A 144,179-nucleotide genomic window follows, 5' to 3' on the forward strand; every position below is an offset into this window, starting at 1 on the left:
ACATAGATGTTGAAAAGTGTCGGACTCAGCGAGGAGCCCTGGGGAACACCACAAGGGAGAGTGAAGTCAGGAGAGCAATAACACCCCAGCTTCACGGACTGTACTCTATTGGCCAGAAAGGAAGCCAGCGTTGCTCTGGCTCTACCCTGAATGCCAAAGGCAGCGACACGGTCGATCAAAATAGTGTGATCGACCGTGTCGAAAGCCGCAGATAAATCCAGGAGTATCAGGATAGCTGCGCCACCCCTGTCCACAATTATCCTGACCTCCTCAGCAGCTTTTATCAGGGCAGTCTCCGTCCCATGGCCCCTCCGAAATCCAAACTGCGTGTTGTCGAGTAGATCATTCTGATCAATGAAGGTCGACAACTGTTGGTTCATAACCTTTTCAATTATTTTTGAAGGGTAAGGGAGGGAAGCAATAGATCGGTAATTTTTGGGCTCTAAGGGATTGAGTGTAGATTTTTTTAACAGAGGTATTACAATTGACTTTTTCCAGATAGGGGGATAAACACCTGTCTGAAATATAGTATGACAGATGTTGTTAAGTACTGGGGCTATTAAGTTGGACACTGATTTAAGGATAGATGGAGGACATGGGTCCAATGAAGATCCTGATTTGACAGTATTTATAAGCTCCACCATAGACAATGGTGGAGAAAAGACCTCCAACTTTGATTTTGGTGACATGGGGGGAATCTCCGGGGTGGCGGAGTCAATAGTCGTTGTAGTAGTAAAATTGTCAAAAATATCCCTAACCTTGGCCTGAAAAAAGTCAGCTACCTGGTTACAGAATTTTTGGGAAGGTTCAGTTGTGGGAGGGGCAGGAGGATTAGCCAGCTCTTTTACCACCTGATACAACTGTTTGTTTGAGTTGAGAGCACGTTCTATTTGTGTGCTGTAGAAAGCACGTTTTTCGATCGTGATCAGCTTTCGGTAGCTAAGCAAGGCATTCTTATAAGTATCTCTATCGAAGTTGTTATAATTCCTGCGCCAACGCCGCTCCAGGTTTCTGCAGCGCTGTCTTTCGAGCCTTAGTGACTCCGAAAACCAAGCCGCAGAAGGTTTGGTGCGGTTTGGCCGCATTTTTTTATTAGGTGCTAGATGGTCGAGTGCCTTGTATAGCCAGCATTCATAGTTATGGGAAGCTTCATGAGAATCCGATATATCTTCAGGTATTGTGGATTCCAGAATATTATGTAAAGCAGTGACATCAATGTTTTTCCAATCGCGACATATGATCGGAGGGCATGTGCTAATAGAGGGGTTCTTATGAGTCTTAACTGAAATTGTAAATTTGACAGCTAGGTGATCCGTCCAAATAAGAGGAAGCACTGTAGAATATGTAATATGGGAATTGTTGGTGAATAGGCCATCTAAAATGTGTCCTGCTTGATGAGTAGCTGCGTTGACCTGCTGTTCTAGGCCAGCGGCCAAAAAGTCAGAGATCAGGGTATGCGAGTCCTTATCGTTATCGTTCTCTAAATGGAAGTTAAAGTCTCCCAAAATAGTGTAGTCCTGGTTAGCAGCTACAGGTTCTAATAAGTGATTAAGAGATTTCAAAAAAGATGTGCGTGAGAAGGGTGGTCGATAAAGGAGAGTTCCTTTAAAAGTTTGTGTAGGGGAAAGAAAAATCGTAAAGGCAAGGGCTTCAGCAAAGTCATAATCAAGGGGTTCAGTTTTTATGGCTAACTTAGCTCGATGTATGATAGCTAGTCCCCCCCCCTCTTTTCCCGGAAGGTCTGTCTAGTCTTGTGACCAGATAGCCATCAGGGGTGGCGATATTAAAATCCGGGCCAGAGGCAAGATCTGCCCAGGTCTCAGTAATAAACATGTTGTACCAACAGTTCTCCCGAGTGGGGAGCGCCCCCTAGAGTCTCTGCCTTGGCCTCACCAAGTGAAGGAAGCTTAATATCTGAAAAGAAGTCTTGAAATGTGAGTGGTCCAGGACGGACCTCTGCAGAACACTTGTGCTCCAAGTGTGTCGCAAATGTCCGCACAATCGCCTCCCGGGTATGTAACAGAGTTCCGTTACTATCCCGGAGCTGCAAGATCGGATTGTTGTCAGTCTCTGATTTGATTAGCCGAGCCAATAGTGCTCCAGACCTATCTCCCTCTGCATATAATCTCTGTCTATAGGAGGTATATATATATTTCTCTAGACGGGACCATGCTTCGAGTAATTGTCCCTGCACTTTTCCCCACTCCGTCTGACTCTCATGGGCTTGATGTAATGTCCCCTCTGGGGACTTTAAGCGCCTCTCGAAGGACTCTATATCTGCTATTAGTTGTTGATGTACACCATACGCCTTTTTCATACAGACCCTCTAATAACAACGTTCATGGCTTCCCATTCCGTGGATCTCGCGTTAGTGGATCCCCAGTTCTCCTCAATATAGTGTCTTAACTCGTTTTTGACCACCTGTACAAAAGGGGGGTTTTGCCAGGCCTCAGTCCGAAGACGCCATAATGGAATTGGGGGCCTGCTGGGACCGGAGTTCACAGTCAACAATAGCTGTGGATGATCAGAGAGATATTGTGGCAAATAAGCGACTGCCTCTGTTGTAGTCACCAAGTTTTCTGAAAAATAATAAGTATCTATCCTCGAGAAGGTGTTAGCTGCCGGAGTTAAACAGGAGAATTCCCTTTTAACTGGGTTACGTAGCCTCCATATATCTTGCAGTCGCAGGCCCTGCAGAATACCCCGAAGAGCTTCCACCATTCGTGGTTTGGTGTTATCTCTGGGGGGCTCTAACTGTTTATTGGATGGGTTCCTAGATAATTAAAGTCCCCCATCAGAAGTATCTCAGCCCCCATGAATGGAGTCGCTGCCTTCAACACATCTTGGAAAAAAACAGGGTAGTCAATGTTGGGTGCGTACACATTAATAATACATAATTCTTTGCCTTCCCATCTCCCAAACAGAATAACATATCATCCTTTTTGATCCAGTACATGATCGAGATGTTGGAATGGCACTCCAGGTACCACCCACATCAGCGCCCCCCAGGCAAAGCCCGAATAGGACGTGGCATAATATGTGCCCCCTCCAGCACTTACGTAGGCCTTTAATGGAGTACCCCCATATATGTGTCTCCTGGAGGCCAGCGACCGCAACCCCATAGCATTTTAAAAAGGCGTGTACTCTGCGACGCTTGGCTATGTTAACCAGCCCACAGACGTTCCAACTAAGGAACTTTAGTGTTTGGACTGTCATGGCATAGCACTATGGAAGGTGTAGCACTGAACCCTGCCTGTCTCGGGCTCATGTCTCAGCTTAACCAACACTAGTCTAGTACGGTGCATCCCTTGGTGACCCTGTAAAATCCCCAAAAACGAACCAAACATGTACAAACAACAACTTGCATATCCCATCCCCCAACCCATGGGCAGTCATGTGAATGGAACGGTGATGGATTAAAACCATGATCTATTGACTTGGTAAGAGTATTCTGCATCATTCAGAAACTCTGTCCATCACCACCCTCCTTTTCCAAAATCGGTTTTATCCACACTATGTGTGGGAGGGTATACTCAGACGTGAGTCCCTTGCTCATTGCACCATCAGGATTCAAGCAAGCCGGGCCGAAGAAGGCTGTGATGCCAGAAACCGGTCCCCGGAAGCTTGTTTCCTTCCCAGTACAAGAATTGGCTTGGTAGTTTGGTTTGCCCTGTTCCCATCATGCACTGGGACAGGAGCAGACTAATTTGCATATAGCCAGGTTCTGAGCTGGGATGGTGCAGTGAGCTAAAAAACGGTGATGGATTAAAACCATGATCTATTGACTTGGAAAGAGTATTCTGCATCATTCAGAAACTCTGTCCATCACCACCCCCCTTTTCCAAAATCGGTTTTATCCACACTATGTGTGGGAGGGTATACTCAGACGTGAGTCCCTTGCTCATTGCACCATCAGGATTCAAGCAAGACGGGCCGAAGAAGGCTGTGATGCCAGAAACCGGTCCCCGGAAGCTTGTTTCCTTCCCAGTATAAGAATTGGCTTGGTAGTTTGGTTTGCCCTGTTCCCATCATGCACTGGGACAGGAGCAGACTAATTTGCATATAGCCAGGTTCTGAGCTGGGATGGTGCAGTTAGCTAAAAAACGGTGATGGATTAAAACCATGATCTATTGACTTGGTAAGAGTATTCTGCATCATTCAGAAACTCTGTCCATCACCACCACCCTTTTCCAAAATCGGTTTTATCCACACTATGTGTGGGAGGGTATACTCAGACGTGAGTCCCTTGCTCATTGCACCATCAGGATTCAAGCAAGCCGGGCCGAAGAAGGCTGTGATGCCAGAAACCGGTCCCCGGAAGCTTGTTTCCTTCCCAGTATAAGAATTGGCTTGGTAGTTTGGTTTGCCCTGTTCCCATCATGCACTGGGACAGGAGCAGACTAATTTGCATATAGCCAGGTTCTGAGCTGGGATGGTGCAGTGAGCTAAAAAACGGTGATGGATTAAAACCATGATCTATTGACTTGGTAAGAGTATTCTGCATCATTCAGAAACTCTGTCCATCACCACCCCCCTTTTCCAAAATCAGTCATGTGAATGAACATATATATTTCTACACAAGCCGTCCTACAAACTGCCCCACACCTCCCCCCCTTCCCCTTACCCATTACAACCAAAAATCGCTGTGCAAGAGAGTTGGTTACCTCGGGGCGCGAGATTGATCTCAAGCCTCCCCCCGTGAACCAAGTCTTTATAGGGGGCGCTGCTACTCCGCCGGCAGCCCCTGTTGGACCACTTTTTCAACAAACGCCCATACCTTCAACTGTGACAGTGACCAAACCAGAGGTAATCAACCCAAGCCGAGGAGGGGGTATGGAGATCCTCAGTAATAGCATACACACGAAACACCATCTCCTCATTGGTAGCACCCACCGACCCCGCCTCTCCACCAAACAAACCTTTCTTAGAGGTTGCCCTTTGGCACAGGTTCCCACAAATATTGCTTAACAATGCAAGAGGTACATTACAGCTTCTTGGCATCAGTCCCTTCTACTGCCAAAGCCACCTGTGTCAGGTATAAGTTCCGATGTAACCTCCTCAGAATCTGGAATGATCTCTGTGTCCGAGGCGTGCAAGGTGCCATCTCGCTGCACGACGATCCGGCCCAGACTCATCGTTCACTGCTCAGACTTTTGTTTCTGAAGTTGCCATATACTCCGTACCGAGGTTCTGGTGGCGCAGGAGCTTGCTGTACCCGACAAGGAGACCAGTCTTCGGTCTTCCGGAGCTTTAGTGACCAGCCAGTTTCTCACCTCTTCCGCAGAAAAAAAGAACAAGAACCGGCCCTCCCACACCACCCTGAGTTTTCGCCGGGAACATGAGACTATATTTCAGATTTAAGTCCCTGAGTCGTTGATTGACGGATACAAATGTCTTCCTCTGTTCTTGGACTCTCTGTGTGTAGTCAGGGTATTTCGCGATGAAATGTGCCTCAAAAAAGAAACGTCGTCCATTACGGGAGAACGATTATGGCCCAAGGAGGGGCCCCCGGTCGGGGGGGGCACCAGCGCTCTATGCTCCCATTCTACACTAAAGAATTTCGACAACTGTGTGGGCGCCATTTCGGTGATAATCCAGTTCTCCAAGAAGAAATCTGTGGCCTCCCCTCCACCTTTTCCAGGAAACCCACGAATCAGACGTTCCCTCTTCGCGACCGTCCCTCTGAACCGTCGGCCCGATCCTCGAGCCTGATTACCTGCAGCTTCAGGTCCACCACCGTGGCGCTAAGACTCTTGACCTCACTCTTCAGGGTCTCCTAATCCTTTTCAGTGATCATCACCCTTCCCGAGACCTCACGTAGGTCACATCTCAGGTGCCTCTTTCTCTGGTACATTGCCAGTTCCACGATCGTCCAGACCGTGTGTGACCGGCTGGGCGTAATTCAGTATTTTATTTGCTTGTGATTTTGACAGATTTCCTTTGCCCATATTTCCTGGCTGATTGACGGAGAGAACTAACAGTCTTTGGCACGGCACTCAGGCTGTCACTCTGCGTAACCTCAGTGTGTAATAATAGAGCCCACCTAACGTGAAATGCTCTTGACGCAGAAAATTCACTCCACCTTGCACCCCGGGCAATGCGGTGCGTGAAGTGATGTTTCTCCCAGGAGTGGTGTGGGGCTCAGAAAGCACCAGGATCCAAAAGCCAACCAGTCAAGGGAAACCCTCTAGGTCCTTTTGCCAATTGTAGACTGTTCCTACTGATTGCCTGCGCCGCAGACGAACTCCACACCCTGGGGGCACCGTCACCACCAACCAGTCTGAATAATAACGTTTATGTGTGCATCGTGGTACTTGCAGGACTCGCCAGGAAGGCCACTCCAATGTTACAGGGCTGGGTACAGTATCCAGCGCTCCACGACATAACTGGAAAGTGTACCGTACTTGGAGTTTGACTCGCGGATGGCTTCCCAGTCTCGTAGCTCGCATTCAGATTAAACCTCTGGAGCGCAAGCGGTGCCCGCAGTAGCACCAATCGCCATCACCCCTCATGCACCTCCAGCGTTCCGATGCACACTATAGCTGGACAGGGCCCAGGACTTTCAGAACCACGGTACTTGCGTCAGCAAAACGCTGATAGCCCAGGCGAACGGGAACGAGGATTCGGTGTGCCCACCGGTTGGAACGTCCACTCTTCACTCGTTGGATCTCCGCCAGCAGACTTCGGCATGATTAATCAGGGGTCATGGACCCTCAGCCCAAACAGCGGCAACAAACCCTTGTACACAGCAGTGGGCTCTGCTCTCAACGCCTTGCAAGTCTCGGCCTGGCCAAGATGGCGGGTCTCGCCGCCACGAGAGCTGAGTCACTTCACCCGCTACAGCGTCCCACAACTAGCGGCTGTTCTCGTCAGGATCGGCAAGCAAGCTCCCCAAGCTGTCCCCCGTCACTTCGATTCCTACTTATATTAGTATTCGTTCATTTGATGCAGGATATGACCAGATTTATCGGGTGGCCGCCGGCGCTCGGTCAAAGTGCGACCATTCACGAGCTAGGCAAGCCACCCCGCCTACGTACGCCTTCCTTGCACATAGGGGGCAGCGTCAAAATGAATGGGTGTTGTGGTGGAACGCCCACCGCAACACCCACTGCCCACCCCCCTTTCACGCTAACCATAGCGTGAAAGGGGGCCTTATTTACAAGGCAGAGTTAAGCCACATTAAGTGGCTTAGCGCTGCCTTGTAAATAAGGGGCAACCCCTATCACCACCACAACGTCGATTTAAGTGACGTTGTGGTGGCGATAGGGGCTTGTACATACGCCCCTCAGTTCCTTATCTCCCATGTTTGGTCTATTCAGAAAGATTTATTTTTCTGTACCTTTTTGCCAATATTACCATAGCCAATAGATACAGCATTAGTTTACTGAACAGCATGTGTGTACACACCATATGCAAACAACTTTTGCGCATGCTTTTATTTTCATGCAATAGCACATTAGAGCCAAAGCTATTTGCTTTGTCAACGCTTGTTGAATATTATGAAAGTAATTTCTAATAGTTGACTGCACTGCCCAGATATTCAAGCCACTAAGGGGCATATTATCAAGTACGGCGTTAAAATTATCGCCGCTTTAGTGGCAGGAAACTGCCGCTAAAGGAGTGATAAGGGGCTTGATAATATGCCCTAGTGAATTACCATAGAAGCCTATGTTCTGGTGTGAACCTGGGCTTCTATGGGAATTCACAAGGGCATATTATCAAGCCCCTTATTGCTGCTTTAGCGGCAGTTTTCTGCCGCTAAAGTGGTGATTATTTTAACGTCGTTCTTGATAATATGCCCCTTGATTACACCGAACCTGCTGTTTTCCCTTCATGAGAAATGTTATGCTCTCTATTACTATGCATGCTTAGTCACACCTCAAGGGCACATGGCACTCTGCCAACTGTTCTCCAGCTGTGAATCACTTCACTTGGTTTCAAGGGAGGCACTTTCAGGGTCACCTCTCACGCTGTCTCCTACAATAGTCCTAGTGACCTTTTATATATCATTCTGATAAATGGCTATGTATTGTTAGGTCAAGCGTAGAGCTGCGCATGCGTAGCATGCGCTGTCTAGCTCAGGACCTATAGTTGTTACTTTCGGGGGAATCTGAGACAGCATTCGGCCACGCGCTTCTGCTGTCTCAGATTTGTCCGCGTGAGCGCGCCTCGTGCTTTTGTATCTGGCTGCCCGTCCCCTGGCTCCGAATGCTTTCGGTTTCGGAGTGCGTGTCTGCTGAAAAAGACACAGCACACATACACGCAGGCAGGCACACACACAGGCACAACACATGCTGGCACATACAAGCGCACCCCCCCCCGCAGGGCTTACATACACACACAAACGCGCACACACACACTCCCAACCCCACTCATCGGGCACAAGCAGGGCTTCCATCACTGGGGGGCGGGCACCGTCAATGTGCCCCGGCGCCCCCCCTCACCGGCTCCTCTCGTCCTGTTCCTCCGTGTCTAGACTCCGCAGCCCGCTCCGTTGTTTCTCCGCCCCTCCAGGACAGTTTGTGCGTGTCACGCCTCTCCTTTCTCCCGGCCAGAACTCCTATTTGCGTCTCAGGCCTCGTTTTCACCATGCAATTTTTTTTGTTGCTGGCTTATTTCTTTTTTGTGGACATATCTACAGCCAGATGGGGTCTGAATCTGGTTCTGCACAATCGTTTCAGGTCTGTGGGTTCCTGCGAGCTTTGGCTGCTCTCTTAATGCGTCCTTCATGGGGGCCATATTGTGAACGTGTGTGACGCTTTTTGCGTCCTCTGGGTACTTTAGAAGTACAGAAAATGACATTTGCACGGTCTCTAAGATAATATGGATTGTTATGGTGCAAATGTGCACTGGCATAATCCCAAATGAGCATTCCCGGATTAGCAAGAGGCGCGGTCCCAGTAACCCCTCCCCCCAGGCATCCCTCTGAAGGCGGGTGGAGTTGCTCTCTGCACCCACCTGCGGGCCGATCCCAGTCCTTTTGTTTGAGCATTGAAAGGTGAACCGGCTCTTTGAAACCGGTCTCTGCCTCGCAGTGCGGTGCTGACCCAGCCCGGTGTGAGTGTGCACCTGCGCTATGAAAGTGCATGGTTTTGGCATTGGGTGTTCTGTTCCAGTCTGGGCGCAGCCGCCCCCCAGTGAAAGGTGTGCTGTGGTACAGACCGGAACAGTGCCCTGGTTGTATCACTTCTGCAGTGCATAGAAGTGTGCCACAGGGTCTCTTCGCCTCAGAACTGTGCACCACAAAAATTGTGTCCCATATATGTAATGAATAAGCCTGTCTTTTTGTTTTTTCCATTTCGTCTGCCATGTGGATGCCTTATAATGTAAATTTTCCTTGCGCTTTACAATTTTACCATGATAGGATCAGAGAATCTCATTCCTCCAACAACCTTTTGCCACTGCAGTGAGGATATTGGGAAAACCTTAACGTAATTGACGCAAGATGGAGAGCTAAAGTATCCAACGTTGATGATCCGTGAAGAGGCGATTGCCTCCTGCAGATATCTATGTAGTCACTGCCAGGTTCAGGGCAGCATGTGCCCATCAGAAATCTCTGCAGGACTAATGACAGACAATGCCTGTGTGCAGCGATTCTAATACCGGTTTGTCCATCTGTGCTAGAAATCAAGTTTTGGGTAAAAATCTGCAAATTATGCAGCATATTTTGTGGCAAGTGCTTATAATTCATAGTTATATGCAAAACGCTGCAAATTCTGGTCTTTCCAGTAACCCTGACTATACTTTTTAGGTCGAGCTTGTGTAGCAATACGAAGCATTGCGTCCAGCGAAGTATCTATTGTTGGCCACTTCCTGGGAATCTGAGACAGGGGATGTGCACGCGCAAGCCCTTGGCGATTTCACCTCGTGGCCGCGCACGTCCAGTCCGGCGCCGTGCACATCTCCTGTCCACATTCCCAGCAAGTCAGCCTATCATGCGTGCATGCACACAGACACACACACACGCACACACACAGACACGCACACACAGACACGCACACACACACACACAGACACGCACACACACACAAACACACCTCCCGCAACTTTCACACATGTTTCTTTTTTTTTTTTTTTAAGAATCTTTATTCGGTGATTAAAAAACACCATAAAAGCACATATATATATACATAGATAAAAGGTCATTAAACATTAATCAAGATCCTTATACAAAGTTAATACAAATAGATATACCGACATATAAGTCCATAAATTTAAAATAGAAAATCCAAAATCTTTCATTCCTAACCCCTAGTCATCCTTAATCGGACCGCAACCTTAATAAAATTCATAATACAACACAAGGTTAGGGTATCAGAGGCTTTTTGCAAAAAGACTAATGCATCCCTGGCATGTTCCTGTTGGGCTTTTTTAAAAATATTTACAAGAAATCTGCGCCTGGGCATGGAAAAATAGGGACAAAGCAAAACAAAATGGAGGGAATCCTGCGGAGTCCTGTTGTCGCAGCCGCAGGGTCCCTTCTGCTCAATTGATGTGGTGAAACCTGCTGGTGAAGCCAACAAAAAAGGAAGTAAGTTCAGTCTAAAACGGCACATAAGAAATCTATCCTGTGCATTATGCACGAGGTACAGATAAGGCTCCATACCCTCCACGCTCTTCACCAGATTATGAGCCCTCACAGTCTTTTTAACTCCTTCAGCCTCAGCTCTGCGTTGGATTTTCCGCTGTAGGAAAATTTCCCCTACTTGTTTCTTGTGCTGGGCTGAAATTGTTGTAGGGTTCGTGAAGAGGTTTCCAAAGCCTAAATCCTCAAGGGTGTTTTTCACGTATTTAAGCCAGGGGATGCGCATACAATTAGTCCTATCTAAGCAGTCCAATAAAATTTCTCTGCTTAGATGCGCATCCGGATTAACCCATATTTTTAGCCAGGCCACAATTGGCCTAAGTTTTAACAGGTCATCCAAGTATGGCCTCCCTAGCTCCCTGTGAGCTATGATTCCAGCGGTGCTGGGTGGTGCCCTCAGGATAGATTTCAGATATTTGTTTTCTTCCTGTTGGATTCTAGTGGTGTTCACAAAGCCCCATACTTCTGCCCCATAGATTACTTTGGAGCATGATACGGAGCAATACAAGTTCATCACCTGTTCCAAGCTCCATCTACCTAGCCTCCTGCCATATCCAGCTATTGCCCCATTAGAGGCAATCATTTTGCTACAACGTTCCGCCACCAAGGAGTTAAACTTCAGAGCGCCGTCAAAGGTTACTCCAAGATAAGCGAACGTTTTGACCTCCTCTAAAATATGGGTGCCTATTGTATAAGTAAATTTAGAGGAAGCTTTTTTGGCCAGGAGCACATAAGATTTACCCAGGTTGACAGATAGATCCAGGGTACTCATGAACTTAACAAACCCATCTATCAGGATTTGTAAGCTTCGGGGTGTACGTGCAAGCAAGATTGCGTCATCTGCGTAAAGCAGAACAGGAATATGCCGCGGCCCGACCCTAGGGGAATCTGCCTTTAAACCCAAAAGAAACTGCTCCAAGTTGTTAATATAAAGGGAAAACAAAAAAGGGGCAAGAATGCAACCTTGTCTGACTCCGCATTTACATGGAAAAGAGTCAGACAATCCTCCCTCCCTATTAAATCGAACCTTGGCCGTGGTGTCGCTATGCAATTCCCTTAATATGGTAATTAAACCACTCTCAATCCCCATACTTGACATCATGTCCCACAGCTTTCCTCTATTGACGTGGTCAAATGCTGCTGCCAAATCCATGAATCCCATATAAATGGGTTCATCACTGGCCAGAGTATATTTGGCAGTCAGCATATAAAGGTTCAGGCATTGGTCACTAGTGGACCTCCCTGTCCTGAACCCGTATTGAGTGTCCGAGAAGGTGTTATTCTCTTCGGTCCACTCGGACAGTCATGTTTCTTAATTTCCCCCAAAGTCTCCGCTTTTGGTTTTGTTTGTTTCGCTCCCCACGTGTACTCACCTCCCTCTCGGTGATCCAGGGGCCCGGCTTGCATGTATCTGTGTCTACGGATGAATGTGCATCATCTATAGGAATCCCTCTCTAGGTCCTCACAGGCACTCACCTCGCGCTTGTTGATGCGGTGCCTCGCTAGCTTCACAACGACGAAGTTGCCCTTCCCCAGCGTGCACTCGATGTCGTAGAAGCCCACCCGGGCCGTGCTGGGGGTGCCCCAGGGGCTCGGCCATGACCATGCTGGGGCCGGGGAGCAGCGGATGCGGCATCGGGGTGCGGGAGCCCGGGGAAGCAGCGCGAGCAGCTCCGGCTCCGGTGGCAGAGCTCAGCCTCAGCCGGGGGGGCGAGGCCTGCGCCCGGCACCGCCCCTCGGTGACGTCAATTGACTTCAGGGCACCGGGAAGAGCAGAGGTGGGGCCTGCAGACTTTCACAGTTCACTGCCAAGGCGTTGCCATGGCGACCACAGTCAAAGGTGACGTCACCGCTGAGATGTCAATCAGGGAGTGTGTCCGCTGCCAACTCCTTGGCTGTCAATCTCCGGAGGTGGGCAAGGAGGGGGAGGCAGACGCCAGCTGTGCAGAGGGCCTGCCCTCGCCTACTCTGTCTCTGCGCACCCATGCAGCTGGATAGCGCTTGCACCCGTGGCGTGGGTATATCCTTTATGTGCCAGCTCCGTAAGCTCAGGGTACATGGTAGCCCCGGAAGATAATTGCACGCGGCACCATCTCTGCAGTTTACATAACCTCTACACTGATCTGTGCGTGGTACTTAGGGTATATCACTCCATAAAAATGGCGCTATTAAATCTTGCACCGAGCACTCTTTACCAGGAACAGCCACGCTACTCCGTCTAGAATGATCCACGCAGCTCTTATTATGTGCAATGTAGAGGTGCTCACCACATACCATTCACAGGTATATTTGGGCTATCTCAGTGGCGACGTAGGGCTGCAGGGGTTTGCGTTACACCCCTGCACGGCACCCAACACTATCTGTGAACAGTAAACGCCTTCAAGGGTACATGCAGTACATCCACTCCATCCAGCAATCCATTCCCCCACTCCACCCCCACTCCATCCATCCCACTCCATCCATCCATCCATCCATCCCACTCCATCCATCCATCCATCCCACTTCATCCATCCATCCATCCCACTCCATCCATCCATCCATCCCCCCACTTCATCCATCCATCCATCCATTCCCCCCACTCCATCCATCCATCCCCCAACTCCATCCTTCCATCCACTCCATCCATCCATCCATCCATCCACTCCATCCATCCCCCCACTCCATCCATCCATCCCCCATCTACATCCCCCCACTCCATCCATCCACCCTCCCCCACTCCATCCATGAATCCATCCCCCCACTCTGTCGTGTATTTCTATAGGTTCTGAATCAGTCCCCCTATTCCTGACCCTATTCTGGTTAAACTAACTATCAAGTTAACTAACAGTCAGCCCATGAGGCAAGAAAAGCCCCCATGATGCAGATACCGTTATCTGACGCAGTCACACTACGGCACAGGAACGTGTTATCTGATTAGGTCATAACGCTTGAGATCTAATTAGACAAGCGACATTCCTCCAGCCCCTGATAAGGCATACGACGTTCTCATAACAAATCAAACCTATGACAACCTGGAAAATCCGTGCGGCCATTGTTTTGATTTCACAGAGAACTTTAGTAAAGAATGTGCTAACGAGCAAGTCGTATGACATCTTTATTGACGTATCTATGTCCATCCTTACGTCAATCTCGGCACCTTTAAGGTATAAATATTGCCGATCTTGCCCTATGCAAACACACGCGTGGTGACAAGACGGAGCAGCCATACTTGCCGAAGCCGAGAGCAGAAGCAGACCCCGCTGGCGCAGCCCCGCCTTCCTGACGCGCTGAGAGACGCGCTGCTATCTCAAGCCGAGAGACCCAGCACCGGCGCTTTCGGGCAGCCCTCGCAGGCAGCCTGGAATATCGAGAACAGAGAAAGAGATACCATTCCTCATTCATCCTAAATTCCAGGTACAGAACTGAATAACCCCTCACAGAGAATTCTTTAGTTATTCACTTGGCAAAAACAAACTTAACTTAAACTGTAACTTTCTATTCCCGCCCACGCATTAGACTTAGGTCAGGTACACGGGGTAGGCGTATTTAGAAACACCAGTTGAGTACGTTTAGTCAAATGTATATGTGTATGTAAATATATTTTAATCATTTTAAACATCATATGGCTCAGAAACCATATCAATGTTTTTACAGTATTATTTTATACTATTGCTTTTAATGTATGCACTTTACTTAACTATAAGTATTGCAATAATATCGATCCATTTCTCATGTATGAGAAAAGAGACTGATCAATAAATAACACCTTTTTATTGAACACGCCCGTCTCTTCCTTTTCTCTACATTCTGATGAGACTAAGAATGCACGTACTGACTGAGTAAAATAATTGCCTTGTGCTCACACGACTCTCGAGATTGACTCTTGATTAGGGGAGAGCAAAGTTGTCATGTTCTATGGTTGTCAGAAACTAAATCCCTTCTTGTCTAATCAGGGGAGTTAATTCCTTCCTTGAACATTCGAGAAAGTTTCTAGCGAACTCTGAGCTTAGCTGGCAAACCCAAAAATTAAGTCTAGTATCGACAGTAGTAGACCTAGTTAACGTCTGGCCTAGGCCTTTACTGCTGTAGGTACTATTCCAATGCGCAGAGCCTATTGGGAAAATAGGAGCTACACTACATGGCGCCCAACGCGTTTGGAAAGGGCGATAAAACTAACGTAAGACATTTAGAGTAACTCAGTCGTGCTTTCTCACTCAGACCCCTTTTCCCATTATACTCCAAAGACGTCTGGAGTGGGTGAAAGGTTATATCCTCCAAAACCTCGCAGGAGGGAACTCCTATGTATGGTTCTTGGTATAGTCAACGTTGAAGGATACACTGTTCCAAAATATTGTGCATCTAATCTCTGTTTCCATAAAGAAACCTGATCTGCAAACAGCTATAATACCATCCGGTCAGTAAAATGACTGAAAGTGATGATGAAAGAGAGGCAGTTAGATTAGCAACTGAACTCGCAGATGCTGATGCTACCATGCAAGCAGCAGACCCGAATATAACACTCATTCCGGTCATTAAAAGGAGATCTATAACCTTAAAACTTATAGAAAATGGACTGACACCTAGAGGTGGCACAGTCATATTCGTAATTGAGGCACACGAATATCGGCAGACAGAGGTATACTATTCATGGATACATTTTCCGGCAGCAAATGCTGTAACAAAGTACTTCCACTATTACAAAGTAGAGGAACCTCCTGAAACATACAATCCTTTCGAGGAGGTGGAAGTACCACTCAAATTCCAAGAGCATTTGCTCTTATTTGATGGCGCCCTAAAACATAACAATCACATTACCAGGCTCGGTCCTTTAGGTAGACCAGGAGCAACGTGGCCGGTCTTAGCCGGATACACACCACATCCAGACATCGAAAGAATGCCTGCAGCAGAGCTGTTAATACAGCTAAAACAACTACTAAAAATTCATAGACAATTAGTTCAGTATGTAATGCGGACTTCAACAATTCAGCCAGCGATTAAACTTCCACAGCTGACCCCTCACCAGGGGAACACAAATAAAATTACACCACAGAACATCCAATCCTGCCTAGGTAAAGTTCCAGCTAAACGGGAACAGATACCATTCTGGTTGGCACAGAAAATTACCCAAATAGAGGCGGTGTTTCCTGACACCACCCCATTAGAAAAACACAGGATTCTGACTATATGTCTCCCAATGGGAATCGCACCACACATTGAGGACTGTGACACTTGGGGTACAGTCTTTGCTTCCATCTACACAAAAACGCACGGTGTTCCATCCATTTCGGTAATACCAGATGTGCTAAAACAAATTCAAGATGAATACGGTCCAGAACCTGCTTTAACTCTTGGTATGAAATTACTGAAAGACTTCAAGCAGGTCTCGGCTATATTACTAGCCAACATAAAAGGTGAAGCAGCAAACGTGGCGATCCGCCAGAGGTTAAAAGAGACAGATATAGCAGACCAACCAGCTGAAATTGCCAGAATCATAGAAAAATCCTATGAAGAACTAGGCAGAGATAGTCTAGGTGGAATACCAGTAAAACCGCAACTGACTACAAGTCCAGAAAAAATATTTTTTAATAATAATAATTCACCAAAAAAGAACTGGGATGGAAACAAACAATCCAATCCTAAAGAAAAGAAAAGAAATTCCAGTCCCGAGGAAGGTCTCCTAGGCGAAGAGAGAAATCTCCAAACCAAAGACAAAGGTCACCGCAGAGTGACCCCTCTGGGAATAGATATAACCTTAGAAATAGGGATAATATTAAAAAACCTGATAGATATCAAGACATTGATACACGTCCCTCTCAATCTTTTCAGAATTCCTCGCAGAAATCGGAAAGAAGAGGACGATCAGAAGAGCACGCCAAGTCCAAAGACAAGGAACCTGCTCAGCTAAAAAAGAAATTAAAATTTCCAAAAAAGAAGGTAGCCAGTATCAAGGTAGTTAAAAATGCCGAGAATACTGAGGACACAACTGAAAAACGGAGAGTGGGCTCAGACAATGCTAGACAGCGCAGCAGAGGTGAGCATAGCTCGCAAAGTCCTTATGAATCATCTGGAGACAGTGGACACGAATGAATACCTTCAAGTGGAAACTGCAGACACCAGAGTTAGCAAGCCCCACAAGATATACGAGATAACATTACGTATAGAGGGAGATAAGACTAGGAAAATAAGGGGACTATTTTGGGATAACCTCTCAAAGGGTTATGACATCCTTCTAGCTGAAAAAGACTGGCCACCAGAGTTTGTCAGGGAGTGCCCTCATGGCGAAGAAGTAATTATGCCTGCCTTCTCGAATCAAATACCGATTCATAAAAAATACACACTTGCTAGAAAGTGGGCAGTGGCCTTAGCACCTGCTTTATATAAAAATCATGTAGGATGGGATGAGGATTCTCCTCCTCACAAAATCCAGTTAAAATCACAACCTACTGCACAAAGGCAGTACCCAATTAAGCAAGAAGCTAAAAAACAAGTAAATGAAATACTAGATCAGCTAGAATACCAGGGGGTGATTGAAACTTGCACCTCACAAATGAACAATCCTTTGTTTCCGGTCTCCAAACCAGACAATTCATATCGTCTAGTTTTGGATTACCGACACCTTAACACATGTTGCAAAACCTTTGCAGTGCAAAACTCACACAGTGCTGCACTAATGAATAACATAGTGCGCAAAAAATACAAAACAACCCTGGACATCTCCAATGGATTCTTTTGTCAAAACATAGCACCAGAGAGCAGATCTTTAACTGCATTCTCAGTAAATGGCACTCAAAAGCAATTCTGTCGGTTAGCCCAGGGGTACAAGAACAGCCCGGGGGTATTCTCAGCGAGAGTAACAGAATTACTACAACTATATGATGATGAAGCATTATCTTATGTCGATGACATTTACTTAACAGATGATGACTTGGAGACTCACTTGAAAAGGGTGAACACCATAATACTTGGGTTCGCTGCAGAGGGTTACAAATTCAACTTTAAAAAGTCCAGAATTGCCCATCTGACGGTCCTATTCTTAGGATATGAGTTATCAAGTGAAGGCAAAAGCCTGGCTGACAATTTCCTAGAGAAATGTGCCGTAATCCAAGCTCCTAAAACACTAAAAAACCTACAGTCAATTCTAGGCTTCCTAAATTTCGGAAGAACATACATTGCAAATTACGCAGAAAGGGTCAAACCCCTTTATGATCTAATTAAACCAGACTTTAAAAGATCCAATTGGACTCAAACACACACAGAAATTTTGAGATCCTTACAAACAGACATGCTAATTTAAACAAATTTAGAAACACGTGATAACACACGCAACCTTGTGATCCGAGTCATCCCAGGGAGATGCGGATTCACATACCTGACTTCTAATGAAGGAGAAAAGGTACCAATTGCATTTAAATCACACTTGTACACAGAAGCTGAACAGAAATTCAGTAATACAGAAAAAATCATTCGTGCAGTTCAAACCGCAATAGCTAGAGAAAAAGAGATAGCTGACGGTAGACATATCACAGTCAGAACAGCAGAATCAGCCTTTGAGGCACTAACAACACCTTGTAATTTACCAACAACAACATTGAATCCGGAATGGATACAATGGGTGAATTCAATCACAACGGACAAAGTATACTACTACTTTGATCCAGAACTAGAAGAATTAAAAAATCTAAAATATGAAAAGACGTATCCTCTGCCAATCGACATTCTGCCTCTACGACATTACGCCTGTGTAATCTATACAGACGGACATGCTCAACCCTCCGTTTGGGGAGAACATGCATACAATCCCACATGTGAGATTACAAAAGAAGTGTGGCGCGGAGGTAAACTAAGACCTCTATTAACAAAATCACACTCAGTAGAAACTAATTCAGAACTACAAACTGAAATAATAGCTTTGAAAATGGCGCTAGATAATGCGGATCGCGAATTCCCGACACTTATAGTGTCAGATTCATATTACTGTGTCAAAGCATATAACAAGGATTTGCAGACATGGATTCAGAACGGTTACAAAGATGACACAGATGCACCAATAAAGCAGAAACTGCTCTGGGAACAAGTAGCTCTTTTGAAAAAAGAACTACCAAAGACTCACGTGACACACTCACTGAGTCATCAGCGTGATGGCGTTCACGTTGTGGGGAATTCATTGGCTGAAGCAGCCGCAGCGGCAGCCACTAAACCGGCTCCCGTAGATCGAAAAAAGCGTACATTAAAATACATTGACGGTGAAACAATGCTGGCGGTGAAAACGTCATCAAGAGGCGACTGCTCAGCGTTACCGATCAACTATCCACTCAATTATACATACATAATCGATGCAAACTCCGTCCCTTTTGCTCGAATCCCTGGAGTGGGGGATAGAGTGATTCCAAACATGGACAGGAGAAACTTGTTAATCGCAGACGCACACATGGGCGAGGGTCACAGACACCTTAAATTAAAAGATTCTCTGGAAGAATTACAATCACGGTACTGGTGGCCAGGCATGAGCCTGCACTACACCATGTTTGTAAAAAACTGCCCAAACTGCCACAGAGATCGCAGTGGGGAGAGAAGCAGTTTAATACCTCGTCGTATCAAGGCAGATAATATTACCAGCAAAAAGAATGGCTTGCGATTAACATATACAGGCTAGTTTCCACTTATAATGTAGATCCTCAGCACTCGGCTGACGTCCGGACTGTTATACAAAGATTTGCGAGTCTAAATGGCATATACGCTAAGAGCATGTTACGTTTGACCATTGTTTTCACTCAGGCATACCAGCCTGGGGGGAAACATGGCCAAATGAGCACAGCCCAGCGGGAATCTTCTCACTTCCTTCCTGAGGGTACGGGATGGTGTAAAGAAAAAACCAAGGCAGAAAGCAATCTATAATAGAAAGGATATTAGGTTCGGGAGCTGGGTGGGTCAAACATCTAATAAGTGTCCAACGTAGTCTAAATAACTTGCCAAGAAATTCTCTGAAGGGATTCAGTCCGTACGAATTATTATTCGGAACTAGGATGTTGATCTCTGACCTTGATAGTCAGACTTCAGTGGTAATAGAAAAAACCTTTGATGTCAAAGACCGTTTGGCTATTTTGCAGGACTTAAACAAAACAAGAAAAGACCTGAGCAACATACAGTTGAAACAACAGCCAAGTACCACTGAAGAATCACCACCTGTCCCAGCAAGACCTGTCTGGATTCCAAAAGTCGGGGATCTAGTCAGGGAGAAGATCGCGGTAAAGAAGGAATTTGGGCCTTCTTACAGAAAAGCAGTTCCTGTCTTGTCTGTCAACGGGACAAGATCAGTTGTACTACCGCCACTTGCTGGTAAAAAGGAGAACCGAGTTGTATCCATCGACCTGGTAAAACCACAACATGTGGCCGATAACAAACAGTAGGCCAAGTGGACTCCCAATAAGTAGCAGAACACCTAGGTTTGCTACCAGTACAGAGGTCCTATCAAAAAGGCTCATCACATTCGAAACGCCTGCAGAAGAACAAGAAGGACTATGCAACAATGCAATAGAACTCAGACCTCTGAAAACCCAAATAAAGACATTTAGCAGAGACACAGCAATCTATACTGAAGTACCGAGTGAAAATGCAAAAAACAGAAATCCTGAACCAATTGGAACAATTGACAGAACTGCATCCGGTTACTTCATCAACTTCGATGATTCCTCTGACGGCTTCAGTGAATCAAAGACACAGCCATCATCAAAATCCTTTAAAGACAAAGCTAAGGAACTTTTGAAACAACTGAAAGAAACATATCTGGTTTCTCCATGGATTGAATTTTGGGTGGGTTTTGGTGCATTTATCCTCATACTTTGGCTCATCATGGTATTTACTTTGGGACGCTTCATTGAGGGAAAATATGCTAAAATGGACACAGCAAGTCAGAACATCAACTTGGTCCTCAAACCACACACATCTTCACACGTCGAGAAAAGAGAACTTTCTTCAGCCAACTTCACAGCCAATCCTATACCTGGTGGGGTAGCCTGGGACAACACTGACTATGAAATTTATGGTCCGGTCGAGATCCTGAAATATCCACACCAAATCAAGATCTCCTTGAGTGACTTTGCAAAACCAAACTCATTTGCTGATGATTGGGACTTCGAAAGTATTAACAACATAATGTCTGACTTAGTAATGTCTGCTAAATTTACAAAACATGATTATTTGCAAGGTTCTACAAATTATGATAGTATGTATTGCTATAACCATTATGGTAACCATTTTTTACATAAATCTGCACAACCTAGAAATTTTTTAAGTTATAATCAATGGGAACATTGTGCTACACCTCCAAAAGGAAGCTCTAGAACCGTATATGACAAATATTCATATTTTTCAGGTTTTAACATAAGTAATGCTGAAACATTTTATTTTAAATTGTCAAACAAGACAGGGATGAAAACCATGATAACCAACACAAAATTGATATATTCAGATTCATTCTTTGAAAAAATGAATACTTTTGGATTTGATTATTGGGACAAAAATGTTGATCTGAAAAGTGTTTGGGGTACAAAAGAATGGCAAGTACAGGGTATAGAAGCTTTGTTTAGAGCCTGCATGATCCCAGAACAAATGATATTTTTAAATGACACTGTTCAACAAACCACCTGTCTTGGCTTAGCCAAAATCAAAGATTTAATTAAACCGTCTATTCCAAAGCCAACAATGTTTAGCAATAGCTCTGATACAGATGAAGAAATAGACGTAAACCATATATTAAACCAAAACAGAACACATCCTGATTAGAAACAATGGTTGATCTGGCCCACAGATACAAATTACTGTCAAGATAGATTCCTGAATAAAACACAGGGTTTCAAAATGACCAGGCCAGACCCTAGATATCCCCAAAGACATCACCCAGGGATAATAACAACCTACAGTGTGGGCAAATTATGCCTTCAATGGCTACAGACTTCCACACTGCCTGAAATTAAGCAACACCTAACTTTACTTACTGATGGTGCTGACTTGCGTGATTTCATACTGGGACCACACAAACAGCGTCAAAAGCGTTTCATAGCAGCCTCTGTATATGCAGCATACAATGAGGCCTGGAAGGTTACTCAAATTGAGACAGCAGAAAGAATACGGGAAATTGACCGTATCAATTTGGAAAAATCACTTTCTGTAGTGGACAATGGGTTAATGACTCTGTCCTCCAGAATTTTTTCATTGGACAGCATTGTGTCTTCAGCAATCGATATATTATCACAAGACTTACTGTTATTACAACATGGTCAGTCACAATTGCGTTCCATTGTACAGCTTGGCTGGACGTTACAAAATCTGCGTTCAGGCTATGTGCCTTGGCGTTTAATCAACACAACGTCACTATTCCAAATCTTTAACCTTACTGATAGACAAATCGGTATGGCGCAAAAGGGTGCTGATTATACAATCTTGAGCATTGAAAAACTAGAAAGATTACCGTTGACAAGGTCAGAACGACCTGTCAGTGAATGGATAATCCACGGAATCATAAATATTCCAATCTCAACCTTCAGGTTTCAATACTGCCAAAAATATATACAGGCTGGCATGTACGAGAAATTGGGAAAGGGGTACCTTAAAACAACTTGGAACCTGCCCTATTCACATGCATGTGTCAGTAATAAAGGACAGAAAGTGTTTCTTAGTGGCAACAATTGTGCTATGTCACTAAGCGGCACGCTTCTGTGTAACGGAATTAGTTTGCATGGAGCCTGTGAAGGGAATTCATACAACCTTTCATGTCACCAGCAAGGCGCACCTGCAACTGAAATAGAAGCATTCTTTCAAAGACTCTATAATGGGAGTTACATTCTTATTGTAGACCGCAGATGTTGTAGTCTTATGCCCGGGACTCCTTATCTAGTCACTACGACGGCGAAGGTCAAGTGCTGTGGACGTTCTTTATTCCCCAGCTCCTTTCCAGACAGGGAGGCAAGGGCATGGCCCAGTTTGAAAATTACTTCTATTCGAATAGATACTTTAAGCAGAATGAAAACAGTGCTTCTTCAGACGCCTACAAGGCTCACGTCATCAAAAGAAACGTATGATCTACAAGTCGCAAGGACGACTGCAGAGATACATACATTATTATCAACTAATTCCCCCGTACATTTCGCGGAAATCCTGAGCGAAATCTTAAATATTTCTGATACCAATGGGATCTCAGGGGTATTTAAGAAAGTATTTTCGATGGCATTAACACCATTCAAAGCCATACTGGGTATTTTTCCAGATTTCGTCCATTCGATTTTTGGCGGACTTCCCCTGATCCTGGGACTAATTGCAGGAATCCTATTCTTAGTCCTTATTTTTCGTTATGGCAACCCATGTCACAGATCAAACTCTCGCGACAATGGAAGATACGATCCTAGCCATTGGATACCGGGACCGGATATCAAAAATCCTGGGACTCTCCCGGCTTAGAGACCTAAACATGACTTGGTTTCTATCATTTCGACCAATGTGGCAAAGGTGTGTTTTACCTGTACTAAGGTGTCTGCTATGCGGAGAAGAATGCGTGTTAGACACCTGTCTGACACTACAATCGGATGCGCCAGTGGATGCAGATACACTGTTGGTTCCTACCAAGGTTCACGCTTTGTGCTGCCCTCAAAGGCTGCCAATCCTGATGACGGCATTCCTGGAATCTTCACCACTGCGATTGAAGAGTAGTGAAGTTCAAGATGAAAGCAGCATCGAACAGGTACGACCTTCTGTCAGCAATGCGAATCAGAATGTCAATGCAGACAATCATGCGCACGAATGCATGGTTACACCTATTTCCGACTTAGTGGAACTTTCCCATGAAGCTGTTGACAGTTTTTTCGAAAGCCTGAATGATATGATGTTCTCTCCAGAACAGAAATAGAGACTTTTTGAGTAAACTCGCACACGGCGTTCCCTGAATTCGGCCTTCAACTTTAAAAATAAAGTCACATGAACAATTCTTCCCACCAGTTCACGGACAACAATTTTTTAGCAGCCCCAAATTATTTTTCACAAATTTTTCGGGACACTTATCTTCTGCTTAAAGTAAGAAACTATTCCTAGAGAACTAAGATTTCTATTTTTAGATACTTTATAAACTTTAGTTGCCCGCTGGGATGTTCACAAATATTTTATTATGTGATGAAATGGTCTCGAACTTCCTTTCTGTATAGCCATATTAAGAGCCATTTCATGTGTATTTCTCATATACCAATAAGCAATAATGCATAACAATGCGTGTTTAATTTTGCATTTAATTCATAGCTTAAGTGCATACAATATATATGACTGCAATTTTTCAGTATATTTGAAAATTTCGAAATGCATTTATGTATTTTGGGGTGGTAAGGTATACACTATACTCTATAGTATGTTGTACTATGTTATACTATGCATAGATTAGTAGATATGACCATAGTTAGCGTGGAGTGGGTGTCGTGTATTTCTATAGGTTCTGAATCAGTCCCCCTATTCCTGACCCTATTCTGGTTAAACTAACTATCAAGTTAACTAACAGTCAGCCCATGAGGCAAGAAAAGCCCCCATGATGCAGATACCGTTATCTGACGCAGTCACACTACGGCACAGGAACGTGTTATCTGATTAGGTCATAACGCTTGAGATCTAATTAGACAAGCGACATTCCTACAGCCCCTGATAAGGCATACGACGTTCTCATAACAAATCAAACCTATGACAACCTGGAAAATCCGTGCGGCCATTGTTTTGATTTCACAGAGAACTTTAGTAAAGAATGTGCTAACGAGCAAGTCGTATGACATCTTTATTGACGTATCTATGTCCATCCTTACGTCAATCTCGGCACCTTTAAGGTATAAATATTGCCGATCTTGCCCTATGCAAACACACGCGTGGTGACAAGACGGAGCAGCCATACTTGCCGAAGCCGAGAGCAGAAGCAGACCCCGCTGGCGCAGCCCCGCCTTCCTGACGCGCTGAGAGACGCGCTGCTATCTCAAGCCGAGAGACCCAGCACCGGCGCTTTCGGGCAGCCCTCGCAGGCAGCCTGGAATATCGAGAGCAGAGAAAGAGATACCATTCCTCATTCATCCTAAATTCCAGGTACAGAACTGAATAACCCCTCACAGAGAATTCTTTAGTTATTCACTTGGCAAAAACAAACTTAACTTAAACTGTAACTTTCTATTCCCGCCCACGCATTAGACTTAGGTCAGGTACACGGGGTAGGCGTATTTAGAAACACCAGTTGAGTACGTTTAGTCAAATGTATATGTGTATGTAAATATATTTTAATCATTTTAAACATCATATGGCTCAGAAACCATATCAATGTTTTTACAGTATTATTTTATACTATTGCTTTTAATGTATGCACTTTACTTAACTATAAGTATTGCAATAATATTGATCCATTTCTCATGTATGAGAAAAGAGACTGATCAATAAATAACACCTTTTTATTGAACACGCCCGTCTCTTCCTTTTCTCTACATTCTGATGAGACTAAGAATGCACGTACTGACTGAGTAAAATAATTGCCTTGTGCTCACACGACTCTCGAGATTGACTCTTGATTAGGGGAGAGCAAAGTTGTCATGTTCTATGGTTGTCAGAAACTAAATCCCTTCTTGTCTAATCAGGGGAGTTAATTCCTTCCTTGAACATTCGAGAAAGTTTCTAGCGAACTCTGAGCTTAGCTGGCAAACCCAAAAATTAAGTCTAGTATCGACAGTAGTAGACCTAGTTAACGTCTGGCCTAGGCCTTTACTGCTGTAGGTACTATTCCAATGCGCAGAGCCTATTGGGAAAATAGGAGCTACACTACAACTCCATCCCCCCACTCCATCACCCCATTCCATCCCCCCCACTCTATCCCCCCACTCTATCCCCCTACTCTATCCCCCCCACTCTATCCATCCCACTCTATTCATCCCACTCTATCCATCCCACTCTATCCATCCCACTCCATCCATCCCACTCCATCCATCCCACTCCATCCATCCCACTCCATCCATCCACCCCCCCACTCCATCCATCCATCCATCCATCCATCTCCATCCATCCATTCATCCATCCCACTCCATTCATCCCCCACTCCATCCATCCATCCATCCCCCCACTCCATCCATCCATCCATCCATCCCCCCACTCCATCCATCCATCCATCCATCCCCGCACTCCATCCAGCCATCCATCCATCCCCCCACTCCATCCAGCCATCCATCCATCCCCCCACTCCATCCATCCATCCATCCATCCATCCATCCATCCATTCCCCCATCTCCATACATCCATCCATCCATCCCTCCCCTCCCCACACTCCATCCCTCCCCCGCCCCACACTCCATCCCTCCCCCGCCCCACACTCCATCCCTCCCCCGCCCCACACTACATCCCTCCCTCGCCCCACACTCCATCCCTCCCCTGCCCCACACTCCATCCCTACCCTGCCCCACACTCCATCCCTCCCCCGCCCCACTCTCCATCCCTCCCCCGCCCACACTCCATCCCTCCCCCGCCCCACACCCTATCCCTCCCCCGCCTCACACTCCATCCCTCGCCCCACACTCCATCCCTCGCCCCACACTCCATGCCACGCCCCACAATCCATCCCTCACCCACACTCCATCCCTCGCCCCACACTCCATCCCTCGCCCCACACTCCATCCCTCGCCCCACACTCCATCCCTCGCCCACACTCCATCCCTCGCCCACCCTCTATCCCTCGCCCTCCCTCTATCTCTCGCCCTCCCTCTATCTCTCTCTCGCCCTCCCTCTATCTCTCTCTCCCCCTCTATCTGTCTCTCGCCCTCCCTCTATCTTTCGCCCTCCCTCTATCTACCTTTCGCCCTCCCTCTATCTATCTATCGCCCTCACTATCTAGCGCATCACCACAGCATCACTCGGCACCACCACAGCATCACTCAGGGGCACCACAACATCACTATGCGCTACCACAGCATCACTGAACGCCACAGCATCACTCGTCGCCGCCTCAACATCATTCAGAGCCACCACATAATCAATCTGTGCAACCATTCAACAACAACTGATTCAAATATGTTCTCTCAATGTTTCAAGCTTTATTACAAATGTCACAAAAAGATGTTGATATTTCACTTCTGTTCTTGGATTTTGTCACAATAAAATACACTGAACATAATCTTCACAAAAGTTTAAGCTATTAAGCTATTGCCCTTATACATTACAATACCTTTTATTTAAGTATTAATTATTTAAAAAAATTAAAAGCCATTGTTATTTGTAATATCAATACATCTAAGTCACTTAAATACAACACATATTGCATTACAAATGCTATAGGTGTCACATTTGCGAAAGTTAAAACTATTGGCATTGTAAATGACAAAGCTATTAATTTCGCTATGTTCAAAACCAACACATAAGTAAAAAATGTGTCATTTACAATACCAATAGCTCAAACTTTCCTGATGCGAGACCTATTGCATTGCAAATGCTTGTATATATCCTGCTAGGTTTAGAATGTCAGATGAAATAGAGTAGTGTGAATTCCGATTGTGTAATTAATTGATTGGCAGCGTAAAAAAGGAAACAAGGAAAAATCGCAATTTGTTCCAAATGGTAGCCAAGACTGCTTGTTGTTTAGTCTTTTGTGATGGTGTAACGAAAATATCAACAATAAAGCTCGAGGGCAGACGTTGCGTCACTTTTGTGACGCAGCGGCGATGTAAACCCTGTGCCACGTAGCAACATACTTACATCGTGACGTATCTATGGAGATGCGTCACGGTGTAAGGCCCTGCGCAACATGAAACCTGCGTCAGTTTTTATTTTGGCGTTTTCACGCAGGGGGCGGGGGGGGGCGTTCCATCGCAGGAACGCCCCTGAAAAGTGACTCAGTGAAATCTACAAGATTTCACGGAGTCACTTTACCAACGCTGATGTGTCAAAACCCTGCTTGAAGCAGGTGTAAGGCTTGACGCAGCACGTTACAGATAGGGCAAGTTGGAAAAGTGCTGGAGTTGCGTGCCGCACGCAACACAACTTCAGCACTGCGCCAACTTCACGCACTAGATACGACACGCATCTGTTTATTCCTGTGCCATGTTGCGCCGCATTGTAAATGTGGCGCATCATGGGTGGTGCAAGGATAAACATGCGTGCCGTATCTTTCCTGGCGCACTTCTGCTGATTTGCAGAGATGCGTCAGGCAACATAAATCTGCCCCTCGCTGTTTAGACAGCGCTTCCACTGCACCTCTGCCGCCTCTATGCGCTGTAAATACGGGCATTATTATTAGCCAATTTATGGTACAACCCGTTGGCTCTGTTCAGCGAATCTTAGGTGAACCACAGGGAAATGGGCCTTTATGTAACTTTTCATCTCAGTTAATACACTTTTTATTTATGTGGTAAACATAAGACTCACTTCGGAGTTGGTCAGCATTCTCCAAACGCTGCCTTCCATCACAGTCGATCACGGCTCTGTTGAAGGGAGTGTGCTGCAGGAGAATAACGTGTTGAGTTTACTGGTGTTCGCTGCAGACACCGGGAAGTGGCTGGGCTCAGCATCCCCGGAGATCCCGCCCACACCACTTTTCAGCACTCCATTCAACGAATGTGCGTGAGTAAATGTGCTCCGCACAAGTCGCAGCGCGCGGCTCGGTGCTGATTAATATCCAAGTCATTTCCCCATGGTGCCATGCGGCGAAAGGTCAATGAAATAAACATGTATGAGGCCTGATCTCAGCTCTGCGGCTTTCACGAGTGGTTTTATACAAGAACAAGCATTCTTTTTGGAACCTTGGCTTGCCCTCTTTTGTAGCTTCCTTAAATGGTAAAAATAATTCCACAGCATTCTATAGTCAAGGTTTTAAAATATTTGCAATTAATTATCCTGCATGTACGAACAAATCAACTATATGATTGAACTCAAAGCATCAGAGGGGCCCACGGTCTACATTTGATGTATGATTAACGCTTTTGATTTGAATTCACAGATCGCTGAAATCATATTCGTCATTTATATATGCTTTTCAGTTCCTTTCACACAATATTAAACAGTCCATAGGATCTCGTCTTAGTAATGTTGCCTATTGTGCCTATCGCACAACAAAAACTCTGATTTTCTCTGTACCGTGTTTCACTAGACTAGTCTAGTGTTACCGATAAAGAAACATTGCACAGAAAGGTTATCAGAAAGCAGGCCAAACTGTGCCTCCTAGAGTTAAATCAAAAATCTGTAATGGAAGTTGGAGCAAACAAAGATAACAATGATGTAATAATACATGTCGGGTGTGATGCAGAGGTTCAGCTATCCTTCAGTCAGTCACACCAGAGTGTAAGGCGTGACAGGAAAACCTACTCAATTATCTTACATCCCATCGGTGATGGGTTCAACCCCTCCCAAAGCATGCATAATCCCCCCTTCGAAACATTCAGGGGACAAAATATTTAAGGTGCATAAAGGCTGCAGTATATTTTCAAAACATGGATCAATCATACATTTTGGAACTGACTGGTTGATCATTCGAAACGCAGGCTTGTTTGTTACATATCACATTTATCAGTTAAAACTTTGTCCCGATGGTTTTATCTCCATTACTGGCTGACTTTACTGACCCTGCGTGATGGCCCCTTTTGCAGACCTGGCCTGGGCTGCTGACCACTCGCCTGCTCCCCATGTCCCTGCCGCGAGGCATCCCAAGGGCACCGCTTGAGCAGCTCTTTTACCAAGGTTACTCTTTTCTCTGGGTCTCTTTCTGTGCTGCCTCCGCCACAACCTTCTCCACTGTCCTTACGACTGCGACAACTGCATTCTTTTGGTGTGGGTGCATGGGTTCCAAGGCGATGAGGTGATGGTTAGCTGTGGTCAAGAGGAGCCCAAGGCCTCTTTGACCTCCTTGGCCTCCCAACCCTCCTTCCTCTATTGGGCAGTGATTTCAACAGCCCAATCAAAAGCCCAATCGTCATGCATCCTTTTTTGCGGGCTTTACCTGTGGTGCTACTGGTGTTCCCACATAACTAATGGTTGAAGAGGGCTTGCTGAAAGCCCATATAAGTTAGTATATTATTATACAAATGTATCCAATCTTTCAAGTAAAACCAAAAAGACAAGGCCTACGTCAGACCGAAAACAGAGGCATCTATTTACATAGTATGAAAGAGCTCAGTTGTTAAAAAGAGCAATAAAAAGGGAGAACAAGTGTAGGAAGTTGAGTGTGGCAGAGGGGGTGCAATTTCCCTAGAGAAGAAATGCTGATTCTAAGACGAAAATTTAAATTGGAGAGTTTTTAAGTTTACTGTGGAAGAAGTAAAAAAATCTCACAGATCTAACACATTTCATTATTTTTCTATGCCAATCATATAACCTCTCTAAATTAGGGTCTGGGGTTTTAATTTAGCCAACAATGTTTACATCTCTGATTGGATTTCATAATGGTACCCTTTAGTAATATGCTTTGTTCAGATTGGTGCTTGCAATGTCAGAGGCTGATGAAACAGCATCTGACATACCCGTGAACCACCTGAAAACCTTAAAACATGATATCACTGCACAAAATGGACATCAGAAAGAGAATATCAAATAAATGAATTCATTTTATAAAAGGGATACCCTAATGCCAAATTTCAGGAAGCTTTGTTGAAACCCGCAAGTTATAAAATATGTATATAAATTAAAAGAAAGAGCCTCAAATATTAGGTGTGCTCTACGTTTTTAAATAATGTATACAGGTATCAAATAAAGAGATTAATGTTAAAATATCAGGCACTAATTGGGATGTAAGAGGAATTGAAGAGAATCTGTAAACAAAAACCTATATTTGCATGGTTTTATGACAATACAATGCAGCCAATTACCATGCTTGCCTTTGCCACACATTTTTTACCACAAAAAGATTTACCATGCATGTATATTCCTTTACCACACATGGGAAGTCTAATAAAGGTAAGGGATACATATATATAAATGCATACACACACACACGCACACACACACACACACATATATATATATATATATATATATATATATATATATATATATATATATATAAATAAATAAATACAAAAAAAAAAATATATATATATATATATATATATATATATATATATATATATATATATATATATATATATATCCTGTCACCCCAAAACTCCTTCCGGGCTACAGCGGACCCCTGGAGAGTGGTGCGCACGCCGGCGGAGTAGTCCGGCAAAATAATCTCTCACATAAAAGCAGCAAATCAGCTCGCTCCCAGGAATGTCAGACACAGCGATGTTCAGACACCTGTTGTTTATTCATATATATTCATATATATATATATATATATAGTGTGGCAGGACACAGAACCGCCCAGTTCCCTCGCTCTCCACAGTGCGGGTGCGCAGTTCGCGTAGATGGCAACGCGAATAATATTACAGTTCACCACGTCTCCACCATAGAAACCACGCTGCACACACCAGCTCAATCATGAAAATTCCTTTAATCTGATTCCGAGAAAAATGCTAACACACACGTTCCGGCACCCTGGCCTTCGTCAGTGTTAGTTTGTTTTACTTTTCATGACCTTTAATTAACAGGTTCACTCATTCATCCATCGGTACTATTCATTAACATAGACAAATGTGTGGTGTACTTGTAAAGCGCACTGCGACTCCAAGGAGTATCCTGGCGCTGAAGACCGCTGGGGAACCCGTCCTGGTTTTCCCTGTGAGATGGTCCCTTTCTGGGTATCTCCAAGGTGAAACCAGGCATCCCCGGCGTCTGTGGGGGGCCGTTGTAGAGATGAGGCAAGCTTAATGCCCAGAGTTGCCGAGTGTGTTCCCTGGTTAGAGTAGGCACTGAGGCGAGAATTATCAAGTCCGTTTTGACCCTGGTCCACGACCCTGCCGCGTAGGGAATTGAACCCTGGTCCCGGGCCGTTCTCTGCTTACGGGTCTGCCGCCTCTAACCAGTGAGCCACACCACTCCACAAAGGACTTTACAATGCATCGCACTGGCTCGCATAAGCATGGCGGCCATTTTGACCTGCGCAAAATATGCTGAGTTACTGTTAGAAGCTTTTTTCAGTACATAATTTCATCAATTTTATATTTAACCAAATAGTCGAAAATTCATGCTGAAGAAAACAGTAAATACATATTATTTTGATTTTTCCAATTTACACAAACGATCATTATCAACAATGCATAAATAACCATTTAGCCTGTTTATATTCAAAACAATCATGAGCACTTGCACTGTCGTTTTTACGAGCAGTAAGTTCTTCATTAATACCAAAATTGAGCCCTCAAATGGGCTAGAACTCTTTTGTCATGATTTCACAATAGCAACTTCTACTATTTCAAATGTGATCTGAGCATCGTCTATTTACTTAATCATGTAATAGTTCTAGGGATGTAAAAATCATTGCATTAGTAATATTACTTCTTGAAAAAATATTTTGGGAAGAGAAAGATAGACACACAAGATTACCAGTGTGTGCTCCAATATCCGTTTTTTAGCAGGATGAATTGTGCTTTCCACATACTGGAGACCACACGGGCATACCAAACAATAAACAACAAAACTTGTGTTGCAATTCATCAGTTTATCGATACTGCGCGTCTCCTTTCTTCCTGGAATTGAATACTCTTTTACTTTGTTACCATTCTTGCACGCATTACAGGCAGTGCATGGAAAAAAGTCAGCCACTGTATTTTTAGAAGTGCTCTCAGAAAAAGGGCTTCGCACTAGAAGATCTTTTCAAGATTTACTCTTCCGGTACGTGATTTCAGGTCTACTTGATACAATTTTGCCAATTACATTGTCTGTCAGTAATACTTTCCAGTTTCTCTCCACCAGCCTTCTGATGGTTCTTGATTAAGCAGAGAACCCCAAAATCAGTCGCACACTCATTGCGTTCTCACCATCTTGGGTCTCTGTCCTTTCTTGAGATCCCAAGAGTGTCTGCCTTTCAATAGCCTGCACCCTCCGTGCTGTCTGATTTAGAAGACTACCATCTGCCTGAATCTTCCCAAAGACTCACTTGCTGCCTGTACTAAATCTGAGGAGAGTGTGCAGTTCCTTTTAAGTCGCAACAACTCTTCATAGGGGATGCTATGGATTAATGTTCGAGAGTGTTAACTCTTGTAGTGAGGAACTGTGTTCCCTGCAGTTGGCTTTCGATAAAGCTTTGTACAAATCTTGCCATTTGCCACAAATACTGAAAGATCTAAAAAAGGCACCTCAGTTCTACTCATATAACTGGTAAACCTTAAATTCAGTGTATTGTCATTGAGAATATTAATGTGCTCTGCCGCCTCTTCAGGTGTCCTTCTCCAGACAATGAAAAGGTTGTCTATATATCGTGCCAATAGGGCAATCTTCTCGACCCACCATTGCGGTCCCTTGGGTTTGTAAGTATAGTTGGCCACCAAACAGAAAAATATTATAGCATAGGCAGAATTCAGCAATTTCAAGCAACAATTTACTGTGCATCTGGAACTTGAGAGGCCTTGTTTTCAGAAAATACTGGAGTGATTTAAGCCCACTGCTGTGTGCTATACAAGTGTATAAACTGGTAATGTCCATAGTAATGAGGAGAAAGTCAGGTTCCCACTGTATGTCTTGGATACGTTTAATAAAATCCATAGTGTCCTGGATAAAAGAGCTTAAATCCTTGACCAGAGGAAATACAAAAACAAGCATTGGCGTAGCCAATAGGTCTCGCCTTTGGGACCTTATAAGTGTTTAGCCATGCAACATTTGATTTTGTTGCACCAAGGATATTGTGCTGCATAACTAAATATTTATAAGGTCCCAAAAGTGAGACCTATTGGCTATGCCAATGCTTGTTTTTTTAAGTAAAGGAAAAGTTGTACTCACACATACCAAGGCAGGTTCTTTCTTGCAATGCTCTAAAATTGAAAAAAACGTTTATTCTGCGTCCAGGTGTATCTGGATCTGTAACATCACACGAGGTGACAGGTGAGCTCACAGGGCATGATCTTGAAGCTTTACGAACACTACATGCACTACATATGGCTACTACGCAAAATGAACCGAATGATGAGAATCTCGTGGGCAATGACTGTTTGGGCATTGAAAAGACCAGTGGTAAAAGCAGGTTCAAAGTAAAATCAAAGTTTATCCCCAAGATGCCCTTTGATGCTATTGACTATTTCCTCAAGACTATGATAAAAGATCTGAATAGATTGAGGGTGGGGAGTCATCAACAGAAAAGCAAGCGCTCCTTCAATCTCTCGAAAACTCAGTGGTTAGCAGTCAAAGCTTTTAAATTATCATCACGATAAAGCAGTCGGATAAAAGCGGAAACGTGGTGGTGATGTCAAAAGAGCTATCTAAGGAGGAAGCTTTACGCCTTCTTGGGGACTGGACAAGCTACACAAAAGTCAAAAGAAACATACAACAAAAGTGTGCTATCGTTCTATGACTTGCTTGACAAATGGAGGACATGTGATGTTAGACCTGGCATCTTTGGCGTGGTTTCCCCTGTCTTTTTGCCTCTGCCTCCTGTATTTTTGACGCTGTGCTGGATTTCGTTTTTGCTGGTTTAGAGGCTTTGGGCACTTTGCCACTGCTGATCAGTATCAAAGTGCAAGTGCTCCCTGTGTAAATTGTGATTGTAATTGTTTATCCATGACTGGCATATTTGTATCACCTAGAAGTACCTAGTAAAGTGCACTAAGTGTGCCAGGCCTGGTGCTACAACTGTTACTAGTGGGCCTGCAGCACCGATTGTGTCACCTACATGAGTAGCCCTAAAATGGTGTCTCAGGCCTGCCACCGCAGTGCTTGGGTGCAGTCTGTGAACTGCCATGTCCTCCTGGTCAGTGTCCCCACTGACCAGGCCCAACCCTTCCCTTTCTGTGCACATTGGTCACCCCAATACAAGGCCCAAGGTGCCCCCTTGGGCAGGGTGCAGTGTATGTGAAAGGTAGAGCATGTACTAGTGCAGGTGCCATGCTCTGGTAGTGAATGACAGCCATTTTCATTTTTCACTATTATAAGGCTACCTTGCCCATAGGCTATCATGAGGAATGCTGTCTACAGTGGCTACCAGCATATCTTACCATAAGAGCAAGGTAGGACATAAACGTCTGGTGTCCCTGAACTCAGAATTTAATAACACATCTTTTAGAAAGGTATTTTTTAAATCCTGTGTTTGAGAACAGCACTTTTAGAAAGTTGCTGTTCTCTTGTCTGACCTTTCTGTGTGCCTTGGCCTGTTTGTGAATCGACTGTCTGGTTTGTGAGCGGCAGGGGCTGGGTGGCTCCCAGAGGCTGAGTGGGCCATCCCTGGGCTGAATAGCTCCATCTGCATCTAGAGTGGTGGGCGGGGGTAGCACCTGGGCCTGAATGGGGCTGTGCCTGCCTTCCACAATGCTGGCTCCACCTCCTGCTGGTGTTTTTAAAATCCTGTGTTTGAGAACAGCACTTTTAGAAAGTTGCTGTTCTCTTGTCTGACCTTTCTGTGTGCCTTGGCCTGTTTGTAAATCGACTGTCTGGTTTGTGAGCGGCAGGGGCTGGGTGGCTCCCAGAGGCTGAGTGGGCCATCCCTGGGCTGAATAGCTCCATCTGCATCTAGAGTGGTGGGAGGGGGTAGCACCTGGACCTGAGTAGGGCTTTGCCAGCCTTCCACAATGCTGTCTCCACCTCCTGCTGGGCGGCTGACGACCCTGCCCCTCTCTCTGAAAGGAAAGGAGAGGCCGGGAAAACAAAGTGCTCAAGGAACACCCAGACCTGGTTCATACCGGGCTCAGAGCCCTCCTGCACAAAGGGAACAAAGAAATTAAATGAAATGAAATGATTCATACCTGTAAAGAGCACTTATACTCATGAGTGTCTTGGCGCTATACACATACCGCTGTGGAACCCTTCCTGGCTTTTCCCTGTGAAATGCCCACTCCTGGGCACCCCCAAGGTGAAGCCAGGCATCCCAGCGCTGTTGAGGTCATTGTGGAGATTAAGCAAGCTATTGCCCAGAGTCGCAGCGTGGGACCCATGGTTAGAATAGGCACTGAGGCGAGAATTATCAGGTCTGAGGAAATTGAGCCAGAGACCCGCCGAGGCGGTAATTGAACCCTGGTCCTCGGGCCAGACCTCTGCATCAGGGTCTGCCGCTCTAACCATTGAGCCACACTTCTCCACAAAAGACTTTTAGGGGTATAAGTACAGGACCCCTGACTACAGAAAATTAGATCATCCTGGAATAAAGAAGGAACCTCTGCCAAGGAGAAAGCTGAAACTGAAGAAGGAAGACTGCCCTGCTGTTGCTCAGCTGGACTGACCTGCTGTTGCTTTGCTGCCAAGGAGAGGGGAAGGACTTTGCTTTGTGCTGTGTCCCCTTGCTTGAAGGAATCTCTAAGGGCCTGAGAAGAGCTGGCTCCCTGTTAAGAAGTCCCAGTAACAAAAGGACTTCACCCCCAGCTTCCCTGAGCTCTGCTGAGAGAGTTCTGTCCTTCCTGGAGTGCTTGGCCCATGTGTGGTGCGTCTGGAAGTTGCACCTGTGTTGGGAAACTGGAAACCAAGACTTTAATGACTTTCTGCAAGTTTTAACGCATCGCTCACTTGCGGAGCGCATCCCCGTCAGTGCGAGGAAATTCCCGCCTCTGCAAAGGCCGAGATCGTCGCAGCGCCTGTTGCCGCTGCCAGAGTCGTCGCATCCTTCGTTTGCGGGATGCACCAGTCTGGTGCGGGAAGATTACCATTGTTGCGTGTATCGTCGCAGAGCCTGTTGCCACTGGGTGAGATCGTCGCACCGCTTGCTTGCGGGCCGCATCACGTCGCTCCGAGAGTCGTCGCAGAGCCATCGCATCGAGGGGCCGCGAGAGGAGAAGATCACCGCTGAGCCGTGCATCGTCATCTCACCGGTGATCGTCACCGCCCCGAAGATCGTCGCATCGTACCTTTTGCGAGCCGCTTCCACCAAAACCTGTGAACCGGAATCCATGCGAGGTATCGCATCCCTCCCCATACAGACCGGAGTCACCGGAACACGCCCACTACATCGAGCGGGGTTGTCGCATTGCTTCCCCAGGGTCTCAGGAGTGACGATCTCTTGCTTTTCACCGCTCGAGCTTTTCACTTGGAACTTTGTCGCATCTAAAGGAACTGTTGGCTAAAACGTGACACAACTGTGGATTATTTTAACACAACCTTAAGAACTCTTTTGAAACCATATTCTTGAACTGTGTATGTTGGATTTTTTGTTGTTTTGGTCTTGTGTAGTTTAGATTAAATACCTTTATTTTTCTAAACTGTTGTGGAGTCAGTGTGTGGTGTTTTCACTGTGTTACTGGGAGTGTTGGTACAAGTAATTTACACATTGCCTTTGATAAGCCTTGACTGCTCGTGCCAAACTACCCAGAGGGTGAGCAGAGGTTAATTAAGAGTGTTTCCTCCTGAGGGGGCGTGGCTACGAGCCGAACATGGCGGGCGTTTAGTTGCTGAGCTCCGTCCGTAGCTATTTATCCTTCCCCCTAGTAACGCCACCCACCCGAAACCCACCCCAGGAGCTGTAAAAACGGACAGAGAAGCGGCGACGGAAATCAGCCGCCCTCCAACGCTGCCCGGGACCTGGTAAAGGATCAGCGTTTGTCGGGGCCTGCGTCCACGAGTGAAGCCGCGACCTCGATTTGCGGCGAGACCAGCCCTGCAGCGTGAGGCCGGCGGAACGCTACTGAACTACCGGAGGTACCGGGGCCATGAGATACGCACACGCGCCTGTCCCCCTGCTCCTACTTCCACTACCTGGGGGCTCCCTCCCCGAGTCATCTGGGGGGCCGCCTCAGACCTCCCCAGACCGATACTGGCCGGCAGCACACCCGGGCCGCCGCCCGCGCCTCTCAACGACGCAGCCTGCACACATCTGAGACCGGACCACAGCACGAAGACCGCCAGGCAACGAGGGGTGCTGGATGGCCAGACCGCTACTGCACTGACCTGGTGGTAGACGGCAGCTGCACGGCGGGTGCCGACTGCGCGGATGCACCGGAGGGCGCCATCTTGCATCGTCTCCCGGGCAGACAGTGCGCCATACCACCCGCGCGAGGGGTCACCGGGACAGGGGCCCAGAGACGCGACCGCCGAGCCACAAAGCAGGGGACACACTGAGCCTCTCGTGGAAGACCCTGCGCATACGCTGAGGGATACAACCCCCGGAGCCCGCGTGGGTGGAGGTGCATGGGCGAGATCGTCGCACCCTGGAACACTCCCACAGGGGATGATGCATAACACCACTAGGACCCCCCCGTTAATGATCACCGGAGCACCGATGCAGACGCCTCCTGCTACCACCGCCCCAGCTTGTACCACTGCTGCGCGGACCGCTGCACATAACGCCACAGCATTCCTCAGAGACACTGCGGTTGTCACGGACCCAACGGGCCCCCTCACTCCTCACGAACACCCGAGTAGCTAGTGCCTCGTCTCCTAACAAGCTACCCCCTGCGGAGAAGGCCCGGCCCCAAGACATTGAGTGCCATAGCGCAGTGGGACTGTGTGTGGAGCGCGTGTCCAGCGTAGCATCGCCCTGCACACTAGATCTATGGGGAGGCACAGGGGCAAGGCCCAAGACCAGGGGGCATCGGCGGACATACAATCGACCGGCTCGGAAGACCCTCTGGCCTCCTCCAACATGGACGTCATCCCGCCGACCGGAAAAGGGACGCAGGACGCCAAACTAGACCTTATCTAGAATGAAATAAGGGCTTCAAGAGAGGCGCTTGAATCACGTATGGACAGCATGGCGACGGGCATCTCCCTGCTCCGGGCAGATCACAACAAGCTAGCGGAGAGGGTGTCAGAGCAGAAGATTGCGCTCAATGATCTAATACCTCTACAGACAGAACACTCAGCAAAACTGGAAGGCATGGAAAAGCAGCTCAGACTCCTATAGGACAAGGTGGATGATGCGGAAGGACGAGCCCAACGCAATAACGTCCGCATTTTGGGCATTCCAGAACACAGCGAGGGGAGGAATCCTACTCAATTTGTGGAAGACTGGCTCAAGCAGATGGTAGGCCCAGAGGACCTGACTGCTCTGTACAGCGTGGAACGAGCGCACAGGATGCCGTCCAAACCGCCACAGCCAGGGGCGCCGCCGCGCCCATTGATTGCGCGCCTCCTCCACTACAAGGATCGAGACGCAGTGCTACGCGCAGCCCGAGAAAAAGCGCCTCTCAGGTACGAAGACAAGACTATATCAGTCTACCCAGACTTCACTCCGGCGGTACAGCGAGCCAGGTCCACCTTTATGGGAGTAAAGCGCAAGTTGCGAGAGCGGGAATTGAAATATGCCCTCCTATTTCCCGCCCGCCTCAAGATCCTGCATGGCAACAGATCACACTTTTTTGATTCACCAGAGGAAGCGGAAGAATGGATGGAAGTAACTCTCTCGCCGACCACCTCACAAGACCCACTTACCGACGGAAGGAGCGGCGGCCATCGTAATCGACCGGACAGACGACGCCCTAACACTGATACTGGACAAGCCCCCTCAGCGCGGAACCCCCGACTAGACAGGAAACAGCGACCAGCTCGGGGGAGCAGATAAAGGTGGTACAGCTGACGGAGGAAGCACTGGTTGCTCACGATGCAGGCACGGTGAGAGACGCCACCAGCATTTCAGACATGCACACTGAGGTCTCGGGATCAGCGGACAGCCTGCAGCTTTTCCCCAAGATCACGGCGCAAATGGCTGCAGAATTTTGACACAAACACCTTGAACACTTCCTGGGTGGTAATGTATGAAATGCAAGAACGGTATGACTGGCCGCACATAGGTGGGTGGCTGGTGGGGTTATAACGTGCCAAGGGCTTGCTGGGTCACCGCAGACCAGCACAGATCGGAACGTATAGACTACACCCCCCATCATATGGACATGGTTATGTTTGACTGTTACCCACGTTGGGTATCATGGTTTGGACCCCGGGTCTGTTCATCTGGGGACCTCAATGTTCAGGGGTTATTTGTTCACTTGGCACTCCACTACTACCATAGGGTATACTTGGCACGCTCACCCATTTGCCCAACATTGACACAAACTGCGATCAGTTATGGGGCCACTTAATGTCTACAACTTGTGCACCTGGAACGTGAGGGGCATGGGCTCGGTCCACAAAAGACACAGAATACTGGCACAACTTAACCGAAGGGGAGTCATGATAGCCTGCCTCCAAGAGACACACTTGAACACTGCTGAAAACCTAAAATTGTTAAAGAAGTGGAGGGGGCAACTCTTTGCCACCACTTACTCTGCATTCTCAAGGGAAGCGGCTATTTGGCTCCGCAATTCTGTGCCACTTAGGCCTGTGGAACAGAGAATTGATAAAGAGGGACGATATGTATTTGTGATGGGTATACTGGATGGGGCTGCTGTTGTGCTCGGTTGTGTATATGCACCTAATTTGGGACAGTCAGAATTTTTAACCAGACTCAATGATGTGTTAGCGGACTGGGCGGATTATCACTGGATTGTCGGGGGGATTTTAATGCTGTGTTAGATGTATCTTTGGACAGATCACACCCACCACTACACGCCACTGACAGCAGGAAACAGGCGGCTGCGCTGACGCAATGGGCAAGCGGGTGGGATCTGGCGGATACATGGCGCAGTAAACACCCACTTGACAAAGAATATACCTTCTTCTCTCCGCCTTACCAATTATACACCAGAATTGACCGAGTGTTCTGCTCTCGCCCTTTATTGGAGGCGGTCCTTACGGCTCAGCACATGGGGAAGACACTTTCGGACCACAACCAAGTAGAACTGACGCTACAATGGGGTAGAGCACAGACACCAATCCCGACATGGAGGTTACCCACGGAATTGCTGGAAGATGCAGTATTCAAATCATCAATGGCAACCACCATTGAGACGTACTTTGCTACGAATACTGATACTGCTGGCTCCAGACAGATTGAATGGGACGCGTTCAAAATCTTCATCAGAGGGGAAGCAATGGCCACCCGCGCGGGCATGAAAAGGGAGGTAATTGCTGGGCTTCAGGACATAGAGGGCAGACTGGCTATGTTGAAGCGCGAGGCGGCGGGCACAAACCTACACTTCACACCACTGCAAGAAGCACACATTAGACATGCGGAACTGCTAGAGGACTTACGATTACTGGACTATCGCGAACACACTGCCAGACAACACACGCAAGCCGATCGGTCAGGCCCACTTTTAGCTCGCATTATACGGGACTCCCCGACACATCTCCCTATTTTAGAAATTGTAGACCAAGAAGGCACGCTGGCCTCGGCTCAAATAGGAGTCAACACGGCGTTCAAGAACTACTACACTACCTTATATGGCCGACATCAGCCCATGTCACAAGAGGCACTGGAGAACTTCATGAGGGATTTAGCTCTTCCCCAACTAACTGATAGCCAGAGAGACGACCTGAAACGTAACATCACCACAGCAGAGATTAAACATGCAATACGCGCCCTCCCAAGAAACAAAACCCCGGGGACAGACGGCTTACCCGTAGAATTTTATGAGGCGTTTACTGACCTTCTTGCCCCACGACTGCTAACTATCTACCAGGAGGCTCTACGGACTACCTCCCTGCCACAATCGTCCCTACAAGCCTTAATAACTTCCCTACTAAAACCGGGCAGGGACGGGATGCAACTGGCTAACTACAGGCCCTTGTCCTTACTTAATACTGATTACAAGATACTGAGCAAGATACTGGCCAACAGACTAGCGCAATACATCCCCCAGCTGATCCACCCCGACCAATGCGGGTTTGTGCCTGGTAGAAGTACGGCCATGAACCTTCGTAGGCTGGCCCAACTGATGCCACGAGACAATGACGATGTGGGCACAGAGGGTTGTATCTCACTGGACCTGAAACAAGCTTTCGACTCCCTCAGATGGGATTTCATGTTTGCAATGTTTGCAAAGTTTGGGCTACCCCCAGAGTACATTGCATGGGTCCGGATACTATACACCCAGCCTACGGCACGGGTGCGCACGTCTAGATGTATCTCTGAACCTCTGGCTATCTTTAAGGGCACCAGACAGGGATGCCCGCTCTCTGCTCTTATTTATCCTGGCGCTCGAGCTGCTCCTCTGTAGGCTCCACAAGGACGCCTCTCACCGGGGCATTCGGAGAGGCGGGACGACCCACGTGGTGTCCGCATATGCGGATGATATCATCCTGTACCTCCGTGACATACGGGGTGACCTGGACCCAATACCCACGATCTTTGAGGACTTCCTACTGTTGTCGGGCCTCACGATCAACGAATCCAAGTCGTATGGATATTGCTTTGATGCTACCGATCCACCTTTGTCACTGCCCTTCCCGCCGTACACTTTCCAAATGGCAGAGTCCACTTTCCGCTACCTTGGAATTCAAATCTACAGAGGCGCGGAGGAAATGATAGACGGCAACCTGGGCAGAGCAATACGGGCGCTAAAATCACAATTACAATTTTGGTTATCACTGCCTTTGTCGGTGGTGGGTAGAGTAGCAATCTCCAAAATGGTGGTACTTCCCCGACTCATTTACTTCTTCACTAACCTACCATTCCTGATCCCAGCTTCCACTTTCAAGACGCTGGACACGCTCTTGACGGAGCTAATATGGGGATCGGGGCGGAGACGCATAGGACTCGCTAAATTACAGCTTACAACTGGGACTGGAGGACAGGGAGTTCCGGACTTCAGAGCCTATAATTTTGCCTGTCAACTACAATGGCTGGCATACTGGCTGGCAGGCCGAAATCTACATGAGATCGGCATGATGGAGGAGGATCGTTCCAAAGGGAAGATTCATGTCCTGCTCCTTCCCCGAGCGGAGCTCCCTAGGGACACCCCCCTCTTCTCCGACTTGCAGTGCAATACTGGCGGAAGGCGGTTAAGTACACCACTCCCACAGCTTCATACGCCCCTACGATTCCGCTACTGGGTATCCCACTAACGTCGGGAATGCTCTCGGCACACAAACTAACACCATGGCATGACGCAGGAATAACACACGTGGGAGACCTCTTCGCAGATGGGCACTTAATGCCCTTTGAGGACTTCAGGACCGCACATAATGTACTGGGAGGTTCGTTCCTCATACATGCTGGTTTGCGCCACTACGTGACAACAACTTAGACGCGGGATGGCGTAGAACCACCCACGAATCCATTGCTGACGATGCAATACCTAATGGGGACGGGAAGCCACCTGACTAGATGGCTTACTACTGGCATCAGAACGGGTAAGGCGCTTTCACTACTACCCCTAAAGGTAAAATGGGAGGGAGACATTGGACGACTACTCGAAGATAAGGAATGGGAGCGTATCCTACAGTACCCCAAAAAAGTGGCCAGGAACCCGAAGTTCAAATTCATCCAATTAATGATATTACACAGAGCGTATCTCATGCCGCGACGTGTGCATGCTATGTTCCCCGACGCTGCAGACACATGCCCTAGATGCGGAAGGGATGATGCCTCACTGCTACACATGCTATGGGACTGCCCGAAGCTGGGCTACTACTGGACCACTATACATGAATCGCTCTCCAAAGCGGGTGCGCCCCTCCTGCCACGCACCTTGGAACATGCACTACTAGGGCTAGGGCCAGCAGCGCGCAAAAGGAGTGTGTCGACACGCTTCACTGATATGGCTTTGCTGCTTGCGAAACGCGCGATAACCATGCGATGGAAATCGCCCAAACCACCTGACCATGACGTGTGGAGGTCAGAGGTCATACGATGGGGCAAAGCAGAAGGGGAGGCGTTACAACGCGAAGAGCGCAGGGGCCACAGGAAGACCCTGATTTCACTGGACTGGTTCACAGTGCTAGGGGCTTTCGAGGCGGAGGGAGATGACGGATCTAATGCCTCGCTACCCGCAATTTGAACCACGACCTGTCCACAATACACTACCACTTGCCACGGGCGTACATGGTGCACCACACCACACGGAATTGGGGTAACCCACTCAACTCTTGATTATGCCTCCGGCTGATTGCAAGGACTACTATTATGAGCAAGAACAGCTATTGGGGGTTGCCACGTACCAATGTATATGCATCTATGAACTGTGAGTGCCTAGGGTGGGATTAAAAGGGGAGCGGGGTTGGGGGGGTTAGCGAAGGGTTTTTCTGTTTGGTTCCATGCAGAAACAACAAAAGAGAAAATGTATGTACCACTGGATATTATTGTACAACACGGGGCATCTAGTTATGCAATTGCTTTTCTGTTAATGATATAATGCTTTGCCTTCAATAACATGCGAATAAACAAATAAAAAAAAAAAAGAGTGTTTCCTCCTTACCCTGACTAGAAGCAAGGGTCCCTATGTGGACAGTGGTACCTACCTCTGCCAACCAGAGACCCCCAGTTCTAACAAGTGACATTTTGGAAGAAGACGAGTTTCAGTTCATAAAGGTAGATTGTCCTTTGTTACCTACATTTTACCACTTACCTAAAGTACATAAAGAAGCCCACAGACCACTTGGGTGTCCGATTGTTTCGAGCAAACAGAGCCTGCTGGAGAAAGCTTCCATCTATGTGGATCATTTTTTATTTCCTCTTGTCAAGGATTTAAGCTCTTTCATCCAGGACACTATGGATTTTATTAAACGTATCCAAGACATACAGTGGGAACCTGACTTTCTCCTCATTACTATGAACATAACCAGTTTATACACTTGTATAGCACACAGCAGTTGGCTTAAATTACTCCAGTATTTTCTGAAAACAAGGCCTCTCACGTTCCAGATGCACAGTAAAATGTTGCTTGAAATTGCTGAATTCTGCCTATGCAATAATATTTTTCTGTTTGGTGGCCAACTATACTTACAAACTCAAGGGACCGCAATGGGCATGTGCTTTGCCCCCAGCTCAGCGGACTTGTTCGTGGGCTGGGCGAAGAAGCACGTGGCCTGGGCGGAAGACAATGAAAGGTGGGTCGAGACGATTGCTTATGGACACGATATGTAGACGACCTTTTCATTGTCTGGAGAGGGACACCTAAAGAGGCGGCAGAGTACATTAATATTCTGAATGACAATACACTGAATTTAAGAAATTCTCCAGGAAACACATCTACTAGCTAAGGAAGGGAGGGCGCTACAACGGAGGTGGAGGGGGCAGATTTACCACACTGGCTACTCCGCGTATGCTAGGGGGGTGGCCATTTGGGTGCGGGCGGGAGTTCCTTTCCAGTTCACCCAGCAACTAATTGACCCAGAGGGGAGATATGTCATTGTGCGGGGCAAATTGGATGGGAGGGACCTTTCCTTGGGTTGCCTGTACGCCCCGAACACTGACCTACCGGCTTTCCTCTCCCTGCTGTCCAACAAGCTGGCCCGTTTTTTGTGGAGCCTTTGATCCTTGGCGGAGACTTTAACAGCGTACTTGACACTACACTAGACAGATCGCATCCCCCCTTACCTAACGCACCAGCTGGAAAACTGGCACTTGCGCGCTCTGCTTGGCAACGCCAATGGGGTCTGGTCGACTCATGGAGGGCTAACCATCCGTCCGACAGAGACTACTCGTTTTTCTCCGCTCTCCACGAGCTCCACGTTCGCATTGACGCCTTCCTGTGCTCTCAGGACGTGCATGCAGAGGTGTGCCACAGTGAATATCTTACGCTCACGATCTCTGACCATAACCCGCTGCTTGCTCAGTTGCGCTGGTCGCGATACCGCCCGCGAATCCCAGCCTGGAAGCTGCGTCCGGAGGCACTGGACGACCGGCTCTTTCGCACCACTATAGCCTCGAACATCGAGGCGTACTTCCAGCTCAATGAAGGCTCCGCGAGCTCAACTGCGATTGAATGGGACGCATTCAAGACAGTGGTACGGGGGCAATGTATAGCGGCGGCGTCAGGAGTTAGAAGGACCTTGCTAGATGACATTACGAAGGGGGAAGAGAAGCTGAGGGGACTAGAGAGGGCGAGGCCGGAGCGGCCGGACATACATGAGGCACTACTTGAGGCGCGGGAGGTGGTGGCGGCGACGGTGGAGCGTCTCAGGTGCTTTGACTACAAGGCCTACCTCACGCGTGCACACTCGGAGCGCGATAAGTCGGGAGTTCTCTTGGCCTGGCTGGCCAACCCGGCTCGACGGAGCTCGGTCATCCTAGAGCTCAGGGACCACTCGGGTGCGGCACGGTTTGGCCAGGGAGGGATAAATGAGATATTCTATGACTACTATACGGAGCTGTACCGCAGCAGGGTCCTACCATCGGCGGAAGACTTCCAGAGCTTCACGGAAGGACTGGACCTGCCGGAATTAGGGGAGGAGGACGCGAAGCGACTCGGGAGCAAAATCGAGGAGAGGGAGGTGAGAGTGGCCATCAAGGATATGGCACGGAACAAGACGCCGGGCTCCGATGGGCTGCCGACGGAGTTCTACCTGACCTATATTGACCTTCTGGCACCCAAGTTGACGGGCCTTTACAATGAGGCAAAACGACTGGGCAGCCTGCCGACGTCCACTAGCGAGGCGCTCATAGTCCCCCTCTTGAAACCAGGCAAGCAACCGTGGGACCGGACGGCGTATCGCCCCCTGTCCATGCTCAACCTGGACTATAAAATTCTGAGTAAAATATTGGCGACACGATTGCTCCCCTATATGTCCAGACTAATCCATGCAGACCAGTCTGGCTTCATCCCGGCCCGCAACACGGCGCTCAACGTACGGCGGCTCCTGCATGTTCTAGAGGCTGACACCTATGACGGAGATGAGGCGGTGGTGTTTGCTGTAGACATAGAAAAGGCCTTTGACAGCCTGGAGTGGCCTTACCTCTTCCATGTCATGCGTACACTGGGCCTGGGCGAGGGCTTTGTGGATTGGACGGAGCTGCTATACCGGAACGCAACGGCGAGGGTCAGAACTGGGAGACTTATCTCTGAGTTGTGTGCAGTGGGCAGGGGCACTCGCCAGGGGTGTCCTCTCTCCCCCCTCTTGTTCGCCATGGCCGTTGAACCCCTCGCGGCGCGAGCCCGGTTGGGTCGGGCATATTCGGGGCTGGATGTGTATGGGCAGGTACACCACATCGCATTATATGCAGATGACCTGCTGATGTTCCTAGCGGACTCCACGGACTCGCTCCGGGGTGCAAAAACCCTCCTTCAATCGTTGAGCGGGGTGTCGGGACTCAGGGTGAACTGGGCGAAGTCTTGCCTGTCCCCGGCCCGCCCGCGGAGGATGTACCCACAGGCCACGGAGGGGGTGACATGGGAGGAACGGGGCCTGCGATATCTAGGGACCTCAATCTTCCATGACAAGAAAGACATTCTTGAGGGAAATATTGGGTCGGCGATCAGACATACTAAGGAGAACCTTGATTTTTGGGGCACGCTCCCACTGTCGCTAATGGGAAGAGTGGCACTCCTTAAGATGGTGACCCTGCCGAGGCTGCTTTATTTCTTCAGGACCCTCCCGATATGGATCCCGGCAGGATACTTCCGGCGGCTGCGGTCGTTAGTAATTGGTTTCCTGTGGGGAGCGGGCAGACGTAGGGTGGCTCACAGTACGCTCCTCCGCCCTCGAGAAGAGGGAGGGCTCGCGGTGCCGGATTACGAGCTCTACTACCTTGCGGCCCAGTTACAATGGCTGACGCAATGGATTGCGAGAGCCAGACAAGGAGAGGATGGAATGGGGGAGCCGGCGGGCCCGGTTCAGGTGCTTTCCCGGATTGTTCTAGGGCTCCCAATGGGAGATTTCCACCTCACTCAGGAATTTGCGACGGCCCGGAAATGCTGGAACAGATATCGTCGAAGGGCCCATATTACGATCCCTTACGCCCCTGAGATCCCGCTCAGGCTGTGCGGGGCACTACTGCATGGGGGCTCGTGGCACGGGCTCGGTGGATGGGAGCTGCATGGACTCTCGTCCATGGGGGACCTCTACGAAGACGGCGTCCTGCTGCCCTTTGACCTTCTGAGAGACCGCTTTGATCTGGCGGGGGGAGACTTTCTCCTTCATGCGGCGCTAACGGCGGCGATCCGCAGGCACTGGAAGTCAGGCATGACGGAACCGCCACTGTCCCTGGGCTGCCAATATGTGGTAATGATGGCGGGAACGATCAAGGCAGTCACGTGCCTATACAAGCGCATGGTCTCGGAGACGGTCACCCCACTGCTAACCCTGAAGTCGAAATGGGAGGCTGACTTATCGACGGAAATACCTGAGGAGGCGTGGAACGGTATAGTGGCCCGGGTCCGCAACGGGACGCGTAACGCTAGATTTCAGCTGGTGCACCTCTATGTCCTACACAGGGCCTACCTGACCCCTGACAAACTACACACATATTTCCCGGCCCACCCGGCGGCCTGTCCGCGTTGTCCGGCGGACTTAGCTGATTTCCGACACATGTTCTGGTCCTGCCCAGCCCTGGGTTCCTTTTTGCGGGAAGTTGTGGACAGCCTGAAGGAGGTTACGGAGAGAGATTTGCAATACACCATGGCGCACTGCATCCTACACTGGTTCCCACACACATCGAGGAACAAGATTACTAGCAAGTTCCTGGACCTTGGGCTACTCCTAGCGAAGCGGGCCATAACGTCCCAATGGAAGGCGAATAAGGGCCCTGCGGTGGAGAAGTGGAAGGCCGAGCTTCTCAAGTGGGCCCGGTGCGAGGGGGAGCTGCGTATGCAAGCTGCACTTAGGACAGACAATGAAGTGGCTCTGGAGGGGGCCAGGGCATGGGAGGGGCTGATCTTGGAGTTCGCACTTTTAGACGTAGACGAGGCGGACACCCCAGAGCATAGTCCCGCTCCGGTGAACCGGCTGCCTGATGAGATGGGGTCCTAGTCCCCCTTCCTAATCCCCATATTTCCTAGGTGTCGACTGAATGATGTTAGTTGATTACTCCTGATAGTCTGTTTCGGGTCTGGATTGATCAAGATGGGTGTGGATGCGCACTGATGTTCCGCTGGCACGTTTGGGGGGGAGGGGGCGGAGTTAAGGGTGGGAGGGGTAGTTTCAGGGGGGGAGAGGGTAAGGCGAGGTTTAGCAGATTGAAAGGGGGAAGATTGTTGGACAGCAATGCGGAAGTATATTTACTGATCCCGCTAGGAACTGTGCGTGGGGGCAAGACAAGGTGAGCTGGAAAGTAGCATTGCCATTTCAAGGACACCCAGACGCTACGGAGGCATACTATATCTCCTTACACGAGTTTTCATAACCGGTTGCGCCGCTCGACCTCCGGGGTGTGAGCTAAACGGCTGTGTGGAACAAGTACGGAAAGCTAATGGATATATCGGGCACCGAGGGGATGGATGCTAATGCCTTGTTTGTACCACCTAATTTGCTGCAATAAAAATATATTTACAAAAAAAAATACACTGAATTTAAGGTTTACCAGTTATATGAGTAGAACTGAGGTGCCTTTCTTAGATCTTTCAGTATTTGTGGCAAATGGCAAGAGTTGTGCGAAGCTTTATCAAAAGCCAACTGCAGGGAACACAGTTCTTCACTACAAGAGTCAACACTCTCGAACATTAATCCATAGCATCCCCTATGAAGAGTTGTTGCGACTTAAAATAACTGCACACTCTCCTCAGATTATGTACAGGCAGCAAGTGAGTCTTTGGGAAGATTCAGGCAGAGGGGGTACAGTGGTTGTCTTCTAAATAAGACAGCTCTGAGGGTGCAGGCTATTGAATGGCAGACACTCTTGGGATTTCAAGAAAGGACAGCGAACAAAGATGGTGGGAACGCAGAGAGTGTGCAACCAATTTTGGGGTTCTCTACTGAATCAGGAATCATCAGAAGGCTGGTGGAGAGAAACTGGAAAGTATTACAGACAGACAATGTAATTGGCAAAATTGTATCAAGTAGACCTGAAATCACGTGCCGGAAGAGTAAATCTTTAAAAGATCTTCTAGTGCGAAGCCATTTTTCTGAGAGTACTTCTAAAAATACAGTGGCTGGCTTTTATCCATGCACTGCCTGGAAGGCGTGCAAGAATAATAACAAAGTAAAAAGTATCCAATTCCAGGAAGAAAGGAGTAGTGCAGTATCGATAATCTGATGAAATGCAACACAAGTTTTGTTGTTTATTGTTTGGTATGCCCGTGTGGTCTCCAGTATGTGGGAAGCACAATTCATCCTGCTAAAAAACTGATATTGGAGCACACACGGGCAATTACCAATCGCGATAATGCCTAGCCAGTGGCGAGGCATTTCATGGAAACACATGAATCACGTAGTGATAGGCTGAGGTATTTTTGTCTGGATCATGTCCCTGTGACAGAAAGGGGAGGAGATAGGGAAAAGCAGTTATGCCAGATTGAAGCAAGATATACTATCGAGCTGCAAACACGTATTCCTGGAGGGTTGAACATGGAGGAGGAATTATGGTCCTTCACTGGTTAAACTTCTTAGATGATTGACGTTAAATTCTAGCATCCAAAGTATTACGAATAACACACAGGTAGCAGGGCATTTCCAGTATATTTGGATGTCGAGATATTGATTACCTTCCCCTAGATGAAAGAAGAATAAGGAATGTTCAGCTGTGTTGAGATATACCAAACCATTTTGAACTTCTTTGTAAATTTTTTAACTCTTCTGTAAATGAATTTTTTGAAATTTTTTGAGGTATTTTTTTTTTTAAATCTTTTGAATTTTTGAATCTTGTGTGTATTTTCTTTCTTTTCTAAAAATGTTTTTTCAAGAAGTAATATTACTAATGCAAGGATTTTTACATCCCTAGAACCATGACATGATTAAATAAATAGACAATGCACAGATCACATATGAAATAGTAGGAGTTGCTGTTGTGAAATCATGACTAAAGAGTTCTAGCCTATTTGAGGGCTGAATTTTGGTATTAATGAAGAACTTACTGCTCGTAAAAACGACAGGGAAAGTGGCCATGATTGTTTTGAATATATACAGGCTACATGGTTATTCATGCAATGGTGATAATGATCATTTGTGTAAATTGGAAAATTCTAAATAACATGGATTTACTGTTTTCTTCAGCATGAATTTTCTACTATTTGGTTAAATATAAAATTGATGAAATTATGTACCGAGGAAAGCTTCTAATAGTAACTCAGCATATTTTGTGCAGGTCAAAATGGCCGCCATGCTAAAGCAAGCCAGTGCGATGCATTGTAAATTCCTTTGTCTATGTTAATTCATAGTACTGATGGACGAATGAGTGAACCTGTTATTTAAAGGTCATGAAATGTAAAACAAACTAACAATGACGAAGGCCAGGGTGCCGGAACGCATGTGTTAGCGATATTCTCAGAATGAGATTAAAGGAAGTTTCATGATTGAGCTAGAGTGCGTAGCGTGGTTTCTATGGTGGAGACGTGGTGAACTGCAATATATATATATATATTTACTGGAAAAAACATAGGTTTCAGGGACGTTATAGTAAGAAATTAGCATTTAAAATACCTTAGGAATTCACTGAAAAAATCACAGGTTTCAGGGAAGTCATTTCAGATGTCATCAGTGATGTCACTGACCATGTCATGAATGATGTAATATGTGATGTTATCAGCAGAGCATTGCGGGGGCGCTAGTTATAGTTAGCTCAAGTAAATGCTTATTTCTAACTATGCCTACAGAGGTAGGACATGTGCAGAAAGAGGCAGAAAGGTGCAGAAAGAAACAAGATATATGCAGAAGGAACCAACAGAGGTGCAGAAAGAGGCATTATTTTCAAAGTCATCCTGTGCCCCCAACTTTTTGCTGACTGGTACTGGTGGTCAATGACTCTGACTAACCAGGCCCATAGCCAGTACTATGCTGAAAGACACTTAAAATACAGTGAAAACACCTACATACACTAGGCTACACTATGGGTTGGGGTACCCATCTGATTGGCATAACCTCCCCTGAAAGGCCATAGTACATAATCAGGCTGGGGGGTGAAAACTACCTCCAAGTCAGAGGTGCAGAAAGAGGCAAGAGAAGTGCAGAAAGAAGCAACAAAGGTGCCAAAACAGGCAAGAGAGGTGCAGAATGAAGCAAGTGAAGTGCAGAAAGATGCAGGGGAGGTACACAAAGAGGCAACAGAGCTGCAGAAAGAGGGAGCAGGGGTGCAGAAAGAAGGAACAGATGTGTAGAAAGAGACAATAGAATTGCTGAAATGAAATGAACTGAAGGTTTTCACTGGAGCCTTATTCTTCAGAAGATAGCCTTGTGTTACGGACAAGGCTGAAGATGTGACTGTTCTCCCAGCAGCAGCCTTTCTAAAAAACATTGTTTAACCTGCGCCCAGAAGCAAATTCCAGTGCAAATAAGCCACATGCAGTCAAATGTAGACTGTATAAATGCAATTAACATGGCTTCAATACCAGTGACATAGGGTCTGATTTAGATCTGGGCTGAAACACATAGCTAGAGAAAGCATACATTCATTCCACTATAGGGGTGGTTTGGGCAAACATTCCACTTACTCAACGTTTTACCATTGCACATTGCCACCTTTTTGTTCTGTTTTTGTACTGATATATTTAAATATGTACATTTGAATGTTTTTCTTCCGTTCTCATTTAAACCCAGTTCTAAGTTCAGTTTTTTTTTAAATTCTCTTCCTTTGCCCTTTTGTCGTAAATTAGTTCAGTATTCGCACATGTATGGGGTTTCATATTACATGCAGAAATGTGGCGACGTCTTCGAGACCTGCATCTCTGCTTTCCAGAGTGAAAAATTAAACAAGGGTTTATTACATTCAGAACACATAAGCTTTGCTGAAATTGCCCAAAAGTGGCTGCAGACAATGAAAACATCATTCCCCCTCCCGAAAACCCGCAAAAAAAGAGAAATCAGGGATTAATTTTCAACCTTAGTTCCATGGTATTAATGCTTTGTAATACTAGACCAAATCTTCACTTTTTTTAGCTGTAATCACGCCATGAGCACATGTAACAGTTCTGTTCAAAAGTAGTTGCTGTCTAGAGTATTTGAAGTACTGTGCCACAAGCTGCTAACAGTTATGGATTATAATGAGAGGGCAGATGGATAGAAACCCACAGGAATATATTCATAATGCTGTTGCTGATAAACTCTCTGTGGGGAGATCAAATCACCTGCTAGGAGGGTAACCCAGTCATTATGCCAATTGCTTTTCTTTCTTTCATCTGCATTCCTGAGAATCCAGCATTCTGGGTCTGCGCTTGTGCAACAGTTTGTGAAAACGGAGAATGAGTGGGAGTTACATTTTTATCATGACCATGGGAGGGAGACCTGTCCGTGACATAAGAAGAATATGGAACTTTTGCCACATTCGCTAAAATGAAACGCTTGCAACACTCGATGGGATTACAAACTGTTATGAATTAAGCTCTTTTGGCACAATGAGGTCTACAAAATAACATTAGGGCACTGTGAAGTAACATTGTATGAGCATTTTCTACTGAACATTTGAATATTCTACTCATGCTACTGAAACACAATGGACATGAGTGTGTTGATGTTAACTTCTAGTGGAAATACACTGGAACCTACCAATGGAAGCATTTTGAGCAGAGATTTACACACACACATACACAGAAGGTGAACTGATTGCGTCTTTTCATTATTTTACGTTAAAGTTGACCATAGTCAATTTTAAATGACTCACATTAAGTGCAATGCTTTTTTCTCTGGTCTCTTTGTTTTCCTTTTTCTCATTTTCAGGAGCCAAGCTGCACCCGTTCACGTCAATTAAGATGATCATACTATTTTAGGTTCTGTGTGAATGTTTTTCTGTGTATGTTCTAACAGAGTTGAATGATGAACCCCGCACCTGCACGAAGGAACGTTCTGATCGTATTGTACCATCCAGTGATTAATTAGTAAAATAGAGTCAAGGTGCTCAGATTTTTGTAGGAGGCCACACCCACTTCCCCAGCTTCACCCACTTCTTCCACTGGCTGCACCCACTTAATCAATTTGTCGGAGACACATTAATATTATTCGTGTAGCCCAGCAATCACAATTGTACGGCAGGTAATTTATATAAAAACAAACGCAGGCAACAAATAAGAAGTACACTTTTCCGGGCACGTTCCTCAACCATTAAACAACATACTTGCTTCGCACTACAGTACTAACGCATGTTAAAATTAAATCATTACTTACTTTGCCTTTTGGCTTTAATTAGAGGTCTGCTGCTGCAGGAGTCCACATGACACACGCTGCTTGCTTCTTGAGTCAATTCGACTGACTATCGCTGCTGCAGCTGTGCAGTACGCTGGGGTGGGTGAAAAGTGGGGACACCGAACTGATATGCATTGGTGCGACTTCTCAAGAGGAAAGAAGATTCAACACCATGGAGGAACGGACGGGGCGGCATTTTCCCATTCCCTAACAGAGGAGCTGCTGATCTGCAGTGGGTTGGATGGCAGGTACCAAAGAGGCGGATTCCGATTTTGTGTTAATCCCATTTAAAACATTTTGAAATCTTGTTGGCCTGAGCTTTCCGCCTCTTGCCTGGTTCTGACAAGCTACCTTAGTCAACCCCAGGCCTATCTTTGGTTGACCTATACCCACATACTAGTCAGGCAGTTAACACTTTAATTTCTACTTAGAAGTGGACAATACTTGCATCTTCAGCGCTAACTGGCCATATGTTTTTATTTGGTGAGTGTTAGACCTGACACCTTTGGCGTGGTTCTTCCCCCATCTTTTTGCCTCTGACTCATATGTTTTTGATGCTGTGCTGGATTTCGTTTTTGCTGGTTTAGATGCTTTAGACACTCTGCCACTGCTGATCAGTGTCAGAGTGTAAGTGCTCCCTCTGTAAATTGCAATATTGATTGAATATACCTGATTGGCATATTTGTATCACCATGAAGTCCCTAGTAAAGTGCACTGTGTGTGCCAGGGCTGGTGATGACAGATGCTACTCGTGGGCCTGCAGCGCAGATTGCGCCACCCACATGAGTAGCCCTAAAAAGGACTCAGGCCTGCCAGCGCAGGGCCTGTGTGCAGTCAGTGACTGCCTGTCCCCCTGGCCAGTGTCTCCACTGGCTGGGCCTAACCCTTCCCTGTCTGTGCACCTCAGTCACCCCTATGGAAGGCTCAAGGTACCCCCCTGGGCAGGGTGCAGTGTATGGATAAGGTAGAGCATGTACTAGTGCAGGTCACATGCTCTGGTAGTGGGCAGCAGCCATTTTATGTGCTCACTGCTGTAAGGCTCTCTTGCTCCATAGAGTAACATGGAGGAGGCTGGCCCCATGTGATACCAGCCTATCTCCCCATAGGAACAAGATGGGACATGAGTGAAAGATATCCCTGAACTCAGAATTTGATGACACATCTTTTAGTGAAGGGTGTTTTTAAATCCTGTGTTGGAGAATAGCACTTTTAGAAAGTGGCTGTTCTTTTGTCTAAACCTTTCTGTGTGCCTGGGTTTGTGGAATGCCTGTCTGGCCTGGGTGTGACAGAGGGCTGCAGAGGCCCCGGAGGAGGGGGTAGGAGTCAGCCCATGGGTGAAAGGCCGCATCTGCTGCTAGGGAGGTGGGAGGAAGAAGCGCCTGGGAGTGCCGGGCTGTGCCTGCCTGCCCACCCTGCTGGCTCTCTCTCCTGCCGGCCAACTGACACCTCTGACCCTGGAGCTGACAGGAAGAAGAAAACCAGAAACACCTCAGTGCTTCAGCAACCCCCAGCACTGGTTTAGACTGGAGTCAGGGCCGCTTGCACAAAGACTTCAAAGGACTTCAAAGACTGTGAGGGGTATAAGGAAAGGACCCCTGACTACAGAAGTTTAGATTCTAAAATTCTACAATCAAGAAGGAACCTCTGTTGGAAGAAGGACTGCTGCAAGACTGAAGGAAGATTGCCTTGCTGTGTGCTCCAAGGGCTGACCTGGTCTGCTGTCTAACTGGAAGCTGAGGAGGAGAAAGGGACTTGGCTATGTGCTGTGACCCTGCCTGCTTGAACCTGCTAAGACTTTGCTGTGTGCTGTGTCTGCAATTTGAATCTCAAAGGGCCTGAGAAGAGCTGGCCTCCTGTTGGGAACACAGGGTTAAAGGTTCCTACAACTTTGCCAAAAGCAGCTGCAAGATCGTGCTGTAGTGACCTGGGACGTGTGGTCCTCGACTGCGGAGCGTGAGGAAGGGATCGGTGTGCTCATCGGCACATTCCCAGCCAGGGTCGGAGGCTTGTGGTGCCTCCCCTCGTGAAATTCGCTCCAGAGTGGTTGTGAGGCCGAGAGGGGGGTCTATTCGGGACCTGCGCCCTCAAAAACCCTTTGCCGCCAAATCACCATCGCGGCCCGGGGCCAGGAACACCCCCTGCAACCTGCTTCGGTGTTCGGGAGCTGCGGGGCCGAAGATCGAAGCCGCCGCGCTCCCATTGGACGAAGGAGCCAAGCCCCCTCACTAACGCCACGACGGGATTGGCCCGTGCGGCGCAGCGTCATTGCCGTGGCCGAGTAGGGATTGGGCGAGGAAGCGGAGCGTCATCAGCGAGGCCGCGCTGCCATTGGTTGGCGGCCTCGCGTTCAGAGGGGCTCGTCTGAAGAGCCGTGACGGGATTGGCTGCCTTAGCTGAGGCGGCTGGAGGAGCCGAGGAATCGCCGCGATCACCGGCGGGACCGGGGAAGACGGACCCGACCCCGCCGAGGGAATCTGAGGCATCCCGCACCCCTGGCCAGCCGTCCCCCACAAGGTGAGCAGCACCACCTCCCCCGCCGCTCGTTGGATTGTCGAGAGCGGGCGGGAGAGGACAGGGGACCGGCCGGGGCGGGGACGCGTGCGATCTGCACGGCCCGGGGCGCCTGAGGCTTAAGAACGAGTGAGTCTGTCCCGGGGGAAAGAAAGAGTCCCCGGGCCTCGCACAAGGAGCGCGTTTGCAGCGCTTGAAGCCCGCGCATAAGAGCACACGTGGGCAGTGGTTCCTTGCTCGTTTTTGAGAGCACATTTTCTTAAAATAAGTCAGTCTTGATTATTTTTGAACCCTGATTCACAAGAGACCTGAGACTATTGTTTTAAATAACAAGAACTTCCTATTCACAAGTGCCAACATTAAGATTAAGCCCAACCTGTTATTGAAAAAGTGATTATCGTGCAAATGCTTGATTTACTTGCTGAAACTAGATAAAGTTATATATTTCTATAAAATATACTTACCTGTGTGGTCTCAGTTTGTGGTGGATTGGGGATTACTGTTGTGTTAAGTGCAAATGTTATCCACATTGCCTCTGTTTAGCCTAGACTGCTCGTGCCATGCTGTAGTGTGTTTATCTAGGTACCTATATTGATACTCCTATTTCTGACCCTTGCCCGGTTATTAATTCACTAATGTCCATACACCGGCACAGAAACCCGTCTTCAGATTAGGTCATAGCGCATGCTGTCACATTAAGCAAGCACTATCCCTTCAGCCCCCTAGAGAAGCACACCGAGTTCTCAAAACAAATCAAACCTCCAACAGACCTGGGAAATCCCCCGCAGCTATTGTTTTGATTTCGCTCGAGAACTCCTGCAAAGAATGTAAGAACGACCAGTCCTTATGACATTCTTGCTGACGTCTTATGTCCATCCTTACGTCAAACACGGCACCTTTCAGGTATAAATATACCGACGCTGCCCTAAGCTAAGACACGGTGGTGACGAGCTTGGAGCAGCGCTACTTGCCGGAGAGCCCAGCTGATGCAGAAAAGCCCACGGACGCTGCCCCTCCCTTTTGACGCGCTGAGAGAGACGCTGCCTTTTCTCCTGCCGAGAAATCCAGCCTCCGGCGTTTCCAGCCGCCCTCGCGGGTAACTGGGATATCGAGTCCTGAGACAGAGATACCAACCCTCCAGCCTTCTAAATCCCAGGTACTGAACTGACTAACCCCTTACAGAGAATTCTTGAGTCAGATTCTTGGCAAAACAAACTTAACCTAAACTGCTACTTACTTACTCCCTCCGAAGTATTAGGCTTAGGTCAGGTACACCGGGGTAGGCATAGTTAGAAGCACCAGTTGAGTACGGTTAGTCAATGTATATATGTATGTATATCTTTTATCCATTTTAAGTATCATATGGCTAAGAAACCATATAAATGCTTTTACAGTATTATTTTATAATTCTGTTTTTACTGTATGCACTTTACTTAACTATAAGTATTGCAATAATAGCGATTCATTTCTCTTGTATGAGAAAAGAGACTGATCAATAAATAACATCTTTTTATTGAAGCACGCCCATCTCTTATTTCTCTACAAACTGGTGAAACTAAGAATGCACGTACTGACTGAGTAAAATAGTTGTCTTTTGTTTTCACACGACTCTAGAGATATACTCTTGATTAGGGGAGCGCAAAGTTGTCATGTTCTATGGTTGTCAGTAACTAAATACCTTCTTGTCTATCCAGGGAGGTTAAACTCCTCCTTGCCTATTCGAGAAAGTTTCTAGTGAACTCTGAGCTAGCTGGCACACATAACTTTAAGTCTAATATCGTCAGTAGAAGACCTAGTTAACCACAGTCCTACGTCTATACTATTGAAGATATTATTCCAATGCGCAGAGCCTATTGGGATAATAGGAACTACACTACATGGCGCCCAACGGTTTGGATAGGCGATAAATCTAACGCAAGACATTAGAGTAACTCAGTCGTGCTTTTTCACACAGACCCTTTTTTCCATAAAACTCCAAAGACGTCTGGAGTGGGTGAAAGGTTAAATCCGCCAAACTTAGTAGGAGGAGACTCCTATGTATGGTTTTTGGTTTATTCAACGTTGAAGGATACAGTGTTCCAAAATATTGTGCATCTAATCTTTGTTTCCTTGAAAACCTGATCTGCAACTAAAAAAAACCTTCTTGTCAGTAAAATGTCAGACAATGAAGAAGAAAGGGAGGCAGCTAGAATAGCAGCTCAACTCCTAGAGGAAGACACAAGTCTCCTACAGCAAGACCCGGGTGCAATACTCATCCCGGTCAGCATAAGAAAAACTATAACTTTAAAACTTATAGAAAATGGACTAACACCGAGAGGTGGTACAGTCATATTCGTAATTGAGGCACACGAATATCGGCAGACAGAGGTATTCTATTCATGGATAAATTTTCCAGCAGCAAACGCTGTAACAAAGGAGTTCCATTATTACAAGATAGAGGAACCTCCGGATGAGTACACCCCTTTCGAGGAGGTGGAAATACCACTCAAATACCAAGAGCACCTGCTCTGGTTTAAAGGCGCCCTAAAACATAATGATCACATCACCATACTCAGTCCACTAGGTAGACCAGGAGCAACGTGGCCGGTTCTAGCCGGATACACACCACATCCAGACATTGGAAAAATGTCAATACCAGAACTTTTAACACAGTTAAAACAACTGATTAAAATACACAGACAACTAGTCCAATATGTAATGCGGACTTCAACAGTCCAACCAGCTATTAAAATTCCACAGCTGACCTCTCATCAGGGGAACACAAATAAAATCACACCACAGAACATACAGTCCTGTATAGGTAGAGTACCCATTAAAAGGGAACAAATTCCATTCTGGTTAGCACAAAAAATCACTCAAATAGAGGCGGTATTTCCAGATACCACCCCTGTTGAGAAACACAGGATTCTGACTATCTGCCTACCAATGGGGATCGCACCACATGTGGAGGACTGTGACACTTGGGGTACAGTCTTTGCTTCCATTTACACAGAAACACATGGTGTTCTGCCCATGGCGGTAATACCAGAGGTGCTAAAACAGATTCAAAATGAATACGGTCCAGAACCTGCCTTAACTCTGGGTATGAAATTACTGAAAGACTTCAAGCAGGTCTCGGCAATATTACTAGCAAACATAAAAGGGGAAGCAGCAAATGTGGCGATCCGCCAAAGATTGAAGGAAACAGATATAGCAGACCAACCATTTGAACTTGCCAGAATCATAGAAAAATCCTATGAAGAACTAGGAAGAGATAGTTTGGGTGGGAAACCAGTGAAACCCCAACTAATAGAAAATCCTGAAAAGGTATTAATTAAAAATAATCTAAACACTTCAAAAAAGAACTGGGATGGAAATAAACAATCCACTCCCAAAGAAAAAAGATTCCAGTCCAGAGGAAGGTCTCCTCGGCGGAGAGAAAGATCTCCGGACCAAGGACACAAGTCTCCCCAGAGGGAGCCCTCTGAGAAAAAATACAACCTTAGAAATAGGGATAATTTGAAGAAACCTGATAGATATCAAGATATTGATACACGTCCCTCTCGATCTTTTCAAACTTCCTCGCAGAAATCGGAAAGAAGAGGACGGTCAGAACACAGGGAAGAGCACGTCAAGTCCAAAGACAAAGAACCTGCTCATCAAAGTAAAAAGTTACAATTTCCAAAGAAGAAGGTAGCCAGCATTAAAATAATCAAACATGCCGAGGATCCTGAGGACTCAGCTGAAAAACGGAGAGTGGGCTCAGACAATGCTAGACAGCGCAGCAGAAGCGAGCATAGCTCGCAAGATCCTGATGAATCATCTGGAGACAGTGGATACGAATGAGTACATTCAGGTGGAAACTGCAGATACCAGAGTTAGCAAACCTCATAAAATATATGAAATAACGTTACGTATAGAGGGAGATAAGACTAGGAAAATAAGGGGTCTATTTTGGGATAATCTCTCCAAGGGCTATGACATCCTTCTAGCTGAAAAAGACTGGCCACCAGAGTTTGTCAGGGAGTGCCCTCATGGCGAAGAAATGATTATGCCTGCCTTCTCAAATCATATTCCAATTCATAAAAAATATACACATGCAAGAAAGTGGGCAGTAGCCCAGGCTCCGGCACTATATAAAAATCATGTGGGATGGGATGAGGACTCTCCTCCTCACAAGATCCAGTTAAAATCTCAACCAACTGCACAGAGGCAGTACCCAATTAAGCAAGAAGCTAAAAAACAGGTCAGGGAGATCTTAGATCAACTTGAATACCAGGGGGTGATTGAAACATGCACCTCACAAATGAACAATCCTTTGTTTCCTGTCTCCAAACCAGATGATTCATATCGTCTAGTTTTGGACTACAGACACCTTAACTCATGCTGCAAAACGTTTGCAGTACAAAACTCACACAGTGCAGCACTAATGAATAGCATAGTGCGCAAAAAATACAAAACAACATTAGACATCTCTAATGGATTCTTTTGTCAAAATATAGCACCAGAAAGCAGATATTTGACCGCTTTCTCAATAAATGGCTCGCAGTAAATGTCTGTCGTTTGCCCCAAGGGTTCAAGAACAGCCCAGGATTATTCTAATTTACAACAAGGGGTGGTGATGGACAGAGTCTCTGAATTAAGCAGAGTACTCTCACCCAGTCAAGAGATCAGGGCCAGATCCAACACCGTTTCTTAGCTCATTGCACCATCCCAGTTTCAGAACCTGGCTGTATGCAAATTAGTCTGTCCCTGGCCCAGTGCATCATGGGAACAGGGCAGACCAGACTACAAAAGCCAATTCTTACACTGGGAAGGAAACAAGCTTCCGGGGACCGGTTTCTGCCATTTCAGGCGTCTTCGGCCCGGCTTGCTTGAATCCTGATGGTGCAATGAGCAAGGGACTCACATCTGAGTATACCCTTCCACGCCTAGGGTGGACAAAATAATTTACAACAAGGGGTGGTGATGGACAGAGTCTCTGAATTAAGCAGAGTACTCTCACCCAGTCAAGAGATCAGGGCCAGATCCAACACCGTTTCTTAGCTCATTGCACCATCCCAGTTTCAGAACCTGGCTGTATGCAAATTAGTCTGTCCCTGGCCCAGTGCATCATGGGAACAGGGCAGACCAGACTACAAAAGCCAATTCTTACACTGGGAAGGAAACAAGCTTCCGGGGACCGGTTTCTGCCATTTCAGGCGTCTTCGGCCCGGCTTGCTTGAATCCTGATGGTGCAATGAGCAAGGGACTCACATCTGAGTATACCCTTCCACGCCTAGGGTGGACAAAATAATTTACAACAAGGGGTGGTGATGGACAGAGTCTCTGAATTAAGCAGAGTACTCTCACCCAGTCAAGAGATCAGGGCCAGATCCAACACCGTTTCTTAGCTCATTGCACCATCCCAGTTTCAGAACCTGGCTGTATGCAAATTAGTCTGTCCCTGGCCCAGTGCATCATGGGAACAGGGCAGACCAGACTACAAAAGCCAATTCTTACACTGGGAAGGAAACAAGCTTCCGGGGACCGGTTTCTGCCATTTCAGGCGTCTTCGGCCCGGCTTGCTTGAATCCTGATGGTGCAATGAGCAAGGGACTCACATCTGAGTATACCCTTCCACGCCTAGGGTGGACAAAATAATTTACAACAAGGGGTGGTGATGGACAGAGTCTCTGAATTAAGCAGAGTACTCTCACCCAGTCAAGAGATCAGGGCCAGATCCAACACCGTTTCTTAGCTCATTGCACCATCCCAGTTTCAGAACCTGGCTGTATGCAAATCTGTCTGTCCCTGGCCCAGTGCATCATGGGAACAGGGCAGACCAGACTACAAAAGCCAATTCTTACACTGGGAAGGAAACAGGCTTCCGGGGACCGGTTTCTGCCATTTCAGGCGTCTTCGGCCCGGCTTGCTTGAATCCTGATGGTGCAATGAGCAAGGGACTCACATCTGAGTATACCCTTCCACGCCTAGGGTGGACAAAATAATTTACAACAAGGGGTGGTGATGGACAGAGTCTCTGAATTAAGCAGAGTACTCTCACCCAGTCAAGAGATCAGGGCCAGATCCAACACCGTTTCTTAGCTCATTGCACCATCCCAGTTTCAGAACCTGGCTGTATGCAAATTAGTCTGTCCCTGGCCCAGTGCATCATGGGAACAGGGCAGACCAGACTACAAAAGCCAATTCTTACACTGGGAAGGAAACAAGCTTCCGGGGACAAGTTTCTGCCATTTCAGGCATCTTCGGCCCGGCTTGCTTGAATCCTGATGGTGCAATGAGCAAGGGACTCACATCTGAGTATACCCTTCCACGCCTAGGGTGGACAAAATAATTTACAACAAGGGGTGGTGATGGACAGAGTCTCTGAATTAAGCAGAGTACTCTCACCCAGTCAAGAGATCAGGGCCAGATCCAACACCGTTTCTTAGCTCATTGCACCATCCCAGTTTCAGAACCTGGCTGTATGCAAATTAGTCTGTCCCTGGCCCAGTGCATCATGGGAACAGGGCAGACCAGACTACAAAAGCCAATTCTTACACTGGGAAGGAAACAAGCTTCCGGGGACCGGTTTCTGCCATTTCAGGCGTCTTCGGCCCGGCTTGCTTGAATCCTGATGGTGCAATGAGCAAGGGACTCACATCTGAGTATACCCTTCCACGCCTAGGGTGGACAAAATAATTTACAACAAGGGGTGGTGATGGACAGAGTCTCTGAATTAAGCAGAGTACTCTCACCCAGTCAAGAGATCAGGGCCAGATCCAACACCGTTTCTTAGCTCATTGCACCATCCCAGTTTCAGAACCTGGCTGTATGCAAATTAGTCTGTCCCTGGCCCAGTGCATCATGGGAACAGGGCAGACCAGACTACAAAAGCCAATTCTTACACTGGGAAGGAAACAAGCTTCCGGGGACCGGTTTCTGCCATTTCAGGCGTCTTCGGCCCGGCTTGCTTGAATCCTGATGGTGCAATGAGCAAGGGACTCACATCTGAGTATACCCTTCCACGCCTAGGGTGGACAAAATAATTTACAACAAGGGGTGGTGATGGACAGAGTCTCTGAATTAAGCAGAGTACTCTCACCCAGTCAAGAGATCAGGGCCAGATCCAACACCGTTTCTTAGCTCATTGCACCATCCCAGTTTCAGAACCTGGCTGTATGCAAATTAGTCTGTCCCTGGCCCAGTGCATCATGGGAACAGGGCAGACCAGACTACAAAAGCCAATTCTTACACTGGGAAGGAAACAAGCTTCCGGGGACCGGTTTCTGCCATTTCAGGCGTCTTCGGCCCGGCTTGCTTGAATCCTGATGGTGCAATGAGCAAGGGACTCACATCTGAGTATACCCTTCCACGCCTAGGGTGGACAAAATAATTTACAACAAGGGGTGGTGATGGACAGAGTCTCTGAATTAAGCAGAGTACTCTCACCCAGTCAAGAGATCAGGGCCAGATCCAACACCGTTTCTTAGCTCATTGCACCATCCCAGTTTCAGAACCTGGCTGTATGCAAATTAGTCTGTCCCTGGCCCAGTGCATCATGGGAACAGGGCAGACCAGACTACAAAAGCCAATTCTTACACTGGGAAGGAAACAAGCTTCCGGGGACCGGTTTCTGCCATTTCAGGCGTCTTCGGCCCGGCTTGCTTGAATCCTGATGGTGCAATGAGCAAGGGACTCACATCTGAGTATACCCTTCCACGCCTAGGGTGGACAAAATAATTTACAACAAGGGGTGGTGATGGACAGAGTCTCTGAATTAAGCAGAGTACTCTCACCCAGTCAAGAGATCAGGGCCAGATCCAACACCGTTTTTTAGCTCATTGCACCATCCCAGTTTCAGAACCTGGCTGTATGCAAATTAGTCTGTCCCTGGCCCAGTGCATCATGGGAACAGGGCAGACCAGACTACAAAAGCCAATTCTTACACTGGGAAGGAAACAAGCTTCCGGGGACCGGTTTCTGCCATTTCAGGCGTCTTCGGCCCGGCTTGCTTGAATCCTGATGGTGCAATGAGCAAGGGACTCACATCTGAGTATACCCTTCCACGCCTAGGGTGGACAAAATAATTTACAACAAGGGGTGGTGATGGACAGAGTCTCTGAATTAAGCAGAGTACTCTCACCCAGTCAAGAGATCAGGGCCAGATCCAACACCGTTTCTTAGCTCATTGCACCATCCCAGTTTCAGAACCTGGCTGTATGCAAATTAGTCTGTCCCTGGCCCAGTGCATCATGGGAACAGGGCAGACCAGACTACAAAAGCCAATTCTTACACTGGGAAGGAAACAAGCTTCCGGGGACCGGTTTCTGCCATTTCAGGCGTCTTCGGCCCGGCTTGCTTGAATCCTGATGGTGCAATGAGCAAGGGACTCACATCTGAGTATACCCTTCCACGCCTAGGGTGGACAAAATAATTTACAACAAGGGGTGGTGATGGACAGAGTCTCTGAATTAAGCAGAGTACTCTCACCCAGTCAAGAGATCAGGGCCAGATCCAACACCGTTTCTTAGCTCATTGCACCATCCCAGTTTCAGAACCTGGCTGTATGCAAATTAGTCTGTCCCTGGCCCAGTGCATCATGGGAACAGGGCAGACCAGACTACAAAAGCCAATTCTTACACTGGGAAGGAAACAAGCTTCCGGGGACCGGTTTCTGCCATTTCAGGCGTCTTCGGCCCGGCTTGCTTGAATCCTGATGGTGCAATGAGCAAGGGACTCACATCTGAGTATACCCTTCCACGCCTAGGGTGGACAAAATAATTTACAACAAGGGGTGGTGATGGACAGAGTCTCTGAATTAAGCAGAGTACTCTCACCCAGTCAAGAGATCAGGGCCAGATCCAACACCGTTTTTTAGCTCATTGCACCATCCCAGTTTCAGAACCTGGCTGTATGCAAATTAGTCTGTCCCTGGCCCAGTGCATCATGGGAACAGGGCAGACCAGACTACAAAAGCCAATTCTTACACTGGGAAGGAAACAAGCTTCCGGGGACCGGTTTCTGCCATTTCAGGCGTCTTCGGCCCGGCTTGCTTGAATCCTGATGGTGCAATGAGCAAGGGACTCACATCTGAGTATACCCTTCCACGCCTAGGGTGGACAAAATAATTTACAACAAGGGGTGGTGATGGACAGAGTCTCTGAATTAAGCAGAGTACTCTCACCCAGTCAAGAGATCAGGGCCAGATCCAACACCGTTTCTTAGCTCATTGCACCATCCCAGTTTCAGAACCTGGCTGTATGCAAATTAGTCTGTCCCTGGCCCAGTGCATCATGGGAACAGGGCAGACCAGACTACAAAAGCCAATTCTTACACTGGGAAGGAAACAAGCTTCCGGGGACCGGTTTCTGCCATTTCAGGCGTCTTCAGCCCGGCTTGCTTGAATCCTGATGGTGCAATGAGCAAGGGACTCACATCTGAGTATACCCTTCCACGCCTAGGGTGGACAAAATAATTTACAACAAGGGGTGGTGATGGACAGAGTCTCTGAATTAAGCAGAGTACTCTCACCCAGTCAAGAGATCAGGGCCAGATCCAACACCGTTTCTTAGCTCATTGCACCATCCCAGTTTCAGAACCTGGCTGTATGCAAATTAGTCTGTCCCTGGCCCAGTGCATCATGGGAACAGGGCAGACCAGACTACAAAAGCCAATTCTTACACTGGGAAGGAAACAAGCTTCCGGGGACCGGTTTCTGCCATTTCAGGCGTCTTCGGCCCGGCTTGCTTGAATCCTGATGGTGCAATGAGCAAGGGACTCACATCTGAGTATACCCTTCCACGCCTAGGGTGGACAAAATAATTTACAACAAGGGGTGGTGATGGACAGAGTCTCTGAATTAAGCAGAGTACTCTCACCCAGTCAAGAGATCAGGGCCAGATCCAACACCGTTTCTTAGCTCATTGCACCATCCCAGTTTCAGAACCTGGCTGTATGCAAATTAGTCTGTCCCTGGCCCAGTGCATCATGGGAACAGGGCAGACCAGACTACAAAAGCCAATTCTTACACTGGGAAGGAAACAAGCTTCCGGGGACCGGTTTCTGCCATTTCAGGCGTCTTCAGCCCGGCTTGCTTGAATCCTGATGGTGCAATGAGCAAGGGACTCACATCTGAGTATACCCTTCCACGCCTAGGGTGGACAAAATAATTTACAACAAGGGGTGGTGATGGACAGAGTCTCTGAATTAAGCAGAGTACTCTCACCCAGTCAAGAGATCAGGGCCAGATCCAACACCGTTTCTTAGCTCATTGCACCATCCCAGTTTCAGAACCTGGCTGTATGCAAATTAGTCTGTCCCTGGCCCAGTGCATCATGGGAACAGGGCAGACCAGACTACAAAAGCCAATTCTTACACTGGGAAGGAAACAAGCTTCCGGGGACCGGTTTCTGCCATTTCAGGCGTCTTCGGCCCGGCTTGCTTGAATCCTGATGGTGCAATGAGCAAGGGACTCACATCTGAGTATACCCTTCCACGCCTAGGGTGGACAAAATAATTTACAACAAGGGGTGGTGATGGACAGAGTCTCTGAATTAAGCAGAGTACTCTCACCCAGTCAAGAGATCAGGGCCAGATCCAACACCGTTTCTTAGCTCATTGCACCATCCCAGTTTCAGAACCTGGCTGTATGCAAATTAGTCTGTCCCTGGCCCAGTGCATCATGGGAACAGGGCAGACCAGACTACAAAAGCCAATTCTTACACTGGGAAGGAAACAAGCTTCCGGGGACCGGTTTCTGCCATTTCAGGCGTCTTCAGCCCGGCTTGCTTGAATCCTGATGGTGCAATGAGCAAGGGACTCACATCTGAGTATACCCTTCCACGCCTAGGGTGGACAAAATAATTTACAACAAGGGGTGGTGATGGACAGAGTCTCTGAATTAAGCAGAGTACTCTCACCCAGTCAAGAGATCAGGGCCAGATCCAACACCGTTTCTTAGCTCATTGCACCATCCCAGTTTCAGAACCTGGCTGTATGCAAATTAGTCTGTCCCTGGCCCAGTGCATCATGGGAACAGGGCAGACCAGACTACAAAAGCCAATTCTTACACTGGGAAGGAAACAAGCTTCCGGGGACCGGTTTCTGCCATTTCAGGCGTCTTCGGCCCGGCTTGCTTGAATCCTGATGGTGCAATGAGCAAGGGACTCACATCTGAGTATACCCTTCCACGCCTAGGGTGGACAAAATAATTTACAACAAGGGGTGGTGATGGACAGAGTCTCTGAATTAAGCAGAGTACTCTCACCCAGTCAAGAGATCAGGGCCAGATCCAACACCGTTTCTTAGCTCATTGCACCATCCCAGTTTCAGAACCTGGCTGTATGCAAATTAGTCTGTCCCTGGCCCAGTGCATCATGGGAACAGGGCAGACCAGACTACAAAAGCCAATTCTTACACTGGGAAGGAAACAAGCTTCCGGGGACCGGTTTCTGCCATTTCAGGCGTCTTCGGCCCGGCTTGCTTGAATCCTGATGGTGCAATGAGCAAGGGACTCACATCTGAGTATACCCTTCCACGCCTAGGGTGGACAAAATAATTTACAACAAGGGGTGGTGATGGACAGAGTCTCTGAATTAAGCAGAGTACTCTCACCCAGTCAAGAGATCAGGGCCAGATCCAACACCGTTTCTTAGCTCATTGCACCATCCCAGTTTCAGAACCTGGCTGTATGCAAATTAGTCTGTCCCTGGCCCAGTGCATCATGGGAACAGGGCAGACCAGACTACAAAAGCCAATTCTTACACTGGGAAGGAAACAAGCTTCCGGGGACCGGTTTCTGCCATTTCAGGCGTCTTCGGCCCGGCTTGCTTGAATCCTGATGGTGCAATGAGCAAGGGACTCACATCTGAGTATACCCTTCCACGCCTAGGGTGGACAAAATAATTTACAACAAGGGGTGGTGATGGACAGAGTCTCTGAATTAAGCAGAGTACTCTCACCCAGTCAAGAGATCAGGGCCAGATCCAACACCGTTTCTTAGCTCATTGCACCATCCCAGTTTCAGAACCTGGCTGTATGCAAATTAGTCTGTCCCTGGCCCAGTGCATCATGGGAACAGGGCAGACCAGACTACAAAAGCCAATTCTTACACTGGGAAGGAAACAAGCTTCCGGGGACCGGTTTCTGCCATTTCAGGTGTCTTCGGCCCGGCTTGCTTGAATCCTGATGGTGCAATGAGCAAGGGACTCACATCTGAGTATACCCTTCCACGCCTAGGGTGGACAAAATAATTTACAACAAGGGGTGGTGATGGACAGAGTCTCTGAATTAAGCAGAGTACTCTCACCCAGTCAAGAGATCAGGGCCAGATCCAACACCGTTTCTTAGCTCATTGCACCATCCCAGTTTCAGAACCTGGCTGTATGCAAATTAGTCTGTCCTGGCCCAGTGCATCATGGGAACAGGGCAGACCAGACTACAAAAGCCAATTCTTACACTGGGAAGGAAACAAGCTTCCGGGGACCGGTTTCTGCCATTTCAGGCGTCTTCGGCCCGGCTTGCTTGAATCCTGATGGTGCAATGAGCAAGGGACTCACATCTGAGTATACCCTTCCACGCCTAGGGTGGACAAAATAATTTACAACAAGGGGTGGTGATGGACAGAGTCTCTGAATTAAGCAGAGTACTCTCACCCAGTCAAGAGATCAGGGCCAGATCCAACACCGTTTCTTAGCTCATTGCACCATCCCAGTTTCAGAACCTGGCTGTATGCAAATTAGTCTGTCCCTGGCCCAGTGCATCATGGGAACAGGGCAGACCAGACTACAAAAGCCAATTCTTACACTGGGAAGGAAACAAGCTTCCGGGGACCGGTTTCTGCCATTTCAGGCGTCTTCGGCCCGGCTTGCTTGAATCCTGATGGTGCAATGAGCAAGGGACTCACATCTGAGTATACCCTTCCACGCCTAGGGTGGACAAAATAATTTACAACAAGGGGTGGTGATGGACAGAGTCTCTGAATTAAGCAGAGTACTCTCACCCTGTCAAGAGATCAGGGCCAGATCCAACACCGTTTCTTAGCTCATTGCACCATCCCAGTTTCAGAACCTGGCTGTATGCAAATTAGTCTGTCCCTGGCCCAGTGCATCATGGGAACAGGGCAGACCAGACTACAAAAGCCAATTCTTACACTGGGAAGGAAACAAGCTTCCGGGGACCGGTTTCTGCCATTTCAGGCGTCTTCGGCCCGGCTTGCTTGAATCCTGATGGTGCAATGAGCAAGGGACTCACATCTGAGTATACCCTTCCACGCCTAGGGTGGACAAAATAATTTACAACAAGGGGTGGTGATGGACAGAGTCTCTGAATTAAGCAGAGTACTCTCACCCAGTCAAGAGATCAGGGCCAGATCCAACACCGTTTCTTAGCTCATTGCACCATCCCAGTTTCAGAACCTGGCTGTATGCAAATTAGTCTGTCCCTGGCCCAGTGCATCATGGGAACAGGGCAGACCAGACTACAAAAGCCAATTCTTACACTGGGAAGGAAACAAGCTTCCGGGGACCGGTTTCTGCCATTTCAGGCGTCTTCGGCCCGGCTTGCTTGAATCCTGATGGTGCAATGAGCAAGGGACTCACATCTGAGTATACCCTTCCACGCCTAGGGTGGACAAAATAATTTACAACAAGGGGTGGTGATGGACAGAGTCTCTGAATTAAGCAGAGTACTCTCACCCAGTCAAGATATCAGGGCCAGATCCAACACCGTTTCTTAGCTCATTGCACCATCCCAGTTTCAGAACCTGGCTGTATGCAAATTAGTCTGTCCCTGGCCCAGTGCATCATGGGAACAGGGCAGACCAGACTACAAAAGCCAATTCTTACACTGGGAAGGAAACAAGCTTCCGGGGACCGGTTTCTGCCATTTCAGGCGTCTTCGGCCCGGCTTGCTTGAATCCTGATGGTGCAATGAGCAAGGGACTCACATCTGAGTATACCCTTCCACGCCTAGGGTGGACAAAATAATTTACAAAAAGGGGTGGTGATGGACAGAGTCTCTGAATTAAGCAGAGTACTCTCACCCAGTCAAGAGATCAGGGCCAGATCCAACACCGTTTCTTAGCTCATTGCACCATCCCAGTTTCAGAACCTGGCTGTATGCAAATTAGTCTGTCCCTGGCCCAGTGCATCATGGGAACAGGGCAGACCAGACTACAAAAGCCAATTCTTACACTGGGAAGGAAACAAGCTTCCGGGGACCGGTTTCTGCCATTTCAGGCGTCTTCGGCCCGGCTTGCTTGAATCCTGATGGTGCAATGAGCAAGGGACTCACATCTGAGTATACCCTTCCACGCCTAGGGTGGACAAAATAATTTACAACAAGGGGTGGTGATGGACAGAGTCTCTGAATTAAGCAGAGTACTCTCACCCAGTCAAGAGATCAGGGCCAGATCCAACACCGTTTCTTAGCTCATTGCACCATCCCAGTTTCAGAACCTGGCTGTATGCAAATTAGTCTGTCCCTGGCCCAGTGCATCATGGGAACAGGGCAGACCAGACTACAAAAGCCAATTCTTACACTGGGAAGGAAACAAGCTTCCGGGGACCGGTTTCTGCCATTTCAGGCGTCTTCGGCCCGGCTTGCTTGAATCCTGATGGTGCAATGAGCAAGGGACTCACATCTGAGTATACCCTTCCACGCCTATGGTGGACAAAATAATTTACAACAAGGGGTGGTGATGGACAGAGTCTCTGAATTAAGCAGAGTACTCTCACCCAGTCAAGAGATCAGGGCCAGATCCAACACCGTTTCTTAGCTCATTGCACCATCCCAGTTTCAGAACCTGGCTGTATGCAAATTAGTCTGTCCCTGGCCCAGTGCATCATGGGAACAGGGCAGACCAGACTACAAAAGCCAATTCTTACACTGGGAAGGAAACAAGCTTCCGGGGACCGGTTTCTGCCATTTCAGGCGTCTTCGGCCCGGCTTGCTTGAATCCTGATGGTGCAATGAGCAAGGGACTCACATCTGAGTATACCCTTCCACGCCTAGGGTGGACAAAATAATTTACAACAAGGGGTGGTGATGGACAGAGTCTCTGAATTAAGCAGAGTACTCTCACCCAGTCAAGAGATCAGGGCCAGATCCAACACCGTTTCTTAGCTCATTGCACCATCCCAGTTTCAGAACCTGGCTGTATGCAAATTAGTCTGTCCCTGGCCCAGTGCATCATGGGAACAGGGCAGACCAGACTACAAAAGCCAATTCTTACACTGGGAAGGAAACAAGCTTCCGGGGACCGGTTTCTGCCATTTCAGGCGTCTTCGGCCCGGCTTGCTTGAATCCTGATGGTGCAATGAGCAAGGGACTCACATCTGAGTATACCCTTCCACGCCTAGGGTGGACAAAATAATTTACAACAAGGGGTGGTGATGGACAGAGTCTCTGAATTAAGCAGAGTACTCTCATCCAGTCAAGAGATCAGGGCCAGATCCAACACCGTTTCTTAGCTCATTGCACCATCCCAGTTTCAGAACCTGGCTGTATGCAAATTAGTCTGTCCCTGGCCCAGTGCATCATGGGAACAGGGCAGACCAGACTACAAAAGCCAATTCTTACACTGGGAAGGAAACAAGCTTCCGGGGACCGGTTTCTGCCATTTCAGGCGTCTTCAGCCCGGCTTGCTTGAATCCTGATGGTGCAATGAGCAAGGGACTCACATCTGAGTATACCCTTCCACGCCTAGGGTGGACAAAATAATTTACAACAAGGGGTGGTGATGGACAGAGTCTCTGAATTAAGCAGAGTACTCTCACCCAGTCAAGAGATCAGGGCCAGATCCAACACCGTTTCTTAGCTCATTGCACCATCCCAGTTTCAGAACCTGGCTGTATGCAAATTAGTCTGTCCCTGGCCCAGTGCATCATGGGAACAGGGCAGACCAGACTACAAAAGCCAATTCTTACACTGGGAAGGAAACAAGCTTCCGGGGACCGGTTTCTGCCATTTCAGGCGTCTTCGGCCCGGCTTGCTTGAATCCTGATGGTGCAATGAGCAAGGGACTCACATCTGAGTATACCCTTCCACGCCTAGGGTGGACAAAATAATTTACAACAAGGGGTGGTGATGGACAGAGTCTCTGAATTAAGCAGAGTACTCTCACCCAGTCAAGAGATCAGGGCCAGATCCAACACCGTTTCTTAGCTCATTGCACCATCCCAGTTTCAGAACCTGGCTGTATGCAAATTAGTCTGTCCCTGGCCCAGTGCATCATGGGAACAGGGCAGACCAGACTACAAAAGCCAATTCTTACACTGGGAAGGAAACAAGCTTCCGGGGACCGGTTTCTGCCATTTCAGGCGTCTTCAGCCCGGCTTGCTTGAATCCTGATGGTGCAATGAGCAAGGGACTCACATCTGAGTATACCCTTCCACGCCTAGGGTGGACAAAATAATTTACAACAAGGGGTGGTGATGGACAGAGTCTCTGAATTAAGCAGAGTACTCTCACCCAGTCAAGAGATCAGGGCCAGATCCAACACCGTTTCTTAGCTCATTGCACCATCCCAGTTTCAGAACCTGGCTGTATGCAAATTAGTCTGTCCCTGGCCCAGTGCATCATGGGAACAGGGCAGACCAGACTACAAAAGCCAATTCTTACACTGGGAAGGAAACAAGCTTCCGGGGACCGGTTTCTGCCATTTCAGGCGTCTTCGGCCCGGCTTGCTTGAATCCTGATGGTGCAATGAGCAAGGGACTCACATCTGAGTATACCCTTCCACGCCTAGGGTGGACAAAATAATTTACAACAAGGGGTGGTGATGGACAGAGTCTCTGAATTAAGCAGAGTACTCTCACCCAGTCAAGAGATCAGGGCCAGATCCAACACCGTTTCTTAGCTCATTGCACCATCCCAGTTTCAGAACCTGGCTGTATGCAAATTAGTCTGTCCCTGGCCCAGTGCATCATGGGAACAGGGCAGACCAGACTACAAAAGCCAATTCTTACACTGGGAAGGAAACAAGCTTCCGGGGACCGGTTTCTGCCATTTCAGGCGTCTTCAGCCCGGCTTGCTTGAATCCTGATGGTGCAATGAGCAAGGGACTCACATCTGAGTATACCCTTCCACGCCTAGGGTGGACAAAATAATTTACAACAAGGGGTGGTGATGGACAGAGTCTCTGAATTAAGCAGAGTACTCTCACCCAGTCAAGAGATCAGGGCCAGATCCAACACCGTTTCTTAGCTCATTGCACCATCCCAGTTTCAGAACCTGGCTGTATGCAAATTAGTCTGTCCCTGGCCCAGTGCATCATGGGAACAGGGCAGACCAGACTACAAAAGCCAATTCTTACACTGGGAAGGAAACAAGCTTCCGGGGACCGGTTTCTGCCATTTCAGGCGTCTTCGGCCCGGCTTGCTTGAATCCTGATGGTGCAATGAGCAAGGGACTCACATCTGAGTATACCCTTCCACGCCTAGGGTGGACAAAATAATTTACAACAAGGGGTGGTGATGGACAGAGTCTCTGAATTAAGCAGAGTACTCTCACCCAGTCAAGAGATCAGGGCCAGATCCAACACCGTTTCTTAGCTCATTGCACCATCCCAGTTTCAGAACCTGGCTGTATGCAAATTAGTCTGTCCCTGGCCCAGTGCATCATGGGAACAGGGCAGACCAGACTACAAAAGCCAATTCTTACATTGGGAAGGAAACAAGCTTCCGGGGACCGGTTTCTGCCATTTCAGGCGTCTTCGGCCCGGCTTGCTTGAATCCTGATGGTGCAATGAGCAAGGGACTCACATCTGAGTATACCCTTCCACGCCTAGGGTGGACAAAATAATTTACAACAAGGGGTGGTGATGGACAGAGTCTCTGAATTAAGCAGAGTACTCTCACCCAGTCAAGAGATCAGGGCCAGGGCCAGATCCAACACCGTTTCTTAGCTCATTGCACCATCCCAGTTTCAGAACATGGCTGTATGCAAATTAGTCTGTCCCTGGCCCAGTGCATCATGGGAACAGGGCAGACCAGACTACAAAAGCCAATTCTTACACTGGGAAGGAAACAAGCTTCCGGGGACCGGTTTCTGCCATTTCAGGCGTCTTCGGCCCGGCTTGCTTGAATCCTGATGGTGCAATGAGCAAGGGACTCACATCTGAGTATACCCTTCCACGCCTAGGGTGGACAAAATAATTTACAACAAGGGGTGGTGATGGACAGAGTCTCTGAATTAAGCAGAGTACTCTCACCCAGTCAAGAGATCAGGGCCAGATCCAACACCGTTTCTTAGCTCATTGCACCATCCCAGTTTCAGAACCTGGCTGTATGCAAATTAGTCTGTCCCTGGCCCAGTGCATCATGGGAACAGGGCAGACCAGACTACAAAAGCCAATTCTTACACTGGGAAGGAAACAAGCTTCCGGGGACCGGTTTCTGCCATTTCAGGCGTCTTCGGCCCGGCTTGCTTGAATCCTGATGGTGCAATGAGCAAGGGACTCACATCTGAGTATACCCTTCCACGCCTAGGGTGGACAAAATAATTTACAACAAGGGGTGGTGATGGACCACCCCTTGTTGTAAATTATTTTCAGGATTATTCTAAGCAAGAGTAACAGAGTTACTACAAATGTATGATGATGAGGCATTATCTTATGTCGATGACATCTATCTAACAGACGATGACTTGGATACTCACTTGAAAAGAGTGAACACCATAATACTTGGGTTCGCAGCAGAGGGTTATAAATTCAACTTCAAAAAGTCAAGAATTGCCCATCTGACTGTCCTATTTTTAGGATATGAATTATCAAGTGAAGGCAAAAGCCTGGCTAAAGATTTCCTAGAGAAATGTGCTGTAATCCAAGCACCTAGAACACTAAAAAACTTACAATCAATTCTAGGTTTCCTAAATTTCGGAAGAACTTACATTATAAATTATGCAGAGAGGGTTAAACCCCTCTATGATCTAATAAAACCAGATTTTAAAAGAATCAACTGGACTCAAAAACATACAGAAATTTTGAGATCTTTACAAACAGACATGTTAGTTAAAACAAAACTGCAAACACGCGATAACACACGCAACCTTGTGATTCGAGTCATCCCAGGAAGATGCGGATTCACATACCTAACCTCAAATGAGGGAGAAAAGGTACCAATAGCATACAAAACACATTTGTACACAGAAGCTGAAAAAACATTCAGCATTAAGGAAAACATTGTTCACGCGGTTCGAACAGCTGTAGCAAGAGAAAGATACCAAGCTGACGGCAGACAGATTACAGTCAGAACAGCAGAATCAGCCTTTGAGGCATTAACAACCCCATGTAATTTACCTACTATGGCACTAAATCCAAGATGGATACAATGGGAAGATTCTCTTGCTACAGACAGAGTGAAATACTATTTTGATCCAGAATTGACAAAATTAAAAAATATAGAATATGAAAGAGAATATCCTCTGCCAATCGACATTCTGCCCGTACGACAGTACGCCTGTGTGATACATACAGACGGACATGCTCAGCCCTCAGTTTGGGGAGAACAAGCTTATAACGCCACATGCGAGATTACGAAAGACGTGTGGCGCGGAGGTAAATTAAAACCTCTGTTTTCAAAAACACACTCAGTGGAAAATAATTCAGAACAACAAACTGACATAATAACATTAAAAATGGCGCTAGATAATGCGGATCGCGAATTCCCGACACTTATAGTGTGCGATTCATATTACTGCGTCAAATCATACAATAACGACTTGCCGCAATGGGTTGAAAATGGGTACAAAGATGACACAGGTGCAACAATAAAGCAAAAATCGCTTTGGGAACAAATAGTTCTTTTAAAGAAAGAACTACCAAAGACTCACGTGATACACTCACTGAGTCATCAGCGTGATGGCGTTCACGCTGCAGGGAATTCATTGGCTGAGACAGCCAAAGCGGAAGCAACTAAATCGGCTCCCGTAGCTACAAAAAAGCGTTCAGTAAAATACATTGACGGGGAAACAATGCTGGCGGTAAAAACGTCATCAACAGGCGACTGCTCAGCGCTACCCCTCATGTATCCACTCAATTATACATACATAATCGATGCAAACTCCGTTCCTTTTGCTCGAATCCCTGGAGTGGGGGATAGAGTGATTCCAAACATGGACAGGAGAGGCTTGTTAATAGCAGACGCACATATGGGTGAGGGTCTTAGACACCTTAAACTTAAGGATTCTCTAGAAGAATTACAATCAACATATTGGTGGCCAGGAATGAGCCTGCAACATCACATATTTGCAAAAAATTGTCAAGACTGCAACAGAGATCGCAGTGGTGAACGAAACGGTGTATTCCCATGGCTTTTCGCTCAATAAAAGATTAGGCAATCGACATAAAATACCCAGTATGAATAATGCGTCATATTAACATGTAGAGACTATTTTCACTTAAAATATAGACCCCAGCTCTCGGCTGACGTCTGAACTGTTATACGAAGATTTGCGAGTCTATAATGGCATATACGCAATTTGCATGCTACATTCTGACCAGGGTCCTGCTTTTAGCTCTCGAGCTTATAAGACGGACATGGCCGGCATGGGCATAGCATTGCGGTACTCTTGTCACCTCCTTCCTGAGGGAAACGGGATGGTGGAAAGAAAAAACCAGGGCATAGAGCAATCTATAACAGCAAAGGTATTAGGTTCGGGAGCTGGGTGGGTCAAACATTTAATAAGTGTCCAACGTAGTCTTAATAATCTGCCAAGAAATTCTCTGAGAGGTCTCAGTCCGTACGAACTATTGTTTGGGACTAGAATGTTAATCCAGGACCTTGATAGTCAAACTTCAGTGGTTAAAGAAAAATGCTTTGATATCAAAGATCGTTTGGCTATTTTACAGGACTTAAACGAAACAAGAAAAGATCTGAGCAACATAAAGTTGAAACAGCAGCCAATAACCACTGAAGAGAAACCACCTGTCCCAGCAAGGCCTGTTTGGATTCCAAAAATCGGGGATCTGGTCAGAGAAAAGATCGCGGTGAAGAAGGAATTTGGGCCTTCTTACAGAAAAGCAGTTCCTGTCTTGTCTGTCAACGGGACAAGATCAGTAGTACTACCGCCCCTTGCTGGTAAAAAGGAGAACCGAGTTGTATCCATCGACCTGGTTAAACCACAATCATGTGGCCGATAACAAGTAGTAGGCCAAGTGGACTCCCAAGAAGTAGCAGAACACCAAAGTTTGCTACAAACACAGAGGTTCAAACTGAAAGACTAATCACAATTGATAAACCTACAGTAAAACAACAAGGACTATGCAACAAAGCCATGGAACTTAAACCTCTTGAAACCCAAATTAAAATATTAAATCAAGAAACACCAGTCTATAATGATGTAACCACAGACTACGCTAATGAAACAAACAAAATTCCAAAAACAAAAAGGAATCCAGAAGCAATTGAAACAATTGACAGAACAGCATCAGGCTACTTCATCAACTTGGATGATTTTTCTGAAGATCTGAGTGAACCAGAGGAACAGCGGACAACAAAAACTTTAAAAGATAAAGCAAAGGAACTCTTTCATCAACTAAAAGAAACCTATCTGATTTCTCCATGTATTGAACTTTGGGTGGCACTAGGAGTATTCATCCTCATACTTTGGCTCATTATGGTACTATGCTTGGGACATTTCATGGAGGGAAAATATGTTATAATGGACACAGCAAGTCAGAACATCAACTTAGTCCTGAAACCACACAAGTCTTCACACATCGAGGAAAGAGATCTTTCTTCAGTAAACTTCACAGCCAATCCTATACCCGGTGGGGTAGCATGGGACAAAACTGATTACGAAATATATGGTCCGGTTGAGCTCCTGAAGTATCCTCATCAATTCAAGATTTCATTAAGTGACTTTGTAAAACCAAGCACATTTGCTGATGATTGGGACTTTGAAAGTATTAATGATATGATGTCTGATCTAGTAATGTCAGCTAAATTTACAGAACATGATTATTTGCAAGGTTCATCTAATTACGATCAAATGTTTTGTTACAACCATTATGGTAACCATTATCTGCATAAATCTACTCAACCTAGAAATGTTTTAAATTTTAACCAATGGGAACATTGTGCAACTCCACCAAAAGGCAGTTCAAAAACATATTTTGATAAATATTCATACTTTTCAGGGTTCAACACAAGTAATGCAGAATCATTTTATTTCAAATTGTTAAATAAGACAGGAGTGAAAACCATGCTTACAAACACAAAATTGATATATTCAGACTCATTTTTTGAAAAAATGAATACATTCGGTTTTGATTTCTGGAACAATAACATTGAGACGAAAACGATCTGGGGCAGAAAAGATTGGCAAGTGCAAGGTATAGAATCATTATTTAGAGCCTGCATGATCCCAGAACAAATTATATTTTTGAATGATACAATTCGACAATAACCTTTCATGTCACCAGTTAGGCACACCTGCAACACAAATAGAACCATTCTTTAGAAGACTTTCGAACGGGAGTTACATTCTAATTGTAGATCACAGATGTTGTGGCTTGCTGCCAGGAAAACCTTATCTCGTAAGCGTGACTTCCAGGGTCATGTGCTGTGAAAGAGTATTGTTCCCGAATGATGCTCCAGACAGGGAGGGAAGGTTATGGCCCAGTTTAAAAATCTCTTCCATTCGAATTGATACTTTAAGCAGAATGAAGACTGTGCTCCTACAGACGTCAACCCAGTTGACGTCATCAAAAGAAACGTATGATCTCCAAGTTGCAAGGACAACGGCAGAGATTCATTCAATGTTATCAACAAATTGCCCCCTACACTTCGCAGAAATGCTGAACGAAATCTTAAATATTTCTGATACAAGTGGTATCGCAAATGTATTTAAGACAGTTTTTTCAGGCGCTTTAACCCCATTCAAAGCGATCCTGGGTATTTTTCCAAATTTCGTCCATTCCATCTTTGGCGGACTTCCACTCCTGTTGGGACTCGTAGCAGGCATTTTATTCTTGCTACTCTTGCTTCGTTATGGCAAGCCATGTCACAGACAAGACTCCAGCAACAATGGAAGAAACGATCCTAGATATCCGCTACCGAGACCGCATAACTAAAGTCCTTGGCTTAGCCCGGCTACGAGATCTGAATATGACCTGGCTTCTTTCATTCAGACCCATCTGGCAGAATTGTGTTATGCCTGTATTAAGGTGCATGCTATGCGGCGAAGAATGCGTGTTGGACACCTGTCTTACACTACAATCAGAAGTACCATTGGATGCAGATACTTTGTTGGGTCCAGTAAAGGCTCATGCATTGTGCTGTCCCCAGCGGCTACCTATCCTGATGACGGCATTCGTGGAAACTTCACCACTACGATTGAAGGGTAGTGAAGTACAAGATGAAGGCAGCATCGACCAGGTACGACCTTCTGTAAGCAGTTCTGATCAAACCATCAGTGAAAGCAATCATGCGCGTGACTGCATGGTGGCGACATTTTCTAACCTAGTCGAACTTTCACCAGAAGCTGTAGACTGTTTTTTCGAGAATCTGTCTGAAATGATGTTTTCACTGGAACAGAGAGAATGATTTTAAACAAACTTGCACACGGCGTTCCCTGAACTCTGAATTTGGCCTTCAGTCTTTTGAAAACAAAGTGACTGTGAACTATTTTTTCTCTTCTCCCCTGAATAGCGAAAACTTTTTTCCAATTCCAAAATATTTACCTTTTTGGCACTTATCTTCTGCTTAAAGTAAAACTATTCTTAGAGAACAGAACTTCTATTCTTAGGAATACTAGAGACATTACATTACCTCAACCTCTAGTTTATATGCAAATAATTGTGTTTATATGTGATGAGATGGTCTCGCAATTTTTTTCTGTATCAAGAGCCATTTCATGTGTAATTTCGCAAATCATTCATGCTGATATAAAATGTGCATCTCCTTATTGAATGATTATACTGCTTGAATGCATACAGTACCTATACTCATTTCGTGCATTTCGCATACACCATTTTTCAAATACGAAAATGTTTTTGGGGTGGTTCGGTATACACATGCACTGTTAGTTATGTTTACTATTGCTTAGGTTAGTAAATATGTACATAAATTCGTGGAGTGGGTGTAGTGTGTTTATCTAGGTACCTATATTGATACTCCTATTTCTGACCCTTGTCCGGTTATTAATTCACTAATGTCCATACACCGGCACAGAAACCCGTCTTCAGATTAGGTCATAGCGCATGCTGTCACATTAAGCAAGCACTATCCCTTCAGCCCCCTAGAGAAGCACACCGAGTTTTCAAAACAAATCAAACCTCCAACAGACCTGGGAAATCCCCCGCAGCTATTGTTTTGATTTCGCTCGAGAACTCCTGCAAAGAATGTAAGAACGACCAGTCCTTATGACATTCTTGCTGACGTCTTATGTCCATCCTTACGTCAAACACGGCACCTTTCAGGTATAAATATACCGACGCTGCCCTAAGCTAAGACACGGTGGTGACGAGCTTGGAGCAGCGCTACTTGCCGGAGAGCCCAGCTGATGCAGAAAAGCCCACGGACGCTGCCCCTCCCTTTTGACGCACTGAGAGAGACGCTGCCTTTTCTCCTGCCGAGAAATCCAGCCTCCGGCGTTTCCAGCCGCCCTCGTGGGTAACTGGGATATCATGTCCTGAGACAGGGATACCAACCCTCCAGCCTTCTAAATCCCAGGTACTGAACTGACTAACTCCTTACAGAAAATTCTTGAGTCAGATTCTTGGCAAAACAAACTTAACTTAAACTGCTACTTACTTACTCCCTCCCAAGTATTAGGCTTAGGTCAGGTACACCGGGGTAGGCGTAGTTAGAAGCACCAGTTGAGTACGATTAGTCAATGTATATATGTATGTGTATCTTTTATCCATTTTAAGTATCATATGGCTAAGAAACCATATAAATGCTTTTACAGTATTATTTTATAATTCTGTTTTTACTGTATGCACTTTACTTAACTATAAGTATTGCAATAATAGCGATTCATTTCTCTTGTATGAGAAAAGAGACTGATCAATAAATAACATCTTTTTATTGAAGCACGCCCATCTCTTATTTCTCTACAAACTGGTGAAACTAAGAATGCACGTACTGACTGAGTAAAATAGTTGTCTTTTGTTTTCACACGACTCTAGAGATATACTCTTGATTAGGGGAGAGCAAAGTTGTCATGTTCTATGGTTGTCAGAAACTAAATCCCTTCTTGTTTATCCAGGGAGGGTAAACTCCTCCTTGCCTATTCGAGAAAGTTTCTAGTGAACTCTGAGCTAGCTGGCACACATAACTTTAAGTCTAATATCGTCAGTAGAAGACCTAGTTAACCACAGTCCTACGTCTATACTATTGAAGATATTATTCCAATGCGCAGAGCCTATTGGGATAATAGGAACTATACTACAATACTACCTAGATGGTGAGCAGGGGTTATCTCAGAGGGTTATTCCTTCACCCTGACTAGAAGCAAGGGTCCCTTCTTGGTCTAAGGTACTTACCTCTGCCAACTAGAGACCCCCAGTTCTAACATTGTTGGACAGCGGTGCGGATTTTAAACTAATAATTGCACTTGACCGACAGTGATTTCTTGTACATCACTAGTCTAGTTTAGCAGCACAGGTTGCGCAAGATTTTTTTCTTTTTGGTGAAACCTTCTAGTTGAAAAGGTTAGGAAGCATCATGTCTCAGAAAACGCCAAGCGTGAATGGAGAAGTAGAAGTGGAATTTGAAATCCAGGAGTTGTTCACCTATAACAAGGAGCAACTGAGAAAATTCTGCAAACGGCTGGAAGCCCAGTAAGGGGCAGCGCAAACAAGGAAGAGCTACAGAAAGCTCCAAACATGGTGATCCAGAAGCTCCTACTGGAGAGGAAGGCGCACAAGAGAATGCTTTTTTGCCCAGTGAGTTGCCAGTGACGAAGGCAGTGTCTAGGACTGGCAGCAACCACTCCGGTAGGATTATTTCTCCAGAGGAGCTGGAGGAGAATCAGAGAGCTAAGGTCCATGAGATTGAGCTTTTTAAGCTCAGAGCGCAAGCCGATGAGAAGAGACTGCGTCTGGAAGTGGAGAAAGAGGCGCAGGAGAGAGAGGCGCAGGAGAGAAGGCATACTCTCGCTTTGGAGGAGAAGAAACTCCAATTGGCTCATGAGTTGAGCATGAAGGAGTTGGACATCAAATTTAAAAAGGTGGTGTCCAGTTCTAATGGTGGCAGCGCACAACCAGTACAAGCGGGTAAGGTATACATACCAAAGGATCTGGTACAGAATTATCAGAAGGGTGAGGATATTTATGCGTGGTTCAGAGCGTATGAACTTGCCTTAAGGATGAATGAAGTGCCTGAGAAGAATTGGGGGGCCGGATTGTGGAAGCATTTTGAGGCCTCTGGGAGGGATGTTTTGGCACCCTTAGAAGCAGAGGATGCTTTATCCTACCCCGCTATGAAGGAGGCTTTATGCCTCAGGTATGGGCTCACTTCAGAACAGTACCGCCAGAGGTTTAGGAACTTCAAGAAGCTTGATTCAAGTACTTGGGTGGAGTGTGTGAGTATGTACATGCGTGCACTGGAAGGTTGGATAAAGGGCAGCAAAGTTACTGATTATGTGGGGTTGTGTCACTTGATTAGTAGGGAGCACTTAAGTAGTTTATGTGTCCCAGAGCTGCGCCAGCATCTTTTGGATAGCAAGTTAACTGACCCCAGTGAGCTTGCTAAAGAGGCGGACCGCTGGACTAGCACCAGGGTCCACAAGCGGGTGGTAAGTACCCCAGCCAAAGGTGGACAGGGTCCCCAGCAGAAGAGTGGGGGGGACATGGGTAATCACAAGGAGTCTTCTAAAGGGCCCCAAAATGGTTCCCAGGAGAAGGTGTCTCAACCCCCCCAGCCTAAGAAGTTCTGGCCCCCTAAGGGCACGCAGGACAGAAGGGCCCCACTTACTTGCTATTCATGTAGGGAGGTGGGGCACATTGCCCCCAAATGTCCAAAGAAGAAATCAGCACCCACTGGTGCTCCAGCTCCGGCGTTAGCCAGTGTAGCTTTGGGAGGGGATTTGATTTCTCGTGGGGAGAAGGGGTTAGCGTTGATGACCCTTGTCTCTCTAGGAGACCAAGAGATGGCCCCGGAAACCTTGCTGCCCCAAAACACTAAGAAATACGGGCAGAAGGTGACCATCAATGGACAGGAGGTGAAGGCTCTGAGAGACACAGGGGCCAGCGTGACATCTGTCAGGTGTCGGTGGGTGACTGAAGAGCAAATTGTTCCCAAGGTACTCCGGCCTGTGGTGTCGTCTGACAGTTCAGTGCGCTACTTCAAGTTGGTAAAGGTTCCATTTGAATGGGGAGGAGTCTCCGGTATTTTGGAAATTGTTGTAAGTGATGCCTTGCCTGTAGATTGTCTATTAGGTAATGACCTGGAGAGCGCCCCATGGAAAGAGGTGGAGCACCGGACTCACTTGGAGATGTTGGGTTTGCCGGCGTGGATCTGTGTGTCCACCCGTGCAATGACAGCCAGAGAGGGCGGTCTAGCAGAACTGGAGCCTGGAACAATGGCCCAGGAGCCTGCCAAGAGAAGAAGGGGTGGAGGGCGCGGGAAACCGGCCCCCACTGTTCCCCCGGTCCAGGAGGAAGCAGACCCGGAAGGGGATGTCCTGGAACCTACAGGGGAGCAGGTGGCCAAACTAGGGGAATTGCCTGAGCTGTCCCAGTGGCAGCAAGAGGGTGGTCCCTCCAGGGAGGAATTCTGCCAGGCTCAGAAGGAGTGCCCTTCTCTCATTGGTGTGCGGCAGCAGGCTGCAGACCAGGCAGCAGGCCTGGGGTCCAAGGAGCATTTGATCTACTGGGAGGATGACTTACTTTATAGTGAGCCTAAGTTCGCTGAGCCCGGTGCAGCCCGTGTGCTGGTAGTACCGGAGCGCTTCAGGAACTTCCTACTGGGTCTGGCTCATGACGTGCCTCTCGCAGGACATCTGGGGCAAGACAAGACCTATCACAGGCTTGTCACCCATTTCTACTGGCCCCAGATGAAGACGCACGTCTCTGCCTTTTGTAAATCTTGCCAGACTTGTCAGGCCAGTGGCAAGAGCGGAGGGAAGCGTGTGGCCCCCCTCCAACCCTTTCCCGTGGTGAGCACCCCTTTTGAGCGGGTGGGCATTGACATCGTGGGGCCCCTGGACCCCAAGACAGCCCTAGGCAACAGGTTTATCCTGGTCTTGGTGGACCATGCCACTCGGTACCCGGAAGCCATCCCGCTGAGGACAGTCACCGCCCCAGTGGTGGGCCGTGCCTTGATGGGAATCTTTTCCCGGGTGGGATTTCCCAGGGAGGTGGTCTCGGACAGAGGGACTAACTTCATTTCTAGGTATATGAAGTCCCTGTGGGCGGAGTGTGGGGTGACATACAAATTCACCACTCCGTACCACCCTCAAGGAAATGGGTTGGTTGAGAGATTCAACCGCACATTGAAGGGCATGATTATGGGCCTGGAAGAGCCCATGAGGCGGAAATGGGATGTCTTGTTGCCATGCCTGTTGTTTGCCTACAGGGAGGTGCCTCAGAAATCCTTAGGGTTCAGTCCCTTTGAGTTGCTGTATGGCCACCCTGTCAGAGGGCCGCTGACTCTGGTGAAGGAGGGGTGGGAGAAATCCCGTGGGAAAACCCCTCAGGATGTGTTCAGCTATGTGCTGGCCATTCGCAACCAGACCAAGCGCTTCAGGAAGCTCGCTCAAGAGAACCTGGAGGCTAGCCAGGAGGAAATGAAGAGGTGGTATGACCAGAACACTTCACTGGTTGAGTTCCACCCTGGTCAGAAAGTGTGGGTGATGGCTCCAGTGGCGCCTTGTGCGCTCCGTGACAAGTGGTCTGGGCCATATGAGTTGGTGGAGCGCAAGAGCGAGGTTACCTATTTGGTTAACCTGAAGACTCCCAGGCAGCCCCTGAGAGTGCTACATGTGAACCGCCTCAAACCCCACTTTGAGAGGACTGAAGTGACTATGCTCATGGCTACAGATGCTGGAGGGGAGGAGGATAGTGATCCTCTCCCTGACCTCCTGGCAGTCAAGGAGCAAGATGGGTCAGTGGATGGTGTGGTTCTCTCCCCCACCCTGACCCCAGAGCAGCAGGAGGACTGTCGCCAAGTCTTGGGTCAGTTCGCCCCCCTGTTGTCCCTGACCCCAGGTGTCACCAAGTGGTGCGTCCACGATGTGGACACTGGAGACAGTCTGCCTGTGAAACAGAAGTTTTACAGAGTGGCTGACAAGGTCAGAGCCAGCATCAAGGAAGAAGTTTCCAAGATGTTGACGCTAGGGGTTATTGAGCCCTCCAGCAGCCCCTGCGCTAGCCCAGTGGTCTTAGTGCCTAAGAAAGCTGCTACCCCCGGTGGCACCCCAGAACTCCGGTTCTGCGTGGACTACCGTGGGCTCAATGCGGTCACCAAGACGGACGCGCACCCCATCCCCAGAGCTGATGAGCTGGTGGATCGGTTGGGAGCTGCCCAGTACCTGAGCACTTTTGATTTGACTTCAGGGTACTGGCAGATTGCCTTAACTGAGGGGGCCAAGGAGAGGTCAGCATGTTCCACGCCAGAGGGGCACTTCCAGTTCCGTGTCATGCCCTTTGGGTTGAAAAATGCCCCTGCCACATTTCAGAGATTGGTCAACCAGGTACTGGCGGGGCTGGAGCAATTCAGCGCAGCCTACCTGGATGACATTGCTGTGTTCAGCTCCACTTGGGAGGAACACCTGCAATACCTCACTGAAGTGTTGAAGGCTCTGCAGAAGGCAGGCCTCACTATCAAGGCCAGTAAATGCCAGATAGGGCAGGGATCTGTGGTGTACTTGGGACACCAGGTGGGGAGCGGCCAGGTGGCGCCCCTACAGGCAAAGATTGATACCATTCTGGCTTGGGAGCCCCCCAAGACTCAGACTGAGGTGAGAGCCTTTTTAGGTCACATCGGGTATTACAGACGGTTTGTCAAAGGTTATGGCACCATTGTAGCCCCTTTGACAGAGCTGACATCTAGAAATCAGCCCAGGAAAGTGAATTGGACTGAGGCCTGTCAAACTGCTTTTGACACCCTCAAAACTGCCATGTGCACAGCACCGGTGCTTAAGGCACCTGACTTTTCCAGTGAGTTCATTGTGCAAACTGACGCTTCAGAGCAAGGCGTGGGAGCAGTACTCTCACAGATTAATGATGAGGGCGGAGACCAACCAGTGGCTTTCATTAGCCGGAGGCTAATCCCCAGGGAACAGAAATGGAGTGCCATTGAAAGAGAAGCTCTCGCTGTGGTCTGGGCTCTGAAGAAGCTGAGGCCCTACCTGTTTGGGACTCACTTCCGTGTTCAGACCGACCACAGGCCCCTCAGATGGTTAATGCAGATGAAGGGTGAGAATCCAAAATTGTTGAGGTGGTCCATTTCCCTACAGGGGATGGACTTTACGGTGGAGCACCGCCCAGGTACAGAACACGCCAATTCTGACGGTCTGTCCAGATTCTTCCGCCTTAGTGATGAGGACTCCCAAGAGGTTGGGTAGTTCTCCCCACTTTCAGCTGGAGGGGACATGTGTTAGACCTGACACCTTTGGCGTGGTTCTTCCCCCATCTTTTTGCCTCTGACTCGTGTGTTTTTGATGCTGTGCTGGATTTCGTTTTTGCTGGTTTAGATGCTTTGGACACTCTGCCACTGCTGATCAGTGTCAGAGTGTAAGTGCTCCCTCTGTAAATTGCAATATTGATTGAATATACCTGATTGGCATATTTGTATCACCATGAAGTCCCTAGTAAAGTGCACTCTGTGAGCCAGGGCTGGTGATGACAGATGCTACTCGTGGGCCTGCAGCGCAGATTGCCCCACCCACATGAGTAGCCCTAAAAAGGACTCAGGCCTGCCAGCGCAGGGCCTGTGTGCAGTCAGTGACTGCCTGTCCCCCTGGCCAGTGTCTCCACTGGCTGGGCCTAACCCTTCCCTGTCTGTGCACCTCAGTCACCCCTATGGAAGGCTCAAGGTACCCCCCTGGGCAGGGTGCAGTGTATGGATAAGGTAGAGCATGTACTAGTGCAGGTCACATGCTCTGGTAGTGGGCAGCAGCCATTTTATGTGCTCACTGCTGTAAGGCTCTCTTGCTCCATAGAGTAACATGGAGGAGGCTGGCCCCATGTGATACCAGCCTATCTCCCCATAGGAACAAGATGGGACATGAGTGAAAGATATCCCTGAACTCAGAATTTGATGACACATCTTTTAGTGAAGGGTGTTTTTAAATCCTGTGTTGGAGAATAGCACTTTTAGAAAGTGGCTGTTCTTTTGTCTAAACCTTTCTGTGTGCCTGGGTTTGTGGAATGCCTGTCTGGCCTGGGTGTGACAGAGGGCTGCAGAGGCCCCGGAGGAGGGGGTAGGAGTCAGCCCGTGGGTAAAAGGCCGCATCTGCTGCTAGGGAGGTGGGAGGAAGAAGCGCCTTGGAGTGCCGGGCTGTGCCTGCCTGCCCACCCTGCTGGCTCTCTCTCCTGCCGGCCAACTGACACCTCTGACCCTGCAAACGGCTGGAAGCCCAGTAAGGGGCAGCGCAAACAAGGAAGAGCTACAGAAAGCTCTGAGGGCCTGGTGGGAGGCCAAACATGGTGATCCAGAAGCTCCTACTGGAGAGGAAGGCGCACAAGAGAATGCTTTTTTGCCCAGTGAGTTGCCAGTGACGAAGGCAGTGTCTAGGACTGGCAGCAACCACTCCGGTAGGATTATTTCTCCAGAGGAGCTGGAGGAGAATCAGAGAGCTAAGGTCCATGAGATTGAGCTTTTTAAGCTCAGAGCGCAAGCCGATGAGAAGAGACTGCGTCTGGAAGTGGAGAAAGAGGCGCAGGAGAGAGAGGCGCAGGAGAGAAGGCATACTCTCGCTTTGGAGGAGAAGAAACTCCAATTGGCTCATGAGTTGAGCATGAAGGAGTTGGACATCAAATTTAAAAAGGTGGTGTCCAGTTCTAATGGTGGCAGCGCACAACCAGTACAATCGGGTAAGGTATACATACCAAAGGATCTGGTACAGAATTATCAGAAGGGTGAGGATATTTATGCGTGGTTCAGAGCGTATGAACTTGCCTTAAGGATGAATGAAGTGCCTGAGAAGAATTGGGGGGCCGGATTGTGGAAGCATTTTGAGGCCTCTGGGAGGGATGTTTTGGCACCCTTAGAAGCAGAGGATGCTTTATCCTACCCCGCTATGAAGGAGGCTTTATGCCTCAGGTATGGGCTCACTTCAGAACAGTACCGCCAGAGGTTTAGGAACTTCAAGAAGCTTGATTCAAGTACTTGGGTGGAGTGTGTGAGTATGTACATGCGTGCACTGGAAGGTTGGATAAAGGGCAGCAAAGTTACTGATTATGTGGGGTTGTGTCACTTGATTAGTAGGGAGCACTTAAGTAGTTTATGTGTCCCAGAGCTGCGCCAGCATCTTTTGGATAGCAAGTTAACTGACCCCAGTGAGCTTGCTAAAGAGGCGGACCGCTGGACTAGCACCAGGGTCCACAAGCGGGTGGTAAGTACCCCAGCCAAAGGTGGACAGGGTCCCCAGCAGAAGAGTGGGGGGGACATGGGTAATCACAAGGAGTCTTCTAAAGGGCCCCAAAATGGTTCCCAGGAGAAGGTGTCTCAACCCCCCCAGCCTAAGAAGTTCTGGCCCCCTAAGGGCACGCAGGACAGAAGGGCCCCACTTACTTGCTATTCATGTAGGGAGGTGGGGCACATTGCCCCCAAATGTCCAAAGAAGAAATCAGCACCCACTGGTGCTCCAGCTCCAGCTCCGGCGTTAGCCAGTGTAGCTTTGGGAGGGGATTTGATTTCTCGTGGGGAGAAGGGGTTAGCGTTGATGACCCTTGTCTCTCTAGGAGACCAAGAGATGGCCCCGGAAACCTTGCTGCCCCAAAACACTAAGAAATACGGGCAGAAGGTGACCATCAATGGACAGGAGGTGAAGGCTCTGAGAGACACAGGGGCCAGCGTGACATCTGTCAGGTGTCGGTGGGTGACTGAAGAGCAAATTGTTCCCAAGGTACTCCGGCCTGTGGTGTCGTCTGACAGTTCAGTGCGCTACTTCAAGTTGGTAAAGGTTCCATTTGAATGGGGAGGAGTCTCCGGTATTTTGGAAATTGTTGTAAGTGATGCCTTGCCTGTAGATTGTCTATTAGGTAATGACCTGGAGAGCGCCCCATGGAAAGAGGTGGAGCACCGGACTCACTTGGAGGTGTTGGGTTTGCCGGCGTGGATCTGTGTGTCCACCCGTGCAATGACAGCCAGAGAGGGCGGTCTAGCAGAACTGGAGCCTGGAACAATGGCCCAGGAGCCTGCCAAGAGAAGAAGGGGTGGAGGGCGCGGGAAACCGGCCCCCACTGTTCCCCCGGTCCAGGAGGAAGCAGACCCGGAAGGGGATGTCCTGGAACCTACAGGGGAGCAGGTGGCCAAACTAGGGGAATTGCCTGAGCTGTCCCAGTGGCAGCAAGAGGGTGGTCCCTCCAGGGAGGAATTCTGCCAGGCTCAGAAGGAGTGCCCTTCTCTCATTGGTGTGCGGCAGCAGGCTGCAGACCAGGCAGCAGGCCTGGGGTCCAAGGAGCATTTGATCTACTGGGAGGATGACTTACTTTATAGTGAGCCTAAGTTCGCTGAGCCCGGTGCAGCCCGTGTGCTGGTAGTACCGGAGCGCTTCAGGAACTTCCTACTGGGTCTGGCTCATGACGTGCCTCTCGCAGGACATCTGGGGCAAGACAAGACCTATCACAGGCTTGTCACCCATTTCTACTGGCCCCAGATGAAGACGCACGTCTCTGCCTTTTGTAAATCTTGCCAGACTTGTCAGGCCAGTGGCAAGAGCGGAGGGAAGCGTGTGGCCCCCCTCCAACCCTTTCCCGTGGTGAGCACCCCTTTTGAGCGGGTGGGCATTGACATCGTGGGGCCCCTGGACCCCAAGACAGCCCTAGGCAACAGGTTTATCCTGGTCTTGGTGGACCATGCCACTCGGTACCCGGAAGCCATCCCGCTGAGGACAGTCACCGCCCCAGTGGTGGGCCGTGCCTTGATGGGAATCTTTTCCCGGGTGGGATTTCCCAGGGAGGTGGTCTCGGACAGAGGGACTAACTTCATTTCTAGGTATATGAAGTCCCTGTGGGCGGAGTGTGGGGTGACATACAAATTCACCACTCCGTACCACCCTCAAGGAAATGGGTTGGTTGAGAGATTCAACCGCACATTGAAGGGCATGATTATGGGCCTGGAAGAGCCCATGAGGCGGAAATGGGATGTCTTGTTGCCATGCCTGTTGTTTGCCTACAGGGAGGTGCCTCAGAAATCCTTAGGGTTCAGTCCCTTTGAGTTGCTGTATGGCCACCCTGTCAGAGGGCCGCTGACTCTGGTGAAGGAGGGGTGGGAGAAATCCCGTGGGAAAACCCCTCAGGATGTGTTCAGCTATGTGCTGGCCATTCGCAACCAGACCAAGCGCTTCAGGAAGCTCGCTCAAGAGAACCTGGAGGCTAGCCAGGAGGAAATGAAGAGGTGGTATGACCAGAACACTTCACTGGTTGAGTTCCACCCTGGTCAGAAAGTGTGGGTGATGGCTCCAGTGGCGCCTTGTGCGCTCCGTGACAAGTGGTCTGGGCCATATGAGTTGGTGGAGCGCAAGAGCGAGGTTACCTATTTGGTTAACCTGAAGACTCCCAGGCAGCCCCTGAGAGTGCTACATGTGAACCGCCTCAAACCCCACTTTGAGAGGACTGAAGTGACTATGCTCATGGCTACAGATGCTGGAGGGGAGGAGGATAGTGATCCTCTCCCTGACCTCCTGGCAGTCAAGGAGCAAGATGGGTCAGTGGATGGTGTGGTTCTCTCCCCCACCCTGACCCCAGAGCAGCAGGAGGACTGTCGCCAAGTCTTGGGTCAGTTCGCCCCCCTGTTGTCCCTGACCCCAGGTGTCACCAAGTGGTGCGTCCACGATGTGGACACTGGAGACAGTCTGCCTGTGAAACAGAAGTTTTACAGAGTGGCTGACAAGGTCAGAGCCAGCATCAAGGAAGAAGTTTCCAAGATGTTGACGCTAGGGGTTATTGAGCCCTCCAGCAGCCCCTGCGCTAGCCCAGTGGTCTTAGTGCCTAAGAAAGCTGCTACCCCCGGTGGCACCCCAGAACTCCGGTTCTGCGTGGACTACCGTGGGCTCAATGCGGTCACCAAGACGGACGCGCACCCCATCCCCAGAGCTGATGAGCTGGTGGATCGGTTGGGAGCTGCCCAGTACCTGAGCACTTTTGATTTGACTTCAGGGTACTGGCAGATTGCCTTAACTGAGGGGGCCAAGGAGAGGTCAGCATGTTCCACGCCAGAGGGGCACTTCCAGTTCCGTGTCATGCCCTTTGGGTTGAAAAATGCCCCTGCCACATTTCAGAGATTGGTCAACCAGGTACTGGCGGGGCTGGAGCAATTCAGCGCAGCCTACCTGGATGACATTGCTGTGTTCAGCTCCACTTGGGAGGAACACCTGCAATACCTCACTGAAGTGTTGAAGGCTCTGCAGAAGGCAGGCCTCACTATCAAGGCCAGTAAATGCCAGATAGGGCAGGGATCTGTGGTGTACTTGGGACACCAGGTGGGGAGCGGCCAGGTGGCGCCCCTACAGGCAAAGATTGATACCATTCTGGCTTGGGAGCCCCCCAAGACTCAGACTGAGGTGAGAGCCTTTTTAGGTCACATCGGGTATTACAGACGGTTTGTCAAAGGTTATGGCACCATTGTAGCCCCTTTGACAGAGCTGACATCTAGAAATCAGCCCAGGAAAGTGAATTGGACTGAGGCCTGTCAAACTGCTTTTGACACCCTCAAAACTGCCATGTGCACAGCACCGGTGCTTAAGGCACCTGACTTTTCCAGTGAGTTCATTGTGCAAACTGACGCTTCAGAGCAAGGCGTGGGAGCAGTACTCTCACAGATTAATGATGAGGGCGGAGACCAACCAGTGGCTTTCATTAGCCGGAGGCTAATCCCCAGGGAACAGAAATGGAGTGCCATTGAAAGAGAAGCTCTCGCTGTGGTCTGGGCTCTGAAGAAGCTGAGGCCCTACCTGTTTGGGACTCACTTCCGTGTTCAGACCGACCACAGGCCCCTCAGATGGTTAATGCAGATGAAGGGTGAGAATCCAAAATTGTTGAGGTGGTCCATTTCCCTACAGGGGATGGACTTTACGGTGGAGCACCGCCCAGGTACAGAACACGCCAATTCTGACGGTCTGTCCAGATTCTTCCGCCTTAGTGATGAGGACTCCCAAGAGGTTGGGTAGTTCTCCCCACTTTCAGCTGGAGGGGACATGTGTTAGACCTGACACCTTTGGCGTGGTTCTTCCCCCATCTTTTTGCCTCTGACTCGTGTGTTTTTGATGCTGTGCTGGATTTCGTTTTTGCTGGTTTAGATGCTTTGGACACTCTGCCACTGCTGATCAGTGTCAGAGTGTAAGTGCTCCCTCTGTAAATTGCAATATTGATTGAATATACCTGATTGGCATATTTGTATCACCATGAAGTCCCTAGTAAAGTGCACTCTGTGTGCCAGGGCTGGTGATGACAGATGCTACTCGTGGGCCTGCAGCGCAGATTGCCCCACCCACATGAGTAGCCCTAAAAAGGACTCAGGCCTGCCAGCGCAGGGCCTGTGTGCAGTCAGTGACTGCCTGTCCCCCTGGCCAGTGTCTCCACTGGCTGGGCCTAACCCTTCCCTGTCTGTGCACCTCAGTCACCCCTATGGAAGGCTCAAGGTACCCCCCTGGGCAGGGTGCAGTGTATGGATAAGGTAGAGCATGTACTAGTGCAGGTCACATGCTCTGGTAGTGGGCAGCAGCCATTTTATGTGCTCACTGCTGTAAGGCTCTCTTGCTCCATAGAGTAACATGGAGGAGGCTGGCCCCATGTGATACCAGCCTATCTCCCCATAGGAACAAGATGGGACATGAGTGAAAGATATCCCTGAACTCAGAATTTGATGACACATCTTTTAGTGAAGGGTGTTTTTAAATCCTGTGTTGGAGAATAGCACTTTTAGAAAGTGGCTGTTCTTTTGTCTAAACCTTTCTGTGTGCCTGGGTTTGTGGAATGCCTGTCTGGCCTGGGTGTGACAGAGGGCTGCAGAGGCCCCGGAGGAGGGGGTAGGAGTCAGCCCGTGGGTAAAAGGCCGCATCTGCTGCTAGGGAGGTGGGAGGAAGAAGCGCCTTGGAGTGCCGGGCTGTGCCTGCCTGCCCACCCTGCTGGCTCTCTCTCCTGCCGGCCAACTGACACCTCTGACCCTGGAGCTGACAGGAAGAAAAAAAACAGAAACACCTCAGTGCTTCAGCAACCCCCAGAACTGGTTTAGACTGGAGTCAGGGCCGCTTGCACAAATACTTCAAAGGACTTCAAAGACTTTGAGGGGTATAAGGAAAGGACCCCTGACTACAGAAGTTTAGATTCTAAAATTCTACAATCAAGAAGGAACCTCTGCTGGAAGAAGGACTGCTGCAAGACTGAAGGAAGATTGCCTTGCTGTGTGCTCCAAGGGCTGATCTGGTCTGCTGTCTAACTGGAAGCTGAGGAGGAGAAAGGGACTTGGCTATGTGCTGTGACCCTACCTGCTTGAACCTGCTAAGACTTTGCTGTGTGCTGTGTCTGCAATTTGAATCTCCAAGGGCCTGAGAAGAGCTGGCCTCCTGTTGGGAACACAGGGTTAAAGGTTCCTACAACTTTGCCAAAAGCAGCTGCAAGATCGTGCTGTAGTGACCTGGGACGTGTGGTCCTCGACTGCAGAGCGTGAGGAAGGGATCGGTGTGCTCATTGGCACATTCCCAGCGAGGGTCGGAGGCTTGTGGTGCCTCCCCTTGTGAAATTTGCTCCAGAGTGGTTGGGAGGCCGAGAGGGGGGTCTATTCGGGACCTGCGCCCTCAAAAACCCTTTGCCGCCAAATCACCATCGTGGCCCGGGGCCAGGAACACCCTCTGCAACTTGCTTCGGTGTTCGGGAGCTGCGGGGCCGAAGATCGAAGCCGCCGCGCTCCCATTGGTCGAAGTAGCCAAGCCCCCTCACTAACGCCGCGACGGGATTGGCCCGTGCGGCGCAGCGTCATTGCCGTGGCTGAGTAGGGATTGGGCGAGGAAGCGGAGCGTCATCAGCGAGGCCGCGCTGCCATTGGTTGGCGGCCTCGCGTTCAGAGGAGCTCGTCTGAAGAGCCGCGACGGGATTGGCTGCCTTAGCTGAGGCGGCTGGAGGAGCCGAGGAATCGCCGCGATCACCGCCGGGACCGGGGAAGACGGACCCGACCCCGCCGAGGGAATCTGAGGCGTCCCGCACCCCTGGCCAGCCGTCCCCTACAAGGTGAGCAGCACCGCCTCCCCCGCCGCTCGTTGGATTGTCGAGAGCGGGCGGGAGAGGACAGGGGACCGGCCGGGGCGGGGACGCGTGCGATCTGCACGGCCCGGGGCGCCTGAGGCTTAAGAACGAGTGAGTCTGTCCCGGGGGAAAGAAAGAGTCCCCGGGCCTCGCACAAGGAGCGCGTTTGCAGCGCTTGAAGCCCGCACATAAGAGCACACGTGGGCAGTGGTTCCTTGCTCGTTTTTGAGAGCACATTTTCTTAAAATAAGTCAGTCGTGATTATTTTTGAACCCTGATTCACAAGAGACCTGAGACTATTGTTTTAAATAACAAGAACTTCCTATTTACAAGTGCCAACATTAAGATTAAGTGCAACCTGTTATTGAAAAAGTGATTATCGTGCAAATGCTTGATTTACTTGCTGAAACTAGATAAAGTTATATATTTCTATAAAATATACTTACCTGTGTGGTCTCAGTTTGTGGTGGATTGGGGATTACTGTTGTGTTAAGTGCAAATGTTATCCACATTGCCTCTGTTTAGCCTAGACTGCTCGTGCCATGCTACCTAGATGGTGAGCAGGGGTTATCTCAGAGGGTTATTCCTTCACCCTGACTAGAAGCAAGGGTCCCTACTTGGTCTAAGGTACTTACCTCTGCCAACTAGAGACCCCCAGTTCTAACAGTGAGCAAGACCTCGGTATCTGTCTTCTGCCTAAGACACAGTTGCTCAGATGGACACTGTGAGTGCCAATAAAGTATTGAGGTCCCCATGAGGCACAAATATGATCACTGGCATCCATATGAATAGATTTTTTTTTAAATATATTTATTTTTATTAAAACAAGGCACCAACAAAATACAGCAGGGCATATGACAGAAGAGGGTCGCTCACAAATGCAATATATAGTGCAAAAATATTAGCAATGGGGGGGAAAGGAAGCACAGGGTACAAATGACAGGTAGATTCATAGGCGAGGATCATGGGGAAAGAGGAGCGTCAAGTTCAACAGTTGCAGGTGGTGTACAAATATCCTCTCTATATTGGTTCCAGGGCCCCCAAATACTGTTCCATTTTCGAGGGCGGCCCCTAGCCACGTAGACAGTTTTTTCACGGAACATACGCCAATCCATACTTTCTTTCCAGCCGTCCATCGTCGGTGGCCTTGCAGACCCCCACAGCTGTGCAATATTCCGCTTTGCAATCATGACCCCAAGAGTGACCCATCGAATTTGTGCAGAGTTTAGGTCCGTAGGCTCCCAAATATTTAATAGAAATCTCCTAGCTTCTGGCAAGAGCTGCACACCCGTCACTTCCTGCATAACAGCATGTACCCTGTTCCAGTAATCCACCATATACATATGAATACATTTGATGTTATTCGGGATACCCAGGGTCATTACAAGGATCAGCTGGATCAATACCACACCATAGGGCAATTAAATATTTCTTTCACAGCTTCCAAAAGCTGTGACCTTGCCATGGATGTAACATGCTGTTTCTATAACAAAAAACACAACCTGGGTATATCCTTGGCAGTGATACAGTGCACACACAGTTGACCCTTGGCAATAGCCGGACGGAAAGGAATAAATGTTTACAATTGATGGTCAAAGTGCACTTAAAACCTATTTGAGGCAGTCAGAGGCTGAGAGGCTCTCGAATGGATGGAAATAACAACCAATGACAAGCATGACGAGAACAGCCTCAAAATCAGGACTATGTAATAAAACAGAAGATGGCCAGAGTGACTGGAGCCTCCAAAGCTCTTTCAGGAGGTTCGCTGAGGGGACTTCCTGAAGACATGTCTTTGGGTTCTTGTCTTAGGAGACAGTTACTATGAAACCTGAAGCTTTGTTATCATCTGTAGGGTTTTCTTTTCTGCCCAAACAAGGAAGTATGCATTTGAAATGTTATGAGCTACCTTCAAAGCATCAATACCGATGTATATTGGTGCCACAGACTAGAAGTATTTGAACTCAGAATATCAGGCCTTTTTCTCAGACGGAGTCCTTATCCAATGAATATATGAAAAAAATCAACTAAATAGTCTTTCAGAAAATATGAGTCTGCATCCAGCCTTCCACTGGACTTTTTATTGCGGTCCTAAAGGTTGATATATATTTCTGACACTGCTTCAAAAAACAGAGCTGACCACCACCTTAATGTCTTAAAGGGAGGGGGCTCCAATTGCAATGTTGAATGGTGAGGCACAATAATAGGTGTTTTGAGGGGGGGAGGCAGAAGGTTCCTATGCAAACTCCCATCATCCTCCACTCTAACAGGAGGCAGAGTCTCATAACAGGATATCTTGAATTCTAAACAAGGACGCAAACGTGCTCGATGCTTCCGTAAATATCCCCTTGCAGTTGCCTCACAAAAATGACAAAAAGTAAACGTGGAGGCTACATGATTACGTGAGCAAAGGTATGTGCTCCGGCAAAGAACAATGGATTTGGCTGTCGTATAGAGAGGTTTTATTTTTCAAGTTTAATGCACAACACTGTAAAGACTGGTCCAGTCAACAGAGTGTGGGTAAAGTATATGCACACACACACACAGCAGCAGCAGTGCAAGCTTCCGTCCCATACACAGAGAACAGGTAAAGCAGCAGTACAAGCTTTTCCCGCAAAGAAGACAGTTACAGCACACGCTACAACAGTGCACACAGCTTCACACACACACAAAGCCATGGGCCCAACAGCAGTGCAGGTTTTTGTGCCACAAACAAAGCAGTTACAACACTGGCTGCAGCAGTGGCCACTTATTCAAACATACAGTAAAGTCTCCAGCACCTGTGCCCGCATTTCCTGGATACATGCAACAGTTACCGAACCGGCTGCTGTAGTGGACGTTTCTACACACACACAGTAAGGGGGTCATTATGATGGCGGATTTTCCGCATACTCTGGGCCGGCGGAAGCCACCGCCGGCCCGGAGTATGCGGGAAATCCGCCGAGGAGGCCTGATGGCTGGTGGGTCTCACAATCTGTCCGCCGCTTTTCCGCCGCGGTCGGAAGGCGACCACGGCGGAAAAGCACTAACATGGCTGGCGGTGTCTATCAGACACCTGCCAGCCATATTAGGATGTAGGGAAAGTAATGCTTTTCCACGGCGGCTTTTCTGCCGTGGAAAAGCATACGGACATTCACTTTGGGGGCCCGTTGCGGGCCCCCTGGGTGAAGGTTGCGTGGGGGGTGCACATGGGGGGTACCTATGGTACCCCCCTGCCTTTGCGTGCACGAAGCGGCAGGCACCGCGTGGTGCCTGCCGCTTTGTGCATGCAAATGCACAGCTTTCGTTTTTTACTTTGCGGCGGGTGCTGCTTCAAGCAGCACCCGCTGCAATGTAAAACAATGTAAAACATACAGGATGTGACCGCCAGGGTGGCGGTCACATCCTAATTGCCATGGAGGGACCGCCACTGCCCATGCGGACGGTCCCTCCTACTCAGGGGTGGCGGACGGACGCAATCCTAATCGGCCCCTTAGTGTGCCAATGCCAGAGCTGGCCTCAGTGTATGTCAGGGTGTGACTGAGATTTTGTGGTGGTGTAGGGTACTGAGATAATATGATGTGATGGTGTGTTTGTGTGGGTCTCGTAGTGAGTGTAGGATACTGAAACAGTGTGAGTTTGTGTTGTGATGTGAAAGTGGTTGTAGCTAGTACGGTTTTTGCACATGCAAATAAAATATAGATATATCCCAGGGCAGACCAAGAGGTCAGTCAGATGCTCTTGGAATTTTCAAGGACAGAGTTGCACTGGAGCAAGGGAAATCGACGATTTTCAGTCACAGGCCCTTGAATATGGGGCTCATTACCAGCGGATACAAAGCAAAAGTTAAAATTTTCACTGTTCAGGAAGGCCCCAAAAACTTTTTATTCATACTATGAATCTAAGCCCTCGTGAATCCCATGGTTGTGTCCACGGCAATTAATTGTACTCGCTGTTTTTTGAAGTATTTCTTGAGCCAAGAGATATTTGTAGTGTTCGCATCCTAAACCATTTACATAATTACAACGCACAGCAAATGAGAGGTGCACTTTTCCTAGCATGTATCTCAGCCAACAAAAACAACATACTTGCTTCACACTACAGTACTACTGGTGCATGTTAAAACGAAATAATTACTTACTTTTTTGATTACTTGGGTATCAGGCTTGACAGCAAACTGGCTTGGACAAAACAACTAGAAAAAAGTAGGTTGACACTCAAGCATAACTCTCTCCCTATTTTAAAAATCCATGGAGGGAGCACTTCAAAAGCCATAACCCCGGCGATTGAAGTGTTCAGAGCTAAAGCTCAAACTGCCGCATTATATGGCGCCGAGATTTGGGGACCTTACTCAAACAGAACATTTGAAATTGATGAGAATATGTTCTGTAGGAGCCTATTGAGATTGCCAACAAGAACACCTTTGACTCCAGTTTTTCTAGACATTAATTTAAAGCGTACAGACTATTTGTGTTGGCTGAGGCCTTTGCTTTACTGGGTAAGATTATGGTCTACCCCGGAACTTGCAGACTATAGAGCTGGATTAATGGAGATTATGGAATTGGACACTTTTAATTCGATCAAGTGGTTGAGACATATATCCTTATGGTTTATAAAAATTGGTCTATCACACTTCTGGAAAAATCCAACTATTTTGCAAACAAACTGTAGAGACCAGGTAAAAACTGCTTATTGGTATTATATAAATACTAATGTATATGAACGTAACACTGGTTCATTAACCCTCAAATTCTTGCAATTTAAAGATACCCCTACATTTGAACAGTTTATGGACGAAGTCGAACCACCCTTGGCTAAAACCATATACCTTCAATACAGATATGGGATTCTACAAATAAATGCTAATACTTGCCGGTGGGGAAATTCTAATTCCAGTGGGAAAGATCCATATTGTAAACTGTGTGATTTGAAACAAAATGAAGATGAGGCACACGTTCTATTCTTTTGCCCATTATATAAATCACAACGTAGGAAATGGATCAAACCTCTTTGTAGAAATTTGGGTATACGCTCATACAAAGAGGCCGAAAGATTATTTAGATCCTCGACTGTCCGGTTGATATCCTTTGGGGTGAGTCGGTACCTCCATAGTGTCTGCTTGATTAGGAAAAAATATGGTTTAAAAACATAGATTTTAGTAATTTTACTTCCTGGCATTTTTAATTATTTAAATGGTGTAAATAGCTGTTTTTATTACTGAGTCTTGTAAACTAATTATAAACTGGAAGAAACCCTTTTTATGGATGGTGTAAAAGTAATGTATCCCCACGTTAACTGCAAATACACTGTGATTTTCGAAGAAATAATACATGTATATATTGAACTTTTCACATGTGACATTATTGTTTTTAAATAATTTTTATGTCTAAAAATGTATTTTTACGCGTTGGCTTTATGGCAAAAATGTCGAATAAAAGCTTTACAACAACTTACTTTGCCTTTGGTTTTATTGAGAGGCCTGGTGCTGCTCGAGTCATCGGGACGCACGCTGCTTACTTTTTGAGATGATTCACTCGATTCATTCGACTGACTAGCACTGCTGCAGCTGCGCAGTACGGTATAGAGGGCAAAAAGTGGAAACACTGGTCTAAACTGCATTGATCCGGCTCAAGAGGAAAGACGATTCAGCGCCCAGGAGGAACAGACGGGCCTGGCTATTGCATTTTTCAATTGTCATTGATAGAGTACTAATGCTACTAATATTGCTATTTGTTCCTGTTGAGGCAGGGTCTTTACTGGGCAGTTTAAGGCAGGTCGCTGCGGCTGCAAATTTAAATATTTCACGCACAAATCTATATCTGTGTAGACCTGACCCTATGAAATAGGTGCCGGTGCTAAGCACCGGAAAGCATCGGCACAAATTAAGCACTGGCCCACTACAAGATATCCATTGAAGGTCGTGCAGCGGAGACTCCATTGTGAAGTAGCTGGAAAGAAGACTGTAACTGTGTTATCATAAAATGGTCAATCTTGTTTAGCTCTCTTAATAGGATTAGGGTTGGTGCTTCCTTCCCGTTAATACAGGCAGTACATCTTGGTTACCAGGACAAGTTCATCTATTCCCCTCTCATTTCGTACCCCAGGTGAGTTGGTTGTCAGATGGGCATAAACCTTTTGTTGTGCAGTATTCTGTGGAGCATCCCCTCCTCGGTCGAAAATAACTTGGAACTGTAACCCAAGTAGATCAGCAACTCCCACGCTTAGATGTTTTTTGCATACAAAGCATGTGAATTCCAAAGCTACCTTTATCGAACGGTTTTACTAAATTTGCCTTTCATGTGTCCCAGCCCAGCCCAGCCTAGTTGCCCACCCAGGGTATTGTCACAAACCAGCTTTAATCTCAAGCGATGCTCTTCAAAGCAGGGCAGTGCACCAAACAAGGAGGCACAAAAGAGGTAGGAGAAGACTGCAACCTGGGTGTTTATGACCACTTCTGACAGATATCAGAAAGAGACAAACGACCCGTATATCCCTAACAACAAATACTGCACTCCTCAACCTTCTCCTCTCTTTCCTCATGAGCCACCAAATGTCAGTCTAGAAAGATAGAGGAAGAGCCCTCTAGAGCAGAAAAGACCTAAACAGTTTCTAAGGGAATACCTGTTTCCACTCTCCTCACTTCAGTGTCTGGTTAGCCGCTCTTCCAGTGTCAGCAGTGCACTTTTGCCATTTGAGGAGAGAACCCATATCTCCATTTTGTACACAGACTTTCACAGTTCGAGCACAAAGGGCAGATGACATGATTGTAACATCATGAAGGGGTCATTCCCATCTCAGCGCTTTTGTATTTCTTAACTAAATGTTTTATTTACCCAGTTACCCTTTGCCTGCCTTATGCTGGCCTGTATGTTGTGGAGATAACAGTCATGTAAGATAAGAAACATTGCAAAAAAAAATATTTTCATGGTGGAATGTTCCCTTTACATTATCAAAGTTTCACATAAAGAGGCTCACTAAGCACCTTCTCATGACTAAAGTAAACTCACATACTTCACAAAGTGTTAACTACCAAACCATACTTGCGCATTTTCGCCAGCACAAATGTATGTAAAGGCACTAAATTAGTCATGATGAATTACTCTGTCATGAAACACACAAAAGGTATTGGAAGGAATGCTTGCAATTTGTTTACCCACTGGCAATAGCTTGGGGTAACATCCTAACCCATCGTTCTTTTGGTCACCATTCAACCTCAGTTTAGAACCAGACATATGTAAATCAGACTTGGCCCTGCTTCTCATGGGAAACGTCCAGTCCAAACTGCCATGCTAGGTCCTCCCTGAACTGGAAACAAGCATCCCCGGACCGGTTTTGGTGTATTATCCCTCATCAGTAAGGCTAGCTTGAATCAAGTGACAAATTGAGCATGGGACCCACGTCTGGGCATGCACATGCCACTAGGGCAGTATATGAAACACAAAAGGTGATGGGAAGAATGCATGCAATTTGTTTAACCACTGGTGATCCCTCGGGGTAGCATCCCAACCCATCATTCATTTGCTCACCATGCCACCTCAGTTTAGACCCAGCCATAAGCATATCAGTCTGGACCTGGCTCTTCATGGGAACAGTCCAGCCCAAACTGCCAGGCTAGGTTCTCCCTGAACCAGAAACAAGCATCGTGGGACCTGTTTCAGGATACCAGCCCTTATCAGCCAGGCTAGCTTAAATCCAGTGGCAAAGTGAGCATTGGACCCAAGTCTGGGCATACCCATGCCAGTAAGTCAGTACACGAAACACCCAAATGTTAACGGGAGGAATGCTTGCAATTTGTCTAACCACTGGTGATCGCTCGAGTAACTTCCCAACCCATCAATCTTTTGCTCACCATTCCACCTCAGTTTAGACCGAGCCATATGCAAATCAGGATTGACTCTGCTCCTCATGGGAACAGTACAGCATGAACTGTTACTGGGGGTGAAAGGTTGGCATTGCTTCAACATTCCGTCCATCAATTGTTCTTTTTGCAATTGTCTCCCCAAGTGGGAAGTGTATGCCCAGATGTGGGTCCCTTGCTCACCATGCAACTGGAGTCAAGCTAGCCTGGCTGAAGAGGAGTAATATCCTGAAACCGGTCCCAGGATGCATGTTTCCCATCCAGGGAGGACCTGGCCTGTCAGTTTGGGCTGGATTATTGCCATGGGGAGCAGTATCAAGACTGATTTGCATATGGCTGAGTCAAAACTGGAATGGTATGGTTTGCAAAAAAACAATGGATTTAGGCCCAGATTTCTGTACTGGGGTGAATTTTTTGTCATTGCTTCTGCATTCTCCCCATCAATTGTTCTTTTTGAAATTGTCAAACAACTGTGTCATACCATTTTACAATTATGCAAAATGGACTAGCCATGCAACCCCAGAGAAAAGGAGAGTCACCCTTGACTGACAAAAGGGACAGGGTAGTATACAAACAGACAATCAAAATTTCATTTTGTGCACCTTCATCAAGTGGAATCCCATAATAGCTCTTCTGATACAAATGGAAATGCACCAAAGATTGTGGCAGATTTTATTTATTTTATTTTTATTTTAATCTATTGTGTATTGTTGTGATTAGGAATGTTTGAAAACTGTAGCTGTAAAACAGATGTTGAACATGCAATAGTTCTCTTTTTTAACCTTTAATTGTAGTTGTATATGTGTAGCGCATACATGAATGCCATGGTTGATAATTAAAGAATCACCATTTTTAAATGGACATATTGGGGTCGATTCCGATCCGGTAAAAAGCGCTCCGAATCGTTGTACGGAGCGTTTTCCCCCGTACAAATCGTACCTGTAAACGTCCCGTACGTACGACGAAGTACGATTCGTACCAGGAGCCGTACTCCGTACGAGTCGTACAAGACACTGTACGACTCTAATCTCCATACGATTCTCCCTCGGAACCCACTGTACGCGACATCTGTACTGTTCGCGGCTCGTATTTATGACCCAGCAAGTATGATACGTGTCGGGTACGCAACGTACGACTCTTTTTCTACGGGAGCTGAAAACAGCTGTAAAAGCAGAGTTCGCGCCGTAACAGGAACAGAATAGCCCCCTCAGCTACGGTGCGTACCCTCCATGATCGCAGGGGTACGCACCGTACCCCTGCGATCATGGGGTGTATGAGCCATACCCCCATTGTACGATCGGTGTATGAGCCGTACCCCCATTGCACGATCGGTGTACGAGCCGTACCCCATGTACGATCGGTGTACGAGCCGTACCCCCATTGTATCATCGGTGTACGAGCCATACCCCATGTACGATCAGTGTATGAGCCGTACCCCCATTGTACGATCGGTGTACGAGCCGTACCCCATGTACGATCGGTGTACGAGCCGTACCCCATTGTACAATCGGTGTACGAGCTGTACCCCATGTACGATCGGTGTACGAACTGTACCCCCATTGTACGATCGGTGTATGGCTCGTACACCGATCGTACATGGGGTACGGCTCGTACACCCCATGATCGCAGGGGTACGGTGCGTACTCCTGCCATTATGGGGGGGGGGGGACCATACTGTGTGTATGTGTTTGTGTGCTTTTCCGTACGACTCGCCCTTACCTGACTTGGACCGTACGAATAGAGTCCTCATACCCCGGTCCGGATCGTAATCGTCGGGTCGTACAACATGTGTATGAGTCGTATGGTATGTGTACGAGTCGTACGGTTCACGGTTTCAGCCTTGCAATACGTACGGATCGCGACGATTCGGACGGATTCACCGAATACGAATCGTACTTCGCGACTCGGATGGACGGGTACGATTCGTAAGGAGAGGGCTCCGGATGCAAATCGTACGGACGTTTTTTTTCCCGAATCGGAATCGACCCCTTTATGTGGCAGAGATTACTTATACAAGTTCTTGTAAAAACCTTTAGTGCATTTCTATTTGCTTCAGAAGAGCTATTAGGGGATTTCACATGATTATGGTGCACAAATGGGAATTTTCTATTGTCTATTTACTAGCCATACAACCATCTTCTGTGACACTTTGGGGTCGATTCCGATTCAGTAAAATCCCCTACGAATCGTCGGACGGAGCATTTTTCCCATATGAATCGTACACTTTCAACGTCCCCGTACGTACGATGAAGTATGATCCGAACCCAAAGCAGATCTCCGTACGAATCATACAAAAGACCATACGACTCAAAAATACGTACAAATCGCATTCGGAATACGCAGTACACGACGTAGGTATGGATTGAAGCAGCTTTTCACGAACCAGCAAGTACGATTCGTCACGACAACACTCCGTATGACTCTTTTGCTACGGGAGTTTAAAACGTCCGTAAAAGCATATTTCGACTCGAACCACGTACGAAACGGACAACGCCGGGTATGCGAGTGCACCTCATGATTGCAGGGGTACGGTGCGCAGGGGTATGGTGCATAGGGGTACGGTACGTACCCCCATGATTGCAGGGGTACGGTGCGTATGTGAATGTGTGGTTCTCCGTATGAATCGCTCATACAACGTTTTCCGTATGAGTCGCGTTCTCGTTCCCCAGTCCGGATCGTACTTGTCGGGTCGTACAGCAAGTTTACGATTCGTACTGTTCACCGTGAGGGCCCGTATTGTTCGTATTTTCCCAGGCTTTTCGTACGGTTCGCACACATTCGTACGTATTCTTTTCCTACGGATTGTAGTACGCGATACAGACGGATTTGTACGATTCGTACGGAAACGGCTACGAATACGAGTCGTTGTACGGATTTGTTTGCCGAATCGGAATCGACCCCATTATCTGTATTGGTCTCATGATTACATGAATCACTATATATCCCCTGTTATTGACCAAAACCATATTGCCCATTACCACACTTGCATCTTGCATGACTGAGCTCTCACTTCCCTTTCTCCATGCTGAACACTGAACCATGTCTGCTATATGTAGCTTACAATGTCTATTCAATTTCATTCATTCTCAACAGAACACATACCTATATCTGTTACATTTTTCCAATCCACTTTTGAAACATCCCCTGCTTCTAACCTCCACCACCAGGGATAGTGTCATAAAGGTGCTGCTGAGACAGGCCAAAAAGATTAACCTTTGTGGCAGAGCAAGATGGTTAACATCTGGAGCATCAGCTTCAATATCTCCCCTTATTCTCCTGTCCACCCAAATACGCCTTCCACACCACTCCCATATTCCTGATACAGTTCATCACATCCCTGTCTCCATAAGTCATGTTGGAAAACGTGTGATATCTGTTGTGTGCAACTCCTTCTTAGCTTAATCCAGTGCCAACATAGAATGTATCTCATTATTTTGCCCACATCTTGCAATATGCCCTACTTTCTGTCACCATGCCAATGAAATGCATTGCAGAGAATGACACGTTTCGAGGGTCACACAATGGAACATATAGAAAGTCTGATAACAGATTTTAGTCACAATATAAATAATGTGTTAGGTGCACCATATTAATTTTGAGGAGAGTGAAAGGTACTTCCAACACCAGAAGAAGTCTGTTGCTATTCTCCCTAATAATCAATGGCACATTCCCACGGTGTTCTAATGAGCAACTAGAGTGCTAATATTATGTATTTATAACAAAGGTACGGCACTCCTAAAGTCATTTTGATGAACAGAAATCTGTAAAATAAAGCATTTCCTATAGAAATTATCAGAGCGAGGGGGTAGTTTTTGTCATAGAAATTATGTTTAGTGCTCTATAATCTTAGTGGTTATTAACTAGGGGTGGGCAGAACTCAGAGAGTTTCACTTGCGGAATTTTACAGTTACATAAAAACTCTGCAAGATTCTACGGAGATCGGTGAGGGGGGCGAATTCAGCACGTCAGGCTGCTTCCACTGATTTTTAACGCCGGGAGCTGTAAAATCAGCACGAACAGCACCACAATGCACACCAGAGGGAGCTGCTAATTTCTGCCGCTCGAGTAGATTTTCCACTAGAGCTGCAGCTTTCTCAATGTGAACTGTCACGCCTACTGTGACCACCCATTTTGAGAAATGTAGTCCGGAGGCATTCTAGCACCCGAAAATTAGTGTAATGTATACAAATTCTCATTCATGATCGCCAACTTAATGTTGGCGAGCCTTTTGTGAGAAAAACTTCTACCAATCTGCGGTTAGTGGAGTTTTGATGGAACTCCGCATTCCAAGCAGAACGCAGAGTGGGCAAAACTCTGTGAACTCCGCCGGCAGAACAGAATTTTCAACAGTTACCGAACCGGCTGCTGTAGTGGACGTTTCTACACACACACAGTAAGTGTGCCAACTGCCAGAGCTGGCCTCAGTGTATGTCAGGGTGTGACTGAGATTTTGTGGTGGTGTATGGTACTGAGATAATATGATGTGATGGTGTGTTTGTGTGGGTCTCGTAGTGAGTGTAGGACACTGAAACAGTGTGAGTTTGTGTTGTGATGTGAAAGTGGTTGTAGCTAGTACGGTTTTTGCACATGCAGATAAAATATAGATATATCCCAGGGCAGACCAAGAGGTCAGTCAGATGCTCTTGGAATTTTCAAGGACAGAGTTGCACTGGAACAAGGGAAATCGACGATTTTCAGTCACAGGCCCTTGAATATGGGGCTCATTACCAGCGGATACAAAGCAAAAGTTAAAATGTTCACTGTTCAGGAAGGCCCAAAAAACGTTTTATTCATACTATGAATCTAAGCCCTCGTGAATCCCATGGTTGTGTCCACGGCAATTAATTGTACTCGCTGTTTTTTTATGTATTTCTTGAGCCAAGAGATATTTGTAGTGTTCGCATCCTGAACCATTTACATAATTACAACGCACAGCAAATGAGAGGTGCACTTTTCCTAGCATGTATCTCAGCCAACAAAAACAACATACTTGCTTCACACTACAGTACTACTGGTGCATGTTAAAACGAAATAATTACTTACTTTGCCTTTGGTTTTATTGAGAGGCCTGGTGCTGCTCGAGTCATCGGGACGCACGCTGCTTACTTTTTGAGATGATTCACTCGATTAATTTGACTGACTAGCACTGCTGCAGCTGCGCAGTACGGTATAGAGGGCAAAAAGTGGAAACACTGGTCTAAACTGCATTGATCCGGCTCAAGAGGAAAGACAATTCAGCGCCCAGGAGGAACAGACGGGCCTGGCTATTGCATTTTTCAATTGTCATTGATAGAGTACTAAAGCTACTAATATTGCTATTTGTTCCTATTGAGGCAGGGTCTTTACTGGGCAGTTTAAGGCAGGTCGCTGCGGCTGCAAATTTTAATATTTTACGCACAAATCGATATCTGTGTAGACCTGACCCTATGAAATAGGTGCCGGTGCTAAGCACCGGAAAGCATCGGCACAAATTAAGCACTGGCCCACTACAAGATATCCATTGAAGGTCGTGCAGCGGAGACTCCATTGTGAAGTAGCTGGAAACAAGACTGTAACTGTGTTATCATAAAATGGTCAATCTTGTTTAGCTCTATTAATAGGATTAAAAGAAGTGAAGGTTTCCGTAGAATACACAATTTATAATATGCATTTCTGTATATAGGTTCAGACACCTTACCACTCTCCTCAGAGGCGATCGTTTCTTTGTTCCTGACCGAACCATCATTATGTTTGATGGTGAGTTTCTGCTGGACAGACCACTACACCAGAGTCAGCTACTGGAGTCCCTTCCTCAGTCAGCTCAGCCTGTAGGGTTGGTGCTTCCTTCCCGTTAATACAGGCAGTACATCTTGATTACCAGGACAAGTTCATCTATTCCCCTCTCATTTTGTACCCCAGGTGAGTTGGTTGTCAAATGGACATAAACCTTTTGTTGTGCAGAAGTCCTCTGACTATTCTGTGGAGCATCCCCTCCTCGGTCAAAAATAACTTGGAACTGTAACCCAAGTAGATCAGCAACTCCCACGCTTAGATGGTTTTTGCATACAAAGCATGTGCATTCCAAAGCTACCTTTATCGAACGGTTTTAATAAAATTTGCCTTTCATGTGTCCCAGCCCAGCCCAGCCTAGTTGCCCACCCAGGGTATTGTCACAAACCAGCTTTAATCTCAAGCGATGCTCTTCAAAGCAGGGCAGTGCACCAACCAAGGAGGCACAAAAGAGGTAGGAGAAGACTGCAACCTGGGTGTTTATGACCACTTCTGACAGATATCAGAAAGAGACAAACGACCCGTATATCCCTAACAACAAATACTGCACTCCTCAACCTTCTCCTCTCTTTCCACATGAGCCACCAAATGTCAGTCTAGAAAGATAGAGCAAGAGCCCTCTAGAGCAGAAAAGACCTAAACAGTTTCTAAGGGAATACCTGTTTCCACTCTCCTCACTTCAGTGTCTGGTTAGCCTCTCTTCCAGTGTCAGCAGTGCACTTTTGCCATTTGAGGAGAGAACCCATATCTCCATTTTGTACACAGACTCTCACAGTTCGAGCACAAAGGGCAGATGACATGATTGTAACATCATGAAGGGGTCATTCCCATCTCAGCGCTTTTGTATTCCTTAACTAAATGTTTTATTTACCCAGTTACCCTTTGCCTGCCTTATGCTGGCCTGTATGTTGTGGAGATAACAGTCATGTAAGATAAGAAACATTGCAAAAAAAAATATTTTCATGGTGGAATGTTCCCTTTACATTATCAAAGTTTCACATAAAGAGGCTCACTAAGCACCTTCTCATGACTAAAGTAAACTCACATACTTCACAAAGTGTTAACTAGCAAACCATACTTGCACATTTTCGCCAGCACAAATGTATGTAAAGGCACTAAATTAGTCATGATGAATTACTCTGTCATGAAACACACAAAAGGTGTTGGAAGGAATGCTTGCAATTTGTTTACCCACTGGCAATAGCTTGGGGTAACATCCTAACCCATCGTTCTTTTGGTCACCATGCAACCTCAGTTTAGAACCAAACATATGTAAATCAGACTTGGCCCTGCTTCTCATGGGAAACGTCCAGCCCAAACTGCCATGCTAGGTCCTCCCTGAACTGGAAACAAGCATCCCCGGACCGGTTTTGGTGTATTATCCCTCATCAGTAAGGCTAGCTGGAATCAAGTGATAAATTGAGCATGGGACCCACGTCTGGGCATGCACATGCCACTAGGGCAGTATATGAAACGCAAAAGGTGATGGGAAGAATGCATGCAATTTGTTTAACAACTGGTGATCCCTCGGGGTAGCATCCCAACCCATCATTCATTTGCTCACCATGCCACCTCAGTTTAGACCCAGCCATAAGCATATCAGTCTGGACCTGGCTCTTCATGGGAACAGTCCAGCCCAAACTGCCAGGCTAGGTTCTCCCTGAATCAGAAACAAGCATCGTGGGACCTGTTTCAGGATACCAGCCCTTATCAGCCAGGCTAGCTTAAATCCAGTGGCAAAGTGAGCATTGGACCCAAGTCTGGGCATACCCATGCCAGTAAGTCAGTACACGAAACACCCAAATGTTAACGGGAGGAATGCTTGCAATTTGTCTAACCACTGGTGATCGCTCGAGTAACTTCCCAACCCATCAATCTTTTGCTCACCATTCCACCTCAGTTTAGACCGAGCCATATGCAAATCAGGCTTGACTCTGCTCCTCATGGGAACAGTACAGCTTGAACTGTTACTGGGGGTGAAAGGTTGGCATTGCTTCAACATTCCGTCCATCAATTGTTCTTTTTGCAATTGTCTCCCCAAGTGGGAAGTGTATGCCCAGATGTGGGTCCCTTGCTCACCATGCCACTGGAGTCAAGCTAGCCTGGCTGAAGAGGAGTAATATCCTGAAACCGGTCCCAGGATGCATGTTTCCCATCCAGGGAGGACCTGGCCTGTCAGTTTGGGCTGGATTATTGCCATGGGGAGCAGGATCAAGACTGATTTGCATATGGCTGAGTCAAAACTGGAATGGTATGGTTTGCAAAAAAAACAATGGATTTAGGCCCAGATTTCTGTACTGGGGTGAATTTTTTGACATTGCTTCAGCATTCTCCCCATCAATTGTTCTTTTTGAAATTGTCAAACAACTGTGTCATACCATTTTACAATTATGCAAAATGGACTAGCCATGCAACCCCAGAGAAAAGGAGAGTCACCCTTGACTGACAAAAGGGACAGGGTAGTATACAAACAGACAATCAAAATTCCATTTTGTGCACCTTCATCAAGTGGAATCCCATAATAGCTCTTCTGATACAAATGGAAATGCACCAAAGATTGTGGCAGATTTTATTTATTTTATTTTTATTTTAATCTATTGTGTATTGTTGTGATTAGGAATGTTTGAAAACTGTAGCTGTAAAACAGATGTTGAACATGCAATAGTTCTCTTTTTTAACCTTTAATTGTAGTTGTATATGTGTAGCGCATACATGAACGCCATGGTTGATAATTAAAGAATCACCATTTTTAAATGGACATATTGGGGTCAATTCCGATCCGGTAAAAAGCGCTCCGAATCGTTGTACGGAGCGTTTTTCCCCGTACAAATCGTACCTGTAAACGTCCCGTACGTACGGCGAAGTACGATTCGTACCAGGAGCCGTACTCCGTACGAGTCGTACAAGACACTGTACGACTCTAATCTCCATACGATTCTCCCTCGGAACCCACTGTACGCGACATCTGTACTGTTCGCGGCTGGCATTTATGACCCAGCAAGTACGATACGTGTCGGGTACGCAACGTACGACCCTTTTTCTACGGGAGCTGAAAACAGCCGTAAAAGCAGAGTTGACGCCGAAACAGGTACGGAATAGCCCCCTCGGGTACGGTGCGTACCCTCCATGATCGCAGGGGTACGCACCGTACCCTTGCGATCATGGGGTGTATGAGCCATACCCCCATTGTACGATCGGTGTACGAGCCGTACCCCCATTGTACGATCGGTGTACGAGCCATACCCCATGTACGATCAGTGTACGAGCCGTACCCCCATTGTATGATCGGTGTACGAGCCATACCCCATGTACGATCAGTGTACGAGCCGTACCCCCATTGTACGATCAGTGTACGAGCCGTACCCCATGTACGATCGGTGTACGATCCGTACCCCCATTGTACAATCGGTGTACGAGCTGTACCCCATGTACGATCGGTGTACGAGCTGTACCCGCATTGTACGATCGGTGTACGGCTCGTACACCGATCGTACATGGGGTACGGCTCATACACCCTATGATCGCAGGGGTACGGTGCGTACTCCTGCCATTATGGGGGGTACGGACCGTACGGTGTGTATGTGTTTGTGTGCTTTTTTGTACGACTCGCCCTTACCTGACGTGGACCGTACGAATAGAGTCCTCATACCCCGGTCCGGATCCTAATCGTCGGGTCGTACAGCATTTGTACGAGTCGTATGGTATGTGTACGAGTCGTACGGTTCACGGTTTCAGCCTTGCAATACGTACGGATCGCGACGATTCGGACGGATTCACGGAATACGGATCGTACTTCGCGACTCGGATGGACAGGTACGATTCGTATGGAGAGGGCTCCGGATGCAAATCGTACGGACGTTTTTTTTCCCAAATCGGAATCTACCCCTTTATGTGGCAGAGATTACTTATACAAGTTCTTGTAAAAACCTTTAGTGCATTTATATTTGCTTCAGAAGAGCTATTAGGGGATTTCACATGATTATGGTGCACAAATGGGAATTTTCTATTGTCTATTTACTAGCCATACAACCATCTTCTGTGACACTTTGGGGTCGATTCCGATTCAGTAAAATCCCCTACGATTCGTCGGACGGAGCATTTTTCCCAAACGAATCGTACACTTTCAACGTCCCCGTACGTACGATGAAGTATGATCCGAACCCAAAGCAGATCTCCGTACGAATCATACGAAAGACCATACGACTCAAAAATACGTACAAATCGCATTCGGAATACGCAGTACACGACGTCCGTATGGATTGAAGCAGCTTTTCACGAACCAGCAAGTACGATTCGTCACGACAACACTCCGTACGACTCTTTTGCTACGAGAGTTTAAAACGTCTGTAAAAGCATATTTCGACTCGAACCACGTACGAAACGGACAACGCCGGGTACGCGAGTGCACCTCATGATTGCAGGGGTACGGTGCGCAGGGGTACAGTGTATAGGGGTACGGTGAGTACCCCCATGATTGCAGGGGTACGGTGCGTATGTGAATGTGTGGTTCTCCGTACGAATCACTCATACAACGTTTTCCGTATGAGTCGCGTTCTCGTTCCCCAGTCCGGATCGTACTTGTCGGGTCGTACAGCAAGTTTACGATTCGTACTGTTCACCGTGAGGGCCCGTATTGTTCGTATTTTCCCAGGCTTTTCGTACGGTTCGCACACATTCGTACGTATTCTTTTCCTACGGATCGTAGTACGCGATGCAGACGGATTTGTACGATTTGTACGGAAACGGCTACGAATACGAGTCGTCGTACGGATTTGTTTGCCGAATCGGAATCGACCCCTTTATCTGTATTGGTCTCATGATTACATGAATCACTATATATCCCCTGTTATTGACCAAAACCATATTGCCCATTACCACACTTGCATCTTGCATGACTGAGCTCTCACTTCCCTTTCTCCATGCTGAACACTGAACCATGTCTGCTATATGTAGCTTACAATGTCTATTCAATTTCATCCATTCTCAACAGAACACATACCTATATCTGTTACATTTTTCCAATCCACTTTTGAAACATCCCCTGCTTCTAACATCCACCACCAGGGATAGTGTCATAAAGGTGCTGCTGAGACGGGACAAAAAGATTAACCTTTGTGGCAGAGCAAGATGGTTAACATCTGGAGCATCAGCTTCAATATCTCCCCTTATTCTCCTGTCCACCCAAATACGCCTTCCACACCACTCCCATATTCCTGATACAGTTCATCACATCCCTGTCTCCATAAGTCATGTTGGAAAACGTGTGATATCTGTTGTGTGCAACTCCTTCTTAGCTTAATTCAGTGCCAACATGGAATGTATCTCATTATTTTGCCCACATCTTGCAATATGCCCTACTTTCTGTCACCATGCCAATGAAATGCATTGCAGAGAATGACACGTTTCGAGGGTCACACAATGGAACATATAGAAAGTCTGATAACAGATTTTAGTCACAATATAAATAATTTGTTAGTGGCACCATATTAATTTTGAGGAGAGTGAAAGGTACTTCCAACACCAGAAGAAGTCTGTTGCTATTCTCCCTAATAATCAATGGCACATTCCCACGGTGTTCTAATGAGCAACTAGAGTGCTAATATTATGTATTTATAACAAAGGTACGGCACTCCTAAAGTCATTTTGATGAACAGAAATCTGTAAAATAAAGCATTTCCTATAGAAATTATCAGAGCGAGGGGGTAGTTTTTGTCATAGAAATTATGTTTAGTGCTCTATAAGCTTAGTGGTTATTAACTAGGGGTGGGCAGAACTCAGAGAGTTTCACTTGCGGAATTTTACAGTTACATAAAAACTCTGCAAGATTCTACGGAGATCGGTGAGGGGGCCGAATTCAGCACGTCAGGCTGCTTCCACTGATTTTTAACGCCGGGAGCTGTAAAATCAGCACGAACAGCACCACAATGCACACCAGAGGGAGCTGCTTATTTCTGCCGCTCGAGTAGATTTTCCACTAGAGCTGCAGCTTTCTCAATGTGAACAGTCACGCCTACTGTGACCACCCATTTTGAGAAATTTAGTCCGGAGGCATTCTAGCACCCGAAAATTTGTGTAATGTATACAAATTCTCATTCATGATCGCCAACTTAATGTTGGCGAGCCTTTTGTGAGAAAAACTTCTACCAATCAGCGGTTGGTGGAGTTTTGATGGAACTCCGCATTCCAAGCAGAACGCAGAGTGGGCAAAACTCTGTGAACTCCGCCGGCAGAACAGAATTTTCTCACACTCCTATTATTAACCTTTTGATTTCTGTGGACTCTCCCTAATAATCAATGGCACATTCCCATGGAGTTCTAATGAGCAACTAGAGTGGTAATATTATGTATTTATAACAAAGGTACGGCACTCCTAAAGTCATTTTGATGAACAGAAAGCTGTAAAATAAAGCATTTCCTATAGGAATTATCAGAGCGGGGGGTAATTTTTGTCATAGAAAGTATGTTTAGTGCTCTATAATCTTAGTGGTTATTAACTAGGGGTGGGCGGAACTCAGAGATTTTCACTTGCGGAATTTTACAGTTACATAAAAACTCTGCAAGATTCTACGGAGTACAGTGAGGGGGCAGAATTCAGCATGTCGGGCTGCTTCCACTGATTTTTAGCTCCGGGAGCTGTAAAATCAGCACGAACAGCGCCACAATGCGCACCAGAGGGAGCTGCTTATTTCTGCCGCTCAAGTAGATTTTCCACTAGAGCTGCAGCTTTCTCAATGTGAACTGTCACGCCTACTGTGACCACCCATTTTGAGAAATTTAGTCCGGAGGCATTCTACACCCGAAAATTAGTGTAATGTATACAAATTCTCATTCATGATCGCCAACTTAATGTTGGCGAGCCGTTTGTGAGAAAAACTTCTACCAATCAGCGGTTGGTTCCAAGCAGAACGCAGAGTGGGCAAAACTCTGTGAACTCCGCCGGCAGAACAGAATTTTCCCACACTCCTATTATTAACCTTTTGATTTCTATGGACTCCCACTAAGTTATTACTTGGGTCCAAGTACCCACACTGAAGCATTACTGGAATCTGGGGACCCCAATTAGTGACTCAAACTCATTCGAAGACAGAATATCATCTTAGCAGTATACTATTATATTTTTGAAAACAAGTAATCATCTCACCAGCAAAAACTGATAATATCCCCATATCACTCAGAATGGCTATCACAACTGCTACAGAGACAATCAGCTGAGAAGCACAGCAATGCAGCAGTATTTTTAGATCGGACAAGCCAGACGACCCTAACAACCAGAGAAAAAGTGATAATTAGATGAAGGTCAGCACATCGTTATTACAGACTAAGACACCTTCTTACTATGCAGTCCTTTAGAAAAGCCCTGAAGACACGGCTATTTGCTAAAGCATACCTGTAGTTCTGTTTTGCCTTTCTTGTGATTTATTTTGATAGGCGCCTTGATGCCTTCGGGTTTTAGCTGCGCATTACAAATTTTCTTTCATTTCATTTCAGGAAATTATCTTTGCTTATACCAGAATCCATACAGAGGCAAATACACTCTCAGTGGCCAGTAGGTGATTTGTGGAGCCCACGACGCTCTTCAAAACCCTGCCCCTGTTCACAAGTTTTGAGATCAACTATCTCCCTTTAGAAGTCAAATGAAAGAGATCCTTAACTTGAGCCTCCAATAGCAAAACATATGGTTGCCATTGTATATACCATCAATTTCATTATATTTGATTTGGAACTCCATGGAGATCTATAAATAGTAAAATACAAAAAGAATTAATACAAGAAAATCACTATAAAGTAAGCTTTTTCTGCTGTATATATGCCAAATTCTAGAAAAAGTGCTGTCAGGAATTGATGCCGCTCATAGTACAGAACAGGGCAGATCAAAAGTACATGTTTTACATTTTGCACACCATCATTTCAATTTTCACAATACGATCTTTACAGTGCAGTTTTTCCCACACACCCGTACTTGCTCTAAATGGAAAAGCATTTGTACTTCGCATCAGACGCATGTGGCGAATTCCTTGATCTAAATTTAAATTAAGTATGGATGCATTTTTGTTTAAGCAAATGTAAAGATGATAAATGCATATTCATGTGAGATATACCGAATTTATTTTCCAGCTGACCATAGGATAGAATTGCTTTAATAAGGATTTCGGCTGAGACACTGTCAAGACTCAAGGTAGAACTGTGATAAACTCAATAGTTCCAGAAGAAATACAAGATTTATCCAGTATATAGTATGTTTTTGTTTTCGTTCAAAGATTTCTATATGTAACAGTTCCCTCATTGAGTTTTTCTTACTGTGGATCAGTCAGAACCCCCAGCCTATGGCTGTTGCCGAACCCGCCACATAGGCAATTTATAGTCCGAGTTCCATGAAGATTGCCTGTGTCACTACTAAGGAGGTCAATGAGCACAATGTATGTGGTTTTTTTTTTCAATTACATTCACAAAAGACCAACCATTAATACTTTTTTTTCCATTCCATAAATAAGACTAGGAGGAATTTTCAAATAGTACAATGCCACCATCTGTGCAAAATACTTACGATCGAGTGCATTGTAAAATTATGGTAATCCTCTTGCCTGTGATATAGCTTTTCAAGACAGGTGAGATGTGGGCTGTTTACTATTTAGATTAGATTTTCCTCGGGTAAGAGTAGGTTTTAACTATTTCCAAAGGTTTAATACTTAAACACAACGTACATTTCACTGCTTTCTGCTCCTTCTTTCCCTTAAATACAACGATTTTGCTCTTGATTAATTTGTAAAAAGTGCTCAGTGGCATACTGGTGCATATTAGCAAGACATTTTTGTAACTCCTTTGGGGTAAGATCAAGCATTATTATGTCATCTACATACAGTAAGCATGATAGTTTGTGACCACCTAGAGTTGAAGGCTTACCATAACATACTGAGAGAAGAGAAGTTAAATCATATATTTAGAGAGAGAAAACAATAGGGGTGCAAGTAAACAACCCTGCTTTAGTCTATTTTCAGATGGCTTTCGAGGACAGACCATGATCTTCTCCCAACAGCACCTGACACAGGTTTAAGTGTGGAGGGCTATGACTAATCGGAACCATGGTAGAAGAACGCAGGTACCGTTTTCAGTTGACCCACCTCCTTAAAGAATGTTGCTGGTTTAGGTCATTGTCACCATATGAGTAAGAATGTGTCTGCTCCACCGCATCCTTTTCAACAAATGCCAGTTCTTGAGTTTAGCACTGAGTCAATTTGACAGTGTCATCATTTTAACAGAAGTACGACACACAATATTATTGATCCCGATTGACCCTTTCAAATGTGTTTATTACTACCACTAAAACTTAGTACAACTGAGTCAAAGTTGGCAGATGAAAGTAAAGAGAAGGTCTAAAATTAATTTACGCAATCTCAAATTGGATTTTTAGTACTGATTTGCACTATTACATATCCAAACGATTAGTAAGTACATTGCTCGTTTCACTATATATTGTCTGTGTTAACACTATTCTAATGGCTGTACTTGTACAAACAGACTAAAATGTTATTCCATTTGTGCACTGCCGAACTAAACCTCTTATTTGCCAAACGCAGCACCTAAAACACCATGAAATGAAAAAAGTGCCACAAGAATGCAATAATCTGCCAAAAACAAAACTACATGGCAACTCACTGATACAGGGATTAGTGCACTCCGTGACTGTGAGTGTAAAAACAACGTGTATTTCAAAATATAATTCAATTGGCAGCATCATTTTTAAAACATATTTTTCATGTATAATAATTAAGCCAGAGCTAGGTGTCCCGGGCCCTATTATACACGCACGCAGCAATTTTGGAGGTGTCTCCTCCAGAGACACCTCCAAAAGTAATTCACGTCCTCTTGTTATTTGGAGGAAGACTTCCCACTACTGATAATTTCTACTTTCCATGACCATGGAAGTGCCTTCCCAGTGTATTCCCGTGGTTGGAGTGTCTGCCTTTTTGCAGTATTTTCCATGTACTTGTGTTTGGTGCCCTTTTGTAACATGCACACACCACTTTGCCCTGGTAACACACGGTTTGCTACCTCTCACATGTTTTTACCTTTGATACTTGCACAAGTGCCACCTTTGCCTACGTAACGCTTGTTCTTGTGCCTGAGTGTCTAGCACTTTTTGCAGTATTATACCTCAAATTATACTTTGTTTTCTCTTGTAACTGCACACTTGTCACTTTTTCCTCTTGTGCACTTTTTACTACCTTATGTATTTTTGGTTGCTCACAATTTTTACTACCTCATGTATTTTGTTTGCTCACAATTGTCACTATTACCTTTACTACCTCATGTATTTTTGGTTGCTCACAATTTTTACTACCTCATGTATTTTGTTTGCTCACAATTGTCACTATTACCTTACGTAACGTATGCTTTTGTAATCTGTTCTTTTGTAATGTTTCTCATTATGTTTCATTTCTGTTCCTATTGTGAAGCGCTCTGACGCCTTCGGGTAAAGTCCGCGCTATATAAAAATGCATAAATAAATAAATAAATAAAATAAATTCACAGCTAACGGTTGTCCTCTGATAAACAAACACAAGGATAAACCTGCATAAGAAATCTGCAGTGGAAGCCCTTGACCTTGATTATTTCTTCCCTTTCAGATTCTAACCTTGGGTCTTGATTTGCATTTGCTGAAAGATGACTAGGCCAAGGTTTAATGGACTGTTAGCTTCTCTGTTCCTTTGCAGGGTCCCGTGCAGCCCAAAGAAAAGAAAATGGCCGACCGACCCCCTGCTTAAGAGGCACGCTGTCGTCGCAGTTACCAGCCTTCTGAATTTATCCATCAGTGATCCCAAACCAGGCATCATTCATTAAACTATTTAACTCGTTTTTAGGATTCTGAAGCCCTGGCTGTATTCGTAGGCCCGAGCCGAGAAGTGAACCAAGATTGAGTTTCCCTCAGGTAGGCAGCTCCAGACACTTTATCTCGCTTATCGTGACGACCGCGCTCTAGTTGTTACTGTACTATGTAACGCAATCTGAAGAGTATAGTCGACATGAAAAGCTGTCCCTGAAGCATCTTGTCATCGGTGCATGAGTGCAGCTTTGAAGCAGTTTCGGATTCTGCACCCGGCGCATAACAGCAGAGGCTCAATTGCACAACACCGTATTATTTACCCAGATGGGGTTAATTGCCGAATAAAAGAATAGCCCCTTTCAGTTCACCTCCACCATCTCCCCCGCGCGGGTACGGAAGACAGGGAAGTGGAGGCTGAATATCAAGTCCCTTATCAGGAGGCAGCCCCCGCCGTCCCTGGATCTTGAACTTAATCCAGAATCAGGAAAGGCAGCCACTTGTGTTACTGTTGCTGAAAGGAGAAAATGACCTTTTTATTGTAGTGTACATTCACTATTGTGCCCAGGAAGCAATGGGACGGAGCGGAGATAAAGGCAGAGGTTTAACGTGGCTTTCCTTTCTAACCGGGACACAATAAAGTGTAGGAAATATATCCGTGGGTAATTAATAGCTACAGGTGGAGCACACTTGCCGCAGTCAAGTTCTTTGACTTTACCAAGAACGGTTATAAATATATTTTAAACTTTGCCACAGTCGTCTGTCTCCACCAGCTCAGGCCTTAAGTGTCGGGCACATTAAAAGCCCATTAAATTATGGAAAAGAAACGCCTGCACATGGCACTATTCTTCTTCAGGCTCAATTCTGTGGACTGATTTTTTTTCCAGAGCCCTTCAGGTGTCATCAAAAGAAGGCTACGAAGTCACAGCGCGTTTATTGGTGTAAACATGTTTTTTTAAACAGGTGAATTGGTACAATGGAGCTGACGGGCATAATGATAAATGATGGGCAGTGGTGCCTGTGGGAATTTTTTATGTAATTTGTGTGTGAGCATATTAATATCAGTGCATGTACATAACTGCACATCTAAAAAAAATAGAGAATTTAGCAATTATCTTTAAACATAAGATTGAGCCTTTCCACAGTTGTTCCAAGATTTGAGCATCCCATTTGATTTCCCATGCGAAATAACTGCTTAATATGTACCACTGTGTGAATGTGGTATCCGACTCAGAGTAGATGCCTTACAGATAGTGGATAGCATGTCACACTATTAGTAATGCACATGAATGAGGTAGGTATGAGAAATTGGGTTGTTGGTTGATGGGTTTGTGAGCTCTTCTCAATCAACAGCCACAATCCTTGTCAGAGTGAATCACAAAAGGCACTAAATTAACCAGTACATAACCGTCTGGTAGCTTGGCACAAAATCAATCAGGCTTAATTTAGAGGCAACGTGTCAAGTACTTATGCAGGACTCAAACAACAATAAAGTAAAATCACAACTCAAGAAAAATACCACACCAATGTAGAAGAATGGAGACAAATGTAATACATTATTTGATATCCAAACAACAAAAATCCAATTGGTAGAACAAGAGATAAGCAATTAAAAACATTTAAGGTAAGTATAATAGAGAAAGGCACAAAATGGCAACTGTGGTTATCTGAGCATGCCAAAATAGGACAAAGTCACAAGTTCAGGTCGACTTTGATGTAGTGCAGGCCAGATACAGTGGTAAGTCCCACTGAGAATTGTATTTTATGTACTTTAATGCAGAGCGTTGCGGTGCATTGCTTGTAATGAGGAGCTGCGAGAGCTGGGATGTGAAGTCCTGTGTTAGGTTGCATCGCGCAGCGTTGGTTTTGATGAGGAGCTGCAAGGCTAGGGCATGTGTCAAGTTGCATCATGCTGATCTGGCTCAGAAAAGGAGCTGCGAGGGCTGAGATATGTGGTCCGGTGTTGAGTTGGGTCGTGCTGTGCCGATTTTGATGAGGGGTTGCGAGGTGCTGCGATGCGAGGTCCTGCATCTCAATGCACTGAGTTGTGCCACACTGTGTCGGTTCTGAGGAATGCCACAGTTTGCCCAGGATGCATACACTCTGATGCCAGCAAAGGGTTTAGGACTAGAGGACACCTTTTGGGCAGCAGGACTCACTCCAGCAGAGACAAGCAGAAGGGCACAGGCCAGTAAGCCAGCCGTTGGAGTCTGTCTGGTGGTTCTGGGTTGAAGGGGCTGGTCCACAAAAGGAAAAGGAAAATATGAGCATATCATAAATATAGATCACAATACATTATACCCACCCAACATCACAACACAACAAAAAAATTTTTTACAAACACAAAACATACAAATGTCAGTGTGTTTGTTGTTTTAGGCCAACCTGTGGAAAAGTCAGCCCATAACGCACCTGATGCCCAGGCTGCTGGCGCAGGACGCCTCTTAGTTTCCATCTTGAACAATTACCAAATAAAGAGACGGGCGCTGGAAGCAGGAAGACAAGAATAGAGTTTTATTTCTCATGAGGAGAGCCTGTCATTTCGGACACTCGCATAGTGTCTTCAGGAGGTGCTCTAACAAGTTCTCTGAGGCTTCGTCTTTTATACACATGTTTATGATGCACAAACATTCCTTATTACAATAAAGACGCTTTGAAGTAGGAAAAGGCATGCTTGGAATCCCAGCTTCAGGCCTATTCCCATACCAGTCGCTCAGATGTCATCCTCCCCTCCTGAATGTAACAAGAGAGATTGTGATCTCTCAGCCGGACATTCCTACAGGACACGAGGGCAGGAGGGGATGATCATGTCAAAGGTTGGTCAGGTGATAAGGTCGGACACTTTGGTTGGTGTATCACGGTTTTGTTATGCTGGGCAGGAAAAAGGGGGGGGGTGTACATCCACGAGGCTTGGTCTTAGGACTTGGGACCGGGTCGAAAGGCCAAGTGTAGCTGGGGGCTTGTCAGCAGAGGGGAAGGGTGTTCTTGGGAGGAAATGGGGGGGTGTGGGTCAAGCAGGAGTATTACTTCTAGAGCAGGGTCACGCAGAGGGAGAGGGTCTTGTGGCCGATGCATGAGCAGTGCGCGCGGGGAGGGGTGCCGGGAATTTAACAAACGGGCAGAGAGGCCATGGTGCCTAAAATGGCTGTCGCGTACGTGTGTGCATGGGTCTATGCTGGCGGGATAACACAGTCAGTGTTTAGCGATATCCATTCTGCTTACAACAAGGGGTACAGTGAACACAAATGAACGCCGCTTATGTACATATACATTGCCATTTTCAACAGTCGCCGCTTTTTACATAAGCTAGTTCAGTTCTAAACAGTCGATACTATTGGCGGAATGCGGTACATACGATTTTACATTTGTTGGGTTATTCATACAAGTCTAGATATCGGCATAATACTTAATTCCGAAACATTATAGAATCAAGTTCAGCCTTTCTCTCCGGTGACATCAACATACAGTAAAAGTACTCTGATACCTTCGGGTCTTATCAGTGCAATAAGAGACTTTTGGAAAACTAAATACATGAGTGACCGATGAAACATTTTTGAAAGCAATACAAAATGGTTCAGGGAGGTATTCAATTCGATACAAGCACTTAGTCAAGGGGTGGGTAGAAAGTTCAGGAAGGGGGTTTTCGTCACAATGTCTTTTTAACAGAGTCCGTCTTCTTTTGTTGGCGCTGTTGAGCACCGGCGGTGGAGCTATAGGTCCAGCTCGGATTCATCCTTACGCGTTGCAGGGTGCGATCAGTCCTCTGCTGTTAGATCACAGTCCTGTTTCCTAACTGATTTTCTTAGGGGTGCCTCATGCTGGGCACCTGCGTGTCTTTCTTTTTCCGTGGCAAAACCTTATTCTATAGTCAAAAGTTTATGCGAAAAGGGTGATGTTGTTGAATAATCAAGGGAAGAGAGGGAGGAGTGGGATCAGATCTCTGAGCACACCAAGGGACCAAAGGAGCAAAGGACGACGAGCAGGCAGGCCCATCAGTCGGGCTCAAAAAGGACGGGGACTTCAGGCACGAGTGGGTCAGCAAACCGAGGGCTTCAAGGTAGCCCTTCATTCCTTAATCTGCCGAGTTTGAGAGTGGTGCCTCGTCCCGCGTCTCGTTGCTCTGTGACTCCACCTTTGGTCGCGGTCACACGTGCTTCATGATCTGTGGCCAGGCTGTGCGTCACGTCCAGCTCCTCTCCTCCGGTGATTGTATCTTTGAATGGGTACAAAACAAGTTTTTAGAAAAACTGGCAGGAGAAGACATTTATACATCTCAATTCCGTCCCCAATCCTAAGTAGGTGGGGGATAAGTTCATTGGTCACAGTCAGAAGTCATCACTTATGGAGTATGTAGGAGGGCATTATCATTGAATTCATAAACCTATTTGGCGTTCACTCGTGACGTATGTGGAGAGAAATTGGACTTTTATACACAGTGTATTATATCAAACTCAAAATCGAGTCCTTATGTAGAGACTCGCCCTTTTTCTTCTTAACCCAAGTACCGACAATCTTACATTTCCCTTCGGGTCGGCTAACTCTTGCAAGCAGGGGCGTTATCGTCATGAAGAAGGGGGAGGGGGGGCAGATGTTAAACATGCCTTTCTTGGGGAATGACCGTTAATCAAGGTCATCAATTACGCTTCGAGGGTAGCTGACATGCAGCTGGGGTTAATCGGGGGAAGCGGGGACGCTTTGGACAGGGAGCTGGGGTCAATCGGGAGAAGCGGGGACGCTTTGGACATCCGCACTTAAGTGCAGAGGGGTGAGGTAATCTGGGCAGTGGGAATTGTATTTCTAACGAGCTGGAAAACAGAAGACCATTGACGTTATAGTCCCCCTATGAAAAGGCCAGATATGGGGACATCAGTCGTCTTACCTGTCCTTTCCTTCATTACCAACTCGGGTTCTATCGTTTTGCAGAAAGGAGAGGTAGTAATATGGCAAGTCACAATCGTTTTAGTTCCTGTCAATTTTGCCGAACACCTTTGTGTTCGAGGAGACCCAATTAGGTTTGTGCCGGGGGGGGCACAACGCTACCATACAAGGGAGGAGGGACCAGGGGGGCTTTAGAGAGAGAGAGAGAGAGAGAGTGAGAGAGAGAGAGAGAGAGGGAGAGAGAGAGAGAGAGAGAGAGAGACCGCACTCTAAATGGTCCATTCGGTACACGTATGACATGGAGAGAGAAAGAGAGAGAGAGAGAGAGAGAGAGAGAGAGAGAGAGACGTGTACAATAATGGGTCATTCAGTGCGCGCACAACACAGAACAACAGGGGTTAAGTAATACGGAAACACAGGCAGAGGGATGACGTAGATCCATACATTACGTACACACATACTCAGGTGAGGGAGACAGTACATGTATTATATACAAAAATCCAAGACAAGACATATAACCGTTATTGGCCATAATGATCTCTTCCTGTATGCTGCGCATCCTTAGCATCCTACGCTCTTTTTACCCTTTTCTTTCCTTTTATTGTCGGCTGCCTTTACTGGTCTTTGTGGTTGTACACACTTACGCCTTTGGCAACCAGTCAAGAACTAACCTGGTCGGGCGAATGTATTTCCAGGCTGAGGCAACAGTGGGTGTCAGTTGGGGGAACAATAGGGCAGCTTTGAGTTTCCGGTCCATGAGGGTGCGGAAAGGATGTAGTAATTTCCAAACACTGACAACATTCCTAGTCCTCCAAGCGGAGGGTACTAGAGTAAACCTCACCTCAGAATATTCTTTTTAAACTTTCCCTATTTAGTTAAGTGTAGAATGCTTAATCATAAGTGCACGTCATTTTTGGTTGTATTATTCGGGGTGCCAAGCGAGGTCACATTTTGTATTTTTCGCTTCAGGCTGTCCTCTCAAGTGCTAAGTTCAGGGCATTGTTCACTCATCGTGTGTAAGCACCATAATCGAACCCCTTTTTCCCATCTCTTCGTCCGCTAGATCACCATTTTTTTTTCCGTATTTTAATCGACGTTCCAATGTGACCTGCAGAAAGAGGGAAAAAGAAGGGGGGCGGGGGCAGCATTTAAAAACATATTAGCGCGCATAAACCCGAAAAGGCTTTTACTTACTACATACTCGGCCTATCTCCACGGAACGCAGTCCTTGCCAACTCGGCATTTAAGCCCAGATGGACCTTTTAGTGTGGGAGAGATGATTATCGGAAGCCGGTGGATAGCATAGGTCACCCAAGTGTGGTATTAAGGATCGTATGTAGGGAGGCCAGGTGGCACTCCTTCGGGGTGACTTAGGGGTATTTTTAGCACAATTTTTCCTGATACAGGTAGCATATAAAGTATAGGCTGAATTCCAGGGTCTTTTAGCGGTTGCTTTAGGCTGTACAAAAATGTGCAAAGTACATACAACAAAAACCTGGACCATTCATATTTGCAATATTTCTGCGTACTATACTTTTTAACCCTTAACTAATCGAGCTGAGCCATTTCACCTGTAATTCAGTTATATCGGAAACAGTGGTCATTTATTCGAAACTTACCAAGTTACACGTGACAACTACGTACGTTTTCTCCAAAAATCTTTAATAAAAAATGTCGGTGCATAAATACGGGCCTACAACCCCGTGGGCCGGCCAGAACTGTACATGTGGGGATACTTATCAGTGGAAAACCTAATGGAGTCGGTGGTTGTTGATTTCATAATTAAAGTGCGACAAGTGCAATAAAATCATATCGAAACTTCAGTGTGAGCAAGTATCATAAGTGTTGAAATTCGAACTTTCAACAATCATGATGCGCCAAACTTAACAACAATTCATTGTCCGAATGTTCAATCAGCACCCATCTCACTTCAATTCATTGTCCGAACACATAATCAGTACCCATCCCATATCAATTCATTGTGTTTAAAAACTGTATACATATTTCATGACATCAAGGCTGAGCAATCGGGGTACAACAAGGAGTTGAAAGTTTCATTTGTACCAGCGTCATTTTGGGTGCAGCCAGGCAGATCCAGGCATAGTCAAAATCTCTACCAACTCGTGGTTGGCCCAGAACCTCTTTCGGCAGTCCAAAAGTTCCGTTAAAGGGCAACAGAAAGGATCGGCAGTATGAATCATCAGTCAAAAAGGGGGGGGAGGCAACATTTTTCCCTACCGGGTCATACTGGGTTTTTCACCGGAACTGATCCGAACTGTAGTCTGCAGGATTTTAGTCATTCAAATTGAGGCTGGCGTCAGCATGGGAGCGCCGACGTCCCGCGGCTACATTTTCATCGTTCCGCGGGCAATCATGGCAGTCATTCCCCATCGGGGGTATCTGCGGGGGTCGGGGACCCCCCGCGGCTCCTATAGAATCTTCAAGGTCGAGGAGAACTTTTATGATGGTGGGACTCGTTTCTTAATCAACAAGCAACAGGGCCATTCCTTCATGCTGGGCCCGCTCTTGCAGGGTCGACCGCCATTTTGAGAGTTCGGCAGCTACCGGCAATCGCGGGGTCAAATGAGCAGACGGGCTCCAACCTGTCGGGCACCGCCACAGTGGACGAGACCCTGCTGGGTGAGTGGAGCGTCGCTGCACCGCAAGAGTGGACGAACCCTTTGCCGGGTGTGAGGAGCGTTGGGGGTGCAGCTGGGGAGCCTTCACCTGGGGAGGCGGGAGAGGCTTGTTTGCGCCGCCTCTTCCTCCCGGTACACCCCACGGCGTCTCGCTTGACATTTGTTATGGCCGGACCAGGCGATGAGGACGAGGGGGGGGGGGGTCGGAGGCATGTGCAAGACATCCCCCCCGTGTTGTCGCAGCCATTATTGAAGAAAGAAGAAGGGACGCCTGGCACGTTTCGGGCCGGGCCTACAGCCGATGGCAGCCGGACGCTTCTTCGCCCCGGCCCCAGGAACGGGTCCCTTGGTTCATCCGGGGGACAGGCCTTGGCGCGTGGTGCCGACTTCGGGCTATTCGCGTAGTGGTCCTTCCACACCAGGCCGCCCCTGACGGTTTTTGTAGACTTTAAAACGCCCAAAAACTACTAGAAAGTAGCCCAAAGTAGCCCAACATTGCTACTTTGGGGAAGGAAGGACTGGAACGGCGTCAGGCAGACGGCGAAATGCATTGTGGGTTTCGTTTTGTCGTTGCAGCCGTTTGTCATGTAAATAGTTGCTTAAATGTTTTTTTGTTTGTTAAAAAAAAATAAAACGTGTTCACCTGTTACTTCGCTATAGTGTTGTATATTTTTTTATTATTCGCCTAAGGTTTGTCGTTAATTGGGCGGGGTGGGTGGTGGAGCCAAGCTGCCTCGAAGTCATAGCGTTGAGTTCGGCTTTCCTCACCAGTTTCATATTTCCTGAGGGGTTGTTCCCTATGTTTCCATTTCAGCGAGGTTGAAAAGAGATCTCATCAGCGGCCTACTGATTTCACTCGATTCCTTTTCTTTTCCCTAACGATTTTTATATATATATTTTTTTCTCTTTTTTTTATTTTTTTTTTTTATTTGCTAGCACGATACAGCGGCTAATCCGCATTTTTTTTCTTTATATTTGTCCTTTTGTATTAGGGGTGCCCTCCTGGCCGAGCCAGATGACCTACCTCTAATAAATGGTCCGGGTGGAACTAGTTTACCAATCAGTGGGGAGTAGATAGGCATGACAGATTACAACGGGGGACAAAGGTCCGCATTACCTACCCTTCATTACTTGCAAAGACTAGACAGAACATTTCTATTCCACATTATTTGCAAACAGAGAATGCCTCAAAAGAACTATTCCTTGAACAATAAATGTCCAGACAATCAATCAATCAGTGGGGAGAAAAACAGGCATGACGGATTACAACGGGGACAAAAGTCTGCATTACCTATCCTTCACTATCTGCAAAGGGGGGGGCAGAATATTTCTATTCCTCCCTGTTTGTAGACAGGGAATATCTCAAAGAGCAATAATCGATAAAAATCGATAACAAACAATCAATGGGGAGAAAGATAGGCATGACGGATTACAACGGGGACAAAAGTCTGCATTACCTACCCTTCACTATCTGCAAAGGGAGACAGAATATTCCTATTCTTCCCCGTTTGTAGACAGCGAATGTCTCAAAGAGCAACAGAGCAACCAATCAATCAGTGGGGAAAAAAATAGGCATGACGGATTACAACGGGGGACAAAAGTCCGCATTACCCATCCTTCACTATTTGCAAAGAGAGAGGAACGTTCCTATTCGTCGCTGTTTGCAAACAGAGAATGTCTCAAAGAGAACCAATACTTCAAGTAGCAACCGAGGCTAAATGAACCAATCAATGAACAATACCAGTATTTTAAATACTGATTCCAAAACAATCAATCAATCAATCAATCAGATGGATAAAGCCATCCTACCAATCGGACGTAAAGACGTCCTACTTAACCTTACCCGGACCGGACCGTGTGGACAGTTCTTCGCCTTCCCTTTTTCCAGCGCCCGATCGTTCTCTTTTCTCCATGTTTTTACCGCAGCAATTCTGTGGGATTCCAGTCAGGACAGTAGGTCACTTGAGAGAGAGGTCCGTTCGGAATCAGTGAAGTTCATTCAATCGGCAGCCGGACGAGGGCCCTCTCAAGGCAGGTATACTCCAATCGTTTAGATGTTCACCCCATCGTCTGGACCTCTCTTACCGGACCTTATGTCGCTGATGGGCCCCGCGTTGGGCGCCAATTGTGGAAAAGTCAGCCCATAACGCACCTGATGCCCAGGCTGCTGGCGCAGGACGCCTCTTAGTTTCCATCTTGAACAATTACCAAATAAAGAGACGGGCGCTGGAAGCAGGAAGACAAGAATAGAGTTTTATTTCTCATGAGGAGAGCCTGTCATTTCGGACACTCGCATAGTGTCTTCAGGAGGTGCTCTAACAAGTTCTCTGAGGCTTCGTCTTTTATACACATGTTTATGATGCACAAACATTCCTTATTACAATAAAGACGCTTTGAAGTAGGAAAAGGCATGCTTGGAATCCCAGCTTCAGGCCTATTCCCATACCAGTCGCTCAGATGTCATCCTCCCCTCCTGAATGTAACAAGAGAGATTGTGATCTCTCAGCCGGACATTCCTACAGGACACGAGGGCAGGAGGGGATGATCAGGTCAAAGGTTGGTCAGGTGATAAGGTCGGAAACTTCGGTTGGTGTATCATGGTTTTGTTATGCTGGGCAGGAAAAAGGGGGGGGGTGTACATCCACGAGGCTTGGTCTTAGGACTTGGGACCGGGTCGAAAGGCCAAGTGTAGCTGGGGGCTTGTCAGCAGAGGGGAAGGGTGTTCTTGGGAGGAAATGGGGGGGTGTGGGTCAAGCAGGAGTATTACTTCTAGAGCAGGGTCACGCAGAGGGAGAGGGTCTTGTGGCCGATGCATGAGCAGTGCGCGTGGGGAGGGGTACCGGGAATTTAACAAACGGGCAGAGAGGCCATGGTGCCTAAAATGGCTGTCGCGTACGTGTGTGCATGGGTCTATGCTGGCGGGATAACACAGTCAGTGTTTAGCGATATCCATTCTGCTTACAACAAGGGGTACAGTGAACACAAATGAACGCCGCTTATGTACATATACATTGCCATTTTCAACAAACCCACCAGAGTACCATGGAAGGCTTTCTCACAGAATTTTCTTATATCATTGAGTCACAGGTGTAACAAAACTTGAGGAGGCCTCCCTGCAAGGTTCGTATAGGGCCCCCCTCCGGACTGAATTGGGAGCTCTCTGTCCAAAGCACTGTGCTGAGGGGGTTCCCTGGAGCTTGGGGGCCCCACTGCACCTCCTTTTGAGCAGTTCCATTCAGAGCTGATACAGTTTTTTGAGTGTTTTGTATAATTTGTGTTTGTACAAAATGTTTACGTTGTGATGTTGGGCTGGTTTAATGTTTTGTAATGTATATTCTGATATGCTCATATTTTTCTCTTGTGTATGACAATTTCTATAAAAAAAATATTATTATTAATGATTTGAAAGAATAAATGGTGATCACTGCTATTGAATACAGTGGTCACGAAGGAAACCAAGGGTGTGGAGAAGCAGAGTCAGTATTGGCATTTGTGTGGTGTTGGAACTTTCTAAAAGTAGCTTTTTCAGATTGTGACTGAAAATCTGACTTTACCATTTAAAAGGGTTTTAAATTACAACTCTCCAGACCCCAAACAGGATATTTATACCTGCTCTAATCCAAAAGTTATCATTTATTAATGTAATAAGGTAGCCCAATATTATCCTATGGGAGATGTAGACCACACAATAATGAAAAACAAATATGTGAGTTTTCCACTACCAGAACATGCAAAACGTAAAAGTACATGTCCAACTTTTTAAATACAATTCACCGTGCCCTAAGGACTGTTTAGGGCCTACCCTAGGAGTGACTTATATATAATAAAAAAGGGAGTTTTTGGGGTGGAGAACGGTTTATTTTCCCAAGCCGAATTGGCAGGTTAAAACTGCATACAGGCTGGCTGCAATAGAAGACCTGAGACATGTAGCGGTGGGTGTAACTAACAGAATTTCACTCTGCGGAATTCCACGGAGTTACATAAGAACTAAGCGAGATTCCGTGAAGTTCCGTCACTGGGTGGAAAATATGCACTTCTTGCTGTTCGCACTGCAAAATAAGTGCCAGTAGTGCAAGCAGCGCTGAAAAATCAGAACAAACTGCACCATGCGTCGTGCAAGAGTACACATACATTTGAGTTACATTTTCTGCCGCTCGAGTAGAAAATCTACTGGAGCATCAGCCAATCTACTCAAGCTGCAGCCCTTTGACCATGACCTGTATGTGACTGACTGCAACTGCCCGCGTTCACACTAGGCAATGTCAAATCTTGCTCACCAGCTCACATTTTCTGGACTCTCATAGGACAAAAATTTCGCCTTGCAGCAATTGGCGGAATTTGGGCATAACTCCATGTTAAGTGGACAGTGCAGTCCCTACCGCTTTTTGCTCTGGCGCTTCTGTGTGCTGCTTGTATGCTTTCTAGCGCATGAGTGCTTTTTATACTTTTAATATCACAAACTTCTTCTCCTCACCTGGCGCTGTGCAAACTGCTTGGCAGAGCGAGATTTCTCCGACCTCCGCATTTCTGCTCGCTAGAGCCTCCGTAGGCGGACAAGCAGGTGCTGCTGCCTGGCAACGGAGTGCTGGACTCGCCCCTCCCTCCCGCCTCGGTCTGACACCGGTGACTAGCACCGTTTGAGCAGAGGGCGTGGAGGGTCCGAGCCAGACACTTCCGGCAGGGAACAGCAGCGCTCTAGTTGTTGGGACGCTGGGGGGGATTTAAGGCACTGGAGTCTGGAGCCTTGTGTGGTAAGTGGACAGTGCAGTCCCTACCGCTTTTTGCTCTGGCGCTTCTGTGTGCTGCTTGTATGCTTTCTAGCGCATGAGTGCTTTTTATACTTTTAATATCACAAACTTCTTCTCCTTACCTGGCGCTGTGCAAACTGCTTGGCAGAGCGAGATTTCTCCGACCTCCGCATTTCTGCTCGCTAGAGCCTCCGTAGGCGGACAAGCAGGTGCTGCTGCCTGGCAACGGAGTGCTGGACTCGCCCCTCCCTCCCGCCTCGGTCTGACACCGGTGACTAGCACCGTTTGAGCAGAGGGCGTGGAGGGTCCGAGCCAGACACTTCCGGCAGGGAACAGCAGCGCTCTAGTTGTTGGGACGCTGGGGGGGATTTAAGGCACTGGAGTCTGGAGCCTTGTGTGGTAAGTGGACAGTGCAGTCCCTACCGCTTTTTGCTCTGGCGCTTCTGTGTGCTGCTTGTATGCTTTCTAGCGCATGAGTGCTTTTTATACTTTTAATATCACAAACTTCTTCTCCTTACCTGGCGCTGTGCAAACTGCTTGGCAGAGCGAGATTTCTCCGACCTCCGCATTTCTGCTCGCTAGAGCCTCCGTAGGCGGACAAGCAGGTGCTGCTGCCTGGCAACGGAGTGCTGGACTCGCCCCTCCCTCCCGCCTCGGTCTGACACCGGTGACTAGCACCGTTTGAGCAGAGGGCGTGGAGGGTCCGAGCCAGACACTTCCAGCAGGGAACAGCAGCGCTCTAGTTGTTGGGACGCTGGGGGGGATTTAAGGCGGATGTGCTGTCGGCAGCGCAGCGGACGAGCGCAGCGGGCGCGACGAAGGCGCGCCGGAGTTGCGCCTGAGTTAAGCCCGTCTGCGCCCGTCCGCGGCCGACAGCGGTCCAGGGCCAGTCCCCATGCCCCTTTTTCATGCCGCACTACGTGGAGTCGAGAGGAACTTCTTCTCCTCCGTGGAGAGCTGGGTGGACTATGCCCACACAGCATCGAGGGAGGAAACAATGCGGGCTGCAGCCATTGTACTTATACCTTTGACACCAGTAAGGCTCAATTCACAGGCCAGCATACCTTGATATGCGGCCTGTTGAATGTACGCTCCCTACGCAAACACTCTCTGGACATCCATGACCTCCTCAGTGGAAATCAATGGGATCTGTTCTTTCTGACGGAAACTTGGCTTGACCAAGATTCCATGCCGGAGATCAATGAAGCCATTCCAGAGGGCTACTGTCTGCTAAGATTAGACAGAATACGGGGGAGAGGGGGTGGCATAGCCATAGTTGCTAGACAAAACTATCAATGTCAGCTTGACAGCACCATGATTGATGACAGCGAGGCTGGTGCCTTTTCCATCTCTATCAACGGCTATTTCACCCTGAAGGGCCTTCTAATCTACCGCCCTCCGGGCTCCACTGTAGCCTTCATCGAGAAGTTAGTGGAAGGTGTCACAGAAGCCGCGCTACGCACGGATAAATTCCTGGTCTTAGGGGATCTGAATTTACATTTAGACACCCCTACGGATAGGGTGGCAAGTGATTTCTGTAACACGATGGCAAGCTTACAGTTCGAGCAGAAGGTGTCGCACCCCACTCACAAGCTGGGCCACCTTTTGGACCCAGTCTTCGCAAACTGGAATCAAGTAAACGCCCAAACCCCGATTTCCATCCCATGGTCTGACCATTTCCTCGTCCCTTTTACCATCGAAATGCAGGGACCTCGCCCCAGTGACCCCCCCGCCGACAAACACCCTAGGCGGAGGTGGGCAGCGTTCTCCCAAGCCAAATTCGACCTGGCATTAACTGAGAAGGGCCATCCTGGAGGCGATGGGGTAGATGAAATTAATACCAACTTCGATCAACGCATATTGGAAGCCCTGAATTCGGTGGCACCATTGGGTATGGCGAAATTGGGGGGCCGAGCGCAAAGATCGGCTCCTTGGTATAACGCAGACTTGCGAATGGCCAAAGCAGCATGTAAACGTGCGGAAAGGCAATGGAGGACAGCCTATTCTACTCGGGCCAAAACAGAATATACTGACTGCAGGCGCGTTTACCACACTTTGATTAGGAAGGCTAAATCACTGTACTATTGCAATAAGATAGAGGAGGCAGAGCAGTCCACCAAGGAGCTTTTCTCTATTTATAAGTCTATTGCAATAGGGAAACCAGCCGTGGTGCCTAAGAAATTATGCACGACGGAGGGCTGCAACCGGATTGCTGAGTTCTTTGCAACAAAGGTTACCAATATCTATAATTCCTTCCCTCAGAGAACAGATAGCGGCCCTACTTACCCGGAACCCACTAGAGTGAATGGGGAACAACGGTTATCCACGTTTGTTACTCCCCCTACTGCGGAACTCCTCCGTGTTTGTGGATCAATAAAATCCGGTTCCCCTAGAGATCCGACCACTCCTAGTCGGTTAAAGGGTAGCTTGCCAGTACTTGAGCCTTATGTGCGTCATCTACTGGACACCTCCTTTGAGTCCCAGGTGGTCCCGAACGCCTGGAAGCAGGCAGTGGTACTTCCTCTGCAGAAGAAGGCCAATGTCAGTTTCGAAAAACTGGACAACCTCCGTCCCATCTCCCTCCTGCCCTATATGGCTAAAGTGGCGGAAAAAATTGCCAATACACAGCTTATGCAGCACGTGGAGATGGCCTCGCTACTCCACGACTCGCAATTTGGCTTCCGCCCCCGTCATTCGACGGAGTCCGCTCTTCTCGTGGCGGTGGAAACACTAAGACAGGGTGCGGACGAGGGCCAAACTATGGCATTGATCCTTTTAGACCTTAGCGCAGCGTTCGACACTGTAGCTCATTCCACCTTGCTACAGTGTCTGATTGGAGGAGGGGTGACAGGAGCTGCGCTTGGCTGGATCACGTCCTTCCTGTCGGACAGGCGTTTTCAAGTCAGGCTAGGGGAATGTTACTCCAGGGAGATTGAGTTGGGCCAGGGGGTGCCTCAGGGCTCGTCCCTGAGCCCAACCCTATTTAATATCTACGTCTCCCCCCTGGCGGCCATCGTGGAAGGATACGGTCTTCGTCTGGTGTCCTACGCCGATGACACGCAGCTGGTCATCTCCCTATCGCGCGTGCCCAATCTTGCAGCGGACATCTTCAGGAATTGCATGCAAGATCTTGCTGCCTGGATGTCCGCAAATTGCCTAAAACTGAACGGCAACAAGACTGAGGTGCTCGTGGTGGGGAGTGGGCCGTCTGCGTGGTCATCGGCGTGGTGGCCGCCCTGCCTGGGTGAAGTTCCAGTCCCCTGCCGTGAGGCTAGGAACCTTGGTGTGTGGCTGGACAGGGACCTTACCTTCGGCCCTCAGGTCGGCCGGGTGGCGGGGGTGTGCTTCGGTGTCCTGAGAGCTCTTAGGAAAGTGTTAGATCTGCTTCCCATCTCTGCTCGAAAGACGCTGGTGCACGCCCTCGTCACCTCCCGACTTGATTATGGGAACCTGCTTTTTCTGGGGGCCACAGGTAGGGTCATGGGCCGTCTGCAGGTCCTTCAAAATGCGGCAGCGCGGCTGGTACTTAGGCTCCCCAGGAGGTCTTCCGCTAAACCAGCTTTGCGGGCCCTCCATTGGCTTCCCATTGAGAGGAGAGTGGAGTTCAAGGCTCTCGCCACTTGTCATCGCATCCTGAGCGTCAAAGCGCCTAGACCACTCCAGAGCCTAATAACCCACTACGAGCCAACTCGCAGTCTACGGTCTTCTCAGACTGGGCTGTTAAAAGTCCCCAGAGTATCAAGAGCACGCATGGGGGGCAGGTCTTTTAGATACCTTGCTCCCAAGCGTTGGAATGCTCTCCCGCTGGAACTGCGACTTGAACCCTCTGAAGTCCTCTTCAGGAAAAAACTGAAAACACTTCTGTTTAGCAGATAGCCTTTTGCGGGAGGAGGGGGGACAGCTATTTCACTTATCACAGCGCGGGGACACGCCAGTGGCGTAACCAGGCGCTTAATAAATGCCCAAATAAATAAATAAATAAATTAAAGAGCAATGTGGAGGACCAACATTCCACCAATTCTGCAGGCAGAAGTAAACGTTTGACCCACCCTTATAAGAAAGGCTACTTAAGTGGGTGGAACAAAAAGTACTGTGGGCCCATTAGTGCTATTTATTTCACAAGTCCTGGGTCCATGTTGTGCCGCCCTACTAGGGACTTATAAGTAAAATAAATATGGCAATTGAGTGTACGCCTATATGACCATGTTTAAAGGAGCAATCACAAGCACTTTAACCATGGTTAGCAGTGAAGAAGGTAAACTACGTTTATTGTTCAGTTAATTAAATCCACAACAATAGCAACATTAAAACAAATATCACTTTTTGTGTTGTCTAAAGATAAAACTATTTCTAATCATGATATTTACACTTCTTCCTATATAATGTAAACAAAACATTTAATAAAATTACCTAATATTAAAAACAATATCTCAAGTGTTACATCAAACAACTATTTTACCATGCCGCTAGCCTTGTTTTGAATGTTCTTTTTACAAACTTTCGAAGCTAATCAAGGGTCGACTAGGCTGCTCATAAGTATTTTGATATATCAGTTCCTCAAGAGTAAGTGTTCACGTAGCATAGTTTTCAATAATACATCTTGTAACCATTTAGCCTTGCCACTAGTCTTTATTTGATATTTCCTCATATTTAATTAGAAGTTTGGTCAAACAACAGGTAGGATGTGGATCTTCCGGATCTAGGCATTTTAATATTGCAGTTCTGCAAAAGCGCACGCCTCTTGTATTGCGTGGCCCCTTTAACAATTTCCGGCGATTCTCGCCTAACGCTGGGCAGATACAGACTAAGTGAATAAAATCCTGTGTTAGAGCTCCACAGAGACAACAAGATTTTGGGCCCTGATATGTCCAACTTGGCTGGTCTGCATTTGATGGCAATTTACCAAAGCGTATTGCTACGAATATAGATTTTAGATGGTAAGAAAATGGCTGACCCAAATATGCCGCCGGTTGCAGTTTTACATAGGATTGCAAGACCATCCATGCATATGCCCGTCTGCTTAGGGTGGCCTTGACCTCAAGTAATGAGTGTTGCTTTTCTCCCTTCTTCAAGATTTGCTGGAAAGTCCCTCGGCCGACTCAAGAAATCCTCCAACAACCATGCCAGCAAGAGAGCCACCTGGTTTACCGACGAGCTGCAGACCTCCAAACGTGCATGCCGGAAACTGGAGAAGATATGGCTCCACGAACGCACTCCGGACAACCACGCAGCCCACAAGGACGCCACCCGCAGACATCACCACCTCATCAGATTAGCCAAGAGATCCTCCTTCAAAGACCACCTGGATAACAAGGCACATGACAGCAAAGAGCTCTTCAGCATCGTAAAGGAACTCTCCAACCCCAGCGCCAACGACATACCGCCCTCACAAGAACTGTGCAACTCACTGGCCATCTTCTTCCAACGCAAGATCGCTGACATCCATGACAGCTTCAACACCATGACCGCCCCGACTATGCCAGACCCCCACCTCCCCTGTGAACACCACCAGCACCAACCGCCTTACCTCCTGGTCCAACGTCAACGACGACGAGACATGCAAGGTCATGAACTCCATCCACTCAGGATCTCCGTCAAACCCATGCCCACACCACATATTCAACAAAGCAGACGCTGCCATCGCATCCCAACTACGGAAGTTCATCAACATCTCCTTCGAAACAGCGACATTCCCGGAAAGCTGGAAACACGCCGAAAATAACTCCCTCCTCAAGAAGCCCAAGGCGGACCCCAAGGACCTTAAGAACTTCCGGCCCATCTCCCTGCTCCCGTTCCCGGCGAAGGTCGTTGAGAAAATCGTCAACATGCAACTGGCCCGCCACCTGGAAGACAACAACATCTTGGACCCGTCCCAGTCCGGGTTCAGACGAAACCACAGCACTGAGACAGCCCTCATCGCCGCCACAGATGACATCAGGCGCCAACTAGACAACGGCGAAACATCAGCCCTCATCCTCCTGGACCTGTCAGATGCCATCGACACGGTCTGCCATCGTACTCTAAAGACACCCCTCCTAGAAGCCGGAATCCAAGAGAAGGCCCTTGACTGGACCACGTCCTTCCTCTCTGGCAGAACCCAGAGTGTCCATCTCCCGCCCTTCCGATCCAAGGCCACCGACATCAATCTGTGGCGTTCCCCAGGGCTCATCCCTCAGCCCGACGCTGTTCAACATCTACATGGCCCCCCACGCACAAGTGGCCCACCAACACGAGCTCAACATCATCTCCTACACTGACGACACCCAGCTTATCCTCTCCCTCACCAAGGACCCACACATCGCCAAAACCAACCTCCACGAGGGAATGAAGGCCGTTGCCTACTGGATGAGGAGCAGCCGTCTGAAGCTGAACTCTGACAAGACGGAGGTACTCATCCTCAGACCCACCCCCTCAGCCTGGGACGACTCCTGGTGGCCGACCATACTGGGAACAGCACCAACACGCACCGACCATGCACGCAACCTAGGATTCATCCTCGACTCCTCCCTCTCCATGTCTAAACAGGTCAACGCCGTCTCCTCCTCCTGCTACAACACCCTTTGCATGCTCCGCAGGATCTACAAGTGGATCCCGACCAAAACAAGAAGAACAGTGACACAGGCCCTCGTCAGCAGCAGACTGGACTACCGCAACGCACTCTACGCAGGAATCCCAGCCAAACACCTACGACGACTACAACGCATCCAAAACGCCTCCGCCCGACTGATCGTCAACGTCCCCTGCCGTAGCCACATCACCCCCCACTAGAGAGACCTACACTGGCTCCCCGTCGACAAGAGGATCACCTTCAAGCTCCTCACCCACGCACACAAAGCACTCCACAACGCCGGACCAGCCTACCTGAACAGCAGACTCAGCTTCTACACCCCCACCTGCCAGCTCCGCTCTGCCAGCCTCGCCCTCTCCCCTGTCCCCCGCATCCAACGAACAACCTCCAGCGGCAGATCCTTCTCCTACCTTGCCGCCAAGACCTGGAACACCATCCCTACCCACCTACGGCAGACCCAAGACCTACTCGCCTTCAGAAAACTCATCAAGACCTGGCTCTTCGAGCAGTAGCGGCACCCCCTCCCCTCAGCGCCTTGAGACCCTCACGGGTAAGAAGCGCGCTTTACAAGTACTCTGATTGATTGATTGATTGACTGAAAGTTGAATAAGGAAGGTTCTTCTTCCAAAGAGCTGCGATGTTTGTGACCTGTAATGAGGTTTGAAGATATGCATAATTGGCGGACTGCGGATCATCTTGTAACGCAGTCCACAGAGCATTATTGAGTTTGTTATCTCGATTACGCCAAATTTTATACCAGGCTCTTATCGGACATATCTTCTATGAAGCTGTTGCTGTTGTAAACCGAATTCTAGTCGAACCTGCGCAGGCGAGGCATTATGTGGAATACTTTTTTGTATGCTCGCCCTTGGAGTCTAACCAGAACCCCAGCATCTTTCCCAAACTGGACTTCACTTCCATATGCAAGGGTGGGGAGTAGTTTTGTCTTCATGATGGATAGCAATGGAGTAAGGGAGGGCCCTTTTAATCTTTTTGAAATAGAACAGAATGCGAATGTAAGTCAGTTTCCCGTTTTTTGTGTGGCCTCATTTTGTATTCGAAAAGTTAATCGTTTATCTGGATATATTCCTAGGTATTTGTAGCTGCTCACTACGGTAAACATCACTTACAACAAAACTTTTATAACGCACTACCATTACAACGCGGTCATTACAACGCAAACTATTACAACGCATTGCGCTGGGGGGCGCTCTAGGATAGGGAATAGGTTAATTTACTATCCAATAACCTTCCCTAGTGTCCACGGGGACTGGAGTTGGAATAGTACATTAAACTATTCACTATCCAACACCCAAAAGCGCTATGCATTGTAATGGTATGCGATGTAAAAACCGTGTTGTAAAGGCAGGCGTTGTAATAGCCTGCGTTGTAACGTCATACATCCCTCACTACTTCAAGATTCGAGTTATCAATTTAAATTAGGTTACTTTTTGAATAGTTCGACTTATAATCAAGGCCTTAGTTTTTGCAGCATTTATTTCCAACAAATTCTTCCTGGCGAAGATCATCAATTGCTCTTTGGTGGCCAATTCTTGTATGGCTTGCTAAGACTATGTCATCAGCATATGCTAAATGAGTAATCTGCAAAGTTCCCAAATGAGGAGGATGTGAGTTGATTTTATCAAGTCTTGGTGACAAATCCGCCATGAATAAATTAAATAAATGAGGTGCAAGGACGCACCCTTGCTTGAGTCCTTCCTTTGTATAGATTTTTCTTGAAAGCCTCGTCCCATCAGCTATTTTTACCTGCATCCATGTATCCGAGTATAATTCCATGATTGGTTTTAATTTTCTATCTGGCAGACCCCACTGCTTTAGCTTTTTCCATAAAATGCCTCTATTAACTCGATCGAAGGCAGCTTTAAAATCAACGAAGCATAAAAACAAGTTCTTTTGCCGTCGTAAACTTTTTTCTGCCTTCAGACCTAGCGATAATATGTTCGTAATGGTACTAGAGCCACGTCGGAAACCAGACTGGTTGATGGGGATGATTTTATTGCTATTAGACCAGCTAATTAGATCTGCCAAAATTAGAGAGGCATAATACTTCGCTGCGGCATCGATTAACGCAATTAAACAATAATGTGCTGAGTCAGTTCGCTCCCCTCCCTTAAATAATGGATTTATTATTGAGCCTCTCCAGCTGTCTGGCAGGCAATTTAAAGTGCTCACTTCGTGAAACAGGCGAGACAGCGGTACAGCCCAGAATTTGGCATCTTGTTTATATATTGCTTGCGGTATACTAATCAGGCCCGGGGCACAGTTAAGCCTGCCCTTGGCTATAACTTTTCCAATTTCATCTTGGACAAAATGCATAGGTAAATGATTTGTACTTGCAAAATCTTTAGGATAATTATTTAAGATATTTGATTTATCCTCTTTTTTGATTATGCCTTCCATCTCGTTTGTCTGTACTTGTACTGCAAGGGTTGTTGGACTTGACTGGGCTGAAGCAATTCTTTCTTTTGCATATTCAATAAATGGAAATACCTGCAGGGTGCTCACTCTATCAGATGTTGTTGAGAAAGTGGCAGTTAGATAATCTACCCAGTCTTGTTCCGTGACGCATGTCAGACTGATCGATTTTGATGTTCTTGCTAGGGAATTTACTTGTTCCCAAAAGCCTCTGGGGTTGGACTTTCTAGCGTTATATAAAAGTTTCACCCAGAAATTGTCCTGATGCAATTTATTGTCCTCCCAGACTTGTTTTTTGTATTGTTTTTTGAGTTGATGTATTTGCTCCTATTTCAATTTAGATACTTTGCTACCCTTTGTTGATCTTATGACAGCACGTAGACTTTTTCTTAGGTTTTTTGCAGTCAGATCTTCGTAGGTTAGGCATCTTATTTCGATATGATTTTATTGTTTTAGCATCCTTGGGGAGCTTTGATAGAAAAGCAACCCAGGTTTCCACCATCCTACTTTTTGGTAAGTCTTAGGATGTCCACAGCTCCTTTGCTCTCTCAGCAATTTGGGGAAGTGTATTACTAGACCATCTTAGTATTTTCATGTTTATCATTGATATAATTCCAAGCTCGGGTACAACTTCCAAATGCCTTGGACATGAATTTAGCAATTCAAGATGTTGACTGGAGTGATCGTTATCTGTGGAATATGTTATTTAAAAAGTTTTTACTTGTTCGATGAGTGATAGTGTGACAATTGTGTAATCCAGAATGGAGGTAACTTTATGGCCATGATAAGTGCTGATTGGCGGGTGGTCCTGAGCTGCTCTGCCGTTTAATACTCGCAGCCCCAAATGCTCTAAGTCAATTACTAATTGTTTCCCCATTCAATCTAACCGTGTGGATGAGGTATGCACTTGATTTTGTACTTCCCATATTGCATTAGCTGCACTTAAAAGGTCATCTTCCTTAGGAGTATAAATCAGATTTGAAATAAATTCTCCTGTTAGTATTATTTCCCATGCACGATGTTCAAACCGGAAATCTGATATGGTGGTGATTAAAGTTTTGAATAGTTCTTTTTTTATTTTTTGCTTTGAATGCGCGTAGAGATCGATGAGAATGATTGTTACGGCTTTTTTGTTTAAACCCAGTTCCATTTTTATGATTTGCATATCTGGTGTAGTTATTGGCAGTTGGGTGGATGTAATATTTAAGATTGTTGAAATATAAACAACTATGCCGCCTTTTGGTCTCCCAAATCGTTGGGTCCTTGTGGCCTTTACGTGGTGGAGAATACGCCCTGGGATCTGAATTGGGTCTATCAACCATGTTTCCTGCAGTGCTACTATTTCGTAGTTATTCCAGTACTCAGGTGGTACATTTTCCTGTAAATCGCGCTTTGCTCCTGCTATATTCCATGAGAGAAGATTTAATGACCTGTGATCATCTCTGCTGCTCATTCCCCTAGGTCATTCTCTTCGTTCCACAGAGGGGGGGCCCTCAGTTTCATCTTTACCTCTTGCACCCCGAAGTACCAAATAAACAGGCCTTCTACTGGGCTCATTAGATTTGTTTCGCTCCTGCTGTAGTAGGGGTGTGGGGTACCCTTTTTTAATCGGTATAGACAAAGAAATACCTCAGGCCTCGAATTGCGGTGCATGATTTAAAATGACCAACACTATTTCTTCAGTTTTCCAAGTCGACAGGGTGCTGTCCATACCGTTACTGCCCTCCTGATTGACGAACTCAATTGACTGGAGGTCATTTGACATTAAGTGCTTTAAAGTAGGAATAGCTGCCATTAAACTCAAAATGTTACCTCTATTCAAATAATCTTGTGGGCCTTGTGAGGTATATTGTGGGGCTAATAATAACTGATTATGTAGCTGATGTGTTTGCTCATTGACTCTTGATTGCATGATAAGAGTAGGGCTGGTTGTTTATTCACCAGAGGATCCAGGCTTACTAGGACCCTGCTCTATCACGTGCTGAGACATAGATTTTATTTCAACTCGCAGTGGTAAGGAGCATAGTGTCTTAAGGCCAACAAAAACTAATTCAGTAAAACAGGAGGGGTGAAGGCAAAATGTTTGGGGGGACCCTGCAGAGAGGGCCAGGCCTTCCAACTTGCTTGACTTCTTCTATATCCAAGAGTTCTCCATAACATTAAGAGTCTTAGCTTGCCCATAAATGCATGGATGAGATTTCTGTCAGTTGGAATTTCTGGTACTATACCAATGTGCAGTCTGCAATGTAGTTCTGCATGAAAACAATTTTAGGGCCTGATTTAGGTTTTGGCGGATGGGTTACTCCATCGCAAATGTGGTGGATATCCCATCCACTTTACTACAAGTGTATTATATCTAATGGCATTAAGGTCCTGATTTAGATCTTTAGACTCTCATCGTCCATCTGTGGCAGCATTTACAAATACTCTGTAAAGCTGATGTATTCCTGCCCGCCCTATTTAGATGTGGGCTGGCTGATCCTCTGACTATGGCATGGTGGGGTGCAGGCACCGCCGCACTGGAGGTCCAACCACCCCATTACGAGTTTCACGGTCGGACGGCCAAAAGACCACTGCAACCTCCAGGGATCCATGATCCCTCGGTGGGGTTGCAGCGGTGTGAGGCCACAATGTGCTGCCAGTGCTAATATGAGTTCTCTTACATCCATCCTTTTCATAGCGGTGAGCCTGTCATGAAAAGTGTGGTTGTGAGGAAACAAAGGTTTGCTTCAAGGTCTGGAGATGCATACAGGGGGTCACACGGTGTGCCCCCTTTGTGCATGCACCCCCTATTCCTGCATGGCATGGACTTCATAGTCCAGGCCATGCAGGAACAGGCTTTGGTGCTCCCATTACAGTGCCTTCCTAATATTTTCTTTCATAGGACACCAAAGACCACCCGCCAGACCAGGAGAAAACTCCTAAATTAGGGGCCTATTAAGATGGCGGACGGAAACGTGTTCCGTCCTCCATGGTTGCGACAAAAGTACTCCCGACCGCACCGCGGATAATTCGCGGTAGCGATTAGGATATTTCTTTCATCCCATACCGACCGCGGCGGACGGATCACAGCAAAGACCGCCGTAAGCGGACGGTACCACAGAAACACCGTCCGCCGCAGACGCATTGACCGCGGAAACAGGCCCAACTGCCGCCAGACCTGCGGAGGGTCCGGTCGCACGATTAGGATAACCCCGCCATGCCAACGGAACTCACCACCTTCCTCGACCGCTGCGGAAAAAAAGGTATCGACAAATGGAGCATGACTGCGGAAGGACCAAACGAACATCACCCCTGTGGTCAAACCGATTCAAAAATGGCGGACGGAAGTAAATAGAAAACACCAAAAACAGGACACACACCCACCTGAAACACCCACCCCCAACACCTCCACGCCCCAATGACTCCCCTCAGCACAAACAAGAGCACCCAAGTCACCACACCCACAGAACACCTGACTGCCAACAACCATTGGGACACAACCACCACACAGAGTATAAAATGAATCCCTCCCATTACCACAATCCTTTGCATCACAGCACAGCTGCAAGAAAGAGGCAGAATAGCACACACAGCAAACACACACAAACACACATACCACCTGCACACCAACACACCCACCACACAAACCCCCACAACACCATCCCTACATACCACACACCTGCACACCCCACACCACCCCACCAACACCTTGCACATCACACACCATGGCACCCAAGAAAAACCCCAAGTTCACAGACAGTGAGCTGAAGGTCATGGTGGATGAAATTATCCGTGTCGAACCACATCTGTTTGGTAACCTAGTCCAGCAGACCACCTTGGCAGCTAAAACCACCATGTGGGACAGGAAATTGACCTGAATGCTTCAGGGACCGTGCCACGCACCAAACACGAGATCCAGAGGCGGCGGCACGACCTCAAGGCAAGGGTGAAAGGCATCAGGGCCAAGAACCACCTGCGGGCACATGAAACTGGCGGTGGCCCTCCCATGGATCCAATCCCATACACCCAATGGGAGGAGAAGGTGCTAG

Source organism: Lissotriton helveticus, chromosome 4_1, assembly GCF_964261635.1.
Source record: "Lissotriton helveticus chromosome 4_1, aLisHel1.1, whole genome shotgun sequence".
In the NCBI taxonomy this organism is placed as follows: domain Eukaryota; kingdom Metazoa; phylum Chordata; class Amphibia; order Caudata; family Salamandridae; genus Lissotriton; species Lissotriton helveticus.